The 144,179-nt window shown below is 34.5% G+C and overlaps 4 protein-coding genes across 6 annotated transcripts; 2 read left to right on the top strand and 2 right to left on the bottom strand.

The window, feature by feature from the left end:
* Positions 1-37,113: 37,113 nt before the first annotated feature.
* Positions 37,114-54,430, bottom strand: MS3_00003713 (uncharacterized protein). Of its 2 annotated transcripts, XM_051211569.1 has the most exons (6): positions 54,290-54,430; positions 49,498-49,675; positions 44,740-44,839; positions 42,995-43,138; positions 42,883-42,952; positions 38,504-39,369 (listed from the first exon to the last, which is right to left on the bottom strand). In XM_051211569.1, the coding sequence occupies exons 1-6, from the start codon at positions 54,367-54,369 to the stop codon at positions 38,853-38,855; spliced, it is 1,089 nt and encodes a 362-aa protein (XP_051073270.1). In that variant the 5' UTR covers positions 54,370-54,430; the 3' UTR covers positions 38,504-38,852. The 2 variants fall into 2 exon arrangements, with proteins under 2 accessions (XP_051073269.1, XP_051073270.1); XM_051211568.1 differs by having other exon boundaries at positions 37,114-39,369; positions 42,883-43,138.
* Positions 54,431-54,569: 139 nt separating this feature from the next.
* Positions 54,570-73,270, top strand: NEK7_1 (Serine/threonine-protein kinase Nek7; the record flags this gene model as incomplete). 2 transcript variants are annotated; one of them, XM_051211579.1, is made up of 8 exons in its annotated part: positions 54,570-55,145; positions 55,461-55,688; positions 60,319-60,381; positions 62,166-62,276; positions 63,500-63,608; positions 65,915-66,022; positions 70,399-70,607; positions 72,338-73,270. In XM_051211579.1, 7 exons carry the CDS (start codon positions 55,491-55,493, stop codon positions 72,506-72,508), a joined length of 969 nt encoding a protein of 322 aa, XP_051073271.1. In that variant the 3' UTR covers positions 72,509-73,270. The 2 variants fall into 2 exon arrangements, with proteins under 2 accessions (XP_051073271.1, XP_012801154.1); XM_012945700.3 differs by lacking the exon at positions 55,461-55,688 and having other exon boundaries at positions 54,660-55,145.
* A 3,760-nt stretch (positions 73,271-77,030) lies between these two features.
* Positions 77,031-77,510, top strand: MS3_00003746 (uncharacterized protein; the record flags this gene model as incomplete). Its single annotated transcript, XM_012945699.1, has 1 exon — positions 77,031-77,510. One exon carries the CDS (start codon positions 77,031-77,033, stop codon positions 77,508-77,510), a length of 480 nt encoding a protein of 159 aa, XP_012801153.1.
* Positions 77,511-81,177: 3,667 nt separating this feature from the next.
* NSUN2 (tRNA (cytosine(34)-C(5))-methyltransferase) lies at positions 81,178-103,296 on the bottom strand. The gene is made up of 9 exons (XM_012945701.3): positions 103,144-103,296; positions 101,341-101,775; positions 96,162-96,508; positions 94,580-95,037; positions 93,324-93,556; positions 92,371-92,634; positions 89,950-90,245; positions 85,162-85,408; positions 81,178-82,558 (listed from the first exon to the last, which is right to left on the bottom strand). Exons 2-8 carry the CDS (start codon positions 101,747-101,749, stop codon positions 85,196-85,198), a joined length of 2,220 nt encoding a protein of 739 aa, XP_012801155.2. The 5' UTR covers positions 101,750-101,775; positions 103,144-103,296; the 3' UTR covers positions 81,178-82,558; positions 85,162-85,195.
* Positions 103,297-144,179: the final 40,883 nt, after the last annotated feature.

Consider the following 144,179-nt stretch of genomic DNA (forward strand, 5'->3'; position numbering starts at 1 on the left):
CTACATGAAATGAAGTTTTCAAACAAGATCATATTTGAATGTTGTAGCAAATCTAGTTGGTTTCATTCAATGTTATGAAAGAAAAAATACGTAGAGTTTACCAAACGAAATCAACTAAGTATAAAAATAAACTTTAGTCATTTTTGTAAAAAAGAAAAAACAAACAATACGAAATCAAATTATTGTAAACTGTAAAACGTTTTACAGTAATAACAATTGTATCTATGCCGTATATAATTGTTAATAAACGATAGATTTATAAAATGATCGAAAGAAAAAATGCCAGTATGAAATTCCGTAGTATCTGTGTTAGAAGTATAAAAACAGAAAAATCAAGTTTCTTAGTATGAGGTTGTGGAGATCATGAACTGATTGATGTTAGACCACCATTGAGAATCTGGAAGCACTGGATAGCCCTTTCGTCCTATTGTAGAATTCCTCGACAGTTAGCACCCATGATCCCACTCGCGGGATTCTTGTATCATTACCAGGGTTTGACTAGATAATTTCGAATACATTGAGCATTGGGTAGGTTGTTATAAATAAAATAGTATATTTGTAATATCCCAATGAGTAGAAATATCAAATTTTCTGACGTTTCGCAACTCAGTGTGATCCACTTCTTCAGAGAATAAATAACCAAACCAAAGATGTTCCCTACTCATTGGGATATTACAAATATATTATACAATTACGTTTCTTAATAATTTCTTTTATGTTTTGAGCTAAACAGAAAATGTACATCAATATCCGGATGTGTTGAAAATTAAGATGAACGAATTAAGGATAAAAATAACTTCATAATATGTGTAGACGTTTCTGAACAACCCAGTAGTAACAGTATTGATAATCTTACAAATAAAAATAATATTTATGGATTAAAGTTCTATGCGGTAATTTTGAAAAACAGTTCAGTCAACATTTTCCATATATTAGTAATATGTATCCAGCTAGCTATCATATCAGACAGTAGTTTACTAAAACATATCCTTCGAGTAGAAGTTTCACTGAACAACTGAGAGACAAGAAGTAAAAATTAATAATATAAAGAACTGACAATTGAATTCTGGCTGAATGTAAAATACAATGTGATAGATAAATTTAATTGATGTAAGATATTATCGTTTAGTCCCAGAAATTGTAAAAAACACCCACAAACATTAGAAACTTTTGACAAATTTTCATATTAGCATTTATTATCAAAGATGATACTTACTTAATTACTCGTATCTCGGTTTAAATTTACATTTTGGAATTACATATTATTTAATGATATAGACAACTAATTCACTTACAGTTCACAGTTATATAATATACCCTTGTGGGCCAGGGTAATTTTACATTGGTTTTCAGGAGAACCAGACACCATCCGAACTTTCACTTGACAACCCAAACAGTACAGCTCAACCCCGTTTAACAGGAAAGCCAGATACCATCCAGGCTTACATTTTATAAACCGAGCAGTACCACTCAATCCCGCTTCACAGGAGAACCAGACACCGTATAGGCTTTAACGCTACAATCTGAAAAGTACAGCTCAATCCTGTGGCGCCACCACACAGGTACCAAGCACCCTGGTGGACTAATAGACAACTAATTACGATGTAAAAAAATACTAAAAGCAATCTAAATACTTTGTTCATATTTCAATGATATTTTTTTAAAGATAACAAGATATTATAGCGAGACTATAAGTTATAGACAAACCAATTAGATTTAAGATAACAGGTCTCGGATTTTGGCGCGAAATTCATTCACCCACAAAGCTAAATAGAGTTTTGACATTATCACTGATATCAATTCGTGATGAAAATTCTAAATCTGATTCCTATCCCTAACCATCAACTGGAAATCACAATTCTAATTCCTCACATAGGTTTATAACCATCATTTGATCCTAGTTATTGAGTAGAAATTGTCAAAGTCAGTCAAGCATTGCTCAAAGGTTGTCCATAACTTATAGTCTCACTGGTTTTATTTTTAAATCTGAATAGAATAAAATATAAACTTTCTAATATCACACTACTTAATAAAAATATTCTACAATGTCACACTATTCATCGGTTAAATTGAACCGTGATTTATTAACTTGACTGTTTTCCAAATAAGTATTTCTCTTAATACAAAAGTTTTTCATACAATCAACAATGAAACTTTATGTATTGAATTACACTGTGTGTATCAATATAGCCATTACTTCCAAAAAATAAAAAAAAAAAAGCTTGATAACTGAGTAAATTTACCTTTGATAAAATTGTACTCCCTATTTAGTCTATATGTCTAGATTAGTGATGTTTTCAGACAATTGATTTTACATTAATTCTGATTTATTGAATGAATAAAGCTAATTCAACCTACTTTTATCAGTGACTATAGAGACAGACATGAATTTGTATATAATTAATTTATCTCTAAAACTCTATTTAATACAAAACAAAGTGTCAAAGTAAATTCCGAAATCATAATTTGAATCAATGAATAACTTCATGTGTCAAATTTAAAAATAAAACTACTTTATTATAGAAAAATTATTCGAAATCGAATCATTCTAAAATGAATAAATATGTCAGAAAGGGAGTTGTTGTGGATATTGTAATAATTTAATAGTTGAATTCATAAATCGATTAAAGCTAGGTCGCCATTGAAAACATGGAAGCACTAGATAGCCGTTTCGTCCTATTGTGGAACTCATCAGAAGTGTGAATCCACGATCTCGCATGTGGGACTCGAACCTTGGACCTTCAGTTTCACACGCATGAGCTTAACCTCTAGGCTACTGAGCCGTCATCTAACAGAGTTAATGTCTAACTTTAGCCAGTCCACTAAGTATCACTACCGTTCACCATGTCCTTTAATGAGCCACTGCCTCACAACAGATACGGTTGAACTCAACTGGTCATGGTTTTTCACTAGAATTTCACTTGAAGTCAGTCACTAGTGAGCATATGATGAAGACAATAGTGGATGGTGGTGCAATTTCATGGATTGGTTGAAGTTGAACATTAACACTGTTGGATGACGGCTCAATGGTCTAGAGGTTAGGCGTTCGTGCGAGATTGAATGTCCTGCGTTCGAGCCCCACATGCGGGATCGTGGGTTCTGAGAAGCCCTAAACTGGAACGAAACGGCCGTCCACTGCTTCCAGATATTCAACTGTGGTCTAGCTTTAATTGATTCATGAATTCAACTGTTAACAAGTACATATACATATTATTTTATTTGTACAGGTTAAGCTGACTTCAGTTATTTAAATTTACTTCTATCAGTCAAGTTGACAAATGTTGAATAACTAAAACACATACATTATACTTTATATTTGTTCCAACCTACTGATTATGAATTTATGACTAAGCCATGTAATTCCTTGTATGCTAAAACTTACATTTATAATGATATCTTGACAATAAGAAATGGTTCATATAATCTTTTTTAGTAGGACTCTCAGTAGTTATTTCAGTTTATAAATGATTATGATATATATAATATTGTTTTCCATTTTGGTAACTTGACTAGTACAGTTTTAAATCTGATGACAGTATATTCCAGAGGTTTTATAAGCGTTTAGTTATGAGCATCGTGAAAAAGGTATACAATCTGAATGGTTTATAAATTATACTGCTGACGAACAGCTACCCGAAGTAAGATTTGCTTGGCATCTTTCTGTTTTGAAAATAATCTGTTAAAGCCTACTTATATTGCTTTGATTTGTTTATAAATACAAGGTTTATCTGATGTTAAAACACATTATGACCTAAGAAGAGAAATTTAGTAGAGATAAGTAAGAATATGATTTTTATCATCCATTTCGTCAATTATTACTTTATATAAGTTGACCAACTATCACTGAGATACGATTTATACATACTGAATTCTTGAAAAACTGTTTTTTCAATTCATGATGTCCCCAAATTTAACGATCTATAATTATTCACATCTCCATTTCTAATTAAACCATATATTGTATTAACTGTTGTCTATCATTTTTATCACTATACATCAGTTTGTTTAATGAAAGTTTTTTTTAATCAACAAGATTTATTCTACTTACTTTTTTATTTGAACACATAAATACTGGTACAGGGAGGCACCAAATACATATGCGCCACACAAATCGAATGATTTGTGTGAGGGATGTGATGGTACCCGGGTGCCCAAACTGAAGCAGGTGGTTTCCATAGGGGGCCACTTCCTGACACTTCGACCTAAATGTCTGATCTACAAGGCAGTAGAGCATCGTAAGAAGATGCAGTCCCATGGTAGCCGGTGACCAACGATTGGTTTATACGTTATTTGTTCCCTCAGGATACTGGAGCCCATGTGCACCATTAGTTTGGAATCAGGGTTTTCCAACTCGCCTAAGTGAACTCTCCATGTCTACAAACCCGGGTCAAGCGCCGGACATTCGTTTTTCGTCCTCTCAATTTCATAAACAACACCCCTGTCACGAGAAGGTAGTGAATAGAACTTCCCTGTCAGAGGCCATATAGACGTGGTCATGTGAGAGCATTTCGAGGAGAGTTGACTCTCGCAACTCTCGGCCATACCAGGGCATTTGGGGGTATCAACAAGATTACTAGTTAATACCGACAAACATGCACAACCTTACATTGTATACAACTTACCTTTAATGTACATTAATAAACACACATTTAATAGCATCTTCTAGGTAAAATAAATAACTGAAAAATTGAAAATATTTATCACTTCATTTTGTTATGAAGTTAAAATCTTTATATTTTTCATCTTTTTTTCCAATGAAAACGAATAATTATTAAGATAGAAACACAGTTGTCCAATGTTTAATTAAATTATGAATTTTAATAAATTAGAGAATTATTTGGTTACATTATAACTTATGGACAACTTTTGAGAAATGCTTGACTGATTTTGACAATGTTCACCTAATAACTAGGATCAAATGAAGGTGTATAAACCTGTTTGAAGAATTGGAATTGTGATTTCCAGTTGATGGTTAGGGATAGGAATTAGATTTAGAATTTTCATCACGAATTGATATCAGTTATAATGTCAAAACTCTATTTAGCTTTGTGGGTGAATGAATTTCGCGCCAAAATCCGAGACTTGTTATCATAAATCTGATTGGTTTGTCCGTAAATTATGATCTCGTCAATTTTTTTCAAGTAAAAGAAAAAAAGAAAAAAAATTTCTTATTGAATATGATGAACATAACGTTTAGTTGGTTGAATAGAGTGAAAAACGACTTTTTAAAAGAATATTCATCGACATCAATACACATGAGTAAATATTTTACAATTATACGATGGTTATTTAACTTGACCATTCTATTCTCTTTTAGTTTTTCTTGATAATTTCAGCAACAAACCATTTTGATTGGTTAAATCAATATGATTTAAATTCACTTGGTTTTGTTTTCTTGAATCTTCCCATTTATGTTTACGACTGCGATCGATCCCTCTCCTATAGGTATACGAGCATCCTGTACGAATTGCATCAATATTGCCTTAAATCACAAGCATCGTAAGCAAAGATGGAGAGTGGATAGCAGTACAATCCAGAACACGCATTCCGTTCTATTTGGGACTCATCAACTGGATGTACCTGCATCTCAGTGTTGATGTTCACTCCAACACTCGAACCCAGTACCACTTCATTCTCATTTTTCCATAAACCTTGTACAAAATAATATTGATGTGTATATCTATATGTATATTGACATACAAAACTTAGATAAGATAACAATTTAATCCTAAACAACTGATTCTCAAGCTTCTTCAAATATACTAAAACTAAGAAGAGATCTGACTATTCTAATATTAGGACATGTTGATGATAATGTTTTCAAGTAACTGCAAATCAAAACTTTGTTCATATTCAGTTATTGAGAGACATAGAAAAAACACTTATACACCCTTATAGATAATAAAACAGGAATTAATAATAACACTCTCACTTTTGTTTAGAACAGAAATAATTAAGCTGTTAAAAATCAGATGGTAATCATGAAACTAATTGAGATGTACATGATTGAATATTATTCGTGCAACTTGATGAAATTATCTATCAGAGGGAAATTAACGATTTGAGTTAAAATCTACTATTAACTACTTTATTAAGAACTAGTTAAAGAAATATAAAGACTTTGTGACTACGTTCCTCCCTTTAACCATACTCGATAGTGGTTTAGATTTATTAGTATAACAAAACTTGGGACAACGCCATGTTTTCGTGAGGTTCGATGAGATATTTGGTCACAATATATAAATAACTGGATATTATGTGAATATCATCTATATAGGATAACTATTCAGATTCCTTTAGATTTCTAATACTTTAGCTTCTTGAGATTGCAGTTAAAATTTACAACTCAGGTGAATACTTTCGATATTATTAAATTCGTTGGGTTGAATAATTCTACATCAAATTTTCTTCCGTTTTTCTGCATTATCATCATATTGGTCAGTACCATGATAAATGCATTAAACATTGTAATCCTGAAAGTACAACATTATTAGTACATTATATCATCAGGTTTATTCATTCACTTGTAATGCAATTAAAATATATATGATACATTTCACTGGATCACAATATTATCAAATAAAATCAACTAACAGTAAACAGAAGTCTAATCAGAAAAATTGAACAATCAAAGCATGTTGAAGATTATTGTGACATTTTGTTAATGAGTTTCTTGTAAATGTCTTTTTAGCCAGTAACTTTATTAGGAACACAAGTTAATTCTGATCTTATAAAAAAATAAGGATTTTAGATAACAAAATCACTTGGACATTGTGATACTTAGAGGAAGAAAACAGATTTCATCAAAAGTATTCAAATCAGATATATACAAAATTAATATCAGAAGGGGTTTTGTGGATATTATATTGTGATTTTGATAGTTGAGATCATGATTCAATTGAAGTTGGACCCCCATGAAAAACCTGGAAGTACTGGACAGCCGTTCCATCTTAGTATGGGACTCCTCGGCAGTACAGCACGGACGTCCGGTGCTTCCAGGCATTCCATGATGATCTGGCTTCAATTGATCCATAATCTCAACTATTGAAATGTACAAAATTGCTATCCTATAAATCGAATAATGATTTTAACACATTATTATATACATGGAAACCTCAGCCATTATGAGCCGTTCTATGATATGTGTTTTATAACATCAGTATTGTTTATAGTGTAGTATAACAGTACTAGTATAATGATAGTAATCGTGGTACATTTATATATTGAGTTTTTTTCGATCTATAACTACTTACATAGTAGTTGAATCTTACAAAACCTTTTATTACGTGTAATCAAAACCACGATGTGGAATTCACACACATTAAGACGTCTTCACTCTCATCTATCAGCTTTATGACCAAACATTTTACCATCAGTCTATTTAAATTATAAATGAGACACTAGCCAGGTAACAACGCTTAAGATATAGCCATCTGCATATCACCAAATCAGTATCATAATAAAATACCAGTATTTCCTATACATCAAATGATTGTTAACCTAACGCTTGTTTCTTTTTCTAAAGAAGTGACGATCATTAGTATGCTGTGGGGCCCGTAATTTTGTCGTCGTTTAGATCGGACGATGTTGTCGAAAGGGCTGTCCACTTTAGTGGCCTGAGATCTGACTCGAATTAGATTGTATGAATGTTTGTTATCGCCTGTCCTCGAGTTTAATCATCGACTTTAATCGCGTTAGTCAATAACGCATTTATATAAGTCGAATAACGAGAATGGACTTGTGAATACATATATTTTGCATATGCAGCCAATAGAATAGAGAGAAGCGAAACGACGCACAGTGGAGATGGCAGGTAAGCCAACTCCCATTTAGCCAAACGTTAATCAATATTTATAGTTACACAAAAGTAAGTTACAGACACATGATGAGTAATGGGATAAGAAATGTACACACACGCGCTCATATAAAAACAGTCAAGATTGATAAGCGAACAAATAAAAAGGTCAAAATGTGACTCAAGTAGAATGAATAGGATGGGTTGTCCGAAAGCTAGAATAAAGTATATGGGCTTAACATAATAACCGACACTACAATGCTTTGTGAAATAGTGTAGTAGTAGTAGTAGTAGTAGTAGGGTTAGTAGCAGTAGTAAGCCTGTTACTCCTTGTGGAGGAGCATAGGCCGCCAACCAGCACTCTCCATTTAATCCTATCCTAGACAATCCTTTCCAGTTCTTTGAAGTTGTTATTCATCCTTTGTGAAATACTGAGAATTACTGATTTAAGAATATTTTATTCCAATCTCTATATTCAAAAATCACTTTCTAAAAGCTAAGAGAATCGCGAAATAGAACATTCAATAAAAAAAGAACTAATAAAAAATCTACCTAAACTACACTTGAATAGTTGACTCAATCGAAAAGTTCATCTACATAAGTCCACTCATAGAGATACTTTATTAAATTTCTCATTATAATAATTTATTGATAAATATGATGTTCATTCTGCGCATCGTTTTAAAACCTCACTGACGTTTCATTTAATAAGTTAAATTCAGCATTATTCATTCATTAACCTGTGATGACACAGGAAAGTGTGCATCCACGATCTGGCACGTTGGATTCGAACACAGTGCCTTCGGTCTCGCACGAGTGCGCTTAAACTCTAGACCATTGAGCCGTCATCCAATAGTGTTAATGTCCAACTCCACCATCGTCTTCAGTGAGTCACAACAGACTTGATTGGACTCTAGTGGTCACGGCTTCTCTTTCGAACTCAAGGAAATACCATGTGAAGTGAGCACATGATGAAGACAATGGTGGATGGTGGTGCAATTTCGTGTAATGGTTGAAGATAGACATTAATATAAATCCACTCAAAGAGATACTTTATTAAATTCTTCATTATAATAATTTATTGATAAATATGATGTTCATTTTGGGCATCATTTTGAAACCTCACTGATGTTTCATTTAGACGTATACTGTTTTAATAAGTTAAATTCATTATTATTCATTATTATTCGATTCTGAGCCATGTCACCCAGAGTCTCCAACCATTGATTATGATAGTCATGCGGACTATTGAGTATTTGAAATCAAGAATATCAGCATGTTATTTGATATCATATACGAAATGAATTTCCTATTATGCATAAATACTAGAAATCGAATAATATAATTAAATGAATTTATTTATTCAGCTTAAGCTAGCTGATAGTAAAGTATTTAGAAGCTTATAAATGTAAGCAATATAAGCAACAAAAGCTAATCTATGAAGAACATTATTCAAATTGTTAATAGTAACATTCATGTAACTACTTTAAACACGGTCAATAATAATTTCAGCAAGATTATCATCCAGGGACTCCTTCATTATTTTATACAATATAAATAAAAATTGATTCAGCCTTATTCTGACTTCTTGTATCTTCTACATATGATTTATTGCTTTATTTAATTAAACACATAAGCATTGGTACAAGGGGGCACTAAATAGATATGCGCCACACAAATCATTAGATTTTTGTGTAGGCTGTGATATTACCTGGGTGCTCAAACCGAAGCAGATGGTTTTCTTAGGGGACCACACTCAGAGACTTCGACCTAAATGTCTAATCCACAAGGCAGTGGCACATCGTAAAGAGATGCAGTCCCATGGTAGCCGGTGGCCGACAGTAGGTTCATACGCTATTTTTCCCTTAGAATCCTGAAGTTCATGTTCATTATTTGTTTGAAATCGAGGTTTTCCAATTTCTCTAGGTGGATCCTGCATATCCACCAACCATTCGAACTTCGTACTCTCAATTTCGTTGACAACAAACCCGCAACTAGAAGGCAATGAGTAGGAGTTCCCTGGCAGTGGTTGTATGCACGTAGACATGTGGAAGCATTTTGAAAGGGAGAGTTAACTCTCCTCACCCTCGGACATACCAGGGTATTTAAGAGCATGATTTATCGTGTCACTGCTTTATTTGTTCATCAGTCTTAGGATTTTCCACTTTGATTAATCATATTATTTATTAAATTATTTTGATATTGTTTTTACTTTTCATCACTTAATAAACTAATAAGTTATTTATGATTTGAAAGGTGTAGAAAGCATAATTATGTAGATCAATATTGATAATTGCCTAATGGCTTGTTTTCTTTTCTTTATTAACAAATTTACTCTAAAGCTTTTATTACTTACTAAGATTTATGATCTTAATTTATTCAAGAACAAGATAATGACCAATAATTAAACTATTGGAACTTATCAGAACACTTTTAAATATGTTTCTAACGCCCAAAAACACGGATACAAAGTTCTATAATTAATATATTTATTTTGATACTTTAAAAGTAGAGAAGAATCATAATCAGTTACTTTCGATGTATCCATGTAGTTGTAAATGAAAAAAGTAATATAAGATTAGTTGATTAAAGAATATTAAGTAAATAAATAACAATATTATGATAAAAATAAGGATAATACAATGAAGAAAACAAAGGTGAATCAATTTAGTGAGTAGTATTGTAAGGTTTCCCTTATATAATAAACTATCGAGATCAATTTAATTTAATTTAATGTATGACAGAATTAATAAATTCACCTATTCAATAATAAAAATATTTTTTTCATTGAGATCATGAACCGATTGATGTTAGACTACCATTGAAAACCTGGAAGCGCGAACGCTTAACCTACTGTATATCTACCTCAGTACAATGGAAGATGGTCGCGCAACTTCGTGAATTGGTTGAGGTTAGACATTAGCACAGTTGGATGCCGGCTCAGTGGTCCAGTAGTTCAAGCGTTCACGCGCGAGAGTAAGGGTCCTGGGTTCGAATCCCGCATGCGGGATTGTGGACGCGCACTGCTGAAAAGTCCCACAATAGGACGGAACGGCCGTCCAGTATTTCCAAGTTTTCAATGGTGATCTAACATCAATTGGTTCATGATCTCGATCAGAAACTCAACAAGCTCCACAAACCCTAAACTGACAATAAAAATATATTAAAATGGCTAATAATTCAACGAAGAATATTCTTTTCAATAAATTCTTTTCAAGTTCCACAATTATGTATGCCAATTAATAATCCGAAAAATGACTGGGTTAAGGGCAAAGTACATGGTTTAAAGTATGTGAGTTTAAGATTGTTAAACAAAATACTATTGTCAGTAGGGGTTTTGTGGAGATTTCTAGAAATTTCACTAATTCAAATCATGAATCAATTGAAGCTAGATCACCATGGAAACAGAAATGATTTTTTTCTTCTCAACTTTATTTATTATTTGTGAAACAGTTCTACGATTATATATTGAAGAACATATCTAAATCATAAATCCCACTTAATCATTCATTTATTAGATTTGACAGCTATATCGATTATTTCATAGTTGTTAGTTTAAATTAAATCACTTGAAGTAAATTTCTAATTGAACCAATTGAAGTGAATTTTGATTTTTCCCATTTGTATAGGTAAATTATTTGTTAACATTGTTACACTTTCATCCTCCTTGGATTGGTTAAATTTAGGCATTAACACCATTGGATGCCGGCTCAGTGGTCTAGTGGTTAAGCGCATGGCGCGAGACTGATAGGTCCTGGTCTGGAATCTCGCGGAGTGCGGGATCATGGATGAGCAGAGCTGAGGAGTCCCATACTGGGACGAAACGGCCGTCCAGTGCATCCAGGTTTTTTCATGATGGTCTAGCTTCAATTGACTCATGATGTCAATTATTGAAAATACTATTGGTCAAACATCATTGTTAATCCCCCCAATACCTGATTCACTCACTTCGCATTTATCCTTCCTTACTACATCCTACTAATTTTTTACACAATATAGCCTTCCACTAAACATTTGACCGAATTGTAATTGAACTATTATTTCTCTCACTATCTGACCCATATTTATTCCGATCATGGATCTTAAATCTCACTTAACATATAAGCTGATTCAAGTTAACATTCTATCTGAGTCATATCAACATTAACAATTTTATTGTATTTTATTTGACAATCCTTAATTCACATACTTTAAACGATATTCTTTGCTCTTAACCTGGCCATTTTTCGGATTATTAATTTGGATATATAATTGTAGAACCTGAAAAGAGTTTATCGAAAAGAATATTCTTCGTTCAAATATTAGTCTTTTTAATATGATGGGGATCTTTACACTTCTGAGGAGTCCCACAATAGGACGAAACGGCCGTCTAGTGCTTCCGGGTTTCCAAAGGTGGTCTAACATCATTCGGTTCATGATCTTAATCAAAAAACATATTAATTAAAATATTTGTTTCATTCAATAAGAAGTTAATACAATTGAAGATAACTGACTAGTTTTAATTAATATTTTGATTGATTAGCACATTTTATGTATCGTCATGTTATCTATTCGTTATATATTAGTACATAATTGAATGTAAAAGAATAACTCAAATCTATCAGTTGTTCTTTACACTACTATTATTATCTCCTTCTTATTAAGTAAACTGGACCAACAGGAAGTTATGCAGTTAGACAAGTTGGTCATAATTATATAAGCGATCATATTCTAAAATTGTATTTTAATGGTTAAGATCATGAGGCAGTTAAAGCTAGATCGCCATGGAAAACCTGGAAGCACTGGACGGCCGTTTAGTCCTAGTACGGGACTCCTCAGCTGTGCGCATCCACGATCTCGCACCCCGCGAGATTCCAACCCAGAACATATTGGTCTCACTCACGAACGCCTAACCACTAGACCGCTGAGCCGGCATCCAATGGTGTTAATGTCTAACTTCAACTAATCCACGAAATTGAGCGACACATTCACAATTGTCTTCAGTGAGTTACTATCTCACAACAGACCTGGTTGAACTCCACTGGTCACTACTTCTCACTAGAACTCCAGGATATACCTCGTGAAGGCAGTCACTAGTGAGCATATGTTGATGAATATCAGATGAGTTTTAAAAGGATGATCAACGAATTAATTCATCCAGTTTAATATGAAGTCATGTTGAGATTTTGAAATTACTTCACAATGAGTATGATTTACATTCATGTGGATCCTTTATTGTTACTAGAATTTATTATGTACTCTTTCAGACGGTGACTACTTTATTATTATTATTAATGATGACCTTATTCAATATTATATATTTAGTACAACATAGAATTCTACGTACAGAATATTGAAACACGTTTCTTTTACAAAACAAGAAAAAGAGAAAAGACCGATTACTGCATGCATATGCACATAAATTAAGTAAATAAATTATCTGGACTTAAGTGAAATGCTTCTTTAAGAATATTAGAATCTGTACAAACTTTAATTAGAAATATGTTTAAGAACACAAGTTATTGACTAGGTCACCGCTAACAACCTGTCCGTCATATTGTATATTTGCTAGATAAGGTATTGTAGGGTTTTTATATCTTTATTATATCTCAGTAATATGCTTTATTTCATATCTTAAAAAAGAATATAAAATTCTACTGGAAACGGTATTAGATATGTAGTGAATAGAACACGGGTGGGGATAATCGAGTGAATTACAGGTCTTCTTAATAAAATCTAACAATCATGAAGTAAATGCTTAATTTGAAAAATGTCCACCAATTGTCTCAAAATGACTCAGACTTCATTGTTCTTACATTTTCACACAAATTGCATCCTGTTTCCATTCGTTACTGTTCGATCCTCTTGTCTCTCTGCTGTCAGACCTTCTGTTCACGACTAACATCATATACTACTTATGTCAATATAAGTAGCACACACCACAGATATATTTAAGTATCTGAAAAAATAAGAAATTAAAATACCTTATAAGCAAAGATGAGTGGCGGCTAGTAGTGGATTCTAAGACACTAGTTTCGTCCTATTTGGGACTCGTCAGATGGGTTCACCTACACATCAGTGTTGATATTTGATCCAGGACTCTAGCCCAGTACGTCAACTCTGGAATACAGGCACATCCAGTTGAAGAGTCCCAAATAAAACGAAACGCGCGGCCTGGATTTCACTAATAGCCACCATCCATCTCTGCTTTTAAGGCTTGTGACTTAAGGCAGTATCGATATAATCCGTACTGGATGCACATATATCGACAAGAGAGTGATCACTTACAGTTCTAAACATCAATGGAAAAATTCAAACAAACAATACTAAATAAATTATAATGCCTGTTTATTGTATAAGCTAACTATTACTATTACTCTATGCGAATTGTCTGTATGAAATAAAAATACTTTAATCACTTGTATTTCATTTAAATACTTTATAATAAGTCAAATATTGTAATACTTTCCGATGTTCTATATAACAACTATATTAACATTTCTTGGCCGAAACTGTATTAAAATTGAGAGTGTTTCCTTGGTAAACGTTTGGTAAATGATTTATGAAATATATTTTACCAGAAGGGGTTTTTGTGGATATTTTGGTAAGTTCAATGGTTGGAATCATGAGTCAGTTGAAGCTACCATGTAAAACCTAGAAGCACTGGACGGCCGTTTCGTCCTATTGTGGGACTCCTCAGTAATGATGATCCAGGATCCCGTCTCTCAAGATTCGAACCTAGGACCTATCTGTCTCGCGTGTGAATTATGAAAATGAAGAATTCATACTATCATGTAGTCTTTGAGATATATGAGAAATTACCAACAGATAGATGTTTAAATCCTGAAGATTAACCCAAAAATTGTTGTAACCAGAATCTTTATGACAGTATATAAAAAGGTCAATTTTATCCGGGAAATGTATTCTCATTGTATATTTATTAAGAGAAGTAACTTATGAGAACAGTATAGGAATGATTAAAGCTTAAAATGACTAGTAAACATCTTTACATAATATTGCTGCAACACTCAGATGGCTAACATATTTAAGATTTTTAATATTTTAAAAATACAACTTGATATTACATTAGGTTCCTGCAGTGTTAGCTGTTTATGGAGTATTAAGCAGCAAATTAACAATCAAATAAGTGAGAATCCTCCTACATTATTTGGAAAAAATCAGACATTATAAATACGTAGCTCTATTGTGACAAATCTAGTTGATAATGGTCATATGAATCAAATCATTTTGAGTGATTTATTGTTTGTTTTCATCATTTTATAATATGGTTCAAATTAGTCTCCTACATACAACAAAAGCTATAAGGATCCAAACTTATAATACTTTTTTTATATGTGATACTCTCGTCCATTACTTAGCCGGATGTGATTTCAGCGATTCGACTAAGTTTTTTTTTCACATCCTGTATTTATCTATCATTCTTCACCTTCTATTTATTTTCTTCACCATCTGATTATTTAGATACCTTTTACTACGTAATTTTAATGATGTTTATCCAAGAATAACTTACTTCCTATATTGAACGATTGATTAGAATTTTTATTATTCTAGTATTTTCTTTATTACTACTAGTATGCCTGTCTTCTTATCACTAACTTATACTATTGACTATTTCAGGAGCAGTAAGTTTGAGAAAATTTTGGAATTATTTTTACAATTTTTCAGCTATTTCATTTACACCTCTTTTAGATTGACATTTCACTTACTTATACACTTCATATTTTATCATGATGTAAACGTGAATGATTACTTTTCTTAGTTTCAAGTTACTATGATTGTTAAAACGATCGGTTAGTTTGTTATATTGTAGTGTGGATTACTTATATCCACATAAGTAGTATGTAATGGTGGTCAGACATAGAATGTATTTCAGTAGAAGATCGATAAGGAAATAATCGGAGCGGAACGCAATTGATATGAAAATGCATGAACAATGAAATCTGAGACAATGGAATGATATTTGCAAAAGGAACAGTCAAGTTTGAGACGATGGATTGATATTTTACAAATTAACAATATACTATATGGTTCTCAGATTTTATTGAGATGTTCTGTAATTTCGTGTCCACTACATTCGGTTGTCCCCACTCGTGTTTTTGTTCACTATAATATCACATTTGTTATTTTTTATCATTATCATGTTAAGTAAGATCTAGAAATGATTGAATGACCGTTTCAATTTCTTGTTATAATGCATGGTTTTCGTTGTTGTTGTTATTCATAACATTGACCGAAAACATTCAAATCCCAGATACACTAGATAACAACCATCGATTAATTCATATTTTCATTTTAATAATATCGATCTTCGACAAGAAAATAACGATTAAGTTATTTAGTTTCATTCAAGTCATTAGTAAATAAATTCTAGATGATGTCAAGTGAAAGTAGTATTTGTAAAATTAATAAAAAGTGTAAATAAAGAGGTCACTGATCCAGAGTTGTTAACCAACTGAGGGTGACATATCCATATTATTGTATATCAAAGTTCATTTTCATATTGATAATTTTACATTTTGTGATTAGTATGTAACCTCATTTGTTGTTTACTTTCGAATCCACTTTTGTGATGCAATCGTTTCTATCCTGCTATAGATATATATTTTTCATATAACTATATATTACGAATGTACGGCTTAAGTAAATGATTTCATCGGAAAGGAAATTCTCTTCGCTGAAGTATTTTTACTTTAAATCAATAGTTTTCGGAACAAAAGATACAATGTATACTTATAAGAATATGGAAAAATAATTCATACATACACACAAAAGTAAGCATCTCTGTTTTCCTATCTTCGAAATATTCTTTTTACATTTATAAGCAGAGATGGATGATGGTTAGCAGTGAAATCCAGGAAACGCGCTTCGTTCTATTTGGGATTCATCAACTGTATATACCTGCATCTCAGTGTTCATGTTCACTCTGGGACTCGAACCCAGTAGTGTTCTCTTTAAACACCATCACGTTATCGACTTTGCTACTGAGTCCTGACAGCCACTTGCTTATGCAATGGAGGGAAGTTTAATTCACTTGGTATTGTGTACTCGAATCTTTTCATTGATGCTTAGAACCGCATATGTGCGTACTGTGCGCGCTGCCTCGATATTACTTTTAATCACTACAATAACAACAACCCAGAATCTCAAAAAATCAACTGCGTACACACTTTGTTCAAGAGGACAAGGACACAATGGCAGCACGAAAAAATGAAGGGAAATACCTGAAGAATGTCTTTCAAAAAAACGGCTACCCGATCAACTTCATCAAAAAAATACTAGCCTCACGCATCATCAGAAATAAGGTCAAGCATAGAAATCAACGAAAGGATCACCCTACCATACATAAAAGACACATCAGAAACCACAACGAGACTGTTGAAAACCTTAGGAATAGGTGTTGCACACAAACCGATAAAATCACTACGATCAATCCTATGCAAACCAAAAGATGAAATAACAAAAGAATACAAGCCAAACATCATCTACGAAATGAATTGTGCTAACTGCGAGAAACACTACATCGGGCAAAGCGGATGCCCTCTTCATCTTCGCCTGAATGAACATCAATCAACAGTCAAAAACCATGACATTTCCTCACTTATATCAATGCACGTGAACAACAGCGTACAATAATTAACAATGTACTTGCATTTTGTGTTCCGTTATCTTTTGTATGAATACATACACATAAGTATTCCAGTGAATTCTTATCACAATTAAACTAAGAATATCTTAATGTCTTACGTTCTAACTCACTTCGAAAGTTCCTAACGTGTCAGAAATATTTACTTTACAAAGTAGCTGATTACTCTGATATATATATATATATATATATATATAATGTATATAACTGACATATGGGCGGTTTGTGGATATTTTTGAATTATTTAATAAACAACATCATGGACCAATCTCAGCCAAATAATTATTGAAAAAAGGAATTAGAATTAGACATATGTTTTGTCATAGTTGGAGACTGCCCAGAATTGCTTATTCAAGACCAGCGCTTCATGGTTTTCAATGATTCTTTAATTAAGATTAGTCAGGACTATTAACCATAACAAAATTTAAAAATTCCTCTAGATACCCTACATAGCAATAACAGTAATCGGCTTACTATTGATAATTTTCGAGAAGTAATTTTAGGAGATTTAATAAGAAGTTGTGACTGGTAAAGTTCAACCGCATTGAGTATAAGGCATTTATCCACCGATGTCAAAAGAAAGTGACTTTGCAATATCACAAATTAATTGAAGTTAAACATGTAAACCGTGGGATGCTGGTTCAGTGATCTTGAGGTCAAGCAATCACCATGAGACTTGAGGTTCATGAATAATTTCAAATTACTTTGAAAAATAAACTTCATTGAACGATTATAACATTACTCGTATACAGATCACAATGATAAGCGATGTTTACACAAAAAATGAACAAGTTTACTTCGTTTTAGTAACTTACTTGAAAATTTAGTATAAATTTTTATATCACCCAGTAACTAAAAAAAATTGATCATTTTACACTTTTTGTAATATTTTCCAGTATTAAAATAGAGCTCCAAATCGAAGTGTTTTTGAAAATTCAAGTTTCGACATAATTTTTTAATTTTTATTGATCTAAATCAATTTCTTCAAGCGGTGATGCTCAGACATTTTCATCATTTAATACTTACTCTTAATTCGATGTTATGTTTTCCAATCTACTTGGAAAATTGAACCATCTCTAAGCATGATTCAAAGTAATAGATTATGCCTATACAGAACATTTACTTTAGTGATAAAAATATCTGTTAAAAGTGTTTCATTTTCAAAAGTCGCAGTTTTGTTCGGATACGTTCATATTAAAGACCTTCATTACCATGGTTTGCAATAAGGTAAAGTACTTTTGAAAACCAAAATACAGTGAAAATCTGTTTTGTATGAGTTAGAGACTTATTAGCATTTTTTCTAATCTACGATCCCAACAACTATTTAATTCAAAACCTTTGATTTTCGAGACAAAAATATTAAAATGGGATCTAATGGTTAATATTTCTGACTTTGATCATATGCATGATAAAGCACGGCATCAGTGAATATCTATCTCACTTTCAACATAGTCTAATGCGTTTAGTCATCATAGGCTTATCAGCGATTACATTCGAGAAGGATTCCTTAGGTTATGGTGGAACATCGTGATTTATTCATATATAAAAAGACACGATAATTAAAATATTTAAAAAATATCCACCATTTTTACTTAGTGTCGCGTTAGGAAAATTTATGATTGTTTCTTATTGCTCCTACTTTCAATTAGTCTAATATTTTTGTACTTGATCGGCATTATGTCATAACGTTTATCAACTGAATACTACGAATGATCGAAAAAATGAAAAAAAAACAGTATCAGGAACAAATGAGATATTTTATTATTCGATCATTAATTCTAGTAACTTTTTCTTGTCCATGCAATGTACGGTTTGTATCTCACCACTACATTACATATACCATTTAGTCTATGAAACGTATTGTGGATTTAAATGCAAATTGCAGATTTCTAATAGCTTAGAATTTAAAAACCTGGAAATATGACACTGAAGACTCAAAAATAATCAATTCCAAACAAACTGTTACGTATCAAAGTAATGACAAAAGAGGTTATGAATCTGTTGATACAACAACCCAAGAAAACGAGGAAGATCAAACTGTTACCAGAGCTAAGTAATCCAGTGGAAGCAAAATCAGTCATGTTGAAAAATTTCCGATGAAATAACCTTCTACAATTTCAGAAGTTGTATATAAAAGTATGTTCCTTGGTGTGGTATTTGTAGTACTGATGAGCTAGATAGCATATTGATCAAAAGCATCAAACTTCACAGAGTTAAATATGATCCATTTTGGTGGTTTGAAGAATCATATATGTTGCTTGCTATGTTAATATCTTACAGTGGTATTATCTCTATTGTAAATAGCCTAACACTTCTACAGATAATGCTTTACAACAATGAAAAGAATAGGTATAAAAGAACGTTAATAAAAACTTATGCATATAATGATTGTTAGGTTGTTTTGATCAAAAAAAGATATGCCTTAGTGCGCATTTTCAAGTAAACTTTAAAATATTTCATAAAACGATTAGAGTTAGTTGCTGACACTATTAAAAACACGAAATCCAGAAATGAAACCTCTTTTTAACGAATTTATTGTCAAGCTGTACAGTCATATACACACACACATACAAAAGAAGTTTTAGACATCAATTTCATAAGGAAATATGAACAGTGAATAGAAATCATGATGCAGTAAAAAGATAATCATAATACTACTACATAATGTAATCATAACAATAAAAGATTGTGGTTGTACAAATAAAAACCATGTGAAGCTAGTAAGTTACTAATGGATTATAGGGTGAATGAGTACGGCAATTAAAAACCTTTTTCACAATCATTAAATGTTGTAGGGCTTAAACGAAGGGAGAACAATTATCAGAATATTTATAAATGAAATCACAAGAAATGATAGAATATGGATCAATCAGATAATATTCAAGTAATAGTGGTAATTAGTAATAATAATAATGATAAATAACCAACGTCACAGTGAAGAAAACGATAAGACGTACTTCTTTTGCATACATAGTTCAAGTTTCATACAGTGGAAGACAATAGCTCCTTTTGTTTTAAGAGGTTGAATAAGAAATCTTGGTAGATTTATACAAATTCTAACATCAACCTTAAAATCAACAAGCGGGCTAATGTATTAATTGGAGTTAATCAAATATTCAAGAATCGAACTTGTAATTGCTTTACGATCACTCTTGTATAATCACAATATCACTAATTATGAATTAAAAATGAATGTCCCTTCATAGTTAATATATGGTTTGTACTGATGATATTTTTTGAAACAAACAATGGAAGTATTATGATCAAACAGTGTAAGTGAAAGAATGCAACATCACTAAAATCCCTGATCTGACGAATAAATCTTATTGACGATATTACTTGTGCGAGAATAATACGATTGTAAAACTATAAACTGAATGATTGTTTCTTGATGGTCAACCATACTTATGTAAAACTAGTCTTACCAAGCTAAAGCAGTCTCATATCAGAAATCCATTCAAGCGAATCGATAACCACTGAGTTGAAACTAAGAAATGGCTAGACAGTTACGTATTAAATTAATAAATATTGTGGTGCTTAATCATCACTAAAGGACTTTTTTTCTTCTCAAAATTTGTATGAGGTTATTATTTCTCAAAAATAGCTTTTCAGAGAATTCATTTACGATCTATTGAATGTTTTATGTATCTTTTCATAACGAACCGACTATAAATTAATATGTCATAGCAAATAACAAAACACCGATATTTTTTATGGTTCTTTACGAAAAAATTAACCAATGACATTTTTAGGTGGGATTTATCACTGGGTGATCTCAATTGGAATACCACTGAAAATTAGTGTGCGTTGAATAGTTTAACTGTTTTAGTATGATAATTCCCAGTACCATTGATCCACTATCCCTACAAAGATAGAACCCCGGAACTTTAGATAACGCATCAAATGGTTAACTGGTAGATCACTGAGTTGGTATCTAGTGGTAAACATTTCTAGTTTCAATTCATAATGAAGTGCAACGATCATTCTGTGATATTGATGACAATAATTTTACTACCGATATCGCTTAACTCAATAGATTTCTACTTCATACCAGGAACTTCAGAACAAAACTCCAAATCATTATGGAGCACATTTCTATGGTATCGACGAAAGGATTTTATAGGTTTCAACTAGTAACCCAGGTGAGGTCAAGTATAAACGAATCTCAACAAAAATACGCATCATCAATAATACTATTTTCATTTTAAATCGATGAAACAAAACTAGTAATTTTCTGTATCAATAAGTAATTTATTATTCTGTGATGTATGCTACTTATATTCACACAAGTAGTATATGATGTTAGTCGTGAACAGAAGGTCTGACAGCAGAGAGACAAGAGGATCGAACAGTAAAGAATGGAAACAGGATGCAATTTGTATGAAAATGTAAGAACAATGAAGTCTGAGTCATTTTGAGACAATTGGTGGACATTTTCCAAATAAGGCATTTACTTTATGATTGTTAGATTTTATTAAGAAGTCCTGTAATTTTGTGTCAAATACATTCGATTGTCCCCACTCGTGTTCTTGTTCACTACATTTGGTGTCGCTGTCAACCAGGAGGGGAAGGGTGTTGTTCTGCGGGCGCCATTGCGAGCCTGGGGCTGAGGTGCTAGTTGGGACAGTTTGGTGCGGAGAGGTGGCGTCGACTGGAGTGTTCTGGCGAAGCGGCGTTGGCTGTAGCGGGTGCTGTCGACCGAGGGACGAGCGACTGCTGGGCGGACATCGGATGTAGATGGCTCAGCAGGTCGGTGGAGCACGGATGTTAAGCGTCCCAGGGGCCGGGTAGACGTTGGATATCGTTACCTCAGCAGGTCGAGGTAGCTATGGAGCTCAGCGCGCCTCAGGCTCGACTTTTTGACGGAGAGCGTAGCACAGACTGCACAGACATCATACTTTCTGTTATAACTGTGAAATGTGTCCGTAATTTAACCGAAAAAATAATAATAAAACAAACCTGCAACTATAGTAATGAAAAATTTCCAGTTCATTATCATTTGACGAAAAAAAATATAATCACTTCAGTGAATTGCTAATTTCTTATATTTTGTTAATATCAATTCTCAAATGCTTTTTATCTATTTTTACATTATATCACTGGATTAATTTTCTCTGCTTTGAATGTATAATCGATTCAATTGACCAGAAGCGGTTTCTATCTTTATATTAAAATTAATAGAGCGAAGATTTCTTTAATTTATCAAGTATTTAAATAAACAATCCTATCACATATTCAACTGGGAGATAGATTGTATTAAATTTTATATTTATCTAAAATATACATATTTAAATACACAAATGTGGTATTCTATACAATCTTCTTATTAAGGACAGAATATACACAACTATCAGTATATATGTATATACATCATTTATTTGTATTCAAAAGTATCGAGATTAGTGGTTGGGCAAAATGATAATCAACTTGGTTAGTAGACATTTTTGTTGTTGTTGTTGTTGTTATTGCAAATCATAGATGTAGATTTCTTTAAAAAATTTCCAATATAATACAGCTGTTTAACAACTAGACAATTGAATAACTAATTAGCATTTTTACAATTTATTCAAGAGTGTTATCATTTGTATTATAAAACTAGTAACTAGGGAGATGAACATTTTTAAAATAAATTCATATTATTCGCATTGTTCATAATTCTTTACTTAATACTTTCTTGTAGGTAGGATAAAATTATGCGTACTAAAAGAAGACGAAGAAGAAGAAGGAAAATAAGAAAAAGAAATTATGTACTATTTATTATGGTTTTTTTTCTTATTCGGATTAGCAACAGGTGAATAGAATTCATACAAGACTTGAAATGAATTCATGTGATAACTTTGTTAGAATCACCGTTTGTTTGTTTAGTTTCTTTTTTTTGTTTTGTTTTTTTGAAAAAAAAAGAAAAAGAAAATGTTTATGAAAACTGTCTAAACAACTGCTTAGTTACAAAACGGTTACTTTTTTTGGGTTTCATTTTTTAAAAATAATATTCATTATTACAATTTACATATTTTGAAAGAAATTAAAAACAAAAAAGAAAAACGAAAAACAACCATTATCATATTCAACAATTGTTTTGATTAAATTTCAATATGTGCTTATATTGTCACATGAAAGGTGATTGAATGATAAATGATGTAATCACACTTGATAATTATACAACCTCCACAATACCCCTTCTGATATTAATTATAGCATTGTAGGAATATGTTAGGTAGAAAGAAAAAAACACCATTATTCATTTGGATGTTTCTATAGAAATTCATTCATAAATAATAATAATAATAATAATAATCATAATACTAAACTATAAAACAACAACAAGAATGTGAACCATAGAAAGAAAGATAATTAATAAATGACTATCATAACAATATGATGAAACATTTTCTATGAGATAATATACATATGGTTAAATAAATTTTTGGTTGGGATCTTGGTTACAGGTGATAATTAGTCAATATATAATTTGTATTATTATCTATATCAAATGTTCTATCATCTATCCTATTTGAATTATGTAATATGTAAACTTAGTCATTGAAAATCTTAAAATTGAAGTATATATAGTAAGATTTTACAATTTCAGTAGGTTAAGCGAGACCGAAGGCCCTGGGTTCGTATCCCGCGAGCGGGATCGTGGATGCGCACTGGTGAGGAGTCCCACAATAGGACGGAACGGCCGTCCAGTGCTTCCAGGTTTCCAAAGGTGGTCTAACATCAATCGGTCCGTGATCTCAATCAAAAACCTAATAATCTCCACAACCCCTATATTAGTAATTCTATAATAAGTTTATTATAATGAATGGAGTTTTCAAAGCCGAATAAAAGTTTATATTGGTATTATCTTATCATTAATGAATATATATTGATTTTATTTCTAAGACAAATGCTAGTTTCTAATCAATTTATTAACATTATATTGAATAACTGATGAAAATGTGATTTCTTCATGAGTTTATTATTCCTGAGTTTGAGTCCCAGAGTGAACATTAACACTGAGATGCAGGTAGATTCAGCTGACAAGTCCTAAATAGGATTCCACTGTTAGCCAATATAAATCTTTGCTTATAATGATTATGAATTAAGGCAATATCGAGGTAATAAGCATAGTATGCACATATGTCAATAACAGATTGGTCAATTGCAGTCAAACCTCAATGGGAAAATTCGAGCCCAAATTACCAATTAAAATATATATGTTTTGTCATGATAACAGTAAGTTCAAAAGATTTCAAACAGCTAAGTGTGTCTTTCCAAACTAAACAACTTATTAAATACCATCAGTTGTACTTGCTAACCTAATCAGTGCTGAACAAGTAAGTAAAAAAAGTACCAATAATGTGTTTTATCATAATAAACCTCAACATTTACAAATCAGAGGATAATTAATGTTTGATATTTTAATATTTCTTTAAAAGTAGTTACTATAGCAAATAATAATAGTGAAAGATAAAACATAATAACTAGATTTCACTTTTATATTACAGAAATTAACAATGAACAAGAAAGAATGATGGAATATTCGAAAAAATAAAAAAAACAGGACAACATTTGATAAATTTATTATTATTATTATTTGAACTCATAAGTATTAGTAAAAAAGGGCACTGAATACATATGCGCCACAAAATTCACTTGATTTGTGTGTAAGCTGTGACACTACCCGAGTGCAAGTGCTTTTCTCAAGAGACACTCCCCGACCCTTCGACCTACAGCTCTACAGAAAAGGCAGTAGAGTAACGTTGGGAAATGCAGTCACATGGTAGCCATTGACCAACAATAGGTTCATACGCCATTTGTTCCCTTAGGATCATGGAACCCATGTTCACCATTGGTTTGGAATCAGGGTATTCCAACTCCCCTAGGTGAACCCTCCTTGCCCAGCAACCTGAGTCAAGCACCGGAGATTTGTTTCTTGTCCTCTTAATTTTGTAAACAACACCCGTGTCGCTATAAGGCAGTGAGGAGGACCTCCATTGTGGTGGCTGTATACGCGTGGCCATGTGAGAGCAATTCTAAAGGCAGAGCGGACTCTCCCCAGCCTCGTCCGTACCAGAGATTTTGGGGGTATTGTTCAATAAACACAAATGTGAATTGTTGAGATAAAGTTAAAATTTTGTTATTTAAAATAGAGTTAATCCAGTATTTTATGAGAAAATATTTAGTAAGTAAGCTTTAGTTTCTTTTTCAGACTAAATTTTCTAATTAAATAATCTTTTCTTATTAACTTTTCAATGGGATCTCTCTGTGTAAATCATACAGCCAAAGATTAATTAAAGTATAATATATTTCCATATTGTAAACAATGACTTGAATTTAACTGTTGTAATGAAACCTCTATGATATTATGAAATTTAGTCCTAGTTATGTTCGTTTAAGTTGATGAAAAGAAATAGAATTCAATTGAAAAAGAAATGAAGATTTGTTTGTTCGTATTAATTTATTAAAATCTTCAGTATTTTAGTAGTATTTTAACATGACACAACATTAGACATAGAGGTTTACGATTCGGCATCTCTTAAATCGAAAAGAAGTAAGAGTTAAATTTCATCTTTGTAAAGGAGTAGTCAAGATGAATGTTCCAAAAAGACTGGAAAAAACCTCAAAATTTCAACTATTTTTAATAGTATCCAATAAATTTCATTCGGAATGTTATAAAGGACGAAACTGAAATGATTGTTTTGGATTGAGATCATGAATCGATGAATGTTAGACCATCATTGAAAATCTAGAAGCACTGGACGGCCGTTCTGTCTTAGTATTGGACTCCTCAGCAGTGCGAAGACGTGACCAGTGGAGTAAAGCTAGGTATCTAACTCGCTTGATCTCGTGGATTGATCGAAGTTAGACATTGTAGTGTCGGTTGCTATGTTAACCGATATAACTTATTCTAGCTTCTGCACAGGTCAATTTGTCCATTCTTCTTGAGTCACATTTTGACCTTAATTATTCACTTACCAACCCAGACTGTTTTTATATGAGCGTATGCGTGTGGACACGTTGTCCTACTCGGCAAATATCTGTAGCTTATTTTTGTTTGACTATAAATATTGATTCACGCTTGATTATATGGAGTTAGCTCAATTGACTTTTATACTGCGCGTCATTGCGTTTCACTGTTTTCTCTTCACTTCATCCCTTTGATTGCCTGCCCAGATCAATGACCATGCAAAAAAAGTATTTGAAAATCCATTCTCGTGTTTGACTTATTTAATTCCGTTATTCACTAACGCTATCTAAGTCGATAAATATACACGAGTACTGATGATATGTATATTTCGACAGCAGCCAATCATACGATCTAATTGGAGTCAGATATGGGGCGACAAAAGCATTAACACCGTTGGATACACGCTCAGTGATTTGGAAGTTAAGTGTTCGCATGAGAGACAGAAGGTCCTTGGTTCGAATTCTGCATGTGAGGTCGCGGGTGCGCAATGCCGAGGATGAAACGGCCGTCCACTGCTTTCAGGTTTCTAATAGTGGTCTAACACTCATCGATTTATGATCTCAATCAAAAAAGCTTAACAATCACCACAACCTCATACTGAAATGATTTTATTAGATCAAAATTAATGAAATTAATGCATTATATAAATTCTCTGAATCATGAAAGCTCTGAAATCAAATATGATTAAATTTATAAAGTTGAGATAATAAAATAATTTAACATAGATTTAATCAACATTGACATGGAAGATACAATGTGTATAAATCTATTAGGTTGTTTGAAAATATTAATTACCAGGTAGATGGTAAATACTGCACTAGAATAAAAGAAATTTTATGATTTTCCATTTAATTTCAAACAATCTATCATATTGAATATGACTACACTTCCTCTACACAGTTAGATCTATCGGTATTATCTGAAGGAAACCGAAATCTGTTTTTCGAAAATAGATATGTTGAGCTTGACTGTTTATGTCAGTCAATAACAGAATCACCATATTTCCGAGCGGCAGATTATAATATTATATCCCAGACACCTTTTTCATCTCTATCATTCTCCTGCCACTTAACCGGACAATCATCTTTCTTTCTTAATAACACACTATGTGATTACATTTCTCATGATATTTACTGTGTTAATGATAACTTTACCACAATGAAAAATTTTACTAACTTTTTAGATAAACTTTTAATTTCACAAACAACATATTTATTATATATTTAATCCGTCGTTATTGGGAAAGTTTACTTATTTCAATGTATAACAGGTTAACCATTAGAATGAATATCACCTATAAATTAAAGCTAACTATATAAAATCTATTCCTTAGTGGCTGCATAGTTTATATTAACCATAATAATGTACCTCGAATCCGATGGCCGGACACTATTAGGAACAACCTACTGTGGGAGAGAACAAACCAGATTCTAGCGGAGGAAGAAATTAGGAAGAAGCGCTGGAAGTGGATAGGACACACATTGAGGAAAGTACTCAACTGCGTCACAAGACAAGCCCTCACATGGAATCCTAAAGGCCAAAGAAGGAGAGGAAGATCAAAAAACACATTACGCCGAGAAATGAAGATAGACATGAGAAGAATGAACAACAACTGGATGGAACTAGAAAGGAACACCCATGACAGAGTGGATTGGAGAATGCTGGTCGGCGGCCTATGCTTCATTGGGAGTAACAGGCGTAAGTAAGTAAGTATATCATGTAACAATTATATATTGTCATTGGTTGTTAGGTTAAATATTATTTACATCTAACTATTCAATATTGAAACTTTTAATTAACTTCAATATTTATGTTTTTATTTTCATCGGTTATTTTGTTTAGCCAAAATGAAATCATGAAAATTAACTTAAAGTTCAAATTTCAAAGATAAAAAAAAAGTTGTTTTCTTGTTAAGAATTGAAAAATGTAAGTTTAAGAACAGAATTTCTATCTCTGTCTCCCCCTTCTCTTTCTTTTTGTTTTTTTTTGTGTTAAATCTCGTTTCATAATTTATGTTTATTGAAATCTAATTCGTTTTGGTTACTATTTTTTTTTTGATGTTAATCATGTAACAAATTAGAAAAGAAAACAAACATTGAATTTCAATGTTTATTGTTATTTACATTAAATTTTAACTTGTATGTGCTTTATTTATTATCTAAAACTTATCAATTTAATGAGACTGGTAAACAAATATTTATTGATAATTGATTTGTACTATAAATGAAGTATTTATTATTTGTTCCCTCTTATCTATTGGATATGAATGTTGGTCAGGGATCTTACTTACTTACGTCCGTTACTCCTAATGGAGCATAAGCTGCCGACCAGCATTCTCCAATCCACTCTGTCATTGACCTTCATTTCTAGTTTCATCCAATTCCTGTTCATTTTTCTCATGTATATCTTCATTTCTCGGCGTAATGTGTTTTTTGATCTTCCTCTCCTTCTTTGGCCTTGAGGATTCTATATGAGGGCTTGTCTTGTGACGCAGTTGAGTACTTTCCTCAATGTGTGTCCTATCCACTTCCAGCGCTTCTTCCTGATTTCTTCCTCCGCTGGGATCTAATTTGTTCTCTCCCACAGTAGGTTGTTCCTAATAGTGTCCGGCCAACAGATCCGAAGTATTTTGCGTAGACAACTGCTAATAAACACCTGTATCTTCTGGATGATGGCTTTCGTAGTTCTACAGGTTTCTACCCCATACAATAGAACTGTCTTGACATTTGTATTGAAAATTCTGACTTTGGTGTTGGTTGACAGTTGTTTTGAGTTCCAGATGTTCTTCAGTTGTAAATATACTACTCTTGCTTTGTCGATCCGTGCCTTCATATCTGCATCAGATCCATCGTGTTCATCAATGGTTCTGCCAAAATATGTAAAGGTTTTTACATCTTCCGAATCTTCTCCGTCAATTGTAATTGGATTGGTACATATTGTGTTGTATCGAGGAATCTTGCTTTTCCTTTGTGCATGATGAGAATTACTGCTGCTGAGGCTGTTGCTACACTGGTCGTCTTCTCCTGCATTTGTTGTTGCGTGTGCGATAGAAGAGCCAGATCATCTGCGAAGTCTAGGTCGTCCAGCTGCATCCTAGATGTCCACTGTATCCCATTCTTCCCCCATATGTCGATGTCTTCATGATCCAGTCGATCACCAGAAGAAAGAGATCAGTATAGCAAAAAACGATCAATATGAAAACCTGACACAGATTCAGTACTGTTCGTTTCAAACGACATCGTATTATCCATTTAACTTGAGTCCAGAGAGGCTTGTGCAATGTGAATGATCATTTTCAGTTCGTCACTTGGTGGACACCAATTCTGTGATGCAAGCACGTCCATCTGACGAGACATAAATAGGACGAAACGTTCTTTGCTAGCCACTATCAAACTCTGATTATCGTTACTGGTTTCTTTCTACTTTGAGATTCTAGTTCTTAGAAATTAGGTGGGTATATATATACAATAGAATTTGAGATCAAATGGTCGATTTATGTTAACCGGGAACATCATACCATTAATCTTCATCCTCTTGACTTAGAATCAACATAAACCGCGGTTTCTCAGAGACCAACTAGAAGAATATACAAGTATTATCACTGATTAAAGTATTCTCAGTATAAAGACACACTATTAGGAAATAATTGTCAGTTTATAGATTACTTGATATAAGATTATGTTTCGTTGATCAACTCATCTTCTTTTGAACTAAATGCATAACTCTTAAATATATTTTTTCCACCTTTTGTAAGAGCTTGTAATACAAATCTTACTAAATTCATATCCATTCTTCAAATCAAAATTGACTGCCTTTATGATTATGATAATGTTTCATTAAATTTTGAACGCACTTTTCTACGTTTCAAATTATAAACATAAACGCATTCCATTTATAGTTTTCTTTTTTTTCCTTTTATTTATTAAATAACAATATCCTATATAAACTACAATTATTTTCATACCGTTTCTTCTTTTTTTCCACCAAAGTAATTTTAATTCTGTTTCAGATTAAAACAATCAAAATGACGGTATCAAAATTTTTTTCTTACAGAGTAGAAACGTATATGTTTATGAAGAAACATAGAAAGAGTGAGAGTGAGCAAGCGGGAGAGAGAGATAGAGAGCGAGGAAGAGCGAGAGAGGATGAATGAATGAATGAAAACACGGATGATAGTGTAACAATGTTAACAAATAATTTACCTATACAAATGGGAAAAATCAAAATTCACTTCAATTGGTTCAATTAGAAATTTACTTCAAGTGATTTAATTTAAACTAACAACTATGAAATAATCGATATAGCTGTCAAATCTAATAAATGAATGATTAAGTGGGATTTATGATTTAGATATGTTCTTCAATATATAATCGTAGAATTGTTTCACAAATAATAAATAAAGTTGAGAAGAAAAAAATCATTTCTGTTTCCATGGTGATCTAGCTTCAATTGATTCATGATTTGAATTAGTGAAATTTCTAAAAATCTCTACAAAAGCCCTTCTGATATAACTCAATATTTTACTGTTGAATTTTCTCTTTTGATCTGAGATCTGACTTCAGATAGATCGTTTACTGTTTGTTATTGAAATATACATCTTGATTACTCTCGTATATAATTGTCGGTTTAATTCGAGTTAATGAATAACGGAATTAAATAAGTCAAATAAGAGAATAAAGTTTAAATGAGCATATTTCATAAAATCGTTAATCGAAAAGTGAAACAAAACAAAATAAAGCGCAATAGAGAAAGCGAGTGAGCTAACTCTTTTTGATTAGGCGTGAATCGATATTTATATTCAGATAAAAATAAGTTAGAGACATGATGAGTCAGATAAGAAATGCACACACATACGTCTACATAGAAACAATCGAGATTGATAAGCGAACAAGTGACAGGGTAAAAATGTGGCTTGAGAAAAATGAATAGATTGATCTGTCCAGAGGCTAGAATAGTCTATGTGGTCTTGACATATTACCAGTCAGTCAGTCAGCTACAACGTAGGACCAGGCACATATATACATCGGTCCAAGTTGCCATTACCTCATTAACACAACAAGATGGACACCGGATTCATAAAAGTAGTTAGTTCAGAGGTGGTAATATACAAAAGAAAGATTGCATATAAGCATATAGTACAGGAAGAAATAATTAGTTCGTAGAAAGGAAGATATGAAGCGATTTTAATCTCTTAGTTTAAGGGAAGACAGAGAGTGTATACACCGACGCCATTGTGATCGATTCTGAGCCATGTCACCAAGAGTATCCAACCATTGGTTACGATTGTCACGCGGATCGCAACCAAGTAGTTTCCATCTACCAATATGGCTCAGACTAGAAGTTAGTGACTTCAAGCACTGATGCCACGTTTTGGTTTGGCCGCCCCCAACTTTCTTCCAACCATCTCCAACACCGGTTAGCATTGCACGTTGTGGTAATCGGTGTTCGGGCATAGGTAACACATGGCCAAACCATCTCAGTCGATGAAGATTCACAACCTCATCGACTGATTTACCATCATTCCCTAATACCCTGTGTCTAACCTCACTATTACTTACCCGGTGATCCCAGCAATATTTCTAAGGCATCTGTGGTCAAATACTAATAGCTTACGAGTATCTTCTACTCTTAATGGCCATGTTTCGCTGCCGTAAATTAAAACAGAACGGACTGCCGCGCAGTATACTCGTCCTTTTATTGATAGACGGATATCTCGCCTTCGCCATAGGTGACGTAAGTTGGCAAAAGTCAAACGAACTTTTCGAATCCGTGCTGAGATTTCGTCAGACACCAACCCATTAGGGCTGATCAGACTTCCAAGATAAGTGTTGTCGACGCGTTCGACTACTTCATTCCCTATCCTATATTATCAGTCCCTATAAACTTATTTTTATCTCAATTTAAGTCTATACAAAACATATGATTTGGCTAAACAAATATTAAAAATCATGTAGAATTGAACTTACTTTTTTCTAGCATAAGAATTCTCAATAATATACATTCATGACTTCATCACAAATCTAGTGCTTCAAGGTTTGCCATAGTGGTCTAACTTTAGTCAACTTATGAACTCAACCCTTCTGACATAATCTTCAAACCATGGATTGTGTGCTTGTTCCAATTCGATAATATCAGTCTGTAATATAAATAATTCCTAAATTTACCTAAGATTTTGGTATTGACTTACTTTGCATTGCTTAAAAAATATAGATATATGTATTTGGCTATGAATAACTATTTATGTTTAGAAGACTAGAGATACGAACCAGTTGCTCATCAATGTAGTCAAAGTAACTAAAATATTACAAAGTTCAAGTTTTGATCCGTTTTATTCAATCAGTTAAATTCATTAGTGATAAGTCATTACTAATTATATGGTAATTATATAAAGTACAAGATTACAATCCTGATAAGTATTTATAAAAAATCCTGTCGTACAGATATGTAGACTATTATCTAATAAGAAATGCCAAAGATTTATTAACTAAGGAATAAGATGTTTAAAATAAAAAAAAACTGGAAGGAATATGATATTTATAAAAGAAACATAACTGAACATAGTAATAACCAACTGGAAAAAGAATTACATGTGTTAACGATACCATAATATCTTGGGTTTTTTTCCGTTAGAAAAAATCGACTGATGTAATAAATCATGATATTAATATGAAGGTAATAACAATTGAGGTAAATCAATAATATAGGTAAGTCTTTTTTAAAAATCAAACTGGCTTCAAGAGATATTTCTTGCAGGTCCAGTGAGAGGCCGTGTCCAATGGAGTTCAACTGGGTCTGTTGTGAGATAGTAACTCATTGAAGACAATGGTAGATGGTGGTGCAGTCCCGTGGATTGGTTAAAGTTAGACATTAACATAGTTGGATGACCGCTCAGTGATCTAAAGGTTAATTGTTTATACGCAAGACCGATAGGTCCCGTATGCGCACTGTTGAGAACTCCCACAGTCGGACAAAACGGTCGTCCAATGCTTCCAGATTTTCAATGGTGGTCTAGCATAGATCAACTTAACTGTTAAAATTACTTCACTTTCCACAAAACCTCCTTCTGATAAATCTGAATAATTATAGAATTAAATAAACACTTCCCCCGGATGATGATACTTAAAATGAAATTAAATATTAAATACATTTAATCAATTAATTTTATATTAGTAATGAGTACATGTTTGACAAAATGTTTTCGAGGACAACGTTTTCTAACCTTTCTTCTAACATGGATTGAGAATACAGTAGATAATTTCTATTGGACTATCAAATGATTATCAGCTTTTACATGATACAATTTCTGATTCCTTACATTAGCTAAATCTGGTGTCAAAATTATACTGTTACTGAAATATAATGTTGAATTTAATAATTATTTGGAATCGCACTATATTTACCTTTTTGGAATTCGTCAATCTGTATGAAAACCACTTAAGCTAATTCACTAATTAATTTGTTAACCACTGAGTTTATAAATTCAAGCAATTGACTAGTTGTAAGAAATATGGTAATAATTGATTTTTATTGAGATCATGAACCGATTGATGTTAGACCATCATTTAAAACTTCGAAGCACTGGACAGCTACTTCGTCTTATTGTGGGACTCCTCAGCAGTGCTCATCCACGACCCGAATGCGTGAGTCCCACAATAGGACGAAACGGCTGCCCAGTGCTTCCAGGTTTTCAATGGTGGTCTAACACCAATCGATTCATGATCTCGATCAAGAACTTAATAATCTCTACGACCCTATACTGATAATCGTTTTTTTAAAATAAAACACATGAGGTACCACATATAAAACAAATAAAAAGCCAAGATAAGCAGTGTCTTTAAACACTGCTCGACAGATTTTAGAATGAATGTTATTCATCAAGCGAAAATAGATTTAACGTATGTAAGAAAGGTAATCCGCTAGTAAAATATCTAATTGCCAAAACTCTCCAAGTCTATTAATCTCATACTTGTCAAGATACTCAACAATTATACAACGTGAGCATTAATCATGTCACTGAATCTTACAAACAGAACATATTAAATATTCAGTATATCATTATTCCCCAAGTGATATACGCTCGTGATAAGTGCCAATTCTAAAGTCAAAGGGTGTTATTAATTTAGGTAAGAATTACATTGAAGTAAAGTAGTTGTAGCTAGCTGAATGGCTACGGCTAAAAGGAAGCTCAGCCATTAAAATTTGTATTTTTCTAAAAACGGAGTAAGATTTAATTCCTTTATATAAAACATTAAACCATTCTTATAGTAAACTCATATTTAATTTACGATATTCCATCACATAATAATGATAAGCAATTTACGAAAAGGAACCAGAATTTGCCTCATAACTTACGTTTTGCATAGTTGTGAATGTATATCCAATTATGGTTTAGTGTGAATATCTACAACTTATTTGTTTTCACGAATTCTATTTCTTGTAACTTATAATCTTCTGTTATTTCTATTCTTATTCCTTTTACAGAACTAACCAACTGAAACATATTCAATGTACATGACTAAATTATATTGATGGATATAATCGATATCCTACTGATATTACACTAGTTAGACTTCAAACAAAATGTAGATTAATCTGATTTATCTTAATTAATAGGCACAAATAGGAAAAGAATAACCATAAAAATGTGAAAAAAGAACATTCCAGAATAAGTAAGTGTGATTTCCATATCGGTTTATTAGACTAATCTGATAAATATTTACTCGAATTAAATTCGTATTACGAAGAAACGAAAAATTTACTTCATTATTTAAATGATATTTCAGTAATATCTAGGCAGAGGACAAAAACTGACATGACAAAATAATCAGTTGATGATACATGCTACTTATATCTGTTGACATTAGTAGCACATACCACACTAGTCTCCCTTTTAAAGCAGTCATTCTTGTGGTGATTCTGCTCGCTGTGCTACTTATCTCGTTTCCTACAGTCTGTGGCAAGCTCTCCGTCAAAATGTCAAATCTGCAGCGTACACCCAGCAGCCTCATGTCCCACCGTTCCTTTCCGTTGACAGCCAACGCCGACCAGCCGGAACACTCCACTCGACGCCATCTCACGGCACCAGATCACCACAACTAGCGCCTCAGCTCCAAGTTCGCAACGGCGTCCAAAGAACAGCACCTTTCCCCCTTCCTAGTTGGTAGCAGCACCAAATGTGAATTTCCTATAAATGGAATAAATCCATTTAGAAGGCGGATATAACATTCACATAAGAATGTTATTTATACACCAATAGTCTGAATTATTGTACAAACACACATCAATCTTCATTCTTAAAAAAAAACTATATAGAACCGTTTTTCGTAAGTCTTATTAAATTATATTTCTATTGTACATTATTCTCTTCATGTAAACTTTAGTTTTCACTGTCAAAATTAAAAGGGAAAAAGATTTTCTAAGATATTGTTTCAATAGATGCTTTTTACAAGTCTTATTTTAATTTATGACTACAGATTTTCCATCAAAACATTCTAGCAGAAATCTAGTTTTTGTATATCGGAAGCTCCCTGTAAACGTTTTCCGTACTATATACATATATATACGTTTGAGCATAAATTCTTCACTCACTCTCTGTGTACAAAGTTAATATAATTTAATAATCTATTTTTCAAAATGTCTTCTTTAACTATTTCAATCTACGACATAATTATATCTACAAATGAATATTTAGTTAGCAATTTATTCACAGTTCCCATTAGTTTTCTTAAAATAGCTAAACAAGAGAAACATAGTTGTTATTAAATTTTTAAAGTTATGTATCCATACTCATGTTTCGAAAAATTGATCACTTAATTGTTTGGATCATTTGTTCTTTATGTTATTCATATTCGTACAAATACAGTGTTATGCTGCCAATGATTTGTAGTTATAAGGTAAATAATTAATTTTCACAGTTGAATTCATGAGCTGATCTAAGCTAGACCACCATTGAAAACCTGGAAGCACTGGACGTCTGTTTTGTCCTGGCATAGAACTTCTCAGTAGTGCACATCCACGATCTCGCATACGGGATTAGAACCTGGGACCTTTGGTCGCACAGTATGTGAGTACTTAAACTCTAGATCATTGAGCGGTCATCCAAATGTGTTAATGTTTAACTTCAATCTATTCATGATATTTATGGATTTCCTGGAGTACTAGTGAGAAGCCATGATTAGTGGAGTCAAATTCGTATCGGGTGTGAAACAGTTATCTACCCCACACAATGGATGAAGGCTTGTGCGAGATCATGAATTGATTGAAGTTAGACATTAACATAGTTGGATGACCGCTCAATGATCTAGAGGTTAGATGTTCGCGGGCGAGACCAAAGGTCGCAGGTTTAAGTCCCATGTGCGGGATCGTGAATTAGCACTACTGAGGAGTCCCACACTAGGACGAAACGGCTGTCCAGTGCTTCCAGAAACTTGAAACTTCCCTGTAGCTTTTAACTTGTCCGATTATAATTTCATCTTCTAGCTTATTATTGTTCATTTTAGTCATTTTTCAAAAATGAACAATAAAAGCCTTTATTATTACGGATGCCAGATATCAGTAACACCAGGAAACTGGTAAAAAATAAGTGAATTACACTATGATACACACTATGGTATAAGTTGAATATGTCAATCTTTGATATCATGTATACATTTTTTAAGGCTTCATATATAATTACCGTACCATGTTAATACGAATGAAAAAATTACTCTGGAATTAATTCTTGCAATGGTTGTTCAGGATTTACCAATGTTTGATGGAACAAAAAATGATGTACATTTATTTTACATTTTTCGTAGGATTGAAAGTCTGAATGCTTTTCTCATGCACTAATTAGAGACGTTTATAAAAAGTGTAAGTTTATGCCTAAAAACAAATTAATTCGTTGTTTATAGGCCAGAAAAATACATATCCAAATTAGTTAGGAATAGAAAACACCAATTTGTTGATTTAAACACTAAATATTGAAGAAAAAAACGGTCAGTCACAAAGTACTATACATTGGATATTATATAGTACAGTAAACATACCTTACTATTACAAATGGAAAGATTTCAAAATAGAATTGACAGATCGATAAACTGATTTCAATTAAATAGTACTTGGTAATTGATCATTTAAAAATTTCGATTCTTCAACTTAATAAAGACAGGAAATTGGAAAATATGAACCTTAAAATTTAAACTGAGAGTATCTCTATGTGAACTGAATATCCTAATCTTGAGTATGGCTAGGAATGTAGACTAGGGAGAACACATGGGAAAAATTAACAATCTATCCCTCCTTAGTTGCTAAGAATTCTTCAACCAACATCAGTTCATGAAAAGTAATATTAAGCTCACAGATACGATTGAGGTTTCTAATTTGAAAAGTTGTGGAATTAATCTTTCGGAATGACTACAGAAAGTAGTTGACATGATTAGCAGTCAATGATGGGGACCTAGAATAATTCATAGATATTCAAATATAGGATTTCGTTAGGACTATCACAGTTTAATTTCACTTTCGAACTGATTTTCAAAGACATTTCATTGTTCTGTCTTATTCTGTCATACGCGCCACAACTAGACTGGCCAAATGAGGATATTCGTTCGATAAAATGTCAACCAAAGTAATTTGATTGTATTGTTATTATGTATATTCTTGTCGTATATTTATTACGCAATTAGACTACGATATTTATATATTGTGTTTTTTTAAGCTTCTCTTTACACCATTAACCATTATTTTATTGTTTATAAATCCTATTTTGTTGCCGATCGATTATTCACAGCTTGCCCAAATTACTTTGAGTCACTTATGCATAATTGTTACTTTTCATTTTGTGGTGCGATGCGGTCCAGTATTTTCGTACATAAGCCCATGTATGTTTAAAATGTAGTAATGACAGGAGCTGACGACCAAAGTTTTAGACTCAAGACGTAACAAAAAGAAAAAAACAACAGGGGCTTAGTTAAGCTAGCTCAAGGTCAACAGTGCCGATAAGGAGTATAATCCACAAAATCTGGGAAACTAAACTATGGAAGAAATAGTAGACGAGGAATTTATAAAATCAGAATTCTGATTGGTGACTTCAGAACGCGATATCAGTTAACATCTCAAGAAACAACAATGCTTTTGAGTTTGAAGATGTATTCTAAAGTAGCGCTTAGGACATAGAGAAATATAGACTACCAAAGTAAACGAAACTTCACCCAAACTACTATTTTGTTGTCACACTACAGAATTTAAGTTTATTAAGATGATATACATAATATATATGGTTTAAAATGACAGAAATGAAATGAAATTATCTTTGAAATAAACAGATGTTCTTCTTTAGTCTATGAATAGATATGTTACGTATGTCATGATATGTTACTGAACTTGTTTTACTGGACTGCGTATCTTGGAGTGAAAATGTTCTGATTCTATAGTTTCTAAGAAAAAGAGATTTTGTGAAGACAATAAAGGCACAAATGAAATCAAGGATTTCTGCAAGTGATAATCGGTATTTTATGCAATCCTCTTTTACACAATTCCTGTATATGAGTTTTGAATTGTTCTACACATTGTTCACAAACAGCTGTTATTAATGGAGTATTAGAAATTGGTGGTATTACTGCAGTGGTTGTAGTAGTTGTTGTATTGGATAAATTTGTATCTGCTTCTCTTTGTGTGGTATCATTATTACCATTATCCCCACCTGTACGCATTTCCATATTTCTAGCAATTGAAAATGGCATTATGCTTGCAGCCACGTCATTATGCACAGTATCATTGGCATTATTATTCTGTAAATGCTGGTCTGCACTATTATTTGTTGACGGTCCTGTTGCATTGTTTACAACGGGATTAAAAGTGATTGTTGAAAACGGACGGCAATGTAATGAACAATGATTGGAAGGAACACGTTCAGCACGACTTTCCATACGTGAACACGAATGAGTAAAACTCTGTTGAATATCTACAAGACATTTTTCCAAAACTTTTATCCTTCTTCTAAAAAAAAAACAAATTTATTCACCGGTTAGTACATAGGCTTTGATTCGATTAAAAACAAAACAGAAACAAATAAAACGAAGCTGTAGGAACAGTTTTTAACGAGACTTTTGATAAAATAAACGATTCTATTATGAACTGTTTAAGCGAAAAACCTGACAGGGAACTACTACTTAGAGTTCTGCTTCTCATTCATATGAAGTCAGTCACATGGAGATGAACACGATATCATTTCCAACGTATGACCCCCATCTGATGACTTCGGTGATAGCTGTTTTACACCTGCCATAGTTGACTATGACCTTGAAAAACTCGTCTAGACGCTTGTCTCCACCTATAAGAATGTATCTGAAAGTATTCAGTCAGTATCTTATAGCTCAAAATGGGTGTGCATTGGCTAAAGTTGTCACACTATATTACCACAATAAGATCTAATTAACAAGATGAATTGTAAAAGAATTAAAATAGTATAGTAATGATGAGAAAAATCAAGCGTTGAGAATGTGGTTTGAAAAAAATATAAAGAAAAGGCAAGTATAAAAGGGTACTGAAGATGCAGATCAAGAGTAAGATAAACAGTAAATAAATCTGTTATCGCGCGAACTTCAACCAAGTAGTAGTAAGCTTAGATTAACAATCAGTGGCTTCACACACACACGTCTCTATCTTTTTTTGACCTACTTTTGCACTAGCAAACATGGGTATTGGAGGTAGACAATGATGAACCATACGTAGTACATATCCCGACTACCTTAACAACTTTTTGTTATTTTCACCTGATAACCAACGCTTAACCTCAACAATGCTTACTCGATTTTCCGATGATACTCTAACAATGCTCAGAAGAAATCTAAAATTAAAAACTTGCGGCCTACTCAAAATTTCCTCTTTTAAGGACGATGTTTCATAGCCATAGAGTAATACAGCTTGAACTACTGTGTAGTATACTCGTTCTTCGGTTAGCACATGGACATTTTTCTTAAGCCACGAGTGAAACAAGATAGAAACGACCAAAAGAGATGTTTAGCTCGACTTGAATAAAGCCAATTCTGAAATTAGTATTAATTTGTGATGAAACTCGTCTTAAAGTTGAACAAACCTACATGAAGCACTCGTCTGAAGAATGAAAAGGACACATTTTTTATCATACATAAATTTGCATAGGGAATGAACTTGTCTGCAGTAATCATATTATAAACACTATTAAAAATACCATACCTAAACGAAAATTCAGTTATAATCGTCAATTGAATAATTGGTGAATATCAATGCCAAATACTACTGAGCATTGTTTATTTTTTAAATAATTTGAAACATCTTGTCAGTACACGATAGTAAAATTAATAAGCTCAATAATAGTCGAATAATATAATTAAAGCTTAAATGCAAAAACAATATCAACTAGGCAAGAGACTAATATTAGGATTTTTAAAGAAGTTAATGATTAAACAGAAAACTAACAGGTCAATATTTTACAACCTGATGTTTAATTACTAAGGTTTAATAATTTGGTTAAGTGTTCATAGATTTATTTTACTAGGGTTTCAATTGGTTGAATACTCAGACTATACTATAATTAATAATATACAATGGAAGTCGATGAGATCAATCTCTAATGAACCGTCTATAATCTCTTTTTTTCTTTCTTTGCAAACAACTTTTTTTTATATACGATCAATCATTATAATAAAATTGGTTGCATTTTATTTGATGAACTCATCTTATCCTATATTGTGAAGAAAGATAATTCTTCATTCTATTAATTCGCTATATAATAAATAGCATAGATAGTGTTCAAAGTAGTAATTAGATAAACTATGATTAGAAGCGATCAATCATTTCAATGTTGACTTTCACAAAATGATTAGTTTTATATATTTTTATTGTTAACATTAACAAATATCATCTTCAAGTTGAACATAAAGCATTTTAAACACGATAAAGATAAACAGATAAACGTAGCAGAAAACTTTCTATTGAATACTACTAACTATTGATTGATGTATTATATGCATTTGTAACAAGTATAGATGATCGACTATATCTTTATCGTTAAGATTTAAAATTTATTATAGGAAGAAAAATTTTGATATAACGGATGGTTTCTATTATTTTTTTTCCCTTTCTCTGTGGTATACAACGATGAAAAATTAGTACGATTATAAGACTAGTCACGTTATATCAGATTCAGAATTTATGACCCAGAATAGAGAATCGAATTAGCAGTAGCTAATGCTTTATTCAAAACAGCTACAAGCAGTCACACTCAATGAGTCCGGAGTAGAAATCAGTGAGAAGAAAGGAAATCACATATTTATTAGTCGAAAGTCTAAATGTATGTTTGTCCACGTTTAATGACCAATCATATTTTACTCTCACTACTACATACCAAATTTATAATCTTCCATATGTACGAGAATACTTTTCGCCGATCATGATTGTATTTTATTGCTATAAAATCATTATTTATGTAATTTAGTAATCGAGCAAACTTTTACATTCATAGCTGTGTTATGCATTTAGTAGGAGGGTTAAAGTGAACAATGGAGTTTGGAACTAGCAGATCAACAGACACCACTTCCCATTCGATTATTATAATTAACATAAGATGAGATGCGATGAACACAATTTTCACAATCATTGATCAACTAAATAATTGAAATTTTCTACTAAATGTATTACAAGTAGATAAGAATTCCATTTTATTATAGATGTGATATTATGTTTAAGCAATAGTATCACAACAAATTATGAATAATTCAAACTACTTATCACAACACATTGATCCATTTAAACAATTCAGCATGATCACTTAAACGACTTTCTTTACAAAATAATCCGATTATACTAACAAAGGTTTTAGCAGATTTCTATTTCGTTAGGTTTCCTTAATATGCTCCTAAAATCAGATAGTTGTTAGAGCGATAACTATAATTCACTAGAAACCTGATATGTGCGTTAAAAAGAAACAGTTGTTAACCTTTCTCTATCCTGATAACATAAACTCTGTATCGCTGCATCAGTTTTTCGACTCTACTCAAATTCGTAGATCTATCTACATCTCTTTGGGAAACCGGGTAGCATCACTGGCCCTCATGACCAGTGTCTCTTAAAGCCAAGTACGCAAATTCATGTGGTTGGTAATGCAGTGGTAATAATGCTAGGTAGGCCTAAAATCAGTTATGACGAGTGCACTAGGTTTCATCAAAAAAATTGGAAATAATATCATATTGATCAACGTCGTAGAGATCAATCTATAAGTGACCTACAATTAGTTCTAAAAAGTGGAGTAATTAGATCACTACAGAATAAAATAATTTCTTTTTTCTATCTGGAATAGAAGAATGGTAGCATTATATAAGACGGCAAAACTTGGTAACGACTTCTAAGAATCATGAGAAATTGAGTAAAGTATTTAACTGGAAGTCATTCAGTTTAACATCTTGAGATATCGTGAAAAAATTGTAGAATATATAAACACACGTAAAACCAGTTTAAAGGACAGTAACTCACTCAAGTACTTCATTTTTAAGTTCCATTGACAGATTTATTTCTTCAAATGCTTTGACCATCCGACCATAATCTAAACGAGCACAAGAATCTAAAGCTGCTTGTCGTAATCTACTTAGACCATATAAATCAGCTATTCGAAGAAACAATGGTGCAGTTACATCATTGAGACGAAATGTAAGTGTCCTCTCAGCCAAGCTAACCATAGAATCGATTTGGTATCGATGTAAAATAGGTAGCAACTTTTCAGCTGTTTCGGCTTGAATATGAAATAAGACAGAAAAACGTAACTACTGAGGAATTATTCTTTTCGTTTTCAGAATGATAATACATCACAGTTTTTGGATTGGTAACAGATAACAACAAGACAACAAAACAGGTAATTCGAGACTACCATCTATACGAATAATTAGTACTAACAATTTTGCAATTATTTTTTAGGTAATTTACAATCTACTTAAAACACAACTAAGTAGATTGTATAAATCAGTAAAACATTTCACTGGTAGTTCCACGCTTTAACATTGATATATATATATATATATATATATATATATATATATATATATATATATATATATATAGTTTCAAACAAAACACATTCCAGATAAGAAAAATAATAAAATAAGGGTATGCTGAGTGAACATAGTTATACATATAATCTTAAGCATATGCATGCTACATAGCTTCTGATATTACAGATGGATAAAGATGCAAATCCTAGAAAAGCTAAGATACACGACAATAAAAAATAAGATCAAATAATGGTTATTATCAAGACAAAACCATTTGTTCAGCCACGAAACGGTCATCGAAGGCAAGAGGAGCAAATAATTGTAGTATAAATTAGAAAATAATAATCCTCATGGTTACAGGTAACTAACTGTTGGGTTTGTCTTACATTGTTCCTAATTGTTCCCTTTCTACTCTTTTGTATATTGTCTTATACTACTTATTTACATTCAGTAAGCAGTTGTATTCCCAATAATTTTCACACTTATGTTGTAACGCAAGTTGTACTGTAATATTCTGAAATGTTCACATATACTTATAACGTTTATAGTACTTATCATTGTATTTATCATTATAATTACTGTATCTTAATCACTGTAGCCGTTATTCACAGTTTTGTGCATTTGTTTAAACGCAACAGTTTCCATATTGTTTGCTCTTGGTTCGGGTTTCGGTTGTTCGTAAACTGTTATCAAATTTAGACACAGCTATCAGCTGTCCTTTGTACTATCGTATGTTATAATTATTCTTTATGTTACTGTTACAGGAAGCCTTTTCATTTTCATACTTGAAGGACGCGTTTAAACGCCCCAGACATCTCACAAATTGAGGTTTGTAACTAAATTTTGTTTATTATTCAATAAAGAACCACTATTGTAGACAAATCGTTGTTTTGGAAACTTCGGTTTTGTACGTATCTCAATCAAGTGACTTGGACGCTTCGATAGATCTAACACTAACTAAAAGAGCCAAACATGGAAATTTACAGAATAACCAATGATGCCAAAGTGATGTATCTGTCTAGAATTTGTAAGAAATTCACACACATGTTATAAGTAGCCACTACAAACGACATTTATGGACAACCATGGCTAAATACTCAAATGTATTGTTTTCATGCAACAGTAATTTATCAGCAACACACAAATCTATTTGTACTCGATACATAAACAGTCTAAGAACCTCCATGTAGAATTCAGCACCAATGTTTGCCCCCTAGTGAGCAAAACCTAATGGGGAATACCACGAATGCTAGAAAAATTAAGTCCACGTATTTATTGGACAGAGTATGTATATCACAAATGTAATCAATAAAATGAGACGTCAAACTAAAATGAAATTTCATACGTGTCATATCACAACCACCAGGTGTGTACATGTGACGCAACATTTCCCTTATGTCATCAAACTCATCAACTGGAATAACAACTTCATTTTTTTGATTTTCCTAAAAAAATAAACAAAGCACAACTAATGAGAAGTAAAAACAATAATATAAACAACAAATATTAGGTCTTTAAAAGCATTTAAAGGAAAAATAGCCCAAAAATTAACTGAATACAAAACTCAAAGTTAAAGCTTTCTTTTAATATTACCCATGAGGTTAGAAATGATATGCAAATATACTAATCAAGGTCATCCTATTTTGTGTAATCGAGGAGGCAAGAAGTAATATTTATTTATTTATCACCGAAGTCAGTGTTTCGAAACTGTGACAATAAATGAATTAAGTCGATGTGCTAGGACACACGATGCTGAACCTCTGTAGTACTGTCATGATGTTGCCACAGGATAACAGAAACCCTTCGGGGACGACGTTGGTAAAACACATAGGGTTGCTTAATAACCTCAACTCAGGGAGGCCAGGTTTCACAAGCATAGACCAAGGCTACTCTTACCGATCCATTATAGACCTTTAAGAGCTAGACCAGCATCACGAAGGTGCAAAAGATAGCCCATATTGACATAAGCCGCTCCTGTCTTTGTTATACGTGGATTAATCTCATCATCAGCAGCACTTACGCACCTATCCAGATACACGAACTTCTCGAAGGATTCTATCCACTCACTTCCAAGAGTGAGTGTAGGTTCAGGATCCTGCCAGTCTTCCAAAAGTGCTTTACACTTGGATGCAAGGCAAATGCTACACTGCAAAGTCGTGCAAGGATGACAAGCGCATCCCAAGTGAGGACCGGAGTCATACAAGACTGTTTACTCTCCCCCTTCCTTTTTCTTCTGATGGTTGGTTGGGTTATGAAGACCGCCACATCCTAAGGAAGTGCGGAATACAATGGACAGCTTGAATCCAACTAGACGATACGGAGTTCGCTTCTATTCCATACACATCAACAAATGCAGATGAAGACAACCAATGTAGTAGCAGCCTCTGTAGGCTTCAACATACACAAGGGAAAGAGCAAGATACTCAAATACAATATGGAGAACACCAACTCAATCACACTTGATGGAGAAGCTCTGGAAAAGGTGGAAACTCACATACCTAGGAAAAATCATCGACGAATAAGGAGGATCTGATGAAAACGTAAAGGTAAGGGCAGCACTTTTACATTTGGAAAACATAAAGAACTCAAAACCACTGTAAACCTACATCAAAGTCAAAATATTCAATACCAACGTCAAAACAGTTCTACTGTATGGAGCTGAAACTTGGAGAACTACTACAACTATCATCGAAAAAGTGCAAGTATCTATAAACAAATATCTACATAAGATACTGAATGTCCATTGGTCGCATACCATCAACTACAACATACTGTGGGTAAAAACAAACCAATTTTTAGATGAAGCGAAAATTAAAAGACGTTAGGAGCGGATGGGAAACATTACGGAAATCACTAAATTGCATCGCGAGGCAAGTGTTAACTTGGAATCCTAAAGGGAAATTGAAATGAGGAGTACCAAAGAACATACTGCGTCGGGAATTGGAAGCAGACATCAAAAGGATGAATAGTAACTCGAATGGGTCGCCCAGAACAGAGCTAAATGGAGAATGCTGGTGGGTGGCCTATCCTCTTCCACGAGTGGTAACAGCTGTAAGTAAGGCATATGACATACCTATGGACACAGACTGCCAACTAATTGGGGATTGGAAGGCTTGAGTATCATCGTACATTAAGACAATATCATCATCATCTTTCTTTAGGCATCCGCTTAACACTACCATTACTTCAATCCGGCAGAGCTATTTCCAGAACGTCATCGATAGAAAAGTTGGGGATGAACGGTGAGTTGGGAAACCGTGCCTAATTCCACTGTTTGAATGGAGCAATAGAGGAAGTTGTATGACCTCATTCTGTGTGAGGTATCTGTATATAGGGCCTTCAAGATGTGAATGAACTTCTCAGGAACGCCCATTTTCAACAGACGATCCCAGAAAACAGTCCTGTCTAACGAATCGAAGGCGATCCTGACGTCGAGAAATACAATGACTGATGGCTTGCAATAAGTATGGTGGTGTCGCAATCGGAAGTAAACTTATCCCCTCGATAGTTGTAGAAACGATATGGACCGTTTTTAAAGACAGGAACAACTATCGATTCATCCAACGAACACTCTAACCGCCAAACGTTCATAAACAACGTCAGTTCCATAACCAGAAAGTCGTCACCATCTTCATAACGAGCCGGAAATAAGTCATCTGGGCCTGGTGGCTTGAGGCATTTTAAGAGCTGGGTGTCCTTGCTGCCTTCCGCCTCGTTAGGTGGATCAGTTATCACCCGCCATGAAGGACAGGAAAGTCTAAACGATGTCACCGGGAAAGTAGACCATTCAGACTGTTCTTCGAAAATTTATCCACCGTCCAAGATTACAGTAGATGTAAGTAATTGGGATCCCATTGGCTTCACAGACTGTTTCACTAGCCTTGAAACTAGATCGGTTTGATATTCAGTTACAACGAAAGCTAAAACCAATTTGGTGACATCGACCCAATCATGGCAATGAATTTGCTGGTCACTGAAACCTGAGATAACACTAGAGCAAGCAAGGGGATGATCAGGGTTTAGGTTGTTGCAAGAGTCCTGTTCAAGTCCCTGGAAATCCAGAAACGCCAGAAACCTTTTATCCAATCAGCGTTGAATAGAATCTTCGTAGAATGACCGGAAATTTTTATATTTGTAGTGATTAAAGATTTCTAGCAACTCGAAAGTGTTTGTCATTGGAAAGTAATCTTAGTTGAACTCTAAAAGATAAATTTTTATGAACAGATGAGTATTCTGTGCTATAGCTCATGATTAGTGTACACTTGAGAATCCTTTTAGTTACGAGGTTAGGATAATTTGACTTCACCATAAAAGGATCAACGTTTCTTCCTCCGACATTATTTAAAATTCTAACAATGGTAAGTATACCCTTCAACAAGGATCAGATAAAATAGCTTGAACACTTGAACACTAATTACCGTATTTTTTTAATGTTCAGTTAAAAGAGTGTTTACAGTATTTATCACTTGAGCACCTAAAAATGAAACTCAATGATTAACAACGATTTACAAATTAATCTAGGGGTTTGTGGAGATTGTAGAATATAATAGTTTACATTACGGACTGCTTTCAGTTGAGTAACTATCACTGACAACTAAGAAGTCTCTCACACGGACAAAACAGCTATTCGGTGCTTCCATGTTTTCTATGGTTATCTAACTAAAATCAGCCCCTGATGTGAAATGCGAAATTCACGATTTCTTCATTATATTCTATCAACATACCAATATATGACAAAAAAACCACACGAAGTAGTTAAAAACCAAATAGTGATTCATTGGAGAATATCAGTCTCTAATGTAAAAAGATTTTCATCAATAGTTATTATATAACAGACTAAAGAAAATAAGTGGACAATAAATAAAACTGTTTTCCCCCGTCTTAATTTATAGATTTATTAGATAACCTGGTTAACGATTAAAGAGTAACTATTTGGCAAAGATACCACATTTTGTGTGGATTTTTAACCAATAAAGATTTATGTTTGATTAATTTATCAACTAAATAAATTATTCAATAAAAGTATTCAAATCACATGGCGCGATGAATCAGAATCTGAAATATACAGGTTATATATATAATGACGTCTAATTAACGAAATGCAGTGTATTCTCTTAGTCATAAAAAAAACGTTTATCTATATAATACTAAAATTTATCAAATCAGTTACATAGGTTCAGGGTGGCATAACTTTTCTGACCAAAAAAAGCCTAAGAAGAATTACAAAAATAACACTTTGATTACTATGACTGGGTATAATGCACTGTACACTGTACTATAGTACCATAGTGAAGATTAGAAAACGAAAGCCATTTAATAAAATAGATCGAATATTTCTTGGAGAAGAAAGATTAAATTCTGTCTAGATTGGTTTCATTCAATAAAGAAGTTTTCTAAACTCTTTTAACTATATGTAATAGCAATTATTTGTTTTTCTTTCGTTTAAATTTTCATACTATTTGGTTAAAAATGAATACAACTGTGCACTAGTACGACAACTTATCATTGATTACTTTTAGACAATTTAACTAATGTCAGGCAGGCAGAAGAAAAACACACTTAATGATTTCTAGATTACATATAAAGTACAACTGAAAGTATTTAATATACAGCAATTTGACTAGATGCTTTATTTAGCTAACCAATAAATATTCAGACAGAAAATGAAATGGCAACTATTCAAGATGGGAACCTTTTGCAGTGGAGACAACCATGACTGACAAACCATTTGACTAAAATAATTTTCCCTACAGAATTTCATATAAATCACTATAAAAGAAATATCATTAAAAGTAAAAGGACACTTTTTCCCACAAGTTGTATTTTTTTAACTACTGAATTAACCAAATTATTATTGTCAAACATGGATGATTTTTTTAATGTGACTTATTGATTTTTCGCTGTAAATTTACAGAATTTCCATGACAGATCTCCCCAGTAAATTATGATCGAATGATGGGAATAGATTTTTTGATATGATCCTGTTAATGATTAGATGGTAAAGCGCTAGGAGTGAAGATTAGCAAACTTGAACCGATTGCACTACATATACATTAATTTCCCATATCTTACATAATTTTAAACAAAAGTAATAATCACTTACAATGCATCGATTTTGAAACATAGCTTTGAATACTGGTGAATAGATGGATAGAATAGCACGATGACAATGAAGATTTCTACCTTGAACAATTAGAACAGCATCACTGAATAGAAATGGACTGCTAAAGTCTAACACATCACGTTCTTCTTTCTGCGGTTCATTATCATCAACGTCACAACTAAAACAAAATGAAACAAATTACAATCAGTTATGTTTCTACCTATACATTCAACGTAAATTAAGCTTTAACCTTTGATAAAATATTATCTGGATGTTCTGAAGAAAAAACTGCACAAAACTTCGATTATACCTTGAATATTTTCGAAAAAAGATAACACACAGTTTAAACCTAATACATTCATGAGTTATATATTTTTATTACGAAGTAAAAAGCAATAAAATGTGTACTTGGTGTACAAAGGCAAATTGTAGACATGATTGGGATGTTTGTGGAGTTTGCAGTTTAATTTTTATCATGGATTCTGAACTAGGAAGCATTGGATAATGGTTTTGCTCAATAGAAGACGATATAAATTCTCACAAGTTATAAGAAAAATTATTTGAATTACAATACAGTTCGATAGAGGTCGCTGAACTTTTTGTTGTTACATGGCAAACTGACCTTATTTAGACAATCATTTAAAACAACACACTTTAACAGCTTCACAGAACAATGAAAAGTGACAAGTCCATGGACTGAAACAGTATGCTCTCTTGTGAAATCTTTTAGAAAACTACTTCCTGAGTTCTGTCGTTCTATAACGACGCCCATCAACATGCTAACCTTATGTTTGCTAAACAATATTCCCAGATTATTGTGAACTAGTAAAAGCAGCCGTAAACATTCTCCGCTACGTTTTACGAACAACTCATCATGAAATTCAGTAAAAATCAGGTTCGCAAGTCACTTAGTGTAATTCGGAAATAACTGAAAAAGTGAGGAAGTTTATAACTTGCCTGATAATAAAATTATGTCAATCGGAACAATCATCAATAAACCTAGTAAACCCAGTATGCAACCATGGACCAAGGTGAAGTTCCGTATATTCGGTTTTACATTAAGTTGTGCCTTTCGCGTGACGGCTAGTGTGATACTATTAATCTAACTAAAATAATACAGACTGGGCGTGTTAAACTTGCAGCCCGATAGTTGAAAGTCACATGGTTTAACCACTAAGCCAAGTACATTTCATCCTCAGGAATATGAAATACAGAATAGTTATCAATATAACATTCTCAATTTTTCAAACGCAAAGCGTACAACGTAAGTTGTGCAAACTCAACACACTTTTCAAAGAGTAAATATTTATTAAATACTCATATTTTTTATGTATGAATAGCTCAACAATATCTTTAGTTGCACGTAATTTGCATCCATCAATGTTGAAGTTTAAATAATCTCATAGAAAGACAGATTTCTTATTGTATCAGATGACAAGTATCTCGAAGATCATATTCAATCAAATTTTAACTAATTTACTTTCATTTTACCAGTATAAATTAAAACACACAGCATGTTCAGAAACTATATACGTTATTTATCAGGTGTATAACACATATTACCGATACTGAGTTAATGACAGTTTCGATGCTTCATTAAACAACATAATAATTGTAATCTAATAGATCAAAAAAAGCTATTTGATTATTATTTCTGTTAAAAGCATCGATCGTTCTTCACATCAGCAAGTTTTTAATGAATCAATATACATCCAATTATGTTTTAACTTAGTGACAACTGTGATATTCATAACAAAGGTAAAAATGAGGTCAGATTGGATAAAAAGAGAACTGCTTTATACATACTAATGTTTTTTAAACATTGCATGCTTATCTAGTGTATAAAATCATAACTTCAATTACTAGATAAACCAACAGTTCAAGTTGAGTATTTGGTAAATGAGCATATAAAAGACGCTTACAATATGAATGGATGATTATTTTAAGTTGTATACCGTTTTCATTTACAGCCAGTAACTTTTCTAAGAAAGTAAATAACTAGGATTGAAGTTATTGGCTAGGTTCATTCATTTGCCTGTAATAAGCACTAAGATGACCAGACTAAAGCTGAAGACCTTGAAGATAAAAACATTCGTTGTGCTAAGGTTTTACAAATTTCTGATGGATAAGGATATTACTGCCATCCATGAAGTAGAAAAAACTTACACTAGCAACCAGTGAGACGCATCCCTTTTCAAATACGCTTATGCACTGACAAAGAAGGTCGGATATTTATTTATTATTTATTTACTTGAACACAGGAGTGCGCCAAATATATATGCGCCACACAAAACAATGAGAATTTAAGAAGAAAAAGAAAAAAAAAGTGGGGAACGTACAAAAAATAAAACAATAACGAAGAGATTAGTGTAAGGTAGTGTAATAATAATAGTAATAGTAGGGGAACAGAAGGGTACAATTAGAAGAAATCTTTTAGTTAAGGAAGATATAACCACGTTTTATGAAGAAAGTAAAAGGTTACAGCACGATCGCCACTGGCTTCTATTCTGAGCCATATCTGATAACGCCTCTAGCCACTGTGTTGTACCATCTCTCGGACCCCAACCAGGGAGTCGTGAAGGACCGACAAAAGCCAGCCCTTTGCAGCTTTCTTTCATACCACAACACCATGTCATACACTGACCACCACTCCGCTTTTTCCAACCAGTCCCAGAGTCGGCAAATAATGCACGACGTGGAATTCTCTGGGATGACATTCAGAGAACATGTCCAAGCCACCGAAGTCGGTGTTTCAATATGGTGACGCCAATTGCATTATCGTCTCTGTGCCCGAACACACGATGCCGAACCTCTGCATTACTAACATGGCGTTGCCACTGGATGTCAGCAATCCTTCGGAGACAGCGATGATCGAACACAGAGAGTCGTCTAACGTCCTCAACTCGGAGAGGCCAGGTTTCACAAGCATAGAGCAAAACTGCACTCACCGACGCGTTGTAAATCGACCTTTTACGGCCAGACTAACAGTTCACTTTTTATGCTCTTTTAAGCCTTAAGATTCAATCTTCCTTTACACGTAACTTCTCATCCTCTCCTCCGGATTCATATTCTTAACATTTATTGTTTTTCAGTAGTCAGTCAGTCAATCAGCTACAACGTAGGACCAGGCACATATATACATCGGTCCAAGTTGCCATACCTCATTAACACAACAAGATGGACACCGGACTCATACAAGTAGTTAATTCAAAGGTGGTAATATACAAAAGAAAGATTGCATATAAGCATATAGTACAGGAAGAAATAATTAGTTCGTAGAAAGGAAGATATGAAGCGATTTTAATCTCTTAGTTTAAGAGAAGACAGAGAGTGTATACACCGACGCCATTGTGATCGATTCTGAGCCATGTCACCAAGAGTCTCCAACCATTGGTTACGAAAGTCACGCGGACCCCAACCAAGTAGTCTGCATCTCCCAACATGGCTCAGACTACAAGTTAGTGTCTTCAAGCACTGATGCCACGTTTTGGTTTGGCCACCCCTAACTTTCTTCCAACCATCTCCAGCACCGGTTATCACTGCACGTTGAGATAATCGGTGTTCGGGCATACGTAACACGTGGCCAAACCATCTCAGTCGATGAAGATTCACAACCTAGTCAACTGATTTACCATCATTCCCTAATATCCTGCGTCTAACCTCACTATTACTTACCCGGTGATCACAGCAGACTCCAGCAATATTTCTGAGGCATCTGTGGTCAAATATTCGTAGCTTACGAGTGTCTTCTACTCTTAATGGCCATGTTTCGCCGCCGTAAATTAAAATAGAACGGACTGCCGCGCAGTATACTCGTCCTTTTATTGATAGACGGATATCTCGCCTTCGCCATAGGTGACGTAAGTTGGCAAAAGTCAAACGAACTTTTCGAATCCGTGCTGAGATTTCGTCAGACACCAACCCATTAGGGCTGATCAGACTTCCAAGATAAGTGAAGTTGTCGACGCGTTCGACTACTTCACTCCCTATCTTTAGTTCAGGTGTTGACGCAGACCAGTCCTGAAGCAACAACTTGCATTTAGAGGGAGAGAAGCGCATTCTAAATTTAGTCTCACTGTAAAGATTTGACGTGGTGACTCGGATGAAGCACATCTGTGTGACGCCGTAATTGTCATTACTGTACAGATTTCTAGATAAAATTCAGAAGCAATGCAGCCTATGTGTTGTACAATACTAAGTGGTAGAGATAGCTTAGAAAAGTTAACTAAGACTGTCATACAAACAGTATCTTCACGGACTAAAGTTGCAGCGGTAACATCTCTAACAGTACACATAACTCGGAAATAACTATGACACAAATTTCGAAGCCAGGCTAAAATGACGAGACTTAGTATGTTTAGATATTTAGCTATTGCGGTTAGTAACAAACTGACAAAAAGTGCTCCTCAGATCAACATAATATAATAAGACCAAACACTGACGATTGAGTGCACTAATTAGTCCACAGACTTGCAATACTTTGGTCAAATTATTAAATGTCTAGCTTTGCTTATTACCGGATGGGTAATTTTCTTAACTGCATATTAATTTTCACAAATCAAAATCTAAATATTTAACAACTTCTAGAAATTTCCATTTGAAACAGATTTAATGAAATCGCCACAAACAGGCAAACATTTTGGATGTATATTCAAAATTCTTAATATTAATTAGAGCGAATCTAAAGTTTACTTTCAGTCTCAGAACAAAATTGAACTCAATATGCAACAGAAATGAACTGTCTGACAGTTTGCGGAGCTTTAAACCAGAATCACGAGAAACTACAACTTACTCGGCTTGTATGGCGATTTCACTCACATTGGGAGCAGTGCAGCTCACTCTCTCGATTTGCGCTGCCCGAAAGACCGACATTCGTATATTAAGGAGAATTTTATTCTTGGCGGCTTACAAAAATCCGCCAGGACAGTACGGGCCAATAGAAAAACTGAAATTGGGGTCATTATAAAATTCTGTATATATTTTTTATTCAAACTATTTTAATATATAATCTAAAAAAGTCCTTCTAAATGGTTTTTCTGTTTGTTTGAATATATCATTTATGTTAGCTGAGTAACTAGGACAATTACAAATATCATCTAGTTAATATTGTAGGTATAATTTTTATCTGTTGATCAAATTTGATAAATTCTAAATTTCTTGAAATGGAAGTGGTTCCTCGATATGAATATGAGGTTATTATTCCACCGGAAGGTGGTTACGTTTCTCTTGAATCAAATGTATACAATCTGAATAATATTCATAAACCAATTACTGACGATCAGTATGGTGTATTTTTCATTGATCCAACTACAAACAATACAATTAATTCACACGGGCGTTTTAGAGAAGAAAGCATCCATGAAACACCAGACACAACGACAAAAATCGACCATACATCTCTACATCAACACGCAGATATTTGTAATATCACTTCTATCACACTGCCCGCTCCTTTTCAATACTTAGAGCCTACTCAACAATGTAGCACAAGCTTTCATCATCATTGTCTTCCTCTTCAATTAAAGTATTTCCATTCTCTAAGGAACTTTACAATACTAAGCCAAATTGGCGTTGGACAATTTAGTAGTGTCTATCGTGCTGAGTGCAATCAACCTTTTGGTCTTAATGTAGCCCTTAAAGTTATCAAGGTATGTAAACTGCCCCGGGCGTTGATATTGCATAGTGGTTAATTACCACTCTTTTCAAGGAAATGTGCTTTTGGATAGTTGTTATCATTGTAGCACATAATTTTCTGTGTCATGCTTTGTATGCATTTTCTAAATGTGGTAACCTTCGTTAACTGGTTTGGTATATCTTTGACTAAGCTTGCGATTATGACTTCAACTTTGAGTTCATCGAAATATTTCTTATTTCTATCTCTGTTGTAATCTTATAAACAGGACTTGCTTACGCTATCATTTATCTTTGATAATCATACTTTTTTGAAATATTTTGAACTACAGGTGAAGTTTCTGTAAAACAAAGTTAGCTATATGCATAAAAGCTCTATATCTCGAATACGTAGTGCACCAACTCAAAGACATAGTGGAGTAAATCTTGATGGATTATCAGCATACTCTACTTTGTCCAACTACGAAGTGCAAGGGTCTATTGGACAAGGCCAGTTTTCAACCGTATGGCAAGCTTTTCACACTCCGTCTCGTCAGACAGTTGCTATGAAAAAAATTAAGGTTAATCCAGTTTTCTGTGACTGTCGTCCACATTTGTTGTCCACCAAACAGATGTTGTGTATGTCGATTTAGATTTGATTATTTGCATGCAAATCAAATACTGTATTACTTCGTATTTAAATGTCAAAAACTAGGCAATTATAATTTGGTTTATTCCTAACCCCAGTTATCATAGGTTTCGCGTCTTTTACTGACCTTGTTTTCCGTAAAACTCATAAGTGTTTGAGCGATTTGTTTGGTCTGTCACATAAAACTCAACTTTAAAACAAAGAAATATCCATAAGAAGAGTGAAATTTATCAACTCCTATATGGAGAATAAAATAGGTGTTTATTCAGCTTTTCAGTGCATATACACATATATTTGTATTTTTGTTTGCTTATGACGCATATGTACTTGTATTAAGAGAATCAACGAGATTTCGTGAGGTTTTTATAGTTTAACCTGATGTAAAACAAATGTATTCCGTCCATGTATGCTTACAGAAAAACTCACTACGTTCATCTTTGTGCTAGTTTGTTAATCCTCTATCAATCTTTAGTTTCAAACTTTTAGAGGGCGGTATTGTGCTCATCACTCAAAACGTTCGTTCGGTTGTAAATCTTACATTTAACTAACAAATATTGGATGTTAAGTTCCCTTTATTAAGTCACTTATGAAACTAACTATATAAACAATATGATTATGTTGCCACATCATTTCAAATTTGAGGACAGCCAATAGCTACTGTAAGGTGAATAAATCTGGTATCACTTTCACGATCGAAATTTGAACTTTATGTACTCTATTGTTTTGCCAGAATGTTGAGTGTCTCACATATGACGGAATTCACGAGCCAGTTCCAAAAATACCATAGTAGCTACAAGTGAACCAGAGCTTGAAGACGGGAAAAAATCATAAACGCACTTAAATATATTGTATTAGGGTTATGAATGAAGCAACAGTTGTGAAAAGTATCGTTGTTTCATACACCACATTGATTTCAACAATTAAACGAATGCACAGGATATTTGCGGGATAGGGGATTGTGGCTAGAACTGAGAGAAAGAAATCCCAACATCCTAAATTGGGTTGAAACAGCTTGATGAACTTGTAAAACATTTAATCGCTGGTATCATTCAAATATAACTTTTACGCTCAATGTATCCGATATCCTCGATGCTCAACCTCCGTCAAAATATATATTTACGGTCTGACGAATATGGTGACCTTCAGAATACTAAGGATTACTTAGTGAACGCTGTGTATATGAAGATTAAAATCGGATCCAGTAATTAAGTTGAATGTTTTCTATTTTTCACAAATTTTGGAGACTTCACTACTATATATACCTCTGCTCCTTGCTTGTTAACTGTGAAAGATGAGTTACATTCATGGCATTTATTTGGTCGATGGTAAAAAATTTTCTCGTCATGTTACTGCGCTTAGAAACTTAGATCGATACATTTAAGTGTCAGTTTCAATGTTGTAATAGAACTAAATGAAAACACAAATTCAAAATTTATCATGTTTAGCGAACCTAAAGTAAATACATTTATGCTTTATTTCGGTACTGGGATAAGAATTTTTAGAAGCTCGAAACCCTACTATACAATGTTAACATCCTTATATAACGACGGCTTACAAGCGTTTCCTGTAAATTCGACATCCATTTAATGGTAACTGAGCATATATATGATGCTGCTGTGTAAAAATGTTAATCTCTCAATAAAGCATTACACATGGCTGAAAGTTTATCTCCTCTTTAACGCAGATGAATAGCTATTTGGTCTTCTTCATAAACTTGACAATGCTGAAAGAAATGACAAACAAGTTACTCCTTCACTTTTTCTATAAACACTGAATAATATTTGCTTTTTCAGAAAGAGTGGGAACAGGAAATTGGGCAGAACAGCATAAATTCATTGTATTTCGTTAGATTTTCATTGGCTGCTTTCATTCTATCATACTGTTGAATCAGAATTATCACAAAGTTGACATACTTATAACAAGGAAATTAGACAAATGTGAACATCTATCATCATGATGAATTGGCGATCCAGATAAATGTGATGAGATTGAAGAAGCATAAAGAGTGTTGTAAATAAATATAATATGTGAGAGAAGATTCTGGAATATCAGCTACAGTAACAAGAGATCGAGTTGAACTAAACATAGGTTTGTTGTCTACTGTGATTTACCTAAGCCTATTTCCTCTAGTTTTCATATATTTCTCGATAAGTTTCTGCAAACATTCGTTGTTCGTCGGACATTCCTTTGTCGTTCGTCAGGTCTGTTTCTAGTGTATCAGTGGTACATCTTTGTTCTGCTCCATTGAATAACATTTTAATAAGTGGCTTTTGGTAACTAATATGAAAAAGTATTAAATCGCAAATAAACCCCATTCCATGTATTTTTTTCGATAATCTGCCCGTCCAATTGTTCCATTCACTCTGTATTCTATAGCGAAATCGAGAAAATGGGACTTATCAACCTATTCATGTTCCATTATAAACCGGATATTTTTATGAGAATCGTTGGATAAGTTTAGAATGTGTTTTGCTTGTTATTGATCATTACATACAATGAAAGTGTCATTGACATACTGCACATTATACGCCATATCATCAATCGGTGAACATGAATGCATATATTAGAACAGGACCTAGTGGACTTGCGATTATTACACTGTAAACTTGACGGCATATGTTGTTGTCGATTCGAAAGTGAACCTCTTACATGCACATAATAAACATTTATTTGAGTTCGGACACTAATAAAGGTAGAAGTTTAGGTTGCTAGCAAATTATGACGGTGGTTTCAGAAAGTAGTATTTCGGTAAGCAAGAATGTTACATTAGGAAAAACTATTGACTTACCAGCATTGTTTATATACTTAACACAGTCAATAAACTAAAGATGGGTTTTCAGTGTATAAGTAATTAACTGATTAATCCCGACTTAGGTTGCTCCTAATTAATGTCAATTTGTGCTCATTTACTTTATTATGAGGTCACTTGATATTTTTAGCTGTGTGATCTCTTGTTACCGTAGCTGATATTCCAGAATCTTCTCTCACATATTATATTTATTTACAACACTCTTTATGCTTCTTCAATCTCATCACATTTATCTGGATCGCCAATTCATCATGATGATAGATGTCCACATTTGTCTAATTTCCTTGTTATAAGTATGTCAACTTTGTGATAATTCTGATTCAACAGTATGATAGAATGAAAGCAGCCAATGAAAATCTAACGAAATACAATGAATTTATGCTGTTCTGCCCAATTTTCTGTTCTTGCTCTTTTCAAACTAGTCAAGGGATTAAGTGTATGATTTTAGTTTTCCCCTGAATTCAAACACAGGTTTTATTCTTGTACTTTCGAAGATTTTAATAAGTTCCTTCTGTTCCTGGTTTTTTCGGTAAAACAAACACGCATAAATTTAAACCAAGAATTTTCGTTAATTAACTTATTTTGTTTAAACGGCGTATGTTTTAGTGGATTAAACAGGGAATCGATAGCGAAACTACCTTCATCTATATAGTTGTGAGGTCTTATATATGATTACCGAAATTTCGGAGATAAACCTTGATTGTATGTCCAATATCTGACTGCGTATTGTCGATGTTACACTAATAATTTAGTTTGCTTTTATCAGTATGAAATCATTATCTAGATAAAGGCAGTGTTACTTGTGTTTACGTTTTGAAAGTTTTTGTTCTGAAAATATGATATAGCCTCAATACCTAATGGCTGCACTATGGATTACTCAATGTAGGACATTCGGCTGATGTTTGAAAGTGGTTAGGAAGCTTTCAATTTATTGCTAGTGTGACTGAATAAATAAAATGACTTGCCTATTACACAAATTTGTGTATTTTAGACTTCAGACCTTACGACAATATTTATATAAACCTGTTGACAGAACTATGCTTAACAGAACACCATAATGTCATACTGCTTAAGTTTGATAAGCTAAAACTTCATATCTGATTAGTATAGTCAGTTGACAGTTATGAAAATAACATGAATGTATCAGCATCCAGGATTTAAACACAACAACCAGCTAGTTTTTCACCAAAAACATTATGTTAGTTTAAGAGATTTTAGATCATCTTTACTGGAAATTAAAAGTTTCATATCTATTTCTAAGAAAGGTCAGCATATTCCCACTAGTTATGTTGTAACTAATTTTAAACTTCTCAATGAATTATTCATATGACAGTTTTAAAACAAAATTTTTACTTGCAGATATCTTCTTTCATCTTAAGAAAGTTAGATTTTTGTTTATAATAAATTTAATACAAAATTTTGATTTGCTTGTTTCTAGTTTGATGAGAGTTGAGAACGTTTCTTATAATTGCGGTCTTAATAAAAGGCTTCGTTTGTAATACTATTTCCGATAAATCTATCTGTTACTCCTCCCGGCATTATTATTATTATTACATTTATTGAAGTCTCTTTTATGTTTATATGCTTATCATGTATCTGGAATTGCTTGTACTTAATAATTTTCATTGCTTATAATATTCTACTTGTGTCAATGATATTTTGTAAATAAGGATACTTATATAGTCACTAAATATATATATTTTTTATTTATGACTTTGTTGAGTCAACTTCTTGTTTGATATTCTTTCTACAGATATTTGAAATGGTCGATGCTAAAGCACGTCAAGATTGCATAAAAGAGATAGACCTATTGAAAGTGAGTTACGATTGTCTTTTATGCATTTTATTGAGCGAAAAAGTAAAATTCTGTTTTATTTTATGAAAGCATTACTTTTTCACTTAGTCGCATATCGTCACTCAATATAACTCTCATCTGATTCCCATTCAGCATGACGCTGTTTTATGTAAATGTCAAACTTAGGTGAACCTCTTGTACAAATATGGTAATCTAATACAATTCTTCCACCTTACATAAAATCGACTTTAACTTCCAGAAAATTAAATATTTTTATCTAATGCAATAGTTTTATTTTTGAACATACTAGTTATTATGACTTTATACTACTTATGTTTGATAGTAGTAATAACATGCGAAATGAAAATATCACTGATGAAAAGTAGTTTCGCCTAATTTATCCAGAAAAACTGATTTCAAATTCATATATCTATATGAATTCCTCATTAATATTCTGTCTGTTTGTAAGGAATATTATCTACATTGATCATTTATAATCCTTCAATCAATTATTTATATTAGTAATATTGAATTATTGTTCTCATAGTGATTAAGTTAATAAATGTTTGTATTTGTTTGTTTATTCAATTCAAAACAACAAGATTAGAGAAAAAAATTACATTATGTAAAACACCCAATAGAATTATAAATAAATCTTATTACCTATTCAAAACATCTTTAAACTGTTAAATTTTTTTAGAAGATTTACCTAGAGATATAGAATATGTTTACTGATGTCATTCAAATTTAACGGGTAAACTGTTCAAACTTCTGTAACTCATTTCAATAATAATAATATTTTGATTTGGAAATAGGTAAATTGGATTAAACAAGGTTGGTGTATCTAAATGCTTCTCAGTTGTATATTTCGGTCATGGATTCTTTTTATAGAGGGTATATTTGCATATGAAGGCCTAATACATTTTTAAATGATTCAAAGAAAAATATATTGTGGTTTGCACCCCTTATATACACATAAGTAGTATATAATGATACTCAGGAATAGAATATATTTCAGTAGAAGATTGAGTAGGAAAGAACGGGAACAGAAAGCAATTGGTATGAAAATGCAGGAACAATGAAATCTGAGGGGATGGACTGATATTTGCAAAATGAACAGTCAAGTTTGAGACAATTGATTGATATATTGCAAATTAAGTATTCACTGAATAGTTTTCAGATTTTAGTGAGATGTTCTGTAATTTTGTGTCCAAATATATTCGGTTGTCCCCACTCGTGTTCTTGTTTACTACAATATGACTTAAATGGCTGAATAGAAATTTGATTATTCTTTTCTCTATGTTTCACCATAAGTGACTAGAAGTATTTAAAATAAAACCAACTTGTTCATTATAACCAAAAATGAGTATTGGCTAGCAGTGGAATCCAGGACGCAGGTTTCGTCCTATTTGAAACTCGTCAGCTGGATGTGCCTGCATCTCAGAGTTGATGTTCACTCTGGGAATCGAACCCAGTACCACTCGCTTCAAACGCCATCGCGTTATTCACTTAGCTACTGAGTCTTGATAACCACTTGTTTGTGCAATGGGGTGAAGTTTAATTCACTTGGTATTGTTTTGCTTGAATCTTCCCATTGATGTTTAGGACTCCAATTGATCTGTCTCTCATTGGCATATGTACATGCTGTACGTATTGCCCCGATGTTGCCTTAACTTGTTTATTGAGTAAGTTTCTTCTCTTAGAAATAAATGGAAGTAATATTTATTAAGCACTTCTAGTTACTATAAATCACCCACTCATTTTATTTGATATATACTTTATTATTTAATGGATTATTTATTTAGAGATTAGATCATCCAAATGTCATTCGTTATTTGGCATCTTTTGTGGAGAATAATGAATTAATTATTGTTTTGGAACTTGCAGATGCGGGTGACCTATCTCACATGATTAAGGTAATTAAAATTTTTATTACAAATTATTGATTTTAATATTTAGCTTCATTATTGATTGATGATTAAAATCATGAATAGGCGTAAACACTTTTTCATTAGGATACTAGAAAAATACCCTTAGAATAACAGAGAGTACTAAATGTTGCTTCCAATACTAGAAATTAAACAATTATTCCGATTGTTTCGGAGCTCTTCATTAATAGGCATTATGTTCCATGTAATTAACTTTTTCCATTAATTCTTAACTTCAAGTTTCAGTTTTTCTTCTTCTTAAGGGAACTAGATTAAAAGTAATTGAACTGATGGAACATACTGTCATTTACTAGATATGTTGAGCGTAACTGTTTATATTAAAATATTTCCAAGCCTTTTGATCCAGAATGATTTATAGATTGTCAAGGTTTTATTAAAATCTCCTTAGAAGATTATTATAATAATAAATACTTGATTGACCAAGTTCAAATACATCTCTTCAATGAGGGTTTCATGATGCTGACTAACGTATATCATTTATGATGTACACTGTTTTTAGATCGCTCTACTTCTTTTGATAAAACAATTTAAGCTACTATTTTCTGTTAAGTCGTTCAAAGTTGATGATACAAATTGGTGTTCAGATTTTTGTTGGTTCACAAATAAAATGTTATGTACAAAACCGATAACCGGCTTGTAGTCTATGTGATACTGTTGTCCAAATTATTGGAATAAGTTAATTATTTTACAAATAAAAAAGACTGAATCATTATAATAATTAACTTATAAGAAACAATTCAGACAAATTATATATTGGTTCATATGTGTAATCTTGGTTTTGGTAGGCACGTATTGATCTACCAAACTAACACATTGAATGATTTAAGTTTGAATAACCGAAAACCTTTGATTTTTATTAAGATAACAATTACCCTCTACTCAAAGTTTTAGTTTAACAGAAGCTTCTTTAAAGTTATACTACTCATTTATCAATAATCGTGAATATTCATTGTTTAAGTAGATGTCATTCTAAATTAATGTGACACTATTGTTGTTGAGTCAGTTTGTTTTGTCTTGAACGATCAATGGTTATAGAAATTTCAAGTTCAAGACATTGATTTCAATAGAATGTACTAGATGTCAGACATTTTTTGTCTTATCATCCTTTCAATCAATTATTTCAAAACATCATACATATTACTAATAAAACAAATATTTTATATTTTCATAATGAATTCTCCTTTTCTAAGCATTTTAGAAAGAAAAAGCGATTAATTCCTGAAAAAGCTATTTGGAAGTATTTCGTTCAGATTAGTAGTGGATTGGAGCATATGCATTCGAAACGTATCATGCACCGAGGTAATATATATATACTTATTTATTCATCCAGCTGATTTTTTACGTTACTTATTATGGGTAAATCTAGAACCTGACAAGCTGGTTAGACGATAAATTTAGTTTTATAGATGCAACATTTTAAGTTCATAAATATTAAAACAACGTAGAAGGACTTAAACCTCACTCATCGATTTAGCTGTTTCTTAATTTGAGTAGTTAGTTTTAGTCTCTTAAAGTGTTGAGAAACACTATAACTTACAATCTATTTCGTACAGCTAAACATTCGTTTATTCATCAATCTGCTCTTCCCTAATTTATTCACTTTAATTTTATAGATTATTCGATTGCTCGACTTCCAAAAAGATTTCATTTGGGTAAGAAAGGATTTCGGGTATTTTTATCATCTCCTTGGCGTCAACTCATCTAATTATATTCATTCTAAACATAGAGATTAGCGTTACTGAATTCAACTTGTCTTTGGTTTTCATTCCTTTGTATTGTCAGTCACTTTTAGTGATTCGACAATGAAACAAAGATTCGAGCAATCTGGTAATATGACATATAAGAAACCGTTAAAAAATATTGAATCCATTTTGTTGTCAGCTTGAATACCAAATAAGCGTTACAACGTTAATCCTAATTTTTTTAGTTTGAAACATAAGATTTGGTTATGAGGATATTTATAGACTTCAGTATAGGGGTTTGTGGAGATTGTAGTATTTCAACAGTTGAATCCATGATCTTGCTTATACTCTTGCTACCTCTACCAGTACGGGATTGAATCGATAACTGCATCTCCGTGCTAATGTGGCATGACAACTCGAACTGATGTACGTACGTACGAAGTTCCACATTGTTACTGACTGACTTTATCCATTATCTTAGGTGGATAATTGTCTCACGACCCGACACAGATTGAACTCCACTAGCCATGGCTTTTCACTAGGACTCCAGGAAATTCATGTTGAAGCTGGTCATTAGTGATCACATGATTATTATCAGTATGGGGATTTGTGGAGATTATAGTATTTTCACAGTTGAATTCACGAGTCGATCTAAGCTAGACTTGTTTAAATTATACAGAACGATGATTTAAGGACTATTTTTGTATCTGGTCTACTTTAAAAATGTCAAAAAGATGAGAGATGTAGTTAACAAATATAGTTTGCCAGTTGTCAGACGTTCCAGCCTGCGTGAGAAGGTGACGGTGTATAATAATTTGATTAGTGAATAGACATATAAATTTTTTACCTTACTAACTGTGTACTTCTAACTTATTATCAAAACATTTATTATGGTCATAACAAAAAAGACTACATCAATTAATGTCCCCTAGTTACTAATGTTTCTTCTATATCCTTCAACTATACAGTGCTTGAATCGAAACCTATTTTATCTTTTGTTTTCAGAATTAAAGTATTCTTCAGTCACAGTTGTTTACCAACTTTTTTTTCTTTTATTATTTGCATAACAATGTTTATATTATCCTTTCAATTTCGTTACACAATTCTCTATATAATATGCGATATAACTGAAGTGTAAGAAATAACATCGTATCTAATCAATTGAATGAGGTCATTTTTGTAGTACAAGGATGTTTACACGTTGCTTTGGTAACCACACATCGTCGGTATTGATAATAAATAATATCATACTAATTAAAATAATGAATTAACATAACCCGATTTTCCCAAGAAAACAACAAATAAGTAAACAAACAAAAAAAGGAAACATATGATAGTAAATTAAATTTGCTAATGTACAATTTCATTTTATCTTGAAAAAAACTAGTTCATTGGTATTTTCAATAGTTGAGATCATGAGTTGATTGAAGCTAAACCACTATGGAAAACCAGGAAACGCTGGATGGCCTTTTCGTCCTCAACAGTGCGTATCCAAGACTTTGCCTCGCGAGGGTGGTCTAGCTTCAATTGACTCATGATCTCAACTATTGAAATTACTACAATCTCCACAAAACCCCTTCTAATACTAATCAATGGTTTTGATTTGATTCACATAGTATTTCCATCAGATAAAAATTGGGAAAAGAAAAAAACAATGTAAGACAGAATTGATATTTCTGAAAAAAAATTAAAAATGATAACAGGAATTCTTGTAGAAATCATTTTGTCAAGAGGATTGAATTAAACATTTTGCTTATTGACTTGGAAATGATTCATGAAATCAGCACAACAAAGTCTTTAGAAACTTTATTAAATCCATGCTATTAGATTTCAATGTATTCAGAATACTTGTATAATAATTCAGTTTATTTATACAATGACGTTTACTTACATTGAATATAATTTGTTGTATATCTTTATTAGATATCAAGCCTGCCAATGTATTTATCAATGTTAAGGGTCAGGTGAAACTAGGAGATCTTGGATTGGGAAGATATTTTAGTTCAAAGACTATAGCAGCTCACTCCTTAGGTAAGTCATTTTTATCCCTTTTATTCTTGTTAAGAATTTCAACAAATCTTTGACTTTGTACACGAAGTATAAAAGATCTGATGATCGACATCGAAAATATAGTTTGGATTGTTTCCGGGATATTATTAAATATTACAGTAGTACATTTGATTGTATTTTAGGGTTATTAACACCATAAGATCGGCATTAGTGAAAGCTAAAGAGATCAACTGTCATGATTGTAATGCAGCTTATGTAAGAGAAACATCCAAATAATTGAATGTTTACTGGGCCCTCGTATATCTGACTCCAATTTGGATCGTGTGATTATCGTTATCGACTTTTACATATTGCCAATCCTCGTATATAATCATCAACTTAAATCACGTTAGTGAACAAGGGAACTGAATAACTCAAATACAAGTAAGGAGTTTTGATTACGTATATTTTGTACAATCGTTGATCCAGAAAAACCAATTGGAGAAACGAAGAGAAGAAAGCGAAGCGAAATGACGCGTAGTGGCATGTCAGCCAACTCGCTTTAATCAAGCGTTACTAAATATTTAGTCGAATTGAAGTAAGGCGAGGCGAATAATTAACAAGGTCAAAATGTAACTCAAGAAGAATGAATGAACTGGTTTGTCCAGAAGCTAGAACAACCCTTGTGGGCTTGACATCGGACAAGACACTACAAATATGAGGTTGAAGGAACACAAAAAATGTTTGAAAAATGTTCCCAAATCCTCGGTTGACATAAAGAAACTTGACAATAGGTCGACGATAACGTTACACGAGTTAGAAACAGGACACAAGATCACTTTCGAAGGAACCAAAATACTTCAGAAACGGTTGGACACACATAAAGAAAGATTTACAGTAGAAGATATGGGCTAATCAAGGTGGTATTCAACTAGTTACCACTTGGCAAATGTTCATTAACAAGCATTTGGACCCTTTCTCTATCCAACCTATTTATTTCACACACGTCGTTAATCTGACAGAAATTAATCTGGAATATTTTAGCACTACAATTATGTATTTGATGTTTTTGTCATTTCACATTCACATCGACAGTTCAGAAATAATTTCAACTTCCAGCTTTCCTCTATACATCATATAAAAACAAATTAACACCTAATGTCATCTATTAATAACTCAATCTCACAAATAAACATTATCATTCATTCATTTATCTTCACATCGTGAACTTTTCACATGATTCGCATATCACTGACTCATTTTATCCTATTTACTAGTCAATATCTGAATATGATTGGATAAGTACAGTAAAGATTTGATTTGATCGTTAACCATTATATATTTATTTGCTGATTTTAATTATTAATCTGAAGAATTATAGACAAGATTACTAAACTAAACGTCGGAATTATTTCAGTCGCTGAGATTATTTCTCTTGTGACGTACGGTGTCCGAAGTCTGATACTGATACTCAATGCCTACTCGAGTGAGAACATAAGAGTGAACGAGAAGGTGTATCGGGCTACAGGATGAAATGCACAAATACCCATTCATATATATACAACTCCATCCTTAGGAAATTAACCCAATGACCCTAGTGAAATTCACTTAACTTTTAGGTAACTTCTGGTTGTCATCGACTGACCTTTTGCTACTTCTGATTAGTTCGCCATATCGATTTCAAATACAATTTTCACATATAACGTCTTCTCTATACTCGGCGTTCAATTTCTGTCAAACTATTCTTTCTAATATTGACTAATATTTGTGTAAATGATTATATTGTTGTTTTGCAATTAACTATATTTGAGATTATGTTAATAGTTTAATATTCCGGAAGCCAGTTTATATTCAAGATTTCATGTCATAATCAGCAAGAAGACATCGTGTTTAATAATTGTATCCCAAGTCTTTTTAATACAAAAGAGTGAATATCAACTCTGAGATGCAGATACATCCATCTGACGAATCCCGAATAGGACGAAACATAAGTCCTGGATTCCACTACTAGCCACTATCCATCTTTGCTTATAATGCCTGTAAATTAAGGCAATATCGAGGCAATCGATACAGGATGCACATATACCAATAAGAGACGGATCACTTGCAGTCCTAAACATCAATGTGAAGAACCAAGTAAAACAATACCAAGTGAATCAACAGAAACTTAGTTGAAAACGAAAATATTTTGCCTAATAGTATTAATGAATGATAGCCCATTATGTACAAAGCTCTTATTTTACAATTTTCTAAGATAACAGAATAATCTTAACAGTCAAAATTCATTATTTTCATGTTAACATCTTAAGAACACATCGTTTACTGCATTACGACTCAACAGTGTAGTGTTCTATTATGATAATATTTCATTATTTTGTTACTAATTAGGCTTTATAAATGCATCAATCATTCTATAAATCTTAATTAATTAAAATCCGACTTGAAATTTACATTCTACTTTACTAGCAGTGAATATATATAAATCATAGAATTCTCAGTACTCTGTATATATATATGATTATGTCTGTTTTTTCTGAAGGTTGGGGTGGGGCATGTTTAGAAAACATTTATTCTTATAAAAATACAACGAAATTCTCTATATTTTAGTAGTTTTTTTCCCTATTTCTCTTTCATTACTACCTTCTAATTTTCATTCTAAAGAATGCAGATAATTATTAGGTTGAGTCAATGAAGCATACAACTTTGAATATTATATTACTACTTATAAATTATTAAGTAGTCTACAATCCTTCACTGAATTCATATCATTTACAATTCTTTAATTATAATTGTTAGCTTCAAAGTTTAAAGTGAATCTATGAAATGAAATTTTCAACTCTACAAACTGTATTGAGAATAAAAATAACCCAAACAACTTACTATACTAAAATCAAGAGATTTTTACTTTTAAACTCATTAAAGCTATTAGTGTAGTGAATGAGAGCATAAATAGGGGACAATCGAGAATCATACAGTAAATACTTAATTTACAAAATATCAATCAATTGTCTCAAACTTGACTATTCTTTTTTTGTAAATATCAGTCAATCGTCTCAGACTTCATTGTTTCTGCATTTTCATACCAATTGCTTTCTGTTCCCGTTCTTTCCTTTTTCGACCTTCTGCTGCCAGACATTCTAATCTTGACTATCGTTGCATATTACTCATATTAATATAAGTAGCACACATCAAACTAGTATATTGCTTACTTCTCTAGGAAATTTTAAAAAATCAATTAAGTTAGATGTAGTAACATAGATTGATAGATTATGTATTCATTAGGGATTACTTACAATCATCTAAAATAAAATAAGCGAAATGGAAACTAATTGCTTGCATAAATTTTGTTACTGATATTTCTTTTTCGTTGATGCAAGTATTGTATTGTATTGTATCCTCACTAAGATATTGGTACAAGGAAGCACCAAATAGAAATGCGCCACACAAATCTCATTTGATTTGTGTGAGGGCTATGATACTGCCTGGGTGCTCAAAATGAGGTAGGTGGTTTTCTTAGGGGGCCACACCCGGAGCCTTCGACCTGAAGGTCTAGTCCACAAGGCAGTGGAGCGACGTTAGGAAATGCAGGCCCATGGTAGCCGGTGACCAAGAAATTGGTTCATATGCCATTTGCTCCTTCAGGATCCTGGAGCCCATATGCACCATTGGTTCGGAATCAGGGATTTCCAAATCCTCAAGTAGACTCTCCATGTCCACCAACCTGGTTAAATTGCCGGACATTCGCTTTTCGTCCACTCAATTTCGTGAATAACACCCCCGCCACGAGAAGTCAGTGAGTAGGACTTCCCTGGCAGAGGCTATATACGCGTGGCTATGTGCGAGCACTTCGAGAGGGAGAGCGGACTCTCCCCACTCTCGGTCGTACCAGGGCATTTGGGGGGCACATAAAAATTCTTTGGTTTAAATTTTACAGAGAAATTCTTTTTTATTTGTTATTCTTGAAAGTATACGACTACAGAAAAAGATGATGCAATTAAACAAACCATTTTTATTTCAGTGGAAGAACCTTTAAACTTCATTAGGTCATTGAACATCTAAGTCGATTTGTAAACTACACTTTTATCATATCTTCAGTAATCATGAATGCACATTTTTGTATTAATGCCTATTTGTATCCAATACAAAGACGAAATTGTCTATATGATAAACTATGAGTAATGAAATATAAATAATTAAATTACAAACACTGAGGGTATTTCATATTTGAAACAGAAACGCTAAATGAATTAGTAACCGGTTTATCTCAAACCTAACTACTCATAATACAGATAAAAATAGATTAGTTCTGCTCATTGTGAATTAGTACGTGAAATTATGCTTGTTTATGCAGGAAATAACCATCAATTAAAGAAAATATAAAGTAGTTTTAAGCTGGTTTGTCTGTTTTTCTGTTGTAGTTGGTACACCTTATTACATGTCACCAGAACGAATACGTGAACAAGGTTATGATTTTGCATCAGATATATGGTCACTTGGATGTTTACTTTATGAAATGGCCGCATTACAATCACCGTTTTATGGTGACAAGATGAATTTATTTCGTTTGTGCCAAAAAATTGAACATGGTGATTACGCTCCATTACCTAAAGAAATTTATTCAGCTGAAGTTAGTTTATTTTGTTAATGCACTTTTATGTACTAGGCTATTGCTTTATAAGTAAGATCCTTTCTTAATGTGTGTATGGTACTTCAGATTATGATTCACTTAACGCTTGTAGATAAGTTCGTTGAGGACATACTCTACTCAGAAGGTTATTTTACACTAAAATTATTCAGTAATAAAGGTTTTTAATTTAAATTCAATAAGGAGTCAGATAATAGTAAGCAAATATATGCACTCTATTTTTACGTAAGGCTCTAGTTTCCCCATACTAGTTGCGGTAACTTTAGCAGTTTCTAGAAGAGGACATTCTAGAGAATGTGACAAATGATTCTGTTGCATTCCATATGTTAGAAAGGACTCCTAAGGGTTCGATTGGGCCCAGTATTAATTAATCGTAACTACCTAATGACTAATCAGTGTGATTTTATATCAACCACCATTTAATTAATGTCAGAAAGATTCCCAACGCTTTTATAGTTGTAAAATGGTTTTTGCCGAAAATTGACAGAACCTGGAGAGACGTTAGAAACAAGCTATTTTATCCACATTTGAGAATATCTAGAAGTGAGTAACTTCAAATTCTCCGGAAACTAAACCAAGAACATTCATGCTCCATCTAGTAGAATAAATTTAGAACAGTGACTAGCATTTAATAGTCATCAATTATATCAGTCATTGTTCTGAGATATTTGAAATGTATTTGACATTCTCCCACTAGACCACATGGAATTTTCCATAAGATTAAACGTTTGAATACTAGTAAATCAGGGATCTTGTAGAGACTGACTTAAAACTGTTTTCAATCTTACAATGTTTGAATCCAATATATTCTGATAATCATTAATTTAGATGATGCATACAATTATCTTAACATCAATAATACACGATGATATCAAAGTTAAAAGTAGTAGGCATCTTCATAAGATTCGATATAATTTACAAAAATTATAGTATATGTCAAAGCCTATTTCGTGAATTGAAAATATGAATTTCTTCGAAATGCACTGTTGAGTAAAGCTGTAATTCCAACTATTTTGCTGTTACCTTATTTATGAACAAATCGTCATTAGAGATAACTGTTAGCATAGATCGGAATGACTTGAATAAAAAACAATTGATAGTAAAAACTATCTGACATTTGAAAACTCAATAATACAAAGTATTGTGATGTCCGGTGTCCAGAATCTAATACTGTAACCTCAAGGAAACTGATGCTCCCCGACGGATTCGATCCCGTGTCACCCAGCTTCACAGTCAAAAGCGTTACCATTCAGCTATCCGGACCGCTGAGTGGTCAATGTCATGTATATCAGGTCCTTCTCAGTTCAAATCGAATTCTGTCGACCAAGGTGCAATGCGGCTACCTGTCTAAGTGATCAGTCACATGGTATGGTATGCTATGTGCTAGTCCCCCGACTGACTACTTGAGTGAGAACACACGAGTGAGCGAGAAATTGTATTGGACTACCGAATAAGATGAACGAATACTCATCCATATATATATATATATATATATATATATATATATATATATATCAATGAAGTGAGCTTGACCTTCATATCACTTCTGATTGCTAACGATTGACCTTTTCATTGAGTTACTTCTGATTGGCACTCTATATCACATAGTTTTTTTTATTTATTAACCTTTTATAAGCAAGTTAATTGTTTGATAATTTTAAGTTGTACATCTTTTTCTTAATTCATATCAAAACTATATTTTATCATTACAGCTTCGTGAATTAGTCACTGTATGTATACAAAAAGAACCAACGAATAGACCAACTATTACACATATTTATAATATAGCTAAAGAGATGCATGAATTACTTAATGGAAAGATTTCCACGTCTCCTTCATGTTCTCAACTTGATTGTCGACCATCTTCAGCTATTACAAAATAATTCTGTTCATCTTTATTTTCCTCTACATCGAATATATACAATTGATTAATTAAATTTATTGTCTTTCAATCTTTTCTTGAAGACCATATCAATAACACCTGAATATGAAGATGTTTCTTTTAAGACATAACACAAACAAAAGAATAAGATAAATTCACTTAAACTGCTGTCTAATACAGGAATGTATAATTGACAATTTATTTTTTAAATATTCTCATACTACTGAATTCAAAATAATATTGTGCTGATTCAAATTGAGTTTGTTTTTGTTTTTGTTTAGAAGAAACATTTTTTTTCTTGCCTTCTCCTTTTTTTTCTCTTTAATTATTTTGTATCATATCGTAGTAATTTTTAGTTTTGTATTGAAAAAAATAAAGAAAAAGAAAAGAAAAGAATAAATAACAACCGAGAACAATGAACTCATTTGAATAGTTTCTATTTACTTTTCATTAGAAATAGTTTATCATAAATGAGAAACTTGTTTTCACTTATGTAATCACATATCATTTATCAGTTATGTAACAAAACTTCCATTCATTCTTTCTATATTGTTTTGTTTTGTTTTAAGAGAATTTCATGAATTGATTGCCTCCATTATTATTATTCCATTACATTTTGTTAATATTAATTTCTGCTTTCATATTAGATTTAGATAAATAGAATTTTATTCTTTATAATTTATAAAATGAATTAATGTTTTCATTATGTAATTCATGTAATGTCATTGTAGCTTTATTAATAAAATGAAACAGTTTACTCAAATGAATAATGATACCCTCTATGAATATTGTTATCATAGTTTAAGAAATGAAATGGATTAAATATGTTTATATGAGGTGATAAAATAAGTTGAATAAGAAAGATTAGTTCAGCGAAGAGTTCTCTTTTCAGGGTGAATTCATTTTCAAAGCTGTACAATCGCAAATATACATATACTTATTTTTACAGGATGATAATAATATTGATAATAAACTTCTGTTATACATGGTGACAGTGAGGTTAAATAAACAAAGGTATTAAAATAAATAAAAAAAATTTTTAAACAAGGAAAGTTTAATAATCGTTTGATTGTTATTGGCTTAAGTATTCATCAAAAGATAGATATGGAAATTATCATTGGGAAAGGATGGCTCAGCATGATAAAATAAAATGTTGAAACAGAGATGAAATGTAATCGGAATGATCGTGGAAGTAAAAACAAACCAGTTGGTGGTAGAAGACTTAAAGGGAAGATGGAAGGTGAAGCAGATGGCTGTAAAGGAACAAGAGTATGAAAAAGAGAGAAAATTTTAATACATTAAGACCATGGTAGAAGAAGAGGTTGTACCAGTCTCTTTTGCACACACAATTCTGGTTTTTTCCAGATGTATGGCTATTGCTTCGGCAATGCAGAGAAGATGCAGTCTGATTGTCTTAGGAAGGCTTCTACTTACCTTGTAGATGACTTTGAACGCAGAGTCTGTCTTGATTGAATGACCTGTGTTCACATGGTGTTCGATTATAGAACTTCTTATTGAACCGTTGCCTCCTCTTTTGAGCCACGCCGGATAATGTTCTTGAATGCTTTTGAAAACTAACTTTTACATTGTAAATTGTTAATTTATGTGATATTGTACTTGTTATCATTTCAGAATAAACTGGATAGAAACTATAATTCATAAATAGAAAAACCAGTAATAATTTGAAAACTAGTCTTAAGAATATTTTAATTACAAAATATTAAAGGCTTCATAAATAAAACACTAAATAGTTGCTTTATTTATATATGACGTTGTAGTTAAGATGAAGCTAAAGCCTATTTTAATAGTCTAACAACATACAATCTATACATAATGGAAGCATCTTGTTTAAATACGTTATGTAAATAGCAAAAACTATATTAGAGATGATCAGATTAGATTCAGTTCGAAAACAGCATAGATTCATGAAAATTAAATTATTTTTTATTAAGTAATTTAAACGAAAGCAATTTTTTTTACTGAACCTAGAGACTATCGATTAACCTATTTCTCAATTACATGACATAGTTTGCAAAATATAGTTAATTTGTGGTGTGTGCTACTTATATTGACATAAGTAGTATATGATGTTACTCGTGAACAGAAGGTTTGGCAGCAGAGAGACAAGAGGATCAAACAGTAAAGAATGGAAACAGGATGCAACTTGTGTGAAAATACAAGAACAATGAAGTCTGAGTCATCTTGAGACAATTGGTGGACATTTTGCAAATTAAGCATTTACTTTATGATTGTTAGATTTTATTAAGAAGTCCTGTAATTTTGTGTCAAATACATTCGGTTGTCCCCACTAGTGTTCTATTCACTACAAATTCTTTATATTTCGATGCTTTATGTTTGACTACTTGTAATTTGAGAAATTTACTCGGTGAGATTATAATTTATGGACGACGTTTGAGTGATACTCGAGTGACCTTGAAAGTGTCCACCTAATAACTAGGACCAAATGAGTGTTATAAACCAGTGTGGGGAATTAGATATATGATTTAGAGTTGATGGTTAAGGTTAGGAATTAGATTTTCGGTTTTCATCACAAACTAATATCAGCTATAATGCCGAAATTCTATTTAACCAAACGAACGAGTGCATTTTGCGCCAAAATTCGAGACCTGTTATCTTATACCTGATTGGTTCGTCCATAAATTATAGTCTTGCCATTTGTTCATTTTGAGTTACTAACGTAATTTAGAATTTGAGGAAATGAATTTTCCACTGATAAGGTATAATTGGTTTAGAATGTACACATTATTAAGAATTGAATTGTTAACAGGGTTTTTTATAAATGCTTGGAATGACAGTTCTAGAATATTTAATAAGAAAACTTTATTACATGATATGACAAAAATCTAGCAAACTTAGCAAGAAGAAACACATGTCAGTTAAACGCGTTAAAATTTCACTGTAATTAACTAAAGAACAAAATTCAAGAAAAAAGTGTGAAAATGCTTTGGCTACCAAGACAGATAAAGGTGAACTTCGGACATTTCTTGAGTACAAAGGTCAAGTTGAAGTCTTCTAATTACTCTCAGTTCTATAAAGTTTATTAATGTAGATCTGAATTATTTACTGTTTAAGTATCGTTTCAAATTATGTTAGTAATTCGAGATAACTAGGCTTAATAGCTTGGCTGTAACGAAATACAGAGAACACAGTGAATATTGTAGTTTTCACTCTATTTAAATTACAAATGTGTCAGAAGTTTAATACGTAAAACGGTCTGACAGGTAACGATGATAAATATATAAATGATGCTAGAAACATGACTAGCAGCCATCTTACAATGTGCCATGTTATATAAGTATAATAAAGACTGGCCGAACACTATCCACTACAATTACATGAATAAGTAATTGTGTCTAGGATACTCCCTTGAATTCTAACTAGTTAGTAGGAATATATTTGAGACAAGTTCAAACACAATTGGTTATAAATGTAGAGCTGTTCATAGATAATGTAGATAATGTTACTTTTAGAAAATTAAAGTATAACATAAGAGATTGTGTATACAGTTAGCGTGTTAAATAGATTTACATTACTGAAATCTCATGTCACGTTTACTGTTGATATATTTTTGACTGAATTTTAATATTCCAAATCGCATTACGAATCAATAAAAATTGACTTGGTATTGTTTGCTTGTGAATTTAAACTTCACCTCATTGAACAAGAAGGTGGCTATCGGGACTCTGTAGCTAAATGGATGACCTGATGGAGTTTGAAGTGAACGGTGATGGGTTCGAGTTCCCGAATGGACATTAACTTTGGGATGCAGGCACACCCGGCTGACGAGTCTCAGAAAGGACGAAGCGCGCATCTTGGATTCCACTGCTAGCCACCATCTATCTTTGTTAATAAAAATTGGTTCAGAATTTATACCCTTGCATAAGTGAATGGCTACACTGACTCAGTAGCTAGCTTGATTGAGAGTTAGCTTTCTGAAGCTAAAGGTACTGGGTTCAAATCCTAGGGTGAACATCAACTTCAGGATGCAGATATATCCAGGTGACAGGTCCCAAAACTTGTGTCTTGATTTCCATTACCAACCATATCACCTAATTTAGATGGACCGAATTCACTTAACAATTAACTCGCACGATTCTTCATTAACGTAATTTAGTAGAAATGACCATAGAAATATGAACAAATATATAGGTTGCTAATTAACCAAAATTCTAAGATGATGTCAATTAATCCTACGATTAACGGCCATGATATACAAATACTCTGCCGAGAGTTGATTCTGGCATATATAAACAATAGACAGTGTGGTTAAATCAGCTGCAGGTTTTGATATTTATTTGGCAGGCCACGTAATTTATAAATCCTATTTTAACGTTACCAGTACCTTTTTCACTATGTAAGTGTTTCGAAATTGATTTCTGTTCGTAAGTCACATGTCTAACCAAATATAACTGGCCAATACAACTTTACTTAGATCGAACAACACTCCTTATTTAAACAATAGAATTCACAACTTCATTCAACCAAAGAAAAAGGTGTTCACAATGGGAGTTAATACTGAAGGCAAAAAAGTTGTTTTCTTACCAGTTGATGCCAGTGATCATTCTGCTCGAGCGTTTCAATGGTATCTGGATAATTTAAGAGGGGAAAACGACGAGTTACACTTTTCATTTGTCATTAAACCAATATTTACAACACCAACAGTTGAACTCGCTATGGCATCTTCACCAATAACCGATATTATGCAGTCAACACAAGAGAACATTGAAAATGCAAAGAAACTTTTACAAAAATACTTGATAAAAGCAAGGCGTTTTGGTATTTCTTGTCAAGCATTTGTTCATGTACATGCTAAACCTGGACCAACTTTGGTAAAATTCGCTGAAGAACAGAAAGCAGATATTATAATAATGGGATCCAGAGGACTTGGTTTGATTGGTCGTACATTACTTGGCAGTGTTACAAACTACGTAATGCTTCATACAAAAACTCCATTGGTAGTTATACCTCCTCCAGTAAAATAATTCTTATCTACTGCTGTTTCAATACTATCTGCACTCATTAACCGAGGATAGCTTCTATTATTTTGAAACAAATTGTCTGTATGTCATGTAATTGCGTATAATATTTTAATCCTTTCAGTGATCGTTCTTTTTTACAATCTTTAAGCTTAGATCAATTATGTGACTGTGTTTAGTTTAAAAACCAAGGTGGTTTTTTGATGTTACAAAGAATGTGATTAAAACTAAAAGGAATATTTTAATTTATTAAGCACAAATACTTATAAATTTGTACAACGATCTCGTACATCTACAAAGGCATGTTAACTCAGATTTATTACATAATCGCTTAAATATAGTAAAACATACAAACATACAACATCCATTGAACAAGTAATGTGCATCATAAATTTCTAACCTACCAGTGCTTGAAGTGATAAATGTTTGATTACAGTTAGAATGGTAAGATTAGGTGGTATGACTTTGTATTTATAATAGTTTGTAAGCATATACTTTTTTAAACTAAGCATCCAAACAAGTAATATTTTAGTAGAATTACATTCCACATTACGGCCTGCCTGAGAAGATGGTCAATATCATACAGAATTCCTATGATGGATTAAACTGCAAAATCGTACATGGAGGACAGTTGAAAAACTCGTTCGAAGCAAAGACCGGTGTCAGGCAACGTTGCTTACTCTCACCCTTTCTCTTTCTCCTGGTGATCGACTGGATCAAGAAGACGTCAACATCTGAAGGGAAGTATGGGATACAGTGGACATCTAGGATGCAGCTGGACGATCTAGACTTCACAGATGATCTGGCCCTCCTATCGCAAACGCAACAACAAATGCAGGAGAAGACGACCAGTGTAGCAGCAGCCTCAGCAGCAGTAGGTCTCAATATACACAAAGGGAGAAGCAAGATTCTCCGATACAAAACAGCATGCAACAATACAAACACAATTGACGAGGAAGATCTGGAAGATGTAAAAACCTTTACATATTTGGGCAGCATCATTGAGGGAAACGGCGAATCTGATGCAGATTTGAAGGCGCGGATCGGCAAAGCAAGAGCAGCATATTTACCACTGAAGAACATCCCGAACTCAAAAAAATTGTCAACCAACACCAAGGTCAGGATTTTCAGTACAAATGTCAAGACAGTTTTACTGAATGTGGCGGTCACTAGTTATACAGTTTGGTGCATCATAAAAGCATGTTCAGTATCTACTGATCATCATTGCTACTTTACAGGCTTGCAGTGCGTTGAGTCGTTGTATAAAGCATTTAATGTATAGCACAGAACAAAATTTACTGAATTAACACAAATGTAGATGACGTGGGTCGGATGAAGGTTTCTTATAATATTCAGGTATGCAATCAACTTTTCATTTCTTGCAAGCGATAGGATACACCGTTTAGGATTTGGTGTTTTTTTTCGGTAAGATGACTGAAAATAGCCTCCATGAAAAAAGTAATAGTGTTGTGTGCTCTTAGTTCGGCCACAAGATTCACAAAAGCATCTGCAACTAGAAAGAGGAAAACGAAACCAGAGATGATGTTACAAAACAAAGTCACTGCGATGGCTTTAAATTTATCTGTTCTTAGTTATTAAAGACTCATAAAGGAGGTTCTCTTAACTGACCTGTTGTTCAAAATACAAAATAAACGATGCAAGTACAGTAAAGTTTGTGATTAACCAAGTGTGACGTTAGTTATTCATAGAGTAAAAACATAAGATAATAATATGAAAGATATCGTTATCATTATATTTATTTATAGGCATTCATACATTTTACACACTCATATTTTCACTGGTCAACAGTGTTTTAAACGTTGGTGTAAGTGTTCTTAAGACAGTGTCGGGAGAGAGAGCATTATTGATTTATTATGTACATAATCGTAATTAGTTGGTTTCACAGGTAGACCACGGCAAATTATTCGAAATCCTTAAAAATTTAGTTGTAAACAAATTCTCTAAGATAGTGAATTTATATTGAAAAGTCATCTCCTATGGTAATGAGAAACGACTGATGTAACCCTATGATTCTGTACACTGAATTGCACGAATAAATGTTAAGGATAATTTATTTCAAATTTTGAAGAAAAAGACTATATTTAATTAAAGGTGCTATTTTCTTGAAGGACCAAGTCTCAGCTTAGTACATCTGGATTTTTAGTCTAATGTGTAATCGGTCCCAGAAATACTAAGTTTAAGAAAGCAAAACAGAATGAAATCCTTGGTTTGAATACTTCTAGGGATGAAAGTGAAGTATTTTAGTGGTGATTGAACACATACTTTGTAAAATAAACTGGGTAGTTGTTGCGGAGGTCACATAGTTTACAATCCTGAAGTCAGGACGTTATGAATACGCGTATTAAGATAACTCGAGGAGAAAAATTGTAGGAATAATTGCGTCTCAAATCTACCATTTAGTTGAGACCGACAGTAAATTTACAATTAAATTGCAATGAAATCGGTAACATCCTTCTTCAGAGAACTGTAAGGAAAGGGGTTTCCCATATTTGTTTTAAATGTATGATGTCAGTCTGAACCTCTGGGTTCCAAGAATTTCGGCTGTGCATAAATGTCATATTCTCTATGCTTTACTTATTCGCTGGACTGTATTTGTGAGCTTTTAGAGAGGGCATTATTTCGAGCAGATAGTGTGGTTAAGCAATGTGATGCTCTCCGTTTCATCTCCGTCAATCAGGTATGGGAATATTCATGAGTATGCTTCGTATTCGTGAGTATGGTTCGTTTGATATGGTTAGTTCCTCAGGACCAACGTGAATCTATTCAAAGTTATCACTTATATATAACCGTTTGGGTCAGTCCGATTATCTATTTATGCATATAAGTTGTAAATATAATTGTCCGAGCATTAGTAACAAAGTTGTCAACACTGTTTTTAGTCAAACGTCTATATTGTCGTGGAACAACTTACCATTAGACTATGTAATTAGTTTAAAAAATAACAATTTATTCCAGAAAAATTCAGAATATAAACACCTTATGTATAGTTTACACGAATAATTGATTGATCCAACTTAGTGACAAATGTTCGTATAAATTATACCTTGTGACATAGTAATTAGGATCAATAATTATTTGAAACAAAAATCCAATCATTAAAATCAATGACCAATCAATTCTTGTTTGTGAGAGTACAAACACGTCACATTTATCACAAGATCCCCATCGATTGGATTCTCATATAGGTAATACACCTATACTTCCCAAGATGAAATTGTTTACATGAAATCGGTGATTACTATCCATTTATTGTTATATTTATAATAAGATTATTGTATTTTAGTAAACGTATGTATTTGCCATCTCATAGATACTTGGGTGGACAAATTTAAATATTTAACCACAGGATGGTGAACTGTAATATTTTACTCTTGAGAAGATACACCAATTGGATTAAAGATATTTGTCTATGGGAGAATACAGAATATATTTCAAAAATGTGATATTTATAAATTAATTTGATCAAGCATTGACTGATTATTACATTTTAAATGACAGTAAGGTTAAATTTAATTCATAAAAATGTCTAGATAGAATAAATTTAACTGTTGTTAGTGCTCTCTTAGTGTAAGTTCAAAAGCCTTAATGCTAGTGAAGATTGAGTGGGAACTGAAATTCATATATTAATATGTGATTGATTGTTTTATTCATCAATGATAATAATTAATTGTACACCTTTTCATATGTATGATATTGATTGAATGACTTAATCTGCAGAAACGTCCCGGATAATCGGACCACAACATATTGATTCTTATGACATAAAATAACCAACTCCTTTTAGACTTCAAATTTATTATGACAACTGGTGATTACTTACTATTTTCCCTACCTATTTGTAGATATTAACTCTTCACTAATTAGATGGTACTACTTCTCTCTTAGAATTAGTTTACAAGGACATATAAATGAACAGTGTTATTTAAAACTAGATTCTATTCAAGCTCTATTCTAATATGTAGTTAAAAATAGATACATAGAGACACGTAAAACGTAAACGAAAATACATTTTATAATAAACTTATTTTTAACACTAATGATAAGTCTTCTTGTGCTGGTAACAAAATTCAACACAGTATTTTAAAATAAGCAAATATTTCAACCTACAGAGTACCCAAAACTGAAAAATTGTCCCTAGGCTTTGCACATCAAAATGATCAAATTGAGCGGTCAGAAATAGTTATTAAGGAGTTTATTAGGTATGTAAACAGCTGCTTCTTTCTAGTATAGAACCTCTCAATAGTACTCACCACTCTGCTTTTAAAGATCCGCCAACTGATTTTAACTAGTAGCAAACATTACCCATAAATTAATCTCCCCAAAACTTGTTTGATACTACTATAGTCGTACTCACATTGAGAAAAGTTCCTGGTTTTCTAGTTAAGAGTGACGAGCGGAGATCAAATACAAGACTGAAACAGTTTACGCCAATTACGATGAATGATCTTCGAGCTATATAATAAACTGACTGACGTCGGGAGTGTGTACAATCTGATATCCATCCAGTAGTGTAACGGTTAGGTACTTGTCACGAGACCTGAATCCTATGAGTTGGATCTCTGAATAGGTCGTGAGCACTCGTGAAGTCTCATTCAAGCAATAACCAAGAAGAATAGAAACCTTAAAATTGACTAAATTTACCAGAGCCATATCTAGTCTTCTTTTCGAAAGTTTGATGAGACTACTTTACTACTACTAGTAGTAAAACAAATTTCTCAAACATGTAGTTGTTGTCTCATCCCATCAAGACGTCGACTGAATCAGTTAACATAATAAGCATAAGATGAATTCTCGGTTCAATGAAGATGACGAAACGAAATCACAATAGAAACTTACTCGAATAAAGTTCCAGGCATCACCCAATTAGTCTGACGATTATTTGTTCAATAAGGCCAACGTAGAAATCTTAATTTCAAAAAATAACGTAACAGAATTCAATGTTGAGTTTGTATGGATTGGAATAGGTGGTATCTTTTGTTCGGTTATATTTGCTGATGTCAAGAGTATCATATCCTTTAAATTCTTCTTGGTACCTAACCATTTAAGACGAAGAAATGTTATTATGTTTACTTTCTATGTTTATGCATTTAATTTGAAAATTTTTCAGCAAACTCCTATTTATTTATTTAGTATCAAGATTGTAATGGATTTATGGACCTACATGAACTTGTGGTACCAAGTATATAGGGAGGACTGAGAGGACAGTATATACATGTTTTCCTCGACATCTATGCCTGAAAGGAAGTGTTCACAAGTATAATTACTAGAGCTTTAATGGACAGTAGGCAAAACATTGATATCACAAAGTAGTTGGCAAGCAAGAAACGAAGGTTTAAAGAGGTCATCGCCATGAAACACTTTTGGCTTAACATATGTACACATGGAAAATGTGGAAAACCTCTCTTTGTCATAGTAAAACGATAATAGTAATGAGACTTTACTAATTACATGATACTTGATGATTATCCACGATCGTTCGCTCAATATTTTACTTCAACTATCCAGTTTGATTGAATAATTACCGGTTCATTGACTGTCTCATGTTGTTTTCGAATTATTAGTTATGAATTCACTCCTTTACACCACTGCATTTTCAACCTATAAATATTTGTCAATCCAAGACACTATATTTAATAGCTGATTTTGTTTATTCTTCCAGTTCTTATGATAGTTTTGCCAATCTCAACTTCATTGACTAATGTATATAAAAGCATATACAATAATACTACTATTTATAACTTAAGGCACTTTAAAGCTGATGATCTTTGAAATGAGATGAATTCACTTTATTTGGTAAATTTTTTGTTCATCCAAATTCTACTCTTTGTTCAATATGGTTCATGGCTGCTAAGCATTACTTCTACGAATTACATGTTACCTTTTCAGAAGGATGTGTACAGCATATGAAAATCTTCATATTCTCTTTAATCATAGTCGAATTCTTCATATATTACGTATAGATCAATTATTTTATTATAAGTTTTTAAACATTCATTCATAGCAAACATCTTTAATCTCTACTTTGGTGATGATCACAGAAGTCATAAATTTTTGGAAACGAAGTATCATTTAAAGACTGATAACAAACTCCCAAATTGTCCCAATCAGATGATGACACGTTCCCAACCCGATTTTATACGGACTGAGTAAAATAAATATTGTCAAAGACATCTTGACGTTTTTTTCATTCCATTATAGTATTAGCGAAATTTATGTACTATTACTAACAGATACAAGTTTGGGTAATAAACCGTGGCTTTTCTAATCCCTTTCTCATGTTAAAACATTCGTTAATGATTGACATTTTGCTAAGTTCATAAAGAATAATGAGCCTCTTGAATTCAATGAAGACGCGACACCAATGCTATTTTTTCGTGCCCAGTTGCATTGTCTGGAATTTTCTCTAATTCATTAATCTCAAAGAATTTCATAGTTTTCTAGATTTTAATAACGCAAAAGAAACCTTAACAGATTAACATGAATCTCCTTATTTTGTGTATTCTAGTTTAGTTTTTCTTTCATTTATAATAATCTTTAAAACCTCTTTGGGTTAGTTGTTATCTGTAAGTTTAGACAAAAGTCTATTCAATCCAACCTGTTGGTCTTCCTTATTAAGAACTCAATCTTACACATACATACACACATACAATTCGTTCAGTCATTTATTTTCACATCGTGGACTTTTCAAATGATTCGCATTTAACTGGCTTGTATTGTCCTATTTACTAAAATCAACATCCAAATATGATTGGATTAGCATAGTATAGATTTGATTGTTAAACGCTATATATTTCTTTGATGAATTTGATTATTACCCTGAAGAATTCCAGACAACTTGATTGGATGAAACGTTAGACTTATTTTAAATTTGAATCGCTGAGATTATTTCAACTATAATTTTCATATATAATGACTTCTCTATACTCGGTGCCCAATTTTTGTCAAACTATCCGTTCTAATATTGACGAATATTTGTACAAATTTCATGTTTGCTTTCAGATAGATCAGAGAAAAAGCATATGCGACGAACCATAAAGCAGAAAGATAGCCTTATGTTATAAAAACATTGTTAAATTTTGAGTTGAATTTCCACTATTCCCACTGTTAATATTTTATTTAACGCGAGGAAGAAGTAATAAACTGTTTCGCTTCGTTCAACCTAACGGGAGTGTTCAAAAATAAAGTTCAACTGGCTTAGTTAGAAATCGCAATTTGTTTTAAATATACTCTTAAAAAGGAATATACTTTACCAGAGATCTATAATTTCATATGGTTTTATATTTGAAATTATGCACTCTACCTTTCATATTTCCTCCAAAACGGTAGGATAAAGAAATTACTATCAAATAGTCTAGTTGTTAACAAGATATTGTAATTAAAAAACCTGTGTTGTGTGTACCGATCGTGATCAACCAAGATAGAGATTTAAGTTATTATTATCAGCAGACAAGTTTACATTCATTTAACTAGTTTGGGAGTGATGTTTGATCTAACTACCCAATAAACAAAAAAAACGCTGAAAAGGATATCAAGCAGAGACCTTTGTTCATAATAAATCTTATATAAAGATAAAAAAACATCTCTAGATTTATTTCCATAAGGTCGTGTATCTTGATTAGTAAAAATTGGTACATACTATTGATCACAGAAATAGTGTACAAATGAACCAATCATTCAACATCTTCATTGAATTCAGAATTTACGTGAGCTACTAATTCCTTAGCGGTGTGTCCCATGATACACGGACTAGGTTCAATGTTGGCTAGTCTCATGAAATGTAATCGTTCAAAACGTCCGATATAATGTCGTATGCTTTTAGCTCCACGCCAACCAGAAAATACAAGTCTGCAACGAGGTAAACTATCACATGTCCACGATTCATCCTATTATATCAATATAAATTTAAAGAAGGTACAGATAAGCAGTTTAAGTGACTTAACGAAAAATGTTTGATGTGTATACTAAAATATAATCTTAAAATCAAGTGTGAGATAGAGTATGTAAGTTACACACATTGCAATAGAAGAATGGTGGATAAGTAAGAAACACGAGACAGTGGTGACAGACAGTTGATTTTTAGTAAATACAAGTTGGAAGATGATATAACGTTAACCTGTATTTTATTATATGTCCAGATGTTATCCTGCGAATATTCTCGTTTATGAAAGTTTTCCAGACCGTAAGAAAATATAACCTTTACAGTTTGCTTTACAAGGTTGAATATTAGTGCTCTTGACATATTCACTTAGAACGGTGGGTTAAAAATTTCACAACACCTACTTTTGTCTCCCGACCGTTGTTGCTACCTTGACGTGGTGGTCGGGTTTGCCTATCGTGATGAAGCAACCGAGCTATACTGGCTGGAACAACCGTTCCTCTAGGTCCTACCATGTCAGACAGGTCGGTCGAAGAGCGGTAAGACTAAAAGCAACAAACCTAGGGTCCGAAGGCGAAGTCGTACTGCTGACTGTACAGAAGTGTGACGGCAGTAAGGTGTTTCCTTCAGACAACCAGCATGACAGCGATGCTGCCTTCCCACAAGCAGGGGTGGGGTTAGAAAAGGTCGACCCTAAAAATGCACACCTCGCCTTATCCCACGGATATCCGTCTCCGGCCGCAAGGTCTCAACAAGTACGGAGCTAACACAAAATTTACCCATAAAAAGGTCGTGTGTGACCGACCTCAGGCAGTTGTCCCTTGGGCACTGGGGTCACGCTCTCAGGTCACTAAGACCACCTCTAATCCGATTTCATTTTCAGGCACCTCCAGAAAAACCCTTCCACGGTGTGGGCAATCGGGAAGTGATAACCGCCCTCATACCTCTAACAGCACTCAAGACCACTGTATTCATAATCAACCTCCCTCTTCAATTCCTATTATTCCTCCTACATTGACTTTCACCTCTAAACTTCCTTTTTCGGCTTCCCCTCAAGTGTCACCACGGCCAACGATTTTAGTGCTCAAAACACTGTCCCAGGTCTACTGAAACCTCGCTCCAAACTACACATTGGAGCCTTCAACGTACGAACCCTATGTAAAATCGGTCAACAGGCTTCCCTGGCTAGAACCCTAGAATCTCGTACCATTGATGTATGCTGTGTCTCTGAAACATGCATACAGGTTCCCAGTGTGGTCATTCACTTGACCTCACCTCGGCAAGACGGAACGCCAACGAGATACACCCTCCGTGTATCTGGTGACCTGACGGCCAGCTCACGTGGACTGGCAGGAGTAGGGATAGCACTAAATATGAGGGCGGAACAAGCACTGTTAAAGTGGATCCCCGTTAACAGTCGTTTATGTGCTGTTCGGCTAAACCGCTCCGTAAGAACTCAGAAGGATAGGGGCACACGTCGTTGCCTTTTTGTCGTTTCTGCCTACGCTCCCACCGATTTCAGCTCAGATGAAGTGAAAGATGAATTTTACAGAAAACTATCTGAACTTCTTCAGAAAGCTAAACGTTCAGACATAGTACTCGTAGCAGGTGACTTTAATGCCCAGATAGGAAGTTTAAACCAAACGGAAAGGCATTTAGGTGGTTATTTTAGTATTCCGGCACAACGAACAGATAATGGTGATCGTCTGCTGCAACTGTGCTCAGACAATCGCTTATTTTTAGCAAACACAAATTTTAAGCATAAGGAGAGACATCATCTAACATGGCGACCCCCTACACCAAACCGACGATGGACTAAAATAGACCATATTGCCATCAGTCATCGTTGGAGAGGGTCGGTAGAAGATTGTCGCTCATTGTGGAATACCTGCTTGGATTCCGACCATGCCCTAATACGGGCACGCATCTGCTTGCGCCTCACTGGACGCAAAACAGCCACAGTAAAAAGATGCACTAGAACTGAATTGAGTAGCGAGAAAACCAAAAGTAGGTTCCAGGAACAACTGAGATCACAATTAGGTAGTCCTGCAAACGAGGATGACCTAGATGTTGCTTGGAAAGATATACAAACAGCTGTGGAAACAGCAGTGACATCTATCAGTGATTTAAACCACAGGGTTACAAAGAACCAATGGATTTCCTCTAGGTCTATTGCACTGATGGATTCTCGTAAGCTCATTCCATCAGGCTCTGATCACGATGAAGAGCGAAAACAAATCAGATCTAGGTTAACCAGAAGTCTCAGGAGCGACCGTGAGCAGTGGTGGGCAACGAAAACAAAAGAGATGGAAAAGGCGGCGGCTATGGGGAACTCAAGACAGCTCTACAGACTAATAAAAGAAACTGGAATTAAAAAGTCAAGTGTGAGTCAGACTATTTCGGAAAAAGACGACACCCTCATCTGCTCCCAGTCCAGACGTTTAGAACGATGGGCGGAACATTTCAGAGAACAGTTCAGCTGGCCTTCAGCTACTCCACAACTACCCTCCATTCCCAGACAGTGTGAATGGAACATTGAAGTAGGTCCCCCAACTCTAGCAGAAGTTCAAAAGGCTATAGCTAATCTGAAACGAGGAAGGGCAGCTGGTCCAGATGGATTGACTCCAGAGGTCTTTAAGGATGGTGGTCCAATTTTAGCGATTAGGTTGACTAATATTTTAGCTAAGATCTGGGAGTTAGACGTTATTCCATCTGACTGGTCACAATCACTTATCGTCCCAATATATAAAAGAGGGTTAAAATCATCCTGTGACAACCACAGAGGGATTAGTTTAACTAATATAGTATCTAAAATACTAGCCTCGATAATTATCAGACGCCTAACTAAGACTCGTGAACTGCAAACACAAGAGAATCAAGCTGGCTTCAGACCTGGTCGTGGCTGCATCGACCACATATTCGCCAGTCGTCAGGTTCTAGAACATAGGCATACTTATCGGCATCCGACAATGGTGGTCTTTCTTGACTTGAAAGCAGCATTTGACTCCGTAGACCGCGAGATTCTGTGGCAGTGTCTGTCATTGGAAGGCGTACCCCAGAAGTACATAAACCTTGTAAAGGCTCTTTACTCGAACACTACCAGTCGAGTCAGAGCTTATGGCGAACTGTCATCTGCTTTTGCAACCTCAAGTGGTGTCCGTCAAGGCTGTCCGCTTTCTCCATTTCTGTTTAACTCCATCATAGATCTACTGATGGAAATAACATTTTTGTCAACTGAATTCTCGGGTATTGATCTCCATCCAGGAGGTCCACTTATCGACTTAGAATAGGCAGATGACATAGTCCTGTTTGGTGAAGACGCTGATAAAATGCAGTCTCTTGGTAGCACTAAGCAACAGTGCCAAAATGTTTGGAATGCGATTCTCTCCCTCTGAATGCAAGTTGTTGCTTTAGGACTGGTCTGCGTCAACACCTGAACTAAGGATAGGGAGTGAAGTAGTCGAACGCGTTGACAACTTCACTTATCTTGGAAGTCTGATCAGCCCTAATGGGTTGGTGTCTGATGAAACCTCAGCACGGATTCGAAAAGCTCGTTTGGCTTTTGCAAACTTACGTCACCTATAGCGAAGGCGAGATATCCGTCTATCAATAAAAGGACGAGTATACTGCGCGGCAGTCCGTTCTATTTTAATTTACGGCGGCGAAACATGGCCATTAAGAGTAGAAGACACTCGTAAGCTATTAGTATTTGACCACAGATGCCTTAGAAATATTGCTGGAGTCTGCTGTGATCACCGGGTAAGTAATAGTGAGGTTAGACGCAGGATATTAGGGAATGATGGTAAATCAGTTGACTAGGTTGTGAATCTTCATCGACTGAGATGGTTTGGCCACGTGTTACGTATGCCCGAACACCGATTATCTCAACGTGCAGTGATAACCGGTGCTGGAGATGGTTGGAAGAAAGTTAGGGGCGGCCAAACCAAAACGTGGCATCAGTGCTTGAAGACACTAACTTCTAGTCTGAGCCATGTTGGGAGATGCAGACTACTTGGTTGGGGTCCGCGTGACTATCGTAACCAATGGTTGGAGACTCTTGGTGACATGGCTCAGAATCGATCACAATGGCGTCGGTGTATACACTCTCTGTCTTCCCTTAAACTAAGAGATTAAAATCGCTTCATATCTTTCTTTCCACGAACTAATTATTTCTTCCTGTACTATGTCCTTATTACAATCTTTCTTTTGTATATTACCACCTTTGAATTAACTACTTTTATGAATCCGGTGTCCATCTTGTTGTGTTAATGAGGTATAGCAACTTGGACCGATGCATATATGTGCCTGGTCCTACGTTGTAGCTGACTAACTGAGTTAAATATATTGTTAGCTTTTGTATTAATAACACTGTTAATAACACTATTAATTAGTAGTCTGGAGTGTCGACAGAAAATATTGATGGAGTATATACTAAGGATAGTCACATTTAGATTGCAAATTAACATTAGTTAACCCATCATTAAGACACTCATAACATTTGCGATTTTTTTTACAAAACACAACTTAAATACTAAAAAATAAACTTACATCACTTGTGAAGTCAGTAACATTAGGTGTATAATCAATTAAAATTGGACCAGGTGATAGATTTTCACACTGACGACGAGTCGATTCAGTCATAAGACTTAACAATGGCATCTCATACTTTAAAAGTAACACTAAATCACAATATTCATTTGACGTGAGACGAACACGACGATCGCTTGATAAGGGTATAAAAGCATCAGCTACTTCAATTCCATCTTGTAATAAACGATATCCTTCAAATTGTTTATCTTCAACTGAGGAAAATATTCGGACACCAGTGTTGACTATTTTCAATCCTAAACAAGGAAAGAATTTCAGTAAAGAAATAAGATACATCTGCCTTAAAGTATGACTGAAGCGAAGTCCCTAATAAATATATTTCTTCATTGTAATTAAAATAACTGTGACTGAAAATTCGAAAGATAGTGACTTATTTTGGTAAATACTAAGTCCTTATACAAACTGAGACAGAAGTGAACTAAAAAAATTCAGTAATTAAATTGATTTGGATAACTACATCATCAGTCATTACAAGGCCTGTCACAAATGACTCCTAATACCAAATCGGAACATTCAGATGAGATGAACAAGATTAGCTGGAACGAAATCGAAATAATAGTAATATCAATGACTCAACGAAAGACCAAACATTGGAGAATACTGTTCCAAAAGAAAGGTTGGATTCGAGAAATACACGACACGAAAGTAAAGAAGCGTGGATGTATCTGTCCGACTGATTGATTCTTAGTTATGTCATCCAACATCTATAACTACAGATTGAGACTGCTGCACAAACCCCAGCCAGGTAGTCTACATTTACGGATGCCACTCAGTTGAACAGTTAATGAATTCACGTGATTGCCCCCTCTGCATTTTGTTGTCTCAAGTTTCCTTCCAAGCTATTGCTAACATTCTATTAACGTAGGCGGCGATTGAGCACAAGTAAAACATGTTCAGCCACTATCTGATCATTTAGATTTGAAATCAGCACGGTTTTATCGAGTTTGCTATATTAGTGGACCATTCAAACATCTAATGATGATGGGAGCTAGTATTTTAGATATTATATTAGTAAAACCAATTTTTCTGTAGTAAGCACAAAAGGATTTAAGGACCTTTCTTACAGACTGGAATGAACAGTGATCTAAATTAGTCAGAAGGGATTATGTCTGGTCTACAAAGTTTGGCTAGCATCTCAGATAACTTAACTGTTAGAACTCAACCATCATCCTTGAAGACCTGGAATCAATTTTTGGTTCATGATGCTATCTTTCTGTTCTACGTAGGTAGTCACCAGGTTAAGACGTGTTCTTCGCTTACGGTTAAGGTTGGTTCATATCAAGAATAAAATGTTATCTGGATTAAGAGTAGTCATAAGAACCTGAGAGCGTAACCACCGTGCCCAAAGGACAGTTGCTTGAAGCCGGTCACAAACGGTTAGTTTGGCCAGTAGTTTAGGTGCATTAGTTCTGCACTTACCTTTAGAGACAGAGATCTCCTTCCTCCATTGTGAGAAATTAGTATCGTTGGGGATTCTGAGTATCTGGACGAAGCATCTTACTGCCGTTGGGCATTGGTAGGGTCAGTAGTAAGAGTTGAAGGAACAAGTATTTCAATCACTATAGGTCTATTGAGTTATCAAGTACGTCCGACCATCATGTCAAGACAGCATTTACAGCCGAAAAAACACACTTTACCATGATATCAATAAATCTCGATTCAGTGATTTTATGTATTCACACTGTACAAAAATATTATAGGTTCGACTTGCGATTGAGTTATTTGGAATATCCAAATTAACATATGAAGTAATCGTATGGTAGGTAAGAAATGGAATTTTGAACAGGCTTTTGGGAGTAGCAAACTGTCTGCCTACCGAACGTGACCCCCATATGTCCGTATGTGAATCAGTTCCGTAACAAGTGAGTTGTATGCAATTTCATCCGATTACTGACAACGGAACGTTCCGTGGAGTCTTCGACTTAAACCATACATACCTGGTTTATTAAGTGTAAGAGCGTGCGTCAGTTACTAAAATCGGACCACAGAACACAATAAAATTGCATCGTAATACTTATTATTATTATTATCACCACAAGAAATGAATCTTTTGGGTTCGACTGATCTGTAATATTCCGTGAAATGAATGATAAGAGAAATAATCATTTTAGGTTATCAATCTGACCAATCAAAAGCTTAATTATGCCATAAATAGCTAGTAGAATAGTTCACGAAAACACAATTACAGAAATGTTAAAAATGTGCTTAAAAGTTCTCGATCTAAAAATGACAGGAAATATGCCGAATTGCACTGTATGACCAATCAGTGAAATATAGCTACTTAATTACTGGTACTTTTTATCAATTAAAATGTTTTATCAACACTTTTAGCGGTAAGTCATATAGAAGTATTAAACTAACCTCTTTCCTTATTTGTCGATACCATATTTTTGATAAGACTATTTGTATAGTAGAGAAGGCGACAGCGATTTCCTTCCCCACCAGAACGTGAAAGTAGATTATCTGCACAAAATGATATCAAAGATGATTCACCATTATAAGATGACTTATCCTTCATTTTATAATAATCACGAATTGTTAACCAAATTGGATTCAAAGTAGAATCTATATAAGTCAATCCATTTTCATGAAAGATACGTGATTTTTTAGCAACACATGGAGGTCCTTGGTAAAAGAAAAAAATGTTGAATGGTAAATAAAGATAATAGATGAAGATGCAAGCGAATTATTAGTTAAACAGGGTGATGGGAAATGACATCTAAGGTTGAACTAATATATTGTGACTGTCCAAAACAATGGACAAGAAAAAGTTGCAAACTTACTTTTTAATATGACAACACTATATGGAATACACACTTGAATAATTTGGGACATCTCTTTGAATCTATTTACTCGTAATACAATTAAATCACATACAAGTACAGATTTAATTTTGACACTAATCAAACATGAACAGTCAATGTGAAACTCGAGATCATAGTATCAACGTTAAGTATTGTATTTTTCATATGATACACTTAGATACATAGGAAATATCATTATTCTACTTATGCCATAGACGGCTGAAAATGAACAAACGTTTTCACAGTTTCCGAGCCCTGGTTGAGATTTTACAAGCAAAGCAGTTTTTCCTACAACACCTATACCTTCTTAAAATAATTTCGTCTACTTACAATCCAAATGTTTATAGTTTCCCGAGCTTTAGTGCCTATATTTAGCACCTTTCTAGAATTTTAATGAGTCGACTGAAATGCTTCCAATTATACTTCTTTGATGGTAACACATGTATAATACAGGTTGATTACACTTAAAATGTGTAGTCAGTGCAATCGCGACAAAAACTCAAATCTTACTTGAATCATCTTTTGGTTCAAGCTGTTTGTCTGGTTGGTTAATTTGATTGCTACTTACAGAAACCTCTCGCTTTGTAGCATTCATCCAAGGTAATGGTGCAATTTTCTCTAGAACAGCAATGAAAAACCCACCAGTGTTTTGATCATGAGGTAAAACACGTTTACAATGTTCCAAATGTAGATCTGATACATTAGATGGAGGAAATAAGGAAGGGCATATGTAACTCCGCTGGCTAAATTATTGTATGGTAAAAAGTAAATAACAAATGATACTATTAAGAGCATTAATGGCAATAATAAATCTTTTGCTTAAGTAAATGCAACTGAAGACAAAGTTGTTTAACGAAGTGATGGAACGGCGTAACTATTAAATCATTAAATCAAAGTGGTATTCTTATCCCTTGGCTATGAATTGATTGTCTAGTGACTCAAACTGGAGGTGAACTGGATATGGTTTACTAACGAGATAACGGAGTCACACAAGAAAGATCGATTATCTATTTTGTAAGCAGTAGACGTTAGGAGTGAATGGTCAGTCATGCTGAAGACGGCAATGATTGATATTTATTAAAAAGCTCCAATCAATGGAAAACGCCAAAAACAAGCAACGTTCCTGGTAATTTTTCGAACAGGCTTGTGAAATTGTTGCGAATAGAATGGTTAGAGGTTGTGTTGAGCATCACGAAATAATAACCTACCTAGACGTGTGCGGTTTGCAGAGTTGGAAAACAGTAAAGGAAATCACAGATTATGCAAACCACAACGAGACATTGATTTGCATTGAATGTTTAAGAATTTCACTTCTGTTCACTGGGTTTCAGACCCAAATACATCAAATATTTTGATGCAGGGAGTCGGAAAATATCACTACCGCTTACATACTTTGCTGTTCTTAATCACGATTTCATGTATCTTTCTGGTATTATTAGTTTGGCAGAAACGTAGACGATATTGAGTTTCGTGGACTAAAATGAAGTGACTGGATGTCCATCAAACAAGCATACTGATAAAGAGGGTTGAGTCAAGAGATTATGCAATATATCTTAGTGAATACCTTCATTATATCTTGATATACGTTAGGGTAAGGGAAATCAGAATAGAAATTAATACTTGAAGATGTTATTAGTCCCATGTAAAATCAGGGGTTAATAATAATAATAATAATAATAATAATAATAATAATAATAGTAATAATAGTGAAAACTAGAGACTTTACTGCGAAATATGAAATGGGATAGTTTAAAACGTCTAGATACCCTGTGGGGACTTCGTCATATGACGTAAACCAAACTCCTTTTTTGTCCATGATACGCCAATTGCTTAAACCCGGTCTGAATTTAAATTTCCGTCTACTTGAATCCTTGTTTTCAGAAGAATCTGGTAATATTCGTTCCAAAAGATCCGGTTCGATTAACCGAACAGCTCCCTGACACGCGTGTAGCACTGAGGCCACAACAGCCTCATTTTCGACAGGATTAAAGCTACAAGTAGAATAAACTAGCCGAGGATAGCTTGTAGAATCTCCAACTGGGTCACTTAAAAGCTCCAAACCCCTCTTTAGGATTCTACATTGTAAAGGATGTTCACCAATACCCAGATTAGGCGACCATCGTAACCAAAGGTCAGGATTCTTGCGAAGCGTTCCATCTCCACTGCATGGTACATCTGCTAAAACACGATCGAACATTAGTTGGCGCAAATCTTTCTGACTAGTCTGGAAAACAAACGAGAAGTTTATAAATGAATCAGGAAAGATTAAGCTAACAATTAACTCAAAACTTACTCCAATTTATAAAATACTGTTCAGTAACAAAATGTCTTTCGGGAAATGGTACATTTAAATTGTTTTTATATGATTCACGATGGGTATCAACAATCATCCGATATATGTCAGTCGAGTACTTCTGTTACAATAAATTGATTATTGAGATATCAATTAACTTTATTACAGGTAAAACATTGGTTCAACAAAATCTTGATAAAGAAGCAGTTCCAGTGAAAACTGAAAGAACATCATCAAAATTATTAGCCAACTATATAGAGGCATATAGTAACTAAATTGGGGTCCGATGGATATGAAGTAGTGTGTGGATTATGCTGACGAATTTACGTGACATTATTCAGGAAGTAAACAGCTTGAGATAAATAAGTTCTACTCGCTCCAAAATAAATTTTACAATATGAAACTAGCATTTAGCACCATATTCTCGAAAGCAATCGTCAAGAAATTAATGTTTATTTGTATGTAGCAACACAAAATTACTGACATCTTCATAAATAATCTGACTAGACGCACTGTGGTGTGCTACTTATATTGACATAAGTAGTATATGATGTTACTCGTGAACAGAATGTCTGGCAGCAGAGAGACAAGAGGATCAAACAGTAAAGAATGGAAACAGGATGCAACTTGTGTGAAAATACAAGAACAATGAAGTCTAAGTCATTTTGAGACAATTGGTGGACATTTTGCAAATTAAGCATTTACTTTATGATTGTTAGATTTTATTAAGAAGTCCTGTAATTTTGTGTCAAATACATTCGATTGTTCACTTCAGTACTGCTTTGTGAGAACATGTCAACCGCCAAAATATTCCCTTGCCAATGTATTGTTCAGTGACTAAGCGTTTCAGTCACCAAAGTTTTTCTTAACATAAAACAGGAAATGAATAGGCAAGTTAATAAGAATTAAGAGTAATTCACTCTAATAAAGGTAATGATCAATAAAATCTAAAAATCCAGGAAATTGCAAGAATACGAAATTAAAATCTATTTGAATTCATTTATCAGTTTCATTTGCTTTAATTTATTATTTATAAGATTTTATGATGAACAAACCTTTTCATCTGGTGATAGAGTTATATACAGACGTGGGAAGCATGTAGCGTCCTCTTGAGTTATCACAACACAAGGGCTTTGTAAACGTTTCACTTGATGAACCATCATATAACATCTTTTCTGATTAAAATCATTCGCAATAATCATTCCTGTAGGTTCAACATACTTTGAGGCATTTTCAACACCAATTCTCGATTGAACTGCTTCTGCATCAGAATGTAGCAATTCAACGAGTTGTGCAGATTTGGACCCAGGTGCAGCACATAAATCAAGGATTGTATGATGTGAGCGCACATCTAAAAGAAGCGGAGGTAGCATACTCACAGCCTCTTGACGACTGATGTTACCTAGAGTAATTAAATATTAATTGGATGGTAATAATAAGTGAGATACAGTTGCATATACAAGTAAGCCCTATTCATTACTGTGTATACAAATCCAATAAAAGAAATAAGTAATACCTGTTCACTGTTTTGAAATAAAAACTAGTTGAAGTTTCCGAACGAGTAAAAAGTAGTTTACAAAGTACCAGTGACAAAAACTTGAAAACTCGAATGAGTCTTCATTACAAGAAATCATGACAGTTATGACTAATGTTTTAAGTAATGTCCTAATATTTAGTTTTTTTGGAGTCACATCCAAGATAGAACCAAACGATTATGCCAACATTCGTCAAAATAAGAACAAATAGTTTAACAAAAATTAGCATCCTGTGTATAAACAATATGATGTGTAAATTATACTCAAACTCAACACTCAAAATTCAAATAATTCTGTTTCATTCAACAAACTAGTCTAAGTTGATTCACGGGAATAATCGAAATTGTCTCAAGTATTTAGGTTCCGTCAAATTTAGTTTGGTGTTTTATTTCCAATCACTGTAGTTCTATTGCTGATCTATTCTCAAGTCCCTAAGGTTTCTAAAGAATCTAGGAACAAGTCTTAAGTATTTTATATGCTCTTTCATCCTTACATTTAAGTATTTTGATGTATTTCTCATCCTTGGTATTACATTCTTCACTTCCACTAATGCTGATATAATGGCATCATTAGTTCGAAACTTTTATATCTCCCGTATTCGGAATCTTTTTTGTTTCTTCCGATGTTCCTTACAGTACAAAACGACAACTGTTTTTCTAGTCCCTCGGTAAACATTTTGATTGATGCTCTCATATGGCCACGCATATACAGCCACTGCCAGGAAAGTCCTACTCACTGCCTTCTCACGGCAGGGTGTTTCTCACGAAATTGAGGGGAAAAAAGCGAATGTCAGGCGCTGTAACCGGGTTGGTTAGTGTACACGAAGCACCCACCTAGGGGAGTTGGTAAACCTTGATTCCAAACCAATGGTGCACATGGGCTACACGATCCTGAGGGAGCAAATGGCGTATGAACTTATTGTTGGTCACCGACTAATATGGGACTGCATTTCCTAATGTTGCCCCACTGCCTTGTGGATTAGTCCTCTAGGTCAAAGGTTAGGGGAGCGGTCCTCAAGAAAACCACCTGCTTCAGTCTAGGTACCCGGGAAGTATTACAGCCCACACAAAAAAGGAAATGATAATAATTACAGTAAATACTGTTCTTGCCACAACCAAAATCCAAACAACTCACATTCATTTTTATTTTTTATATACAACATCACTTATCTACTTCCTTTTATTCCCACTTTGTGTATCCTTATTTTTCAACTTATATAGAAGCTCGCCTATAGTAGAAACCCTGTTCTATCTAAGCGATCTCGAGTCACTGAATGGTCGAAAGTTGAGTGCTACCACCGAATACTGGAAGTCCTTCTGAAACCACATATACCATTCAGACTGGCTTCCTTCAAAGTTGTCACACTAATGTAGATCGGACAACAGATAGTTGGTTATGTCATTAAAAAGTCTTAATATAGACGTCTGTTGTCTATCCGAGACCCCTATTCAAGACTCTAGTGAAATACTACAAATTCGCTTTCTATCTGTCGCATCGAAATGCTTGTTTTACGTGAGTTTATCCAGGGACCGTGTGGCATCTTCGTCTGGTTTTGTTGGCGTTTGTGTCGCACTAAGCGCTAGAGCTGAGGCAGCAATGATCGATTGGATCTCCATTAACAGTCAGTTATGTGCTGTTAGATTAGAAAGTTCCATCAAAGTAAGAAGAAATCAGTATGATAAACGATGTCTTTTCGTCATATCCGCCTATGCTCTAACAGATAAGATCAAGTTTACAAATTCTGTTTATCAGGTTCCCAATAACTGTGACCTTCGCCGACAGAATTTGTGCTGACTTATAATTTAGATTCTTTCAGGATGCGTCGATTTCCGGAATAAACAATTTATACATTACTGTTGTCTTATTTCGAACAAACAATCAGTAAATGATTGTTGGGTGTGAGGATGAAAGAACGCAAACAATATTTGAAACATATTCCTAGATTCTCTGGAAAACTCAAGAAACTTGAGAATAGATCAAGAATACCGTTACACTACTTAACAAGTAAATATATAGACCATAACGTCCACCCCCGCCTATATCACCCGAAGTTTGATTCTAATAAAAATGGGTGCTTAATCAGTTACCTTTATTCACTTTTACCACCACAACCAATCTTAATTTATACACAATTAGATCAGATTATTTTAAGCATGTGTTCTTAGGTTTATAGTACATAAACATGATTAATGTACTCGGTCATAACTAAAGGAATCATTTTTTTACTGGATTCTAATAACAATAACATACATATTCACATACCCGTACACATCTCACACTGCAAACGATCTTAACGTTAAATGTTTCATGAACTAACTAAGCAAAACCAAACAGCTGAACATAGTTGTCATGTTTTCAAGGTGGTTTTGTCCCTTATTTATTCTTTAGTAATTTAGTCTCGATTATTTCCCCGAAGTTCAGACCAGAACATCAGAATCATTCAAATTTCATAGCTCAGTCAGTCAGTCAGTAACAACGTAGAACTTCGTACGTACGTGCATCAGTTCGAGTTGCCACACCACATTAGCATAGAGATGCAGTGGTCGATTCAAATCCCGTAGTGTTAGCTGAAATTATCCCAAATATAATTCTTTACATACAATGTCTAAGCGAAGATTAGCTATTAAAGAAACGTAAATAAAACTCAATACTTTCAGAAACTACAAACGATGAGTCCCATTCGTCAAAGATTAAACGGTACTGGTTGAAATATCTAAAATTGCTAAGTTTAATAAGACGATAGATAAACGTATGGTGTGATGATAATCACTTTTTACGGTTCAAAACAATGGATTAGTATACACGTTTAGGTTAATATGATGAATTAAGCAATCAGTATTTTGTCCCAACAAACCTCATGTTGTAATGATGTGAATTACGAATTCTGTTAGTCAGTGTAGATAGTTGTGTAATTATTGGAAATAGATGCACAAAACACAAAACCACTGTAAATGAGCTGATATGATCGATACAAATGTGATGTGATCCATTAAATCTCACCTGATGCTTAGTTCTGTATGATTGAAAAAAACTAAGTTAACTCATTCATTAAGTACTTGGGTATGAGTCATACTGAATGTGAGAGCTGGTGATATTACATGGTTTCGGAGATCGAAATAGGTGGAGAGAGGTTTGAGTATGTCTTAGCGGCCGAAATTTGAACACAACCACTAAATAGACATAAATTACTCCTAATTATACTAATATCTAAACTTGTGGATCGACTTTTAAACCCGTTTCTTAATAGTTCTAAACAAGTGACCGGTGTTACCTGATGCTCACACCTTTACTAACTCTCATCCTCTCATTGTCAAACAATTCCCATGATCGTTATGTTGACTTGATAAAAATTTACTTAATACCGTAGTTTATTGCATACAGACTCTATCGAGAAGTGTATACCACTTAATTGGGTACCGTTAATCAGGTTACAGTTAGAAATAAACTAACTTTTGAATTGGCTATATTGAATTGTGTCTGTCAAGGCTGTAGACTTTCCCCATTTTAATCTTTATCATAGATATACCTTTGTAAATAACTCGTTTGGCATCTCGGTAACGAATTATTTTTTGTTTAAGGGGTTCTGATAATTTTGGAGTGCACAAATGAAATACTTCTATTTCGCAAAGACCGAAACATTAAATATAGTTTTTGAACACTAAAGAGCAACAATGAAAAAATGTGTGTAACTCATTTATCTTTTTCAAAACGCACATTAATACTTTAGAACTAGTGCGGAATAATATTCATTTAGGCATTATAGACTGAACTAGTCGAGGGCATCGATCACATTAACTATACCGAGTCTTACCAGATTGGTAGTTCTGTGACGGACAAAGTCCCTGCACAAAAAATGTTATTTCTGACTAAAAGGTGAGATATTTGTCTTCCTATCAAAAAACCACGAGTGTTGTGCTACCATACGGCTATAAACTTTAGGACGGTAGAGAACATCTATAGACGGAAGGCATTTGATAGTTCTTATATTAAAGGCACCGCTTGCTAGTGGCGAAAACACTAATTGGTTAGTAGTGGTTCGGGATGAAGAAGTGGTTTTAATTTGGTTGATAAGGTTCGGACCTAGATTTGGCTAAGGTATTTAAAACATATGCTATGCAGGTTCAGTTGTGGGGCTTTGAGGTGATTAAGGCGAGTATATTAAAAAACGCTAGTGGTCGAAAGATTAAATAAAGGCGCCAGTCCGAAAATTACTGACTTAACGTAATATGAACCAGGGATGCTTAAGTCCTAGTTGGGGTTCGCAAGGTGGACTGTCAAGCTCTTAAGAGACAGCTCGGCGAAGACGGTAAAGACCCGTTCTTCTTTTTGTCACAAACAGCTTTATTTAGTATAATTCTCCTCAAAATTAGACTTCTTTTCGAATTTATTTAAAGCTTGGTTTCTTAACGGTCTATTTTCGAACTCAGGTGTAATCGAAGTTTGAGGTTTAGTTGTTCAATGTCATTTGTACGTAAATAACAAACTGCTTTAAATTTAAACCAGTAGGGAGAACTGCAAGGCAACTACTAATATTGAGCAAGAACGAGTAATTAGATGATGATTCGTTGTACAGAGATGTAAATCAATTTCCATAAGATAATTTATTTGAAAAAGCAATAATTCCTAAAAATGAAACAAGCAGTAAGTAGGAAATTATGTTAGCTTTAGAGGAACACATTGTTGCAGAAGTTTAATTTACCTGACTCTGTTTCAGACACCAAAAATTGCTGCAACGTCCGGAGTTCCTCTGTTTTGCGAACCGCATATTTACTGACACTCAGTTGCCATGCCATTTCATTCGGATACCAAGGTAATGATTCAAAAGTACCATTAGTCTGATCTTTTTCATCACACATATAATGTTGCATCTCAGATATATCTTTCCGATACTTTTGTTTGATAAGTCGTAATAATTCCTTGTTTTGATCTCGAAATCCTGTTACCCGAAATGTGATAGGCAGATCTCTTTTCAAATAGCTGATGAAATCTGCCCATTCATCCTCAGGAACGATTCCCAGACTTTTATAATACTTTTCGAACAACTCATTTTGTTTCATTTCAGGTTTAATATGCTGTCTGCATTGTGATATCGGTCTACGACGACCCATAATTCTTTAATAATGTTTAGTCAAATCTATACAACACAGAAAACGAATCAATGTGTAAGTTACTATTAACAGTTTCTCTATTTTTACTAGAGCCAAATTCAACAATTGAGTAAACTATTGCGATTTTTTTCAATTCTAGAAACCCTAAAATAACTTAACGAACTTGATTTGTATGAGTATTTATTTGTATCAAATATACCTGACTTGCAACTTAATAATTAGTTTGGTCCCACTACGATAATAAATCCCATAATGTGAAAAGACTACAAGTGCTTGTTAGTATATATTAAATGAAGACTTCATTTATTAACATCTGGTACTGTTCATGTAAAACATAAGGTCTGGTGCGTAAACATTATTTTGGAAGAGATGAAGTTTACCTCTTGAGGTTGTTTTAACATAAGTACGGCAGAAACTGCCTATGATGAGGTTAGATGACTACGGGGTAAAGTGGAGGCTATGAGTGCGTATTTCGGACGTACGAAGGACAAGCAAATTAGAAGCATATGTCGAAAAATGCGTAACACGTTTGGTGGTCATATAAAAATACCTACGCAATAAAGACAAACCAAGATATATATGCAGAAAAAGAACAATGATTCTACTAGGAAGGTGTTGATAAGACATTGGATAAATACAACATTTACAAGCTTTTAAATCGTTCAACGAAGCTTTGCTCGCAAGCATTTGATAGTAACTGGTTATTGTAAACGCAAATCAATTAGCCTAACATTTAACTTTAAAATTACTTAAGGTAGAAATAAATACATTCTAATATCAGGACATCCAGTTGATTTGTGAGCGAAAGCACTTTTTCAACCTGTACTATCAGTTTTTTACATTTGGGAGTTCCGAAAGTCACTATTAGGTTAAATCTGCTTAGAGTGGAAGAAATAACATTCAATAAACATTCAAGTTGAATGACTTGATTAGTGGGAAAGTAGTTACTAACATATGCACGGACTAGTTTTTGGTTTGCCAAGTCAAATCACACATTTTCTAACCATATGACCAAATTGATTTCTGATGCAATTAACTTTCGAATATACTTAAGAGATAAGCATTCACGAGTAAACAATAAGCCAATCCACAAATACTATGAGAAATTCGTGAGTAATTCGTTAGCAAGATAGGAAACTATACAGGGTTTGTATGGTCATAAATTTGTGTTTTTGTTGAATAATCCCTAAGTGTTGTAGTCCCTTACATTTAACAACCACAACCTTTTAGATAAGGACTCACGGCACATACACTAAATTTATCTCAACAAACGCTTCCACAGCCTTTACCAAGGTTGGCACAGCTGTGTCGGTCAAATTATGGTGAGACTATAATTTATGGACGAACTAATGAATTTAAGGATAGCAAGTCTTGGATCCTGTCACAAAACTCACCCATCTATAAAGCTGAATAGCTTTTTGACATTATATTTTAACCCTAAATACTAACCCTAATTCTAACAGACTTTCCGATGTTAATATGACTTGCCACAGTTGAAGCACATGGACTAGTAGCTGCACTACCGTATACGGCGCGTTTCGGGTTTCAGAATCAGTTTTGTGTACAGGGCCACGGTCTATGTTATTCCTTTTTTAGTATGCTTCTGTTAGTGTCTAGTCTTCTCTTGAATGTATCGACTGAAGGTGAGGACATAACTGCTTCGGGTAACAGGTCCCAAAAATTGGTGACTCGGTGTGAAAATAAATGGTTCAAATGGTTGTGGACGGAATAGAAGAAGCTTTCGCCTAATAGGCTTCCGTGTCTAGTAGCAGGGGATCACCAAATCCTCCAGACAGGAACCTATGTATGTTAACAATAAAAGAGGGAAAGAAATTGGTAAGTCATAGTGTGATGCTGTCCTTGGTCCTTAAGAATAGGTCAAGTTGCCTCTTGAAAGACTCCTGAGAAGTCGCTTGGACTAGCTCGGCCGGCAGCGAATTCCAGCTTTTGACAACTTTTAAGGAGTAGAAGTCATGTCTACATTCCATTTTGCTATGTTGTGTCTCCAGTTTCTGGGTGTTACCCCTTAGGTTATTATTCGAACTAAGCTTAAGTAGGTGTTTAAGAGGATGTCCAGAAGTGTTAAGGATGCTATAAGCCATCAGAAGATTACCTCTAAGACGCCTATACTCTAACGGGTAAAGGTCTGGTGAATGGAGGCGCTCTTCGTAAGGTTTAGATTTGAGTCCTCGAACTGATTTCGTCGTTCGCCGTTGGATACGCTCCAAAGTCACCTTGTCCTTTTGGAGTGGGTGGGGAGTACTATGTTTCCATATGTATTTTATTCGTTTTTGGCTTTTCCACTCGCCTGCTATGCCCTCTGAAATTTGGGAGGAAAAAGAGAGAATATACTGGGTCCAGAATCACTTCTTAGTAAGGTACACAGGAAAGTCGGATAACCTCTGAATTTGCGATAGGACAGAAGAATGAAGTTGTAGATCATCAGTGTTGATGATCTGTCAAATGATTGGGGACCTACTTGAGTTAGACGGTAGTGGTGTAACCAACAGCTAATGCCGAAGTCACACCTCGAAGTCGGCAACTAATGTGGATTACCACTTCGTCGTATCAAGGTACTATGGATGCTTTGAAGACCGTACAACACGAAGGATGTTATTACAGTAATATATTAGTTAAAATTACTACAAACGAAAGTTTGACCACCACCACATGGGTCATTCCATGGCGTACGATTAACTGATGCGCGTTGGTTGTTCTTGACTTTGACAGGGATCGATGATCTGTTCGACGTTCAGTGACCCAACTGATTTGGCTGGGGTCCAGTGACATTCCACTCACCTTACAAGGTCTAGCTTCTCGAGCCGCTCTTTGTATGGTAAACCCCGGAGTTCTGGGATTGATCGGGCAGCTGCCCTTTGCTTTTTCCCAGGATATCCTAGTCATCTTCTAAACAGAGGCCTGCAGTCTGATCGCAGTTTTCAAGCTTAGTTCCCATTAAGGTTGTGTATACTGTAGTGAACATGGTAGTATCTGACTTGGTGAATCTCCATCTTAAAGTCCATGGGGTTCTAAACCCCTTAGATGAAACTTCCTGAAAGCGGGCAGTAGCCTTAAGATCATGACTCACTGTCATTCCAAGACCCTTATGAGACCGGATCACGGCTACAGGCACTTCCACTATGCTATACCTTTGTATCCTCAATGCGCATGTAGATAAACCTTGCCGCGTTGATAGTCACTGGCCACTCTTTAGACCAACCAATCTAATCTAACCTTGCTACAAGAAGGCTTTTTGTGAAAGATAAACCTTTTCTGAAACCACGTTGTTCTTTGTTTGACAAGTTGTTGGTTCCCACAAATGTCATTATGATCTTTTCGACTATTGTTTCCAGTTTTTTGACTGCAACACCAGTGAGGTTGACAGGTCTGTAGTTCGATTGAAGTTGTCTTGATCCTGTTTTATGTATTGGAGTGACAATTGCATCCTTCCAGTCCATAGGTAACACATCTTGGTCAAGTGACGTATTTAATATAACAGTTAGTAGGGCTGCAATATATCACGCAATTTTCGTTCGAATTTCAGGGTGTAGTTCACTCGGTCCTGTTGACTTTTCCGTGTCTACGGTGTTAAGAGCCTGAAGTACATTGTCTTGATCAAAGTTCATGGTGGGCAGACTTATTTTTGACTTTGTATTTGGGTCTAGTTCTTCGTCCAGAATAGGCTTCTAAGTGAAAACCGTGCCGAAATAGTTTGCAGTAGCTTCTGCTTTGCCCTCATCATTCTCTATCTTTTCAGATACACTCCCTTAATTAAGTTGGGAATCCAGTGCTACGTTCTCGTTCTGTAATTTATGTACTAGAATAGTCTCTTAGGCTGCTTGATTACAGATTGTGCCAACTGCATTTAATATTTTTTCTGAGGTTATTGGATTTTAATGATAAACTTAGCGTTCCATAGCACTTGCTGTATCAAGGCTGATGGCAACGTTCCAATATTTCTTCTTTTGTCTTAGTAAACATCGAATACATCGGTCTATCCGGGGATGGCCCTGCTTCTTCTTTGGGACTGTTCAGCATATATATTGTTGAGTTACCTAATTGTATAGCTGCCTGAAATGAATCTACACCTCTTCCACTGGTGCCCCTGAGTCAGCTATCCAGTTTTCAGCCGACTCTGCATACTTTATCGCCTTCATATCTGCCTTCCATATGTTAGGACAGGCCAGTGCAACTGTTTAACAGGCCATGTTAGCCATGAACTTGAATAAGATGACTGCATGATCACTCTGCACTAGAGGTGGTAGGAAAGTCATCTGAACGGCATCATCACTGTGTGTGAAGACTAGGTACGAGAGAAGCGAGGAGCTTCGTAAGTCATATCTGGTGGGATCTCTAATGCCATGTATTGAAGCTAGTGCAACTGTAGTTTCCAACAGTTTGCAATCAAATGACGTCAGTGACCCTACATCTAAGTTTACCCAATTTGTATACAGTGCATTAAATTCTCCCACTATAAGGCTTTTATCCCTACAACACCAGGACTTAAGTTTGCTTACGAGGAAGTCATCGACCACACATTTAACGTGGCCATTTCGTAAAAGGCTGATACAAAGAGCTTATTACCTAGCGTTAAGTGACATATTAAGTACGACAACATGTGTACTTGGGACATGGACTAAGCGTGCTCGTGTACATGCAATATGTTTTACCACAGTATGTCGACTAACGAGTCATAAATGTACATGATTTCGACTAAAACTTGACGGCAGTGACAGAATATATGACTAGTTTACGTGAAAGCAACTACGAAATGTTATCACGCATCATAAATATAGTACGAAATAATCTAATGAAATTATGAAACTCGCCTGGGTTACCCTTGCCTTTAAGTAATGAAGTAGGCAGTAGTTTGAATCTGGATTATGTACGAGGTACTGTTGATTAAATTTTTCGATTAACACAGCGTTGTAGACGTGAATTTCTAGCATTCGTATCCTCTGTTTGGCCATGGAACTCAGCAATTGGAAATTAGGCAGGCAGTGGTAAAAAAAGCAGAACATTCTAGTGGATAGTGGTTAAGCAGAAAGATGAATTTATAGTCGATAGTTAATCTTGTCTTATTTATACCAGTGGATAAGGTACAAGGAGATATGCGTTCGTGTTGCCTTGTGGCTATACTCACGAGTGGTTGATATTTTAACAGACATATTACACAGGAGCATTTACATGCTGCTAATGCTTGTTAAAGAACCACGATAGCCGATTATAATCGTAGTTGATTGGTTAGTTCTGTCGATTGAACGAATTATTTAGGTTTAAATGCTAATCAACATTGACATGAAGCAACGAAAGTTCACAGTAACAGATTAACATAGGCGATGATAAAAATGAAAAAGAATAAGTATAGAATACAATAATAAAGATTATAGTGATAGGTTGCGTTATTCGAAGTCTTGCTCACCAGTGTAGATCACCAACGTAGATGATCTATGTCGAAATGATTGGAGGCCTACTCGAGTTAGACGTGAATAGTGTGACGAACCAACTAACGTCGAAGTCACACCTCGTGGTCAGCACCTTACGTGGACTATCCCCATTGACGTAACAAGGTACTATAGATGCTTTGAAGACTGTACAACACAAAGGACGTTATTACAGAAATATATTAGTTAAAGTAGATACAAGCCAAAGTAAGACCACTGCCGCATGGGCCAGTCCATGACATACAATTAACTAATGCGCGTCAGTTGTACATGACCTTGGCAGGAGCGACGATCTGTTCGACATTCAGTGATCCAACTGCCGGATGATTTGGCTAGGGCTCAGTGACATTTCACTGGCCCTACAATACTCCCCACCAGATTCAGCGGCCGTTTGAATCGGTACCAAACATGTTGGGAGCAGTCGCGCGCCGGAGAGTGCCAAACGAATATTATAAATTCTCCAGGTATTGCTTATCTGTAAAACAAATGGAAAGGAGGCGGCAGAAACTGGTCGGGAAACAGCGAGTCATAATATGTTAGTAGGTCGTTGCTTAAACGTAAATTGATTAACCATAGAAATAATGAAAAGAACAAAACGTTTTATTGTTCTATCAAGTCGCGCTGAAATATATAGCCTTGACAAGTAATTCAGTTCCTCCGATGACAAACGTTAAGTCTGCCGCAAGAGTAATGATGCTATAGCGATAGTAGGATAAGTGTATTATCAATCGATATCCATATTTGTACTGTCATTAGTTTAAAGTTGTAAGTCGGGCAGTGTCGTTGACAGCCATTAATTAGTGTCGAATTCTAGTTATATCTATATCTAACAGACTAACCGTAAGTACAGAAGTATAACAGTGAAGAGTGGTCGTTATTTCGTTGTGCGAAGCTATTGACCAACTTGTAGTCACAGTTTGAAAAGTCGATGACTGCTGTTACAGTCAGTAAGGGTTGAAGGCTACAAATCCACAGCAAAGGTGGCACGATGAAGTCTCTAAAAGATGATAAACGGTGAATGCTGCGTGTTTGTTCGGTTAGTGAACAGAAAAATATCGAAAGAACATAAGAAACCAAGAGTGTCACTCTGGACTCATGTCAATGATACCCGTGAAAAACGCTGTCAGTGTTGGGATAGAGGCGACAATATCGTTTTCAGTTTGCAGGAGATTCGCTCGACTGCATAAACTGATGATTCGCGCGAATGATATTGTCGTCAGACCACCAATTGAACTGGACAGGTTGTAAATCGTCGAGTAGTTGAACAGCCGATTGATGTACCGGAATCATCTGTTAAATAACAGCCACGAGGAAACAATACTTCATAAAATGAAGTACGACATCGAAGTAGAACAACTACAATAGTTCAGATGTGTTACAATGTCAAGTCTAAATAACATCGTTCTTACGTATATTGACAGTTGCACTGAACGTTCGCTTAGGTATGATTAGCGTAACAGTTGGATGTGTGAATAAAAACATATACGAAACTATGGTTGGGTTCGTGGAGAATTTTCGAGGACGTTTAGATATTTTCCAAACCCGTATCGCATGTAAATAAACCGAAAATAGAATTAAAATGACTGTCGTGTAATAAGGAAATCGAGCCATGATTTACCGTGTGAATTATTAGCAAATACAAGGGGTATAATAAACATTAATTAAAATGGTAACCACCAATGTAACTAAGGTTTAGAGGGTCCAGGTAACGTGGCCATTTCGTAAAAGGCTGATACAAAGAGCTTATTACCTAGCGTTAAGTGACATATTAAGTACGACAACATGTGTACTTGGGACATGGACTAAGCGTGCTCGTGTACATGCAATATGTTTTACCACAGTATGTCGACTAACGAGTCATAAATGTACATGATTTCGACTAAAACTTGACGGCAGTGACAGAATATATGACTAGTTTACGTGAAAGCAACTACGAAATGTTATCACGCATCATAAATATAGTACGAAATAATCTAATGAAATTATGAAACTCGCCTGGGTTACCCTTGCCTTTAAGTAATGAAGTAGGCAGTAGTTTGAATCTGGATTATGTACGAGGTACTGTTGATTAAATTTTCGATTAACACAGCGTTGTAGACGTGAATTTCTAGCATTCGTATCCTCTGTTTGGCCATGGAACTCAGCAATTGGAAATTAGGCAGGCAGTGGTAAAAAAAGCAGAACATTCTAGTGGATAGTGGTTAAGCAGAAAGATGAATTTATAGTCGATAGTTAATCTTGTCTTATTTATACCAGTGGATAAGGTACAAGGAGATATGCGTTCGTGTTGCCTTGTGGCTATACTCACGAGTGGTTGATATTTTAACAGACATATTACACAGGAGCATTTACATGCTGCTAATGCTTGTTAAAGAACCACGATAGCCGATTATAATCGTAGTTGATTGGTTAGTTCTGTCGATTGAACGAATTATTTAGGTTTAAATGCTAATCAACATTGACATGAAGCAACGAAAGTTCACAGTAACAGATTAACATAGGCGATGATAAAAATGAAAAAGAATAAGTATAGAATACAATAATAAAGATTATAGTGATAGGTTGCGTTATTCGAAGTCTTGCTCACCAGTGTAGATCACCAACGTAGATGATCTATGTCGAAATGATTGGAGGCCTACTCGAGTTAGACGTGAATAGTGTGACGAACCAACTAACGTCGAAGTCACACCTCGTGGTCAGCACCTTACGTGGACTATCCCCATTGACGTAACAAGGTACTATAGATGCTTTGAAGACTGTACAACACAAAGGACGTTATTACAGAAATATATTAGTTAAAGTAGATACAAGCCAAAGTAAGACCACTGCCGCATGGGCCAGTCCATGACATACAATTAACTAATGCGCGTCAGTTGTACATGACCTTGGCAGGGAGCGACGATCTGTTCGACATTCAGTGATCCAACTGCCGGATGATTTGGCTAGGGCTCAGTGACATTTCACTGGCCCTACAATACTCCCCACCAGATTCAGCGGCCGGTTGAATCGGTACCAAACATGTTGGGAGCAGTCGCGCGCCGGAGAGTGCCAAACGAATATTATAAATTCTCCAGGTATTGCTTATCTGTAAAACAAATGGAAAGGAGGCGGCAGAAACTGGTCGGGAAACAGCGAGTCATAATATGTTAGTAGGTCGTTGCTTAAACGTAAATTGATTAACCATAGAAATAATGAAAAGAACAAAACGTTTTATTGTTCTATCAAGTCGCGCTGAAATATATAGCCTTGACAAGTAATTCAGTTCCTCCGATGACAAACGTTAAGTCTGCCGCAAGAGTAATGATGCTATAGCGATAGTAGGATAAGTGTATTATCAATCGATATCCATATTTGTACTGTCATTAGTTTAAAGTTGTAAGTCGGGCAGTGTCGTTGACAGCCATTAATTAGTGTCGAATTCTAGTTATATCTATATCTAACAGACTAACCGTAAGTACAGAAGTATAACAGTGAAGAGTGGTCGTTATTTCGTTGTGCGAAGCTATTGACCAACTTGTAGTCACAGTTTGAAAAGTCGATGACTGCTGTTACAGTCAGTAAGGGTTGAAGGCTACAAATCCACAGCAAAGGTGGCACGATGAAGTCTCTAAAAGATGATAAACGGTGAATGCTGCGTGTTTGTTCGGTTAGTGAACAGAAAAATATCGAAAAGAACATAAGAAACCAAGAGTGTCACTCTGGACTCATGTCAATGATACCCGTGAAAAACGCTGTCAGTGTTGGGATAGAGGCGACAATATCGTTTTCAGTTTGCAGGAGATTCGCTCGACTGCATAAACTGATGATTCGCGCGAATGATATTGTCGTCAGACCACCAATTGAACTGGACAGGTTGTAAATCGTCGAGTAGTTGAACAGCCGATTGATGTACCGGAATCATCTGTTAAATAACAGCCACGAGGAAACAATACTTCATAAAATGAAGTACGACATCGAAGTAGAACAACTACAATAGTTCAGATGTGTTACAATGTCAAGTCTAAATAACATCGTTCTTACGTATATTGACAGTTGCACTGAACGTTCGCTTAGGTATGATTAGCGTAACAGTTGGATGTGTGAATAAAAACATATACGAAACTATGGTTGGGTTCGTGGAGAATTTTCGAGGACGTTTAGATATTTTCCAAACCCGTATCGCATGTAAATAAACCGAAAATAGAATTAAAATGACTGTCGTGTAATAAGGAAATCGAGCCATGATTTACCGTGTGAATTATTAGCAAATACAAGGGGTATAATAAACATTAATTAAAATGGTAACCACCAATGTAACTAAGGTTTAGAGGGTCCAGGTAACGTGGCCATTTCGTAAAAGGCTGATACAAAGAGCTTATTACCTAGCGTTAAGTGACATATTAAGTACGACAACATGTGTACTTGGGACATGGACTAAGCGTGCTCGTGTACATGCAATATGTTTTACCACAGTATGTCGACTAACGAGTCATAAATGTACATGATTTCGACTAAAACTTGACGGCAGTGACAGAATATATGACTAGTTTACGTGAAAGCAACTACGAAATGTTATCACGCATCATAAATATAGTACGAAATAATCTAATGAAATTATGAAACTCGCCTGGGTTACCCTTGCCTTTAAGTAATGAAGTAGGCAGTAGTTTGAATCTGGATTATGTACGAGGTACTGTTGATTAAATTTTCGATTAACACAGCGTTGTAGACGTGAATTTCTAGCATTCGTATCCTCTGTTTGGCCATGGAACTCAGCAATTGGAAATTAGGCAGGCAGTGGTAAAAAAGCAGAACATTCTAGTGGATAGTGGTTAAGCAGAAAGATGAATTTATAGTCGATAGTTAATCTTGTCTTATTTATACCAGTGGATAAGGTACAAAGAGATATGCGTTCGTGTTGCCTTGTGGCTATACTCACGAGTGGTTGATATTTTAACAGACATATTACACAGGAGCATTTACATGCTGCTAATGCTTGTTAAAGAACCACGATAGCCGATTATAATCGTAGTTGATTGGTTAGTTCTGTCGATTGAACGAATTATTTAGGTTTAAATGCTAATCAACATTGACATGAAGCAACGAAAGTTCACAGTAACAGATTAACATAGGCGATGATAAAAATGAAAAAGAATAAGTATAGAATACAATAATAAAGATTATAGTGATAGGTTGCGTTATTCGAAGTCTTGCTCACCAGTGTAGATCACCAACGTAGATGATCTATGTCGAAATGATTGGAGGCCTACTCGAGTTAGACGTGAATAGTGTGACGAACCAACTAACGTCGAAGTCACACCTCGTGGTCAGCACCTTACGTGGACTATCCCCATTGACGTAACAAGGTACTATAGATGCTTTGAAGACTGTACAACACAAAGGACGTTATTACAGAAATATATTATTAAAGTAGATACAAGCCAAAGTAAGACCACTGCCGCATGGGCCAGTCCATGACATACAATTAACTAATGCGCGTCAGTTGTACATGACCTTGGCAGGGGCGACGATCTGTTCGACATTCAGTGATCCAACTGCCGGATGATTTGGCTAGGGCTCAGTGACATTTCACTGGCCCTACAATACTCCCCCACCAGATTCAGCGGCCGTTTGAATCGGTACCAAACATGTTGGGAGCAGTCGCGCGCCGGAGTGTCAAACGAATATTATAAATTCTCCAGGTATTGCTTATCTGTAAAACAAATGGAAAGGAGGCGGCAGAAACTGGTCGGGAAACAGCGAGTCATAATATGTTAGTAGGTCGTTGCTTAAACGTAAATTGATTAACCATAGAAATAATGAAAAGAACAAAACGTTTTATTGTTCTATCAAGTCGCGCTGAAATATATAGCCTTGACAAGTAATTCAGTTCCTCCGATGACAAACGTTAAGTCTGCCGCAAGAGTAATGATGCTATAGCGATAGTAGGATAAGTGTATTATCAATCGATATCCATATTTGTACTGTCATTAGTTTAAAGTTGTAAGTCGGGCAGTGTCGTTGACAGCCATTAATTAGTGTCGAATTCTAGTTATATCTATATCTAACAGACTAACCGTAAGTACAGAAGTATAACAGTGAAGAGTGGTCGTTATTTCGTTGTGCGAAGCTATTGACCAACTTGTAGTCACAGTTTGAAAAGTCGATGACTGCTGTTACAGTCAGTAAGGGTTGAAGGCTACAAATCCACAGCAAAGGTGGCACGATGAAGTCTCTAAAAGATGATAAACGGTGAATGCTGCGTGTTTGTTCGGTTAGTGAACAGAAAATATCGAAAAGAACATAAGAAACCAAGAGTGTCACTCTGGACTCATGTCAATGATACCCGTGAAAACGCTGTCAGTGTTGGGATAGAGGCGACAATATCGTTTTCAGTTTGCAGGAGATTCGCTCGACTGCATAAACTGATGATTCGCGCGAATGATATTGTCGTCAGACCACCAATTGAACTGGACAGGTTGTAAATCGTCGAGTAGTTGAACAGCCGATTGATGTACCGGAATCATCTGTTAAATAACAGCCACGAGGAAACAATACTTCATAAAATGAAGTACGACATCGAAGTAGAACAACTACAATAGTTCAGATGTGTTACAATGTCAAGTCTAAATAACATCGTTCTTACGTATATTGACAGTTGCACTGAACGTTCGCTTAGGTATGATTAGCGTAACAGTTGGATGTGTGAATAAAAACATATACGAAACTATGGTTGGGTTCGTGGAGAATTTTCGAGGACGTTTAGATATTTTCCAAACCCGTATCGCATGTAAATAAACCGAAAATAGAATTAAAATGACTGTCGTGTAATAAGGAAATCGAGCCATGATTTACCGTGTGAATTATTAGCAAATACAAGGGGTATAATAAACATTAATTAAAATGGTAACCACCAATGTAACTAAGGTTTAGAGGGTCCAGGTAACGTGGCCATTTCGTAAAAGGCTGATACAAAGAGCTTATTACCTAGCGTTAAGTGACATATTAAGTACGACAACATGTGTACTTGGGACATGGACTAAGCGTGCTCGTGTACATGCAATATGTTTTACCACAGTATGTCGACTAACGAGTCATAAATGTACATGATTTCGACTAAAACTTGACGGCAGTGACAGAATATATGACTAGTTTACGTGAAAGCAACTACGAAATGTTATCACGCATCATAAATATAGTACGAAATAATCTAATGAAATTATGAAACTCGCCTGGGTTACCCTTGCCTTTAAGTAATGAAGTAGGCAGTAGTTTGAATCTGGATTATGTACGAGGTACTGTTGATTAAATTTTTCGATTAACACAGCGTTGTAAGACGTGAATTTCTAGCATTCGTATATCCTGTTTGGCCATGGAACTCAGCAATTGGAAATTAGGCAGGCAGTGGTAAAGCAGAACATTCTAGTGGATAGTGGTTAAGCAGAAAGATGAATTTATAGTCGATAGTTAATCTTGTCTTATTTATACCAGTGGATAAGGTACAAAGAGATATGCGTTCGTGTTGCCTTGTGGCTATACTCACGAGTGGTTGATATTTTAACAGACATATTACACAGGAGCATTTACATGCTGCTAATGCTTGTTAAAGAACCACGATAGCCGATTATAATCGTAGTTGATTGGTTAGTTCTGTCGATTGAACTAATATTTAGGTTTAAATGCTAATCAACATTGACATGAAGCAACGAAAGTTCACAGTAACAGATTAACATAGGCGATGATAAAAATGAAAAAGAATAAGTATAGAATACAATAATAAAGATTATAGTGATAGGTTGCGTTATTCGAAGTCTTGCTCACCAGTGTAGATCACCAACGTAGATGATCTATGTCGAAATGATTGGAGGCCTACTCGAGTTAGACGTGAATAGTGTGACGAACCAACTAACGTCGAAGTCACACCTCGTGGTCAGCACCTTACGTGGACTATCCCCATTGACGTAACAAGGTACTATAGATGCTTTGAAGACTGTACAACACAAAGGACGTTATTACAGAAATATATTAGTTAAAGTAGATACAAGCCAAAGTAAGACCACTGCCGCATGGGCCAGTCCATGACATACAATTAACTAATGCGCGTCAGTTGTACATGACCTTGGCAGGGAGCGACGATCTGTTCGACATTCAGTGATCCAACTGCCGGATGATTTGGCTAGGGCTCAGTGACATTTCACTGGCCCTACAATACTCCCCACCAGATTCAGCGGCCGTTTGAATCGGTACCAAACATGTTGGGAGCAGTCGCGCGCCGGAGAGTGCCAAACGAATATTATAAATTCTCCAGGTATTGCTTATCTGTAAAACAAATGGAAAGGAGGCGGCAGAAACTGGTCGGGAAACAGCGAGTCATAATATGTTAGTAGGTCGTTGCTTAAACGTAAATTGATTAACCATAGAAATAATGAAAAGAACAAAACGTTTTATTGTTCTATCAAGTCGCGCTGAAATATATAGCCTTGACAAGTAATTCAGTTCCTCCGATGACAAACGTTAAGTCTGCCGCAAGAGTAATGATGCTATAGCGATAGTAGGATAAGTGTATTATCAATCGATATCCATATTTGTACTGTCATTAGTTTAAAGTTGTAAGTCGGCAGTGTCGTTGACAGCCATTAATTAGTGTCAATTCTAGTTATATCTATATCTAACAGACTAACCGTAAGTACAGAAGTATAACAGTGAAGAGTGGTCGTTATTTCGTTGTGCGAAGCTATTGACCAACTTGTAGTCACAGTTTGAAAAGTCGATGACTGCTGTTACAGTCAGTAAGGGTTGAAGGCTACAAATCCACAGCAAAGGTGGCACGATGAAGTCTCTAAAAGATGATAAACGGTGAATGCTGCGTGTTTGTTCGGTTAGTGAACAGAAAAATATCGAAAAGAACATAAGAAACCAAGAGTGTCACTCTGGACTCATGTCAATGATACCCGTGAAAAACGCTGTCAGTGTTGGGATAGAGGCGACAATATCGTTTTCAGTTTGCAGGAGATTCGCTCGACTGCATAAACTGATGATTCGCGCGAATGATATTGTCGTCAGACCACCAATTGAACTGGACAGGTTGTAAATCGTCGAGTAGTTGAACAGCCGATTGATGTACCGGAATCATCTGTTAAATAACAGCCACGAGGAAACAATACTTCATAAAATGAAGTACGACATCGAAGTAGAACAACTACAATAGTTCAGATGTGTTACAATGTCAAGTCTAAATAACATCGTTCTTACGTATATTGACAGTTGCACTGAACGTTCGCTTAGGTATGATTAGCGTAACAGTTGGATGTGTGAATAAAAACATATACGAAACTATGGTTGGGTTCGTGGAGAATTTTCGAGGACGTTTAGATATTTTCCAAACCCGTATCGCATGTAAATAAACCGAAAATAGAATTAAAATGACTGTCGTGTAATAAGGAAATCGAGCCATGATTTACCGTGTGAATTATTAGCAAATACAAGGGTATAATAAACATTAATTAAAATGGTAACCACCAATGTAACTAAGGTTTAGAGGGTCCAGGTAACGTGGCCATTTCGTAAAAGGCTGATACAAAGAGCTTATTACCTAGCGTTAAGTGACATATTAAGTACGACAACATGTGTACTTGGGACATGGACTAAGCGTGCTCGTGTACATGCAATATGTTTTACCACAGTATGTCGACTAACGAGTCATAAATGTACATGATTTCGACTAAAACTTGACGGCAGTGACAGAATATATGACTAGTTTACGTGAAAGCAACTACGAAATGTTATCACGCATCATAAATATAGTACGAAATAATCTAATGAAATTATGAAACTCGCCTGGGTTACCCTTGCCTTTAAGTAATGAAGTAGGCAGTAGTTTGAATCTGGATTATGTACGAGGTACTGTTGATTAAATTTTTCGATTAACACAGCGTTGTAGACGTGAATTTCTAGCATTCGTATCCTCTGTTTGGCCATGGAACTCAGCAATTGGAAATTAGGCAGGCAGTGGTAAAAAGCAGAACATTCTAGTGGATAGTGGTTAAGCAGAAAGATGAATTTATAGTCGATAGTTAATCTTGTCTTATTTATACCAGTGGATAAGGTACAAAGAGATATGCGTTCGTGTTGCCTTGTGGCTATACTCACGAGTGGTTGATATTTTAACAGACATATTACACAGGAGCATTTACATGCTGCTAATGCTTGTTAAAGAACCACGATAGCCGATTATAATCGTAGTTGATTGGTTAGTTCTGTCGATTGAACGAATTATTTAGGTTTAAATGCTAATCAACATTGACATGAAGCAACGAAAGTTCACAGTAACAGATTAACATAGGCGATGATAAAAATGAAAAAGAATAAGTATAGAATACAATAATAAAGATTATAGTGATAGGTTGCGTTATTCGAAGTCTTGCTCACCAGTGTAGATCACCAACGTAGATGATCTATGTCGAAATGATTGGAGGCCTACTCGAGTTAGACGTGAATAGTGTGACGAACCAACTAACGTCGAAGTCACACCTCGTGGTCAGCACCTTACGTGGACTATCCCATTGACGTAACAAGGTACTATAGATGCTTTGAAGACTGTACAACACAAAGGACGTTATTACAGAAATATATTAGTTAAAGTAGATACAAGCCAAAGTAAGACCACTGCCGCATGGGCCAGTCCATGACATACAATTAACTAATGCGCGTCAGTTGTACATGACCTTGGCAGGGAGCGACGATCTGTTCGACATTCAGTGATCCAACTGCCGGATGATTTGGCTAGGGCTCAGTGACATTTCACTGGCCCTACAATACTCCCCACCAGATTCAGCGGCCGTTTGAATCGGTACCAAACATGTTGGGAGCAGTCGCGCGCCGAGAGTGTCAAACGAATATTATAAATTCTCCAGGTATTGCTTATCTGTAAAACAAATGGAAAGGAGGCGGCAGAAACTGGTCGGGAAACAGCGAGTCATAATATGTTAGTAGGTCGTTGCTTAAACGTAAAGATTAACCATAGAAATAATGAAAAGAACAAAACGTTTTATTGTTCTATCAAGTCGCGCTGAAATATATAGCCTTGACAAGTAATTCAGTTCCTCCGATGACAAACGTTAAGTCTGCCGCAAGAGTAATGATGCTATAGCGATAGTAGGATAAGTGTATTATCAATCGATATCCATATTTGTACTGTCATTAGTTTAAAGTTGTAAGTCGGGCAGTGTCGTTGACAGCCATTAATTAGTGTCGAATTCTAGTTATATCTATATCTAACAGACTAACCGTAAGTACAGAAGTATAACAGTGAAGAGTGGTCGTTATTTCGTTGTGCGAAGCTATTGACCAACTTGTAGTCACAGTTTGAAAAGTCGATGACTGCTGTTACAGTCAGTAAGGGTTGAAGGCTACAAATCCACAGCAAAGGTGGCACGATGAAGTCTCTAAAAGATGATAAACGGTGAATGCTGCGTGTTTGTTCGGTTAGTGAACAGAAAAATATCGAAAAGAACATAAGAAACCAAGAGTGTCACTCTGGACTCATGTCAATGATACCCGTGAAAAACGCTGTCAGTGTTGGGATAGAGGCGACAATATCGTTTTCAGTTTGCAGGAGATTCGCTCGACTGCATAAACTGATGATTCGCGCGAATGATATTGTCGTCAGACCACCAATTGAACTGGACAGGTTGTAAATCGTCGAGTAGTTGAACAGCCGATTGATGTACCGGAATCATCTGTTAAATAACAGCCACGAGGAAACAATACTTCATAAAATGAAGTACGACATCGAAGTAGAACAACTACAATAGTTCAGATGTGTTACAATGTCAAGTCTAAATAACATCGTTCTTACGTATATTGACAGTTGCACTGAACGTTCGCTTAGGTATGATTAGCGTAACAGTTGGATGTGTGAATAAAAACATATACGAAACTATGGTTGGGTTCGTGGAGAATTTTCGAGGACGTTTAGATATTTTCCAAACCCGTATCGCATGTAAATAAACCGAAAATAGAATTAAAATGACTGTCGTGTAATAAGGAAATCGAGCCATGATTTACCGTGTGAATTATTAGCAAATACAAGGGGTATAATAAACATTAATTAAAATGGTAACCACCAATGTAACTAAGGTTTAGAGGGTCCAGGTAACGTGGCCATTTCGTAAAAGGCTGATACAAAGAGCTTATTACCTAGCGTTAAGTGACATATTAAGTACGACAACATGTGTACTTGGGACATGGACTAAGCGTGCTCGTGTACATGCAATATGTTTTACCACAGTATGTCGACTAACGAGTCATAAATGTACATGATTTCGACTAAAACTTGACGGCAGTGACAGAATATATGACTAGTTTACGTGAAAGCAACTACGAAATGTTATCACGCATCATAAATATAGTACGAAATAATCTAATGAAATTATGAAACTCGCCTGGGTTACCCTTGCCTTTAAGTAATGAAGTAGGCAGTAGTTTGAATCTGGATTATGTACGAGGTACTGTTGATTAAATTTTTCGATTAACACAGCGTTGTAGACGTGAATTTCTAGCATTCGTATCCTCTGTTTGGCCATGGAACTCAGCAATTGGAAATTAGGCAGGCAGTGGTAAAAGCAGAACATTCTAGTGGATAGTGGTTAAGCAGAAAGATGAATTTATAGTCGATAGTTAATCTTGTCTTATTTATACCAGTGGATAAGGTACAAGAGATATGCGTTCGTGTTGCCTTGTGGCTATACTCACGAGTGGTTGATATTTTAACAGACATATTACACAGGAGCATTTACATGCTGCTAATGCTTGTTAAAGAACCACGATAGCCGATTATAATCGTAGTTGATTGGTTAGTTCTGTCGATTGAACGAATTATTTAGGTTTAAATGCTAATCAACATTGACATGAAGCAACGAAAGTTCACAGTAACAGATTAACATAGGCGATGATAAAAATGAAAAAGAATAAGTATAGAATACAATAATAAAGATTATAGTGATAGGTTGCGTTATTCGAAGTCTTGCTCACCAGTGTAGATCACCAACGTAGATGATCTATGTCGAAATGATTGGAGGCCTACTCGAGTTAGACGTGAATAGTGTGACGAACCAACTAACGTCGAAGTCACACCTCGTGGTCAGCACCTTACGTGGACTATCCCCATTGACGTAACAAGGTACTATAGATGCTTTGAAGACTGTACAACACAAAGGACGTTATTACAGAAATATATTAGTTAAAGTAGATACAAGCCAAAGTAAGACCACTGCCGCATGGGCCAGTCCATGACATACAATTAACTAATGCGCGTCAGTTGTACATGACCTTGGCAGGGAGCGACGATCTGTTCGACATTCAGTGATCCAACTGCCGGATGATTTGGCTAGGGCTCAGTGACATTTCACTGGCCCTACAATACTCCCCACCAGATTCAGCGGCCGTTTGAATCGGTACCAAACATGTTGGGAGCAGTCGCGCGCCAGAGAGTGCCAAACGAATATTATAAATTCTCCAGGTATTGCTTATCTGTAAAACAAATGGAAAGGAGGCGGCAGAAACTGGTCGGGAAACAGCGAGTCATAATATGTTAGTAGGACGTTGGTTAAACGTAAAGCGATTAACCATAGAAATAATGAAAAGAACAAAACGTTTTATTGTTCTATCAAGTCGCGCTGAAATATATAGCCTTGACAAGTAATTCAGTTCCTCCGATGACAAACGTTAAGTCTGCCGCAAGAGTAATGATGCTATAGCGATAGTAGGATAAGTGTATTATCAATCGATATCCATATTTGTACTGTCATTAGTTTAAAGTTGTAAGTCGGGCAGTGTCGTTGACAGCCATTAATTAGTGTCGAATTCTAGTTATATCTATATCTAACAGACTAACCGTAAGTACAGAAGTATAACAGTGAAGAGTGGTCGTGATTTCGTTGTGCGAAGCTATTGACCAACTTGTAGTCACAGTTTGAAAAGTCCATGACTGCTGTTACAGTCAGTAAGGGTTGAAGGCTACAAATCCACAGCAAAGGTGGCACGATGAAGTCTCTAAAAGATGATAAACGGTGAATGCTGCGTGTTTGTTCGGTTAGTGAACAGAAAAATATCGAAAAGAACATAAGAAACCAAGAGTGTCACTCTGGACTCATGTCAATGATACCCGTGAAAACGCTGTCAGTGTTGGGATAGAGGCGACAATATCGTTTTCAGTTTGCAGGAGATTCGCTCGACTGCATAAACTGATGATTCGCGCGAATGATATTGTCGTCAGACCACCAATTGAACTGGACAGGTTGTAAATCGTCGAGTAGTTGAACAGCCGATTGATGTACCGGAATCATCTGTTAAATAACAGCCACGAGGAAACAATACTTCATAAAATGAAGTACGACATCGACATAGAACAACTACAATAGTTCAGATGTGTTACAATGTCAAGTCTAAATAACATCGTTCTTACGTATACTGACAGTTGCACTGAACGTTCGTTTAGGTATGATTAGCGTAACAGTTGGATGTGTGAATAAAAACATATACGAAAACTATGGTTGGGTTCGTGGAGAATTTTCGAGGACGTTTAGATATTTTCCGAACCCGTATCGCATGTAAATAAACCGAAAATAGAATTAAAATGACTGTCGTGTAATAAGGAAATCGAGCCATGATTTACCGTGTGAATTATTAGCAAATACAAAGGGTATAATAAACATTAATTAAAATGGTAACCACCAATGTAACTAAGGTTTAGAGGGTCCAGGTAACGTGGCCATTTCGTAAAAGGCTGATACAAAGAGCTTATTACCTAGCGTTAAGTGACATATTAAGTACGACAACGTGTGCACTTGGGACATGGACTAAGCGTGCTCGTGTACATGCAATATGTTTTACCACAGTATGTCGACTAACGAGTCATAAATGTACATGATTTCGACTAAAACTTGACGGCAGTGACAGAATATATGACTAGTTTACGTGAAAGCAACTACGAAATGTTATCACGCATCATAAATATAGTACGAAATAATCTAATGAAATTATGAAACTCGCCTGGGTTACTCTTGCCTTTAAGTAATGAAGTAGGCAGTAGTTTGAATCTGGATTATGTACGAGGTACTGTTGATTAAATTGTTCGATTAACACAGCATTGTACCGTGAATTTCTAGCATTCGTATCCTCTGTTTGGCCATGGAACTCAGCAATTGGAAATTAGGCAGGCAGTGGTAAAAAAAAAAAAATTCTAGTGGATAGTGGTTAAGCAGAAAGATGAATTTATAGTCGATAGTTAATCTTGTCTTATTTATACCAGTGGATAAGGTACAAAGAGATATGCGTTCGTGTTGCCTTGTGGCTATACTCACGAGTGGTTGATATTTTAACAGACATATTACACAGGAGCATTTACATGCTGCTAATGCTTGTTAAAGAACCACGATAGCCGATTATAATCGTAGTTGATTGGTTAGTTCTGTCGATTGAACTAAGTATTTAGGTTTAAATACTAATCAACATTGACATGAAGCAACGAAAGTTCACAGTGATAGATTAACATAGGCGATGATAAAAATGAAAAAGAATAAGTATAGAATACAATAATAAAGATTATAGTGATAGGTTGCGTTATTCGAAGTCTTGCTCACCAGTGTTGATCACCAACGTAGATGATCTATGTCGAAATGATTGGAGGCCTACTCGAGTTAGACGTGAATAGTGTGACGAACCAACTAACGTCGAAGTCACACCTCGTGGTCAGCACCTTACGTGGACTACCCCCATTGACGTATCAAGGTACCATAGATGCTTTGAAGACTGTACAACACAAAGGACGTTATTACAGAAATATATTAGTTAAGGTAGATACAAGCGAAAGTAAGACCACTGCCGCATGGGCCAGTCCATGGCGTATGATTAACTAATGCGCGTTGTTGTACATGACCTTGGCAGGGAGCGACGATCTGTTCGACATTCAGTGATCCAACTGCCGGATGATTTGGCTAGGGCTCAGTGACATTTCACTGGCCCTACAATACTCCCCACCAGATTCAGCGGCCGTTTGAATCGGTACCAAACATGTTGGGAGCAGTCGCGCGTCGGAGAGTGCCAAACGAATATTATAAATTCTCCAGGTATTGCTTATCTGTAAAACAAATGGAAAGGAGGCGGCAGAAACTGGTCGGGAAACAGCGAGTCATAATATGTTAGTAGGTCGTTGCTTAAACGTAAATTGATTAACCATAGAAATAATGAAAAGAACAAAACGTTTTATTGTTCTATCAAGTCGCGCTGAAATATATAGCCTTGACAAGTAATTCAGTTCCTCCGATGACAAACGTTAAGTCTGCCGCAAGAGTAATGATGCTATAGCGATAGTAGGATAAGTGTATTATCAATCGATATCCATATTTGTACTGTCATTAGTTTAAAGTTGTAAGTCGGACAGTGTCGTTGACAGCTATTAATTAGTGTCGAATTCTAGTTATATCTATATCTAACAGACTAACCGTAAGTACAGAAGTATAACAGTGAAGAGTGGTCGTGATTTCGTTGTGCGAAGCTATTGACCAACTTGTAGTCACAGTTTGAAAAGTCGATGACTGCTGTTACAGTCAGTAAGGGTTGAAGGCTACAAATCCACAGCAAAGGTGGCACGATGAAGTCTCTAAAAGATGATAAACGGTGAATGCTGCGTGTTTGTTCGGTTAGTGAACAGAAAAATATCGAAAAGAACATAAGAAACCAAGAGTGTCACTCTGGACTCATGTCAATGATACCCGTGAAAAACGCTGTCAGTGTTGGGATAGAGGCGACAATATCGACATTATAGAGACTACTGTTACTCATTTAGTTTTGTGAGTGATAAAACAGAAATTGGGAAGTAAATTTGGGTGCATAAGAATACGAATGATGTTATGATTAATGACAGAATATATCAGGGTGAGGCATTTTTAAAGGTATGATTAATATGAGGTTACAGAGAGGGTATTACCTAAATAAAAATAAGGTCAGTGAAATATTTTGATAGCATATACGTGCAAATGAAACAACAAAGCAAACAAAATAAAAGTTTTTATGTTGGTACTACACTATGAGTTCATAGTTTTTAGGGTCTGTTTGATGGTGATCCTTAATCCCAGTGTCAATATAAACTAAATCAAATCACAAAAGCGTCTGATTGCGGTTTTATTTGAATACCTCTACAGTCTTAGTCCAGTCGTGTTCACTCAGCTGTATCAAGTACTTATATATACATTGAGGAACACTGGTATTCATGTTCTCACTGAATTTATATCTTCTCGGCCATCTAGCATACAGATAACGAATAAGATAGGAATAGAGTAGTCTTCTTTACAGTGGCGGCTAACAATCCTAGACCTAGAGATGTGAAAATACAAACGGACAAGAAAATTTGTGTATTTAAAAACACCTGCTGAACATAACTGCTTTCCGGCTTTGGAATGGGTTTTTATCCCATCCTCAGTCCACAAGCAAAGTAAATTGGTTTTTCTAATGCACATTATGATAATCCCAATAATTGACACAGTTATTTACCAATTCCTGTTAACAAGGAAGCAAAATGATCCTAGTGATTGTTATACGTGTGCTATTTGTTACTCAAGCGTTCTGTAGAACGAAGCAAAGTTCTACCAATTCTTGATTGGTTTTGAAGTTTTTCACATTCTTCATTCAACACGTTCAAGTTTTAAATAAAAAGTAAGCATTTTATTTGCTGTATAACAGTGAACGACAGTACAACGTCATAAATGTAGGACAGCATCCACGATTACAAATAAACACGGTCACATTATTCAAAAAATTAGACCATATAATTAATTGGCAAGACTCGCTAGTTCTGCTTGAACATTAATTTAGTGCACTGGAACTTAAAAGAATATATTTGACTTAATTTAACTCAAATCAGTCGACATATATGGATCAATATCAGCCTTTTTACTTTGGTCTGTGATGCGAAGCAATGAACTCTGTAGTTTATTGAGTTACTCCTGGTTTCCAGCGTAGAAACCCTAGTTACGAACGAATAAACCCAGATCTCTGTGTGAATGACTCTGTATCATTCGTTATGACGGATTTCTGTGTCATTATTCTGCGTATTACAGAAAATGATAAAATTGCTCCAAATGGCATATTTGCGTAAAAAATTGTTTCTGACAATGATGTACTTCAACTCTAGCACGTTACGACGCTAACAGAAAAAGACTTCCTCATATAACTAAGATTTTGCTTCACATTCGTAAATGAATCATCTATCTAATGATACTGTCATTTCACTACTTGGTGGAGTAATTTGCCATAGGAAACGTTTAAATAAGAATTTGTTCTTTAAAAATAATATTTTACACGCTATCACTAACTCCAGTGCTTATTTTTACCGATTTCAACAAATGCCACAAAAGCACATAAAAACCCACTGGGACAGCTTGAGCGTGCTTTGACGCCACTTACCACAACCAAAATACAGTGAAACGGAAAATACCCGAGATCAAAATTACAGACGAATTATTTAAAAATTTCATCAAAACCAATGTATACAAAGCACAGTGGAACTAGTGACGCTATGGAGACTAGATTGAGCGCATTTTGCTTGACACACTTATTTTTACTCTGTAGTACCAAATGGTTATTTTTCCTAATAATTCTAAAAGATTTTGCCAATGTTAAAAACATTTTTTACTGCTCATGGTACGTGATATTTGAATTTGCGGGTAACTCTTAAAAGTCGTGATCTCGATTCCGATTCCGTCCTCATAACCTACAGCCAAATCATTGGCCCTGTGTGAAACATGGTCAATAGTTCAATCGAAGGTCAATAACTACCCTTTTTAATGTTACCGCTGTGTCAGTAAATTCACATATATCTGATGCGTCAGCTATACTGGCCGAACAGAAAGTGGGAAACACACCGAATTTTTCGAAGACGGTTCAGAAAGCCTTCTAACAACAGGATGAAATATTTTAAGCTGCACAATTACTAAAAAATTTGGTGGGCATAAGGAACCGGGATTTTACTTAAAGACTATCTGAAATTTCCCGAAGATGCTTTGTCGGATACCAAATTTATACTTTTGAAAGCGAAGACGTCTTGATGCCAAACGTTGCTTCATCACATTCCAGAATTCTGTTTGACCGTTCTTTTAAATTAATTGCATCATAACTTCCATTCGCTTTAATTGTCTTGTAGGCTAGTAATATCTTGTTGTGGATAATCGAACTACACTCAGTTATATTTGTTACCATTGTCTGTTTATTGCATATTCACTTATTTTCAGACCCTCAGTGTTTTGTTAAAATCGCTGTTCTTTTACCACATCATATATATGTGCTGACAATTTTTCGTTTAGTCTTTTGAATTTATTTACACATTTGCTATGCTATTCTGATGAGCGGTTAAAGCAACATTTTACTAAAAGTTTTCTTGCTTATAATTTGAACCCACTTTGTGATCATGGCTTTTAAGTACTACAGGATATATGAGCAGCTGGCGAGAAGTAAACGTAATAAAATCAATTTATTCTATTCTGGCGAAATCTTTGTTCTGGCTTTCTTAAATATGATAATAATAATAATCGATTCCCAAATAACAGTTTGTTACATGAGGCACAGCAGTTTACATGCAAGATCAAATTCCCACAAAAGATACAATCTTCACTGTAGTAAATTGCTCAGCTGGGTTGATATTTTATAAGATATGAATGTAGATGGTTTTAGTAAGAACCGTATTGTCAGTATCACAGATGATAAAAAGAGCTATATGCGTAACGTGTAACCAAGATTACTAAAGGGAACAGATGATAGTAATATATTGTGAGAAGGTTGACACATAAGCCCGTTCGTGGCCTTGATAATGTTCGTAAAACCATTCACCTTTCAGTAGTTTTCCGCCCGGCGTAGAAACATCTTGGCTAGATGGATAATTTGGTCAGGACTCAGTGTAACTTCAAAAAATTGCACTTCTACCATATGTTTATCCGCTCACCTAAATTAGTCTCAATGACAGTTTGTTTTTTTACCTTCTTCCTCATCTCTCCTTCTGTTTATTCACTAACCGTTTTCCCTCCTTGTTTTCAGTATTTTTCCTTGGTGTTGTTCGGGGGCAATCAGAAGAAGGATCATGAAGGTGAACTTTGGTGAAAACATGGATACCCCTAGCACACAGTTCTCACACGATGGGAGTGCGTCTGTGATGTCCATTTCCCCTTATTTTAGCTATAAAAATTTGTGCTTTATGAAGGCAAATGTTTTGTAAAAATCGAGAAATAAGAATGCAATTACACCGTACGCTTCTAGCAGGTTCTCTGGCTGCCTCTGACTAGAAAGTCAAGAGCCCATTAACCAATATAATTTCTAAGTTAAGGAGATTTAGGATTAGGCTTTCCGTCTGAACTAGGCTCTAGTTTGTTGGATTCCAGTGGAACATAAACCGATTGACTCCCGTTTGAATTTCTATTGGTTAGCAAGATTTGGAGTGTGTTCGTGTTGTTCCCCTCGGTTTATCTATTTTTATTGCCAAGAAGAAGATACGAACTGACCCCTTTAGTGACGCTTTCCATCTGGTCTTGAGGTTATTTTTGTCTGATGCTGACTTCTTGAGTAAAAGACTAGCCGGCATTTCTTTAGCTTGATCACAAAGACTGCCATTGATCAACAAGATGCTGCCATAATACTCCATCAGTCCTGACACTTGACTACTTGTTCACTATTGTTAATGGTTATCCAAAATCTCCACGGACAAGCAAGTTTTGCCAGTTCAGTTCCGTAGAGGACTGATCGAATGGTCTAGTCGTCTATAAAGTCGTGCTAATTATTCCATCTCATCTTCCAGGTGTATCTGTTTAAAACCCAGAATTTCCAGCTTACTTTGAGATAAATCTCCACAAGTTTGATGAGTTTTTTAACCACAAAATAGTGTGGGATCGTTGTATTTCGGTCTAAGGTCGATATTAGTGAGCGTATTGATGCTACCGGCCCAGTAGAACTGTTTTACAAATAACAACTCTGATATTACTATCTAATCTGTATAATATTATGTCGGTGTCACATCATTATATATACTGACTAGCTCTACCCTTGTGGTTAAAGGTATTATTTGTGGGTACCTTTGAAGGATTTACTATGGGAATAGCATATTTAACATAAAGAGGAGAGATCTGCAGTGACTAAGCCCACATGAACAAGCTATAAATTCTTGACAGTGTTTCTGCACTGATCTTTAATGACCTCTGGCATTTTTCGTGAAATATCCAACGTTTAGTGTAAATCTTCCACATTCGAGGTTGTTCAGCTTCGAGAGTCGTGACGTTAAAAACTAGTTTTATTTTACTTTCACATTGGGTTCTGGCGTTCATTGATCTTTGTCTTTAGATAGAGCTATGATTGCTTCCTTCGCCTATTTTTTACTGAAAGTTGCTTACCAGTTGTTATATCCGTTAGCAAAAGGACAGACTACTAGCGGTACTCAGGCCAGCATAAGTAAATGCCACGAACGGCCGGTTAAACTGTTTGCCGACCACCTTTTCATGAAATCATAAAAAAGTAGAATCTGATCATGCTATATCCAGATATTGGATTGCCTCATTGTCTGTCTCAGTGCTCAAACTTCATTACCACTATCACACGCTTAATAATTCACAAGACGGTAATAGCCAACAACTTTCTTATATTACAGTAATAATCGTTCGAAAAGTCACTGAAGATATACAGGAGAAATATCGCAAGAAGGAATATAACTACAACTAAAAATAAGAACACACAGACAGTACTTTTTTCAACTGGCATAGACACTTGATAAAACCAAATTACCACGATAAGAAAAATATTCCTATCAGTTAAGAAACGACATCCTACCCAAAGAAGATAAATTCACCTCAGTTTGCTCAAAAAATATGAGAAGTTAACTAGGAAACGATGACTAGACAAAAAAATACAACAAAAATACAAAAACTGCCAGTGAATAATAGCAGACGTCTCTAAAACAAACAGGGAACGTGCTCCGAAATCAACTTCACGAAACAGAGGTAGTCAGTTCACAAACTACCAACCAAAGTGTGGCAGCCCAATGTTATGAGAGCCAGAAAAAAGTGACAAGTTAAACAGAGATAAAGGGGTTAACAAAAGATTCAGCAACATTAAGTTATTAATCGGGATTCAGAATTTATGAACAACACAGAAATAATAACTGTAGTCAATCTCAAGAATGTTGATCAATATACGAAATATTAATATGTGATACATCCGTTTGAACTAGAATTTTTGGAGTTTTCGTGATTCAGTATGATCTTTGATTGAGTCCCTTTGTCGAAATATCATGTTTGTTTATTATAGAGCAACTATTGGGATCTGGCTTGTTCTCTCCCATAGTAGGTTGTTACTGATTGTGTCTGGCCAACAGATTCGAATTATTTTGCGTAGACAGCTGTTAATAACTACCTGTGTCTTTTGGATGATGGTTTTCGTAGTTCTCCAAGTTACCACCCCATACAGTAGAACTGTCTTGACATTTGTATTGAAAATTCTGACTTCGGTGTTGGTTGACAGTTGTTTTGAGTTCGAGACGTTCTTCAGTTGTAAATATGCTGTTCTTGCTATTCCGATCCTCGCCTTCACATCTGCATCAGATCCACCGTGTTCATCAATGATACTGCCCAAATATGTAAAGGTTTTTACATCTTCCAAATCTTCTCCTTCAATTGTGATTGGATTGTTGAGCGCTGTGTTGTATCGGGGAATCTTGCTTTTCCCTTTGTGTATATTGAGACCTACTGCTGCTGACGCTGCTACTACACTGCCACTACACTTCAATATGTGCAAAATACCGGGTGCATTAGAATACATCTTTTACTGATTTTGAGCTACAGAAATTAATGAATTTATTATCATTATTATTATTAATGGCTTTATTCAATATTATATTTTGGTACAATATGGAATTCTCAGCACAGGGTATTTCAACAAGTTACTTACGCAAAAATAAAACAGTAGCAAATACAAAAAAGGTTTAAAGGAAAAAACAACCGAAAAACTGTACAACTTTTCAAATTAGAGACATGTTAAGAATGCTGGTTATTGACCAGGTTAACTCTAACAACCTGTTCGTCACAGAGTATATTTGCTAGGTAAGGTATTACAGAACTTTTATACTTTTGCTTGCGTGCAGGGATTTTAATGTAATTACGTCTCGTTCTACCAGAAGCTATACAAGGAGAAAGATATGAGTGAAGGGGATGGTTAGTATCTGATAAAATAACACCTGCCAAGAGTTTGCATGTTTTTAGATGTCTCACCATAACCATATTAATTATGACTGCGAAAGATTCACCACACATCTTGCTAACTGCCTTCAGAACTCTCCGCAATACAGCAAAGTCTTTTCTCAAAAGCCCGGGAAAGAATAATGGAGAACAGTAAAGAATAATAGGTAATATGCAAGAATTGACAAATTGTAAGAGTTGTAAATCACCAACGTAGATGATCTATGTCGAAATGATTGGAGGCCGACTCGAGCTAGACGTGAATAGTGTGACGAACCAACTAACGTCGAAGTCACACCTCGTGGTCAGCACCTTACGTGGACTACCCCCATTGACGTAACAAGGTACTATAGATGCTTTGAAGACTGTACAACACAAAGGACGTTATTACAGAAATATATTAGTTAAGGTAGATACAGGCGAAAGTAAGACCACTGCTGCATGGGCCAGTCCATGGCGTGTGATTAACTAATGCGCGTTGCTTGTACATGACCTTGGCAGGGAGCGATGATCTGTTCGACATTCAGTGATCCAACTGCCGGATGATTTGGCTAGGGCTCAGTGACATTTCACTGGCCCTACAATACTCCCCACCAGATTCAACGGCCGTTTGAACCGGTACCAAACATGTTGGGAGCAGTCGCGCGCCAGAGAGTGCCAAACGAATATTATAAATCCTCCAGGTATTGCTTATCTGTAAAAGAAGTGGAAAGGAGGCGGCAGAAACTGGTCGGGAAACAGCGAGTCATAATATGTTAGTAGGACGTTGGTTAAACGTAAAGCGATTAACCATAGAAATAATGAAAAGAACAAAACGTTTTATTGTTCTATCAAGTCGCGCTGAAATATATAGCCTTGAAAAGTAATTCAGTTCCTCCGATGACAAACGTTAAGTCTGCCGCAAGAGTAATGATGCTATAGCGATAGTAGGATAAGTGTATTATCAATCGATATCCATATTTGTACTGTCATTAGTTTAAAGTTGTAAGTCGGACAGTGTCGTTGACAGCTATTAATTAGTGTCAAATTCTAGTTATATCTATATCTAACAGACTAACCGTAAGTACAGAAGTATAACAGTGAAGAGTGGTCGTGATTTCGTTGTGCGAAGCTATTGACCAACTTGTAGTCACAGTTTGAAAAGTCGATGACTGCTGTTACAGTCAGTAAGGGTTGAAGGCTACAAATCGACAGCAAAAGGTGGCACGATGAAGTCTCTAAAAGATGATAAACGGTGAATGCTGCGTGTTTGTTCGGTTAGTGAACAGAAAAATATCGAAAAGAACATAAGAAACCAAGAGTGTCACTCTGGACTCATGTCAATTATACCCGTGAAAAACGCTGTCAGTGTTGGGATAGAGGCGACAATATCGTTTTCAGTTTGCAGGAGATTCGCTCGACTGCATAAACTGATGATTCGCGCGAATGACATTGTCGTCAGACCACCAATTGAACTGTACAGGTTGTAAATCGTCGAGTAGTTGAACAGCCGATTGATGTACCGGAATCATCTGTTAAACAACAGCCACGAGGAAACAATACTTCATAAAATGAAGTACGACATCGAAGTAGAACAACTACAATAGTTCAGATGTGTTACAATGTCAAGTCTAAATAACATCGTTCTTACGTATACTGACAGTTGCACTGAACGTTCGCTTAGGTATGATTAGCGTAACAGTTGGATGTGTGAATAAAAACATATACGAAAACTATGGTTGGGTTCGTGGAGAATTTTCGAGGACGCTTAGATATTTTCCAAACCCGTATCGCATGTAAATAAACCGAAAATAGAATTAAAATGACTGTCGTGTAATAAGGAAATCGAGCCATGATTTACCGTGTGAATTATTAGCAAATACAAGGGGTATAATAAACATTAATTAAAATGGTAACCACCAATGTAACTAAGGTTTAGAGGGTCCAGGTAACGTGGTCATTTCGTAAAAGGCTGATACAAAGAGCTTATTACCTAGCGTTAAGTGACATATTAAGTACGACAACATGTGTACTTGGGACATGGACTAAGCGTGCTCGTGTACATGCAATATGTTTTACCACAGTATGTCGACTAACGAGTCATAAATGTACATGATTTTGACTAAAACTTGACGGCAATGACAGAATATATGACTAGTTTACGTGAAAGCAACTACGAAATGTTATCACGCATCATAAATATAGTACGAAATAATCTAATGAAATTATGAAACTCGCCTGGGTTACTCTTGCCTTTAAGTAATGAAGTAGGCAGTAGTTTGAATCTGGATTATGTACGAGGTACTGTTGATTAAATTTTTCGATTAACACAGCGTTGTAGACTGAATCGGTATAAGTCCAGAATTAATTTAAGCCGAATACATAGCATTACCTGACGAACAGTCTAAACGAGATCTAAGATCGCAGGAAATTTATAGTTCAAACTCATCGTGAATTTCTAGCATTCGTATCCTCTGTTTGGCCATGGAACTCAGCAATTGGAAATTAGGCAGGCAGTGGTAAAAAAAGCAGAACATTCTAGTGGATAGTGGTTAAGCAGAAGCATGAATTTATAGTCGATAGTTAATCTTGTCTTATTTATACCAGTGGATAAGTTACAAACAGATGTGCGTTCGTGTTGCCTTGTGGCTATACTCACGAGTGGTTGATATTTTAACAGACATATTACACAGGAGCATTTACATGCTGCTAATGCTTGTTAAAGAACCACGATAGCCGATTATAATCGTAGTTGATTGGTTAGTTCTGTCGATTGAACTAAGTATTTAAGTTTAAATACTAATCAACATTGACATGAAGCAACGAAAGTTCACAGTGATAGATTAACATAGGCGATGATAAAAATGAAAAAGAATAAGTATAGAATACAATAATAAAGATTATAGTGATAGGTTGCGTTGCTCGAAGTCTTGCTCACTAGTGTAAATCACCAACGTAGATGATCTATGTCGAAATGATTGGAGGCCGACTCGAGCTAGACGTGAATAGTGTGACGAACCAACTAACGTCGAAGTCACACCTCGTGGTCAGCACCTTACGTGGACTACCCCCATTGACGTAACAAGGTACTATAGATGCTTTGAAGACTGTACAACACAAAGGACGTTATTACAGAAATATATTAGTTAAGGTAGATACAGGCGAAAGTAAGACCACTGCTGCATGGGCCAGTCCATGGCGTGTGATTAACTAATGCGCGTTGCTTGTACATGACCTTGGCAGGGAGCGATGATCTGTTCGACATTCAGTGATCCAACTGCCGGATGATTTGGCTAGGGCTCAGTGACATTTCACTGGCCCTACAGAGTAAATGACGAGTAATCCCAAGAGCATGCAATCTCTTTATGTAGTAAGTCAGACGGAAAACCTTCTTCGATAACAATAAAACGTGGGAAGATCAAGAGAGATCAGAGGAAAAGGTGACACCAAGATAATTGACCTTCGACGCTGTGTTTATCAAAGAGTCTCCAATGGCACAAGCATTATGGGATCTCAAAATGGTGTCTGGATTCCATTCATGTCTCATGCTAAAGTTAACAGCTTGACATTTAGACGGATTAAGTATGAAACCATCACCAACACGACAACAATCAATACGAGACAAAAACGCATTCATTTCTATGGGGTGTCAAGAGGAAGAGATAGGCATACATACAGTGAGATTATCCGCATATTTCACAAAAGTGTTTTCTGTGGAAGATGGTAGATCATGGAGAAAAAAAGAGAAAAGAAGAGGTGAAAGAACAGCTCCTTGTGGTACACCTTCACGAGACAGTAGAGACTCTGAGCACTTTCCTCCAAACACAGTGTACTGTTCCCTTCCAGAGAGGTAGGAACATAGCCAGTTGGTTATCCAGCTGTCAGTGTTGACGCTGATTAACTTGTTAAGTAAACGTTGTCTTGGTATAGAATCAAAAGCTGAAGTATAGTCCAGAAAAGCACATCGAACATACTTCTTACCCTCTTCTAAGTTGAACACTATGTTGTGATGCAGAACAGCAACATCATCTAAGGTGCTTCTTTTGCATCTGTAAGGAAACTGATATGGATCAATATGCTCTTCTATCGCAGGCTGGAATGAAAGTATTAATAATTTTTCTATTGTTTTGAGGAAGGGTGAAGTTATTGGAATAGGTCTAAATTTTACATTCTTATCACCAGATACTTTCTTGGGTACAGGGATTATCTTCATCTTTCTCCACATTTTCGGTATGAGATTAGATGAGAAGGATCTGTTAAAGATAGTTGTGAACGGATAACATAGGATGTCAGCACACTTTTAAAAAGGATGTTTGGGATACCGTCAGGTCTCAAACATCGAGATGAATTAAGTGACTGGAGACATCTTCGTACATCAGCTTCAGTAAAACTGAGAACACAGCTATTCTTTAAGCCTGTGGATAAAGGGAGCATCGCATCAGATGACTGACGTATAAAAGACTTATTTAAGTCACAAACATTCAGCTGGTATCGCTCCTAAACTGTCTGTCACCTGTAAATTCTTTAAAGTTTCCACATACTTGGAAAGTTTTTGCAAGATAAGAGTTTTTGAGTAAACATAGAGTGGAGACGTCTAATCTCTAGGTTTATCAGACCATTTAGCTTACGATCTTCATTTGAGTTTTTCTCCTTGTACATTCCTTCTTTCACCCTCCGTAGTCGTTTTAGTTGTGTAGATGTAAGTCGATCAAAACTTACAAAAATAGTTTCAGTGTGGCAACAAATATCAAATCAGAATCTAAGATAACAATTGGTGACATCAGTAGTGATTTCCAGTGAGTCATCTGTAAATAATTTCCAGTTAGTCGTGTGAAACATGTTTTTCAGATTTCGGATATTTTCTTCTAAGTAATTCCTATATTTGACTTTCTTGGTTTGATGTAAGAGTGTACTCTTCCCATGCTTTCCATATACTTTAGGTAGAACACGAATTATACAGTGATCCGAGCTAGACAATGGAGCACGTTTACGAGTCGCATATATACCCACATCATTAATGAGAACGAAGTCTAAATGAGCACTCAAACGGGTAGGAAAATCTACTACATTTTGATGACCTAGTGACGTGAGGAAGCTACGGTCACATGAGTTGAAATCACCACATACAACTGAAAGCGAATCACTGAAGGCAGTAACAGCGAACTCAGTGAATTCATCAGCGAAAACAGATGGCGCAGATGATGTGCAGTCTGGAGTCACGTAGATATTGGTAACATAAACATATTTGTATTTATTCATATGTTTTGGACGACATCTTAGAGTTAGACAGTCGATAAAATCATTTGAAAACTTAAAACACACAAACGGAGATCGACACCAGTTTATGTTTACAAATGTAGCTACACCGCCACCACACCTCCTTTTATTGTTTGATCGATCCTGACGATAAATTTTGAAATCATGTAGTGATACTAGGCAGTCATCCTGTAAATCATTTAACCAAGATTCTTGAATTGTGATGACACCACAATTACGATACATATTTTGACTTAGTAGGAATTGCAGATAGTCCCCTTTGTTGATTAGTGATCGGCAGTTAGAATTTAGCAGCTCGGGAATCGACATACGGTTAATATTCATTCTCCTTAACGCATATTGCCAACCACCACGATGTCTTTTATAGTACTTATTTGTAACTTGTGCAGCAAAAGGTCGAAGGCTTTTCATAAAAGCGCCTGAATAGGTTATGCGATTAATGGACATAATTATAAGTTAAAACAAGTGAAAAACAGATAACTTGTTGAAATAATTAAATGGCAGAAACAGGTAGCCCAGATATTCAAGCAGACCGCCAGTTCAAGTATTTGATAACTAAACATGAAGTGATATTTCAGAATAATAATAAGTGCAACTAGAATATTCATGAGATGAGATGAAACTCTGACAAAACTTTGACCGTAACCTTTTATAAACTTTAAGAAAGTAATGCAATTAAATTATCAGACAAGTAACCACCTCGAGTTATAGCATAAAATAGTGATCCAATGATAACCACCTATTACGGATTTAACAAATTTTTTTCTTACTATTGATTCTAAGCTGATGATGTGTAGGATTATTCTTTTTTTTCTTTTTAAAATAAAATTTTGGGCTACTTCATTTTATTATTGCCGATTTCTAACTAACATATTTATTGATCATGCTGCATATTTCAATATTTATGATGTTTCCTTTTTCGGTCATTCATCCAAAAAATAGTAGCCATTCAACGAATCAATATCGTTTTACATGTTATCATTCTAAAAGAAAACAAACAAACAAACAAATTGTTCATCAGTGATTAAATGAAAGTAATTATGGATATTAAATAGATGTATTTGTTAATTTGATGGATATTTTTCATATATTTTGTGTAAATATTTTAGACGATTACATTTACACAAGGCTTATTTGTTAGATAATTATTTTATTACCAGAAGGCGTTTTGTGGAGATTTTTAGAAATTTCACAGATTGAAATCATGAGTCAATTGAAGCTAGACCACCATGGAAAACCTGGAAGCACTGAAAGGCCGTTTCGTCTAGCTTCAATTGACTCATGATTTCAATCAGTGAAATTTCTAAAATCTCCACAAAACCCCTTCTGATAATAATCATCTGCTCACTAGTGACTGACTTCAAGACATACTCCTGGAGTTCCAGTGAGAAGCCGTTACTAGTGGAGTTCAACCAGGTCTGTTGTGAGATATCAACTCACTGAAGACAATGGTGTACGGTGGCGCAACTTCGTGGATTGGTTGAAGTTAGACATTAACACCGTTGGATGCCGGCTCATTGATCTAGTTGGTTAAGCGCCTGGCGCGAGACTGGTAGGTTCTGGGTTCGCATCTCACGGGATCGTAGATGCGCACTGCTGAGGAGTCCCGTACTAGGACGAAACGGCCGTCCAGTGCTTCCAGGTTTTCCATGGTGGTCTAGCTTCAATTGACTCATAATTTCAATCCGTGAAATCATTTTATTACCAATGATATTTGTAAATATAATACGTTTTTTTAAAAAACACTTATAAGATATATATTTTGTTGTGTCTTTAAGCCCGGATAATTATCATATAACTTATTTGTAAATCGGAATACGACTTATACAATCTGAGTATTCTGCCAAACCAATGACGAGTATGAGTAGCCTAACGTCTTCATTAGTCTTTTGTTCTCCTAACCCTGCCAGCTGAGTCTAGAACATCAATCCCAGCTTTCATTATGCGAATCATTTATTTCAAACATACCTGGTTTACATAAAAGCCAAATAGAGTACATCATGTCAAAAAGTAGGAAATAACATTTGTGCAAGATCAAGCCAAAAAGTGACTGTGATCATGGGAGACTGTATTCAATAAACTGAGTATAATTTAAGAATTGTAAATCGTATAATAATAATCTGTAGGTCAAAATGAAGCTTATAATAAGAGGAATATAAATATTCATAATCTACTTACTGAACCGTCATACAATAAGAATATATATATAACATTAGTCCATTAATAGTTTTCAGAAGTTACCCGTAGTTTAATCTTCACCTGGATATAACATATTTATTCTTTATCATGCATAAAGTCTTAGTTTATCTTGTAAATATATGTAAGAATGAATAATGGAGTGTGAATTCTATGAGATAAGTTACTAAGTGTACGAATGTAAACTTTTTAAAATAGCTTCAGATTCTCTGCTCAATTATAAATTGCTCTTATTGGCAATGTATGCGAATTAGTGTATCAGCTTTTTTTATATTCAGACATAAGTATTCTATGTTAGCAGATACCTTATTATAAACACCACTGTATACCGATTACCGTTTTTTTGTTGAATATTAGATATAATTTTGGAGACCAAAGATATATATTGTATATCTCACTCAGTTAAACAAACCAGTACAGATATAAATAAACAGAATAATGATTACAACTGACCAGTACAAGTAATTGCAGACCATTTCCATCAATCATAAATTTGATCAATCGAATATAATGAATTATTTACCATATAGCACGTACATTTGAAGTGGGGTATGGAATGTTGACAAACAAATTGATTTACCCACAAAATATGTTTACTTCAAAATATCTAAATTATAGTTATTCATTCAAATAAACTGAATATAATTAATGTAAATATTTGTTTCACTAAGTAAAATGATACTTTCATCAATAACATTAATGCTTAAAAAGTTTCTATACTCCGTTTCATATACAAATGACTGACAAGTAAATAAATAAACAATTTATTTTCATAAGATGTAAGTTGATCTCTTGATGAACCTCTATTTATAATGATATATCATAATAAGAGAATGAATTTAAATTACTTTTCTTTACAGTTATATATTTTAATGAAAACTTTTCAAAGGATAGATATATATCGTGGATATGAATTGCTAAGGTGTCCTACAACAGAACGAAATGGCCATCCCGTACTTCCAGGTTTTCCATGATGGTCAGGCTTAGATCGACTCATAAATTCAACTACTAAAATATATTTATTTTCAGATGGGTTTTGTGGATATTATAGTAATCTCGATGGTTAAGATCATGAGTCAGTTAAAACTAGACCATCATGAAAAACCTGGAAGCACTGGACGGCCGTTCCATCCTATTGTGGGACTCCTCAGCAGTGCGCATCCATGACCTCGCCCCCTGCGAGATTCGAACCCAGGACCTATATTTATTTGTTTAGTATTATCAAAAAAGGATTTACTGAGACATTGAATATGAAAGAAGTAATGTATAAACATAATGATGAATAATGCTAACTGAGATTGATATTTCAAAATATATCATAAATTGATTAGATATAGAACTAAAATGATTGATAATTAAACTAATTCTACAACAAAAAACCAAATAGTACATAAAGTAAAATAGAATGACTTGTAATTGATCAGATTTTATTTGGTTAGGCTGTACTCAATCTATGGACAGTGAGTGTTTAGTCATTTATATGCTCAGAACTTGTGGTATTAAGAAAATTCTTAATTGGTACGATGAAATTGGTGGATCTTAATCGACAGAGATAGATGAGTATGGAGCATGGTTTCTTTTAGTAGGTAAACATTATTTGAGGTTATTTATCAGTTTTTTATCTATTCTCTAGTATAGTTACATAATCCAACGGTGAATTATGCCTACTAAACTTATGATAAAAGACTGTGAATATTCTAGATTAAGGTAAGTTTTTTTGAAACGTTCGAAGTTTTGGAATAAACTGGATTCAGCGATCATCCAAGCAATTAGCTTTCCTAAACTATTGTTACAAGTCGATCGTCGGATAATATAGAAATTGATTGTTCGCCGAATATTGTTTTAAACTAAGTGGTTGAAGAAGCGCTCATAAAGAAAAAATAACCAAATACTTAAAAAGCCATTTACAAAACTAGTAGAAAGAATCACTTACATAATTTATACAGAAACTATAGCAAAGCTCATATTGTGAAACGTAAAATACCAATACATATAAATAAATGGACAGTTTTACTACTCAAGCATCTACAATTCCGCTGAGAAATATCTTACGATATGAATCAAATTTAAGTTCTTCTTAGAATTAATCAAACAATGTTCAAAACGCGTAACTAAAGGGTGGTATCCCGTCCAGACTGACTTTATATTTGGTTGGTAATGAACAGTTACACAAAATAATGAAATTACATCTTTAACTACCTATAATATCTTCTGTTTTTTCTTTGATTGCCAAAATTATTTCATCTGAACACCAGTTGGATAAAGGGTTCTACATACAAAAAAGCAGTTCTAGGAAAAGAAAATCAAATGTAACAGATACTCATTTCAATCTAAAGTTATCAAATAGATTCGATGATCTCCAAATCAAAAGGAATGATGGGCTGATGTTCACAACACAGATATATTTGATCAAAATCAATTCCAAATCAGAGTTTTAAATGTTAAAAATAAGCTTCTAAAAAGAAATATATATAATGAGATTAAGAAGCCAAATCTACAGTTATAGAACTTTCTATTAAGAAAATTCCTTTAACATATCGGATTCAAGATAACAATAAAGGTCAGTGAACAGCCAAGGCAAACATAGCAAAATAAACAGTTAGAGCTAATTAAACCAGAACATAAAGGTTTAAATGACCATAGAAAAATCTTACGATCGCCTAAGAAGTTAGTTGTGAGAAGTAGAAAGTAATCAATCATAAGAAAGATTGAATACAATGTAGATAGTGAAGATTTGAAATAATGTTATTGATTTATAGAGAAAGAAGAACAGATAAATTACATGTAAGAAAAGGGAGAATGAGAGTAAGATAGAAGGTAGGGCGTGCAAAGCACAATATACGTACACAATTAATATGAATATAAAGAATAAATAACAGATAGTATAATAAAATCTAAGATTTGTGTTAATACTTTGGTAGTTGACATGGTTTGCTGTTTTCAAGCACGAACTTCAAAAATGAGACTTAATTGACAAAATTAGCTGTTTCTGTTCTCCTTTCATAATGAGACACTTTCTCAAAACACCTCGTTCAATAAGGTGAGATTTTTCTGAACTTTACAAAACGTGACTGTTGTTGAATATAAGTTTGTCTATATTACAAAACCTGAACAAGTGTAAATGTATTCAAATCGATACTCTGGGCTTTTAAACTACGTTTTTCACAGATTTTCTGTTCATGGACAGACACCAAATAACCATGACTTCAGGAATTTTAGCATCTAACCGGTCACTTGATGGTAATTAAAATATCACCTTTATGATGTTGTATAAAATGGAACTGACAACATTAAAGGCTGGTCTTCAAAGTTTGTTTCTGATTTATCAACGTTTAAGCTAGTTCAATCACTAGTTTCTGACTACAACTCTTAAATAGTTCTGAATTAATCCTTTAATTTCTGCCATACCTTATTTTTGTGTTTAAATTCAATGCTGAAGAATGGTTAGTTTCCAGGTAATCATTATGATCGGTTCTGTGAAGATTCTTCTAAGATAAATTTTCACTTTACTCAGCTTACCTACTTGTTGATGTAGCTGCATTGGTAAGCAAGATCTGTTGGAGTAAAACTTATATCATCTACAAGATTTATTTGTGACTTTATTTGAATTACAGTCGGTTAATGCAACCTAAAAATACATATACGTAACGAAACAATGAATCTCCGTAGTTTTCTTAGTGACAGTTAACGCTTTTATTTAATCAGTATGGTAGTGAATAAATTTATAATTTCCCAAAACATTTCTCTAGATATCGAATGTTTGATAATTGTTATTTTAATTAAGTGATCTTCATATCTATCGACAATCAGTTACAGACACGGTTGAAATTTATGAAGTTACAACTCTCTAAAACAAGTATCGGTATACGGCCATCAAATAGAAACAAAATGAACAGAAGATTACAGTACTAAGTTTCAAATCTTTTTTAGTGTTATTATGAAAAATCGAGCATTATTTGAACTGAAATGTCATCAGAGAAGTTAAATATCTTCACCATTGGGTACCTTCTTAGTTGTCTAGAGGCTAGACGTCTGTCCTCAAGATTAAAATTCCTTGGTTCGGGTGCTAGTGATGTAATGGATGAACACTGCTGACTATTTCTATACTAGGATGAGACAGCTAACAATAGTCTTCAGGTTTTTCATAGTTTTTAATTTGATTTTGCTCATAACCTCGACGACAATGTTTTCCGCTTAATTTAACTATCTGCAGGTTGGTGATTTGTTCCTGGTGTGATCATTTATGATTTCATCAGATATCTGTGAATTATGCTTCTCAGTAATGGTAAGTCATACATTTCTTTGACGTTTGTATTGACATGCTATTTTAAAATAGAGGATCAATTCTAACAGGTTCTACTGTCCAGTCACCTAGAATACCATCGAGTGCGATTCGTGATTGGGCACGGACATGTAAGCAGTAAGACCTTTCAAAATAAACCAAATCATTTTATCTGGATCGTAAATGTTTTCACCTGTTTATTCAAACAGTCAAATATTTGACACAGTAGATATACATATATATGAAGCATCATTTTCAATTGAAATGATAACCAGCAATGATGTACATAAGATGAAGAAGTAAAAATATATCAGAAAAAGATGAAAAACTAATTAGGTGAGTAAATGATCCGGGATCGTTAAATGATGAATATTAGTAATTTCACTCTTTAAATATTTTGCAAAAAGAAAAATAGATGGAACCCTTTTCGGAATATAGAATTTTAAGTCTTAATGGAAGGTTATTGATTAACTGCAATGGTAATTCCATCGATTAGTTTGAAGAACAGCTATATTAAGGGACTGGCGTCACCTGAATAAACACTCTAAAGACAAAAATCCCTGTCAGTTTTTCAATCCTGATTTCGAGAACCTCAACAGTTGGAACTCGTTACTTATATGGCTTTTATTTCAGGACATTCAGCTATCGTAGCAAGTATGATAGAATAAAGTTAATGAGGTGAAATCCAATGTCCTTACTTTCATTTCCAATGCTTATACGTTATAGTATGATTACCAATACATGGAACTAGTGAGTTGCTCTAACGTTTAAAATATTAGAATTCACAGTCGACAACTACTGAAAATTTGGGAATTGACTTAATAAGGAAGATATTTACTGAGATTTTGTTCCACTTAAAGTTAGTTTTCATTGTTTAGTGATTTAGCTGAAGAACAATATCAAACCAAAGATGGATGCTGTAGAATAGAAAGCAACTTGTTTAAAGCATTCATAACATGTTCAAACGAAGCAAGAGCTTTATGTTTATTTCTACAAAAGTAGTTGTGTAAAATTAATTGAACAGTCAGAAATCCCAAATGATAGGTTCACGTGAATAGCAAATAAATGGCTTTCGTTTTCGAGGGACAAAAACGTAAACTACTTATAAGTCTAATTTCCTAAAAGGTGTATATATATGAGTCGGTTTAACCAAATGAACGTTCTTTCCAACCCTTCTTCTTTGTTGCAAGTAGCCGGTCTCATTTATTGAAAGATGGTGTACTTTCAACAAATTTAGAACACCAAACGTCACAGATTATCTAAAGCGAATTAACTTTACTTGAATTTATAAGTTTGCTGGAATTTAAAAAAGAAAACACTTTTATAGTGAGCAAACGTTTAGTCTGGCAACTAATAAACTATTTTCAGCACTTGTCTTTCTACTTGAAAGTTTCTTTTTTATGTAAAGAATGATGAATTTTTTTGACCATTCGTAGTCAAGGTGGGTGTTAAATTTAAGCTAAAGAATGATATATGATGTTTATCAAAATTCTATGGAAGTTTAAATTTAATCTCTTAATTTGTATAATCAATTGTATTTTGCATAAATATTAGTTTATTGGGATACTTGGAAATATAGTTTTTTTCAATAGTTGAGATCATGAGTCAATTGAAGCTAGACCACCATGGAAAACTTGGAAGCACTGGACGACCGTTTCGTCCTATTGTGGGACTCCTCAGTAGTGCACATCCACGATCTCGCCCCAGGAGATTTGGACCCATGACCTATCAGTCTCGCGCTCGAGCGCTTAACCACATAATCATTGAGCCGGTCGGCATCCAACGGTGTTAATGTCTAGTTTCAAGTAATCCACAAAATTGAGCGACACATCTACCATTGTTATCAGTGAGTTACTATCTTACAACTGACCCGGTTCAATGGACTCATGATCTCAACTACTGAAATTACTACAATCTCCACAAATTCCCTTCTGATACAAATATAGTTTTACATAAATCTATGAATTATGGTCAACCGATTCTGGTTTGCAATCATATTTTCTTTATTC

Source organism: Schistosoma haematobium, chromosome 1 (assembly GCF_000699445.3).
Source record: "Schistosoma haematobium chromosome 1, whole genome shotgun sequence".
Classification (NCBI taxonomy): Eukaryota; Metazoa; Platyhelminthes; class Trematoda; order Strigeidida; family Schistosomatidae; genus Schistosoma; species Schistosoma haematobium.

What these genes read in the sequence shown, in the direction of transcription:
- MS3_00003713 (XM_051211568.1), bottom strand. Translation starts at nt 54,369, where the DNA reads ATGTCGGTCTTTCGGGCAGCGCAAATCGAGAGAGTGAGCTGCACTGCT. An exon ending in TGTTTCAAAATCGATGCATT is followed by an intron (nt 44,840 to 49,497) that starts GTAAGTGATTAT and finishes TTATTTTTTTAG; the next exon opens with GAAAATCAAAAAAATGAAGT. An exon ending in TGGTGGTTGTGATATGACAC is followed by an intron (nt 43,139 to 44,739) that starts GTATGAAATTTC and finishes TTCATATTCAAG; the next exon opens with CCGAAACAGCTGAAAAGTTG.
- NSUN2 (XM_012945701.3), bottom strand. Translation starts at nt 101,749, where the DNA reads ATGGGTCGTCGTAGACCGATATCACAATGCAGACAGCATATTAAACCT. An exon ending in TATGACGAAGTCCCCACAGG is followed by an intron (nt 93,557 to 94,579) that starts GTATCTAGACGT and finishes ACAATAATTTAG; the next exon opens with CCAGCGGAGTTACATATGCC. An exon ending in TGAACCAAAAGATGATTCAA is followed by an intron (nt 92,635 to 93,323) that starts GTAAGATTTGAG and finishes TCTTTTACCAAG; the next exon opens with GACCTCCATGTGTTGCTAAA.